The sequence below is a fragment of the Cololabis saira genome, chromosome 5, assembly GCF_033807715.1.
Source record: "Cololabis saira isolate AMF1-May2022 chromosome 5, fColSai1.1, whole genome shotgun sequence".
Lineage (NCBI taxonomy): Eukaryota > Metazoa > Chordata > Actinopteri > Beloniformes > Belonidae > Cololabis > Cololabis saira.
This window is the reverse complement of record NC_084591.1, coordinates 22,055,490-22,177,385: the sequence shown is the minus strand read 5'-3', so window position 1 is coordinate 22,177,385 and position 121,896 is coordinate 22,055,490. Positions and strand designations below refer to the sequence as shown.

At 41.2% G+C, this 121,896-nt stretch overlaps 4 protein-coding genes across 6 annotated transcripts; 1 reads left to right on the top strand and 3 right to left on the bottom strand.

Moving 5' to 3' along the window:
- Positions 1–360: 360 nt before the first annotated feature.
- Positions 361–30,724, top strand: chka (choline kinase alpha). Of its 2 annotated transcripts, XM_061721209.1 has the most exons (12): positions 361–894; positions 3,330–3,438; positions 5,068–5,118; positions 17,756–17,869; positions 19,814–19,947; positions 21,624–21,728; positions 22,697–22,755; positions 22,860–22,947; positions 25,252–25,360; positions 25,440–25,546; positions 25,642–25,723; positions 27,634–30,724. In XM_061721209.1, the coding sequence occupies exons 1-12, from the start codon at positions 659–661 to the stop codon at positions 27,691–27,693; spliced, it is 1,254 nt and encodes a 417-aa protein (XP_061577193.1). In that variant the 5' UTR covers positions 361–658; the 3' UTR covers positions 27,694–30,724. The 2 variants fall into 2 exon arrangements, with proteins under 2 accessions (XP_061577193.1, XP_061577194.1); XM_061721210.1 differs by lacking the exon at positions 5,068–5,118.
- Positions 30,725–41,325: 10,601 nt separating this feature from the next.
- On the bottom strand, positions 41,326–56,632 carry cetp (cholesteryl ester transfer protein, plasma). 2 transcript variants are annotated; one of them, XM_061721208.1, is made up of 17 exons: positions 56,277–56,632; positions 54,777–54,891; positions 54,561–54,692; positions 51,768–51,838; positions 51,416–51,503; positions 51,246–51,315; positions 51,097–51,157; positions 50,032–50,123; positions 48,592–48,691; positions 44,623–44,702; positions 44,483–44,533; positions 44,243–44,389; positions 43,581–43,648; positions 42,514–42,556; positions 42,088–42,160; positions 41,879–41,964; positions 41,326–41,784 (listed from the first exon to the last, which is right to left on the bottom strand). In XM_061721208.1, exons 1-17 carry the CDS (start codon positions 56,416–56,418, stop codon positions 41,707–41,709), a joined length of 1,497 nt encoding a protein of 498 aa, XP_061577192.1. In that variant the 5' UTR covers positions 56,419–56,632; the 3' UTR covers positions 41,326–41,706. The 2 variants fall into 2 exon arrangements, with proteins under 2 accessions (XP_061577192.1, XP_061577191.1); XM_061721207.1 differs by having other exon boundaries at positions 56,281–56,632.
- A 4,195-nt stretch (positions 56,633–60,827) lies between these two features.
- Positions 60,828–70,249, bottom strand: herpud1 (homocysteine-inducible, endoplasmic reticulum stress-inducible, ubiquitin-like domain member 1). The gene is made up of 8 exons (XM_061721206.1): positions 69,916–70,249; positions 67,857–67,937; positions 66,827–66,892; positions 65,632–65,810; positions 65,097–65,207; positions 64,628–64,999; positions 62,521–62,641; positions 60,828–62,329 (listed from the first exon to the last, which is right to left on the bottom strand). Exons 1-8 carry the CDS (start codon positions 70,066–70,068, stop codon positions 62,153–62,155), a joined length of 1,260 nt encoding a protein of 419 aa, XP_061577190.1. The 5' UTR covers positions 70,069–70,249; the 3' UTR covers positions 60,828–62,152.
- Positions 70,250–73,896: 3,647 nt separating this feature from the next.
- Positions 73,897–95,658, bottom strand: slc12a3 (solute carrier family 12 member 3). The gene is made up of 26 exons (XM_061722518.1): positions 95,374–95,658; positions 94,727–94,864; positions 94,222–94,297; positions 92,969–93,064; positions 92,734–92,873; positions 92,534–92,644; positions 92,181–92,292; positions 91,602–91,732; positions 91,286–91,370; positions 89,427–89,581; positions 88,880–88,987; positions 88,665–88,788; positions 86,386–86,487; positions 82,731–82,886; positions 82,545–82,644; positions 81,312–81,423; positions 81,087–81,224; positions 80,596–80,702; positions 80,428–80,510; positions 80,140–80,217; positions 79,952–80,050; positions 79,756–79,867; positions 78,276–78,362; positions 74,702–74,840; positions 74,541–74,608; positions 73,897–74,382 (listed from the first exon to the last, which is right to left on the bottom strand). The coding sequence occupies exons 1-26, from the start codon at positions 95,656–95,658 to the stop codon at positions 74,241–74,243; spliced, it is 3,084 nt and encodes a 1,027-aa protein (XP_061578502.1). The 3' UTR covers positions 73,897–74,240.
- Positions 95,659–121,896: the final 26,238 nt, after the last annotated feature.

Here is a 121,896-nt window from a genome sequence, read left to right as displayed (position 1 = left end):
CATGTTGTTCTGATTTGCATTTGTAGTTATCCTATATGTATTAAGTAATAGAATAAGCAATACAAATAGACACAGAGTAATTCCATAAATGTATTTAAAAAACAAACATTTACATTTTTCCTTGAAGCCAAGGTGTGGCGGCTGCCGTACCTTGCCATACCCAATTGACGCCCCTGCCTCGGTATGTAAACGAAGCCGCATTTGCCTTATTTCTTTGTATGAAGGTAATCTTGCCGTGCAAGGTGCCTGCGCGATACCGTTTGTCCGTGAAGGCATCGCCGCTATTGTTGTGGTCCTGCGGGGGACCGACCAATCAGAGAGCAGCACGGCCCCGGCAGGCCCCGCCCCCCGCCCCGCCCCCTGCGCATCTACTCCGCGCATCCTTCGGCTTGATTCATTCTCTCCCAGTTAACGGGCTTTTTACGTCGTCGATTTTTCGTACTTCTTTCCTACGCCACGAAGCTACAACGACACGCCAACCAAAAAATAATAAAGAAAAAAACAGGGACACTGCATCACCCCGTTTTTCAATCATTCAAAGAAAACAACCCAAATAAATCCTACTGCGACAGAGCCCGAACTAAACGGGCGGACTGCGTTTTTTTTCCCTTTCTTCTTTGTTTTTTTGGAAACAGTATCTGCAAAAAAGAAAAAAAAAATGAAAACCAAATTCATCAACGGGGTTTCTTCTTCTCCCTCCATGTTGCTGGGTCTCCTGGTAACCGAGAACGCCCTTCAGGTCCAGCCCGACGCCCCGGAGGACTGCAAGGACCCGGTCCGGCCGGACGAGCCGGACCTGGACACCCGCCGCAGGGCGTTCCTGTGGTGCAGGGAGTTCCTGCACGGAGCCTGGAGGAGCCTGGCCGAGGACGACTTCCAGATCACCATCATCAGGTACTGACACCCCCTACGCCGTACCCTACGCCGTACCCTACGGCGTAGGGTACGCGGCGACGCGCACGTAGGGTCTGCGTTGTTGTAACGCAGAACCATAAATCAGCCTTTAGCCAATATGAACTAAGGGGAACATATATGTTCAGGAAAACAAAGGCAAGAACCAAAATGTCAAACAAACGATGCATCTCAGTGACAGGAGTTAATCTGTGGAGCAGCTTAGATACAGACATGAAAATGTGTATATATATATATATATATATGTGTGTATATATATATATATATATATATATATATATATATATATATATATATATATATGTGTATATATATATATGTGTATATATATGTGTATATATATATTTATATATATATATATATGTGTATATATATATTTATATATATATATATATATGTGTATGTATATATATATATATATATATATACATATATATATATATATATGTATATATATATATATATATATATATATATATATATATATATATATATATATATATATATATATATGATTTACACTTGTACTTTGGGTTATTTGTGTTGTGGAAATTGTAAGGACCGATAAACTAAACTAAACTTATATCTATTCAGCCTTTTGATTCGGACGCGGCGTGTCAAAGATGAAGTCACACTAAAAATTAGTCAGAATAACCATGTGACAAGAGGAAGTCAGAATCCTCAAATAAATCAGTCCAAATTAAATTGTGTCCATGCATTGAACTAGAAGCTGATCCTAAATCAGCCACAAAATATAATGTGTTTCTACTATAAATGTGCAATTAATACAAATGTCAGACTGGGCCCACGGCCAGTGATGTGATGCTGTCTGTTTACAGAAATATCATTATAAATCATTTTGGTTCTAAAATCACTATTTAAACCTTTCCTATTGAACGAAAATATCAATTTTGCCTATTTGGAGAACAGATAGTCAAAATTGATTGGGGGTGCAAAGTTGTCCTCGTTTGTAATATCAGCATTGCATTTGAGAGAATGATTATTATTTTGTCTACAGCTTTTCAGGGTCATTGACAGGCTGAGACAGTATCACCAAGCAGATGGAAATACTGTCTCTGCATACAGATGCTTTCACCACTGTTTCTGTATTACACAGGGGAAAGGGGTGGGGGGTTCTATTCTGGATCACATGGAATAAAAGATCACGGGAAATTGATCTGGTATACCCAATAAAGTCGTACATTAAAGTGGCCAGTGAGTGTATATATCTGTTCCTTACCGTACTTAAAAATTGTTAATTAATCTGCAATCTCAGATAATCAACAGCGCCTGATATATCACACCAAACTTTATTAAAAACTAAGCCCAATTGCATAACTGATATGTGGAAAACTACCTGGTGAGTCATTAGCTTGTACAGCCAGTTTCAGCAGCATTAAGTTGAAATGATTGTATTCTGTATGATTTTATCAGTATATGACATTATAGGGGAGTGCTTTTGGCACAGTCTTCCATCAGACATTGCTATAGTGCATTGATGATGCTGAGCATTCACAGTTCTGAATTACAACCACAGCATTTCAGTCGGGTAGACATCTGAATGTTGACCGGGCCATTGCGGCACCTTGATTCTTATTTTCCCCCAGGTGTTCAGTTTAGACTGGCAGGTATGTTTGGTCTATTATCCTGTTGCAAGAGCCTGTTTAGGATGGATCGTAGCAGCTTGGTATCCAGAGGAATGTCATGCTTAGCATCAAGATTCCCAGCCCAAATCACTGACCCTCCACTATCATGCTCCACTGGGCAGATGTTTGTGCTGATATTTTGCGTTTGGGTTTGGGATGACATTTCTTTTTTGGTCTTGTCTGTCTGTACTACATGACTTTACAAACCTAAGCTGTGCTCCCGTGTTGTCTTTACAGCAAAGTGACTTTCTCCTGGCAGCGTTTCCATACCTCCAACGCACTCCCAACAAGCCATACTTGTTCAGACTTTATTTTTCTATTCATACCTTGATGGGCTTTAATATTTTATCTAATAGGTTGAATGAGCTTCTATGTTAAATATTAACCTACTAGCTAGGCTTGCAGAGTCTTGGGGTTTTTTCTAAAATCATTCTTTCATCCCAGCATTGCACGGTCTGATCTTTGGGGTGAACTTGCTGGTATGTTCATATTTGGAGGTATTGGCAGCTGTCGGAAATGTTTCTCTCTTTAAAAATGTTTCTTACTGTAGAAAAATGAATTGAAAACAATTTGGAAATGTCCTTATAAGCCTTTTCTAGATTGATGGAAAGTAACATTTTCTTCTCTAATGACATATTTTTCCTGGTTACATTACAACCCCGGACCCCACTCCTATGCCTTATCAAAACCATGAAAAAAGAACATAGTTCATATCAAAAATGTAAAATCTAGCATCAGTTGTGGTTTCATGCGTGTATTTCTGTCTCCCAGGGGTGGTCTGAGCAACAAGCTCTTCCTTTGCAGCCTCCCTGACAGCGTGGACTCTGTCGGGGACGAGCCAAAGTGCATCCTTCTGCGCCTCTATGGGGCCATCCTGCAGGTGGGACTCTTTCTTTTCTTTCTTTTATTTTACTCTACTCACAAAAGTTAATGATAGGCCAGACTCTTCACGAGGATTTCTATCTCAGAAATGTGTTTCTTCTCAGTAGCGTTCCAAAGTTAGAGTAATTACTAATGAGTAATTACTGATTTTAAATGCTACTTTACAGCAAACACAATTAACAACAGAAATGCACAAATGAGAAACTGATGATCTAAATCAACCCTTTCAGCCTTTTTGGCTCATCTGCTGTTATCATAGAGATGACGTATGTAACAGGGGTCAGTGTGACGTGGCAGTGCCAGCATCAGAGGTTGTTGTGTGTGCGCTTTTAGCCCAAATGCCTATGTTAGACTATGCATGCATGTGTAGATATGCCTTCATGCGTGTATGTGTGTGTTGTGTGAGCGAGTGTGCGTGTTAGCCATTGTTGTACATGGTGATGTACCCCCATGGCTGTACATGCATGTGTTCTTTGCCGTAGGCTTCCCAAAGGAGCGTGCCTTGGGCACTCTTGTTACCAGGTGAACCCACCAAAAAACACGGTACAGTATGAGATCTATGAAATCTCAGCCTAATACAAAGATATAACACACACTCATTCAGCACAGCGTCTGGAAGACACAGTGTGGAGGGAACAGAAAGCGCTTCATCGCCTCTCCGGACTGTCTCTTTCCTTCTCTAAGCCCCTGCCTTGTGAGTCATAGCAATGAGCAACAGTCAGCTACATTTTCTTTCAACGATCCTGTTCGAGGATTCGCACGTTTACATAGTCGCTGAGTTGAGGAAGAAAAAAAAGAAAAGAAACAGCAGCAAGATTACCAATCAGCTTGTGTGCAATTTAGCTTGCGGTTCCTTTACACCTTTTTGTAATTATTCTTATCTCCCCGATGACATGGCTGTTGAGTCTAGAGTTCACAATTTTCTGACTCATCCTGCAGTATTTCTGTACTTCTGTGTCAGAAGTCAAAAGATAAAGTTTAGTCAGCGCCACGGTGGACGGCTTTACAGCTGTAGGTCACGCGGCGGGCCGAAGCAAAGATACAACCCTCATTTTTAGCCATAAAACGGTTCCACATCGCGTGCACGTTACCCACAGGCTAATGAGACCCACATTAAGCATTAACTCAAGTCTGAGTAATTACTAATGGGTGTGTAAACAGCTTTTATTGCCCGGGAAGAAGCTCGGTGTCCTTCACCAAGGTAACTGCAGCCATCCCTGCCATGACACAGCTGCCTCTGAGGAGGAATTAGTGATGTCTAATCAAAAAGCTTAAATGATTAAGGAACCCAGTAGCCTTAATGATTAAACCGACTTTAAAAGCGGCAGACACAGTGTTTCTCAGCAGTGAAGATATGTGGTGCTGGATTATGAGACGGTAAATTTAATTGTAACCCGCAATAAAACATCTTAACGGCAGGCTTTTTTTTATGTCTGCACTCCTGCAGCGTTAAGCAGGTAGTGATGGGACTGCTGCAGTGAATGAGAGCAATCCTCTGCACGTTCATGTCCAAAAGACTTGTACTGTACTGTCTGCACTGCGGGCGTGGTCAGGTTTTGGTGTTAACGCTCATGGATGGCTTCGCATGTATTCATGGATAGTTCTTTCCTTTTTCTCTTGTTGATAGATGTCCTGTAATAAAGGGGATTCTCCACAGTCAGACAAAGATCACTTCCAAGTAAGTAACTGATGATGGTGCTGCCGTACAGTGTGTTTCTCTGTCCAGAGAGTCCATTTGCAACACTTGCCTGGTGCCATGACATGCGGGACCCTCACTGGTGTGTGGAAACCTTCTCTTCTAACACCTGTTGAACTCTGTTCAGCGGAGGATGCGCCTGATCCTCTGAGCCCACGAGGCAGCGGGAGTTTGGGGGAATTCAACGAGAATGCTGCACCTCAGTAACCCCGTGGGTTTTTGAACTCAAGTTCAGAACCAGATTTAACCCCGGCTTTCCCTCTCTAACCTGACACTGCATGACTTAGAAGAAGGAAAAAGAACTGGGAAATCCCTTTGATCTGCCCTTTTGTTTTCCCCCTTCTGCTTTAACCACTAAACATCAGTGCTGTGCATGGTTCCAAAGCATAAAGTGTCATGAGTTAAACAATTATAATATTCAAAAAAGAAAAAAGCAAACGGGTATTTAGTTTGATAAAAGATTGTGCACATAAGCAGGACAGTATTTCTGTGCCATCTGTGTTTGTAGAGATACAAAAACTTGATAAATTGCAATTAAAGCTGTTTTGGTAGGAAAAAAAAAAAACCAAAAGCTATCTTTATGTCCTGATTGGTTCACACAGCTCATTCGTAATGTCTTAAATCTGGAAAGAAATAAGGCAGTCATATTGCTGCTTTCTCTCTGGAATTTTTCAAATATTCAAGCATTCATAGTTTGTGTCAGTTTTTGTATTTACCATTTAAAAGAAAAATTAACATGATAAAGGACACAAGTTTTTGCATTTTGTTGACTCCTTGATGGCCTCAGAAGCCAGCGACGGGACTCGATCTGATTGTTAGCCTCAAATATAGAATTGTGTGGAACCGTTTCAAGGACTCTGCTGCTTAAAGTGTGAAAGTCCTCTTTCTCTGTTATTCATTTCGGCTTCTGGGCAACAGTGACCACTCACCAAACCAAGTGAAAACCTGTCAGCCTTGAGTGTTGAAAAGAGAATACAAATCTGCTAAATTATGGTAACAGATACAATATCTTGTTTTCAGGAAAACCGTGCATAGTAGTATAACATCCAATAGATTTTATACCGAGGAGAACCGGTGAAATGTTACATACATCTTTAAAAGACGAATTAGCGTGCTGGTGAAGTGAATCAGTGCATCGCTTCAGGCTGTAAATATTTAACTTTGGAAAACGACAATGAATCAGATTCAGGTTTTTAAAAAATCTCATTGTGTAAAAACAAGAAGTTGATTAAAACCTACACTTGGAATGAGGTTGTTCTATGCTCAGACTAAGACCATTGACTTGATTTGAGTATTTAATAACTCACAACTGAGTATATGTTATAATATATTAATGACCATCCTGTAATGGGATCATTCAACATGATGACTTTCCGACACTTGTGTGTTCAGTAATCATTACTAAGACGGGAAACTGTTATGCTGATAGAGACACATTTAGTCTTAACTAGTTTTCATTCAGGGAAAGTGGTTTATACATTAAATAAGCCTCAAGACCAAAGCCAAGTGTGAGAAAACACAACATTACAACAGGATGTTCAGAGTGTCACTGCAGACAACCTTCAACCCCCAAACCCACTGACCTAGAAATTCCTTTAGTCTATAGCCCATCATGTGATTAGGACCCTTGACCTCCGCTGAGCTAAACAACCACTCCCTGCCACATGATCTAAATGAGCTAATCTGCCAGTTAGCTATCGTGTCTTGCCTCATCTTTCCCTCCAGATTACTGCCCTTCCTAGGCAGCTCCCCCCCTCTAATCACGCTCTCAGTCAGCAGCGAGCTTTATGCACAACTCGGCCCGTGTCAGTGTCTTTGGATAACCTCGTCTACTCTCAGCCTCCCAAACAATGCTGTCTGGTCAAGGGGGATCCAATTTAGTTTTAATAGAGACGTGGGATGAATCCCTTAGTTGTTATAGCAGCCGAGTAGCCCACGTCAGACATATTGAAGATTTGAATGACAACGACAATGAAGGCATTAAAAAAAGTGATATTTATAATTAGCAACACATGGTCACCTTCAAGGAATGAATGAATTAGATGTGTCTAAAGGCTTGTTTGCATTAGCAGGTGTCCGGATTAGTTTTACGATCGCTGACGTGTCTCCATTTGCCAGGAACGCCCCCCCAATGGATATTTTCAACCATCTTTATAGGGCCAAAAACAACTCTACAGGGCCTGATGTGGGTTACCGAGTGCTGGTCCTCTTCAACCAAAATGCAGCTTCTTCAGTGTAGATGTTGTCAGTCCTGATTCATTTTCATCTTTTTTTCAAATTTTATTTGCTGTTTTCTTCATTTATTTATTAGTGGAAAGCAGTGAAAGTGGTGCAGCACCACCACCAGGTGATATGGAGCGGTAGTTTGCTAAGTGAGTGGATCCTATCGGGCCTGTCACTGTAACGGGAGACATGGATGCTGAAAGGACAAAGAAGGGGGTCGGCTCTGTTACGTATGCAGCCTCCTGGGTTTCACCCCAGACTCCTGCTAGTGCAGACGGATAAAGGGCTGAAGAAAGTCGCCTTTGAGCTGCTGAACAACTCCTGATGCCAAGCGTCTTTCATTATTGATATCCTAACAATGATCGGACTAACAGCAGTGTGGAAAACATTTCTGCTGTTGAAGAGACACTTAACTGTCTACTCTTAACTTCTTGACAAAAAAAGTATTTTATTATTTTAAAATCGACCATTATCATATCCATTGAGTTGATTTTTTTTTTATTCTCCCATTTATTGTTGCAGTGATATTAATATAATGCATTAAAGGCTGGAAATATGCCTTTAACTTAACTAAAATCTTGATATAGAAACATTTTGTCCATAATGTGATTAGTGGTGATTTATTTACCCTTTAATATTAGGTTTTTACAATACTTGCTTTACTTTGAAGCTTACCAATATAATTCATCCTATATTTAAATAACTAGCAAATACTATATAAATAATTGACTTGCATAAGCTGATTGCTGATAAGCTGATAGTAACAATAGGACAAATGTCAAACAATACAACTCTGACGACACAGTCGCTCCACTGAGGGTGACCGCTGTTATGTAACAAAATCTGAATTTATTCCTGTCCTTATCAGTGTCCGGTTTACCCTTGTTGGCAGACGCTTGTTACAAATGTGTCACAGTTGGTGAGCTCAGTTCAGATGGATTATACCAGTTTGAGTTGTAGCGCGCCCCCTACACTGGCTTATTGACACACATAGCTGCGTAGATAAGGACTGGGGTCAAAGCGGCAGCTGTCAGCGGCTCACCGTGCACCTGCTGCATCCCTCCCAGCTCCGGTACTAAGTGTTTCAAGTGCTGCAGGCTCAGAATGGGACTCAACGCGGAGCGGGAACGGGAATGTGTTTTAGACTGAACGTGATGTGGAGGTTTCCGCAGAAAGAGTGGCAAGAAAGGATACTGGTTTTACAACAGGAAGTGTCTGTTTCCAGCCTGACCTCTGACAACAGTGGAAGTGAAAAGCGTTTTTCAGGAACATTGGATTTCCTCTGTTTTCTGAACAGCTGGCTCTCACTGTGAAATGATTTTGCAGCAGACGTTGAGCCTTGTCCGAGCGACTAAGGCGAGTCGAACAAGCTGCAAAATGGAACACATGGCTTTTAAAAATAGGTTAGTGGAAATGAAAGGGAGGCAGATGGAGGACTTTGGTTCTGTGACACCATTAGTATGGGAGTGACAGGATCCAGCACATGGGGCTGACGTAGCAGCCTCAGCACAGCGTGGATGGGGGAGTAGTAGTGCATTCACAAAGTTCACAATTGGATCGGACTCAGTGCAAAAGAGGTTCAAAAGAGGTTTTTACATCTTGGACCTTTTATAACAGAATTGTCACCCATAAATACTCAGACTGAAGGATGTTTGTAATAATGGTCAACGCATCACATGATGTTATATTTTGGTCTGGTGTCTGTCCGGCCAGTATAAAGAAAATGTAGGTGTTAGTATTGAAAACAATATAGTTGTTGAAATCAAACATCGGCGTTATACCGCACATGAATTAACCCCATCAAGCAGAACTTGATAACTGTTTGGAGGAGGCAAACCTGTCTTGAAGATTTGAAAGAACACGTGCCTGTACCTCCCTGTCCCTCTCTGCTGTGCTTCAGACGCACCAGAGGCAACAGTGGCTCTAAAATCCGAGTCCTCCAAGCTGAGGGTTTCTTCCACAAAGGCACAGTAGATTCTTGGAAACTGCATAAGCAACAGTCCATTTTCCGTATCATGTATTGCTGTCTAAGTTCCGCCTCCAAAGACAAGTCCACCCTCAAATTTTTACTTTGATTCTGCTCTGTTTCGGAAAGTTTCGGAAATTCCAGCCAATTTGAGAAACTTGCAATTTTAGCAGAAATGTCCATGTCTGTTTTGTTGACCGAAACTAGTACTTTTCTGTTTTTAGAGAAGTAAAACTCTGCCACTGCTCAGAGGCAGCTTGCATCAATGATATTAGGCTCCAGCTCATGACAGTCTGATTGTAAACAATTACAGCACCCTTAACTGTACCGCAGGGTTTTAAGCAAATTACCGGGTAGGATATTTTTATTTTTGAAGCGTTACCTGAAATTCTCATTAGACGCTGATAGCAAAACAATTACTTGAAAGCTCTGACATCAAAACAAAGAGTATCAGTTGCATGTGGAAGCGACACAGTGGTTGCGAGTGACCCACATTACTGACCGTTGGGTTGTCTGTCAAACTCTTCTGCTTTAGTGATTAGGCATGGGGCTTTTGTGTGCTTTGGAGGCTTCAACAGAAGATTTAGAGGAAGAGTGCGTTACCTTTTAACTCTATTTTTTTCAAAATCTCTCTCTAGCCAGCCTTGAATTACTGAGCTGTTGAGTTTTACTTTTAGAGAGCAATAGTAAGCTATGTTTTTTTTTCTTTATACATACATTCAATTGTTTGAGGGTTAAATTAGGTAACATTGATTAAAAAGCAAATTTATAGGTATTGTCTTTTTTTTTTTTAATTCAGGGGCACCTGCAGTAGTTAGTGATGAGTCATTGATCGGACATGTGGCCAGCAGGTTTCCATCTTGGTCACCTTTTCCAATTATTTTTTGGAACTTGAAATAAAACAAACATATTTCATATCTGATATCTGATATCTGATAGCTGACATTGTGTGGTCCCATTCCCTTTAATAAAGACATTCAGCCTCGGACGCCATTTATAGGTGTTTATGGGAATATCACCAAGAACTTCCAGCCTCTGCCACTCTGGTTCCAGGTGTGACTGAGCAGGACAGGTTGGTCTTCCTTACAGCGTTACAGTGCTAGTATTCAGAGATGAGTTTAAAACTAACATTACAGCTCTGCCAAGGAGGATGTTCCTCTTGTTTGTACACGGTCACACTGTCTCTGCACGCTTCCCTCACATTTGACTTTTTAGTTTCGGAGAGCAACAACAGAAGAAGTTAGGCACAATAAAGTTTGTGGATACCCTAGGATAAACAGATTTTTTCTTAAATTTAGATTTTCCTTTGAACACTGTAAGATGAGTATCATCCAGTCCTTGACAGAACAATTTAAATGTTTAAATAAAACTACAGTCAGAGGAAAGATATGTATATTTATTTTTGGGGGGTGAACTTTGACTTTAATCCGTAGGCCATTGTTGTGGAATTACCACCTGTAAAAACACTGGGCTTTTGGCATTCAACAGCGCTGTGAGGACGAACTGAGCAACCTTGAGCTCCAGGGAAAGGAAACACACAGGAATTTTTGAAAGACAATACATTTCTTTTTACACATCACTAGGACAAGTAAGCTAGGAAAGCTGCCATAAATCTACACAAAATTAGAAAATTAGCAGCTTTATGACACTGATGTTTTGGACCTATCTTAAAAATACGAGGAAGTTAAGCACAGGAGAAATGCTAACATTTTAGTAAGAGCAGTGTCAGATGCAAGTCATAGATTCATGGTCAGTTTTTTGTCATAAAAGGTAAAAAAGTGGATATAGAATATGGACACTTGCTTCACAAGAGAAACAGGATGACTTTCTTGCAAGATTTTCAGTTTGGGACTTTATATTCTGAAAGGTAGTTTTTATATGGAACATCAAATCACCAGAGAAGATGTACATGCTGAATCCCTGAATTATTGCAGCAAAGCATCCTCAGGAAAACCGTTGTGTTTTAGACACAGGCTGCTTGCCAGCTGGTTGGTCGTCTGGTCGTCTATATGTGTCAAGATGATTATGGTAATGTGGCTAATTCTCACTGGAGATTCGAAGGTGCATGAGGTCAACATCCTGGAGATAAGACGTTACATAACCGCACAGAGTTTTGTCTGAGCAAATCTGAGCAAAAAAAGACAAAAACAAACAGCTGCATGATGTTCAGGAGATACATTATCATTTGTTCAAAATGTTCAGTCATTTCATGAGTCTTCATTATGTCGGTTTGTGTCTAAGGAAATGCTGGTTGTAACTTTATGCAGGTAGGAAGAAAGGGACGGCCGTTACACTGCTCTCTTTTATTTCTACCGAGTCAAATGTTCAATTTTGTTGCCGTGCCAACGCAAGCTTGTTCCCATAATGTCAGGTTGTGACATTTTTAATACTATGTTTTTTCTTGTTTTTATTATGCGTCTGTGTAAAAAAAAAAAAAAAAAAATCTGATCATAGCTGCTTTTAGGCTGAAAACTCATCCCCTTGACCAATTGATCATCTGATCTGTGTGAGTAATAAAACCGTGCAAAATAGTGCCATGCAACAGGACAATGATCAACAGGACAAGCGCACCAGCAAATCTACATGAAAATGGCTGAAAATATAAACAAATCATGGTCTTGGAATGACCTTGAATGACAAGTCCACACCTGAACTTAGTGGAAATTCTGTGTGACCTTGAAAGCGCTGTGCACAACACCAGAGTTGGATCCCACATGATCTATTTTTGTTAGATAACTAAGGGCACAGTGGAAAATATTACCGGTATATGTTGTTGTCTGTTTGTCCCGATTGAAGTTTTGTTTTGACCCCAAAACAACATGGGATTAAAACTTGCTAGCTTCAACACATGCCTGTACATTTTTATCAGTCCTTTACTCGTTGAGCTCTGTTGGCTACCCATAAACGTACAAATTCAAGTCATTAATGCTTTTGTGTAGCATAGCGGCAGTTCTGTATCCATCTACTGAAACTCAGCCATACAGGCCGGTACTGTTTTTCAGCCACTGCATTCTTCTAAGGAATGTCATCTGGCACTGCCATCCCTGCACACCCACAAACAGATGTAGACCTATGTTGTTGTGGCATCTAACCATTGAATGACATTAGCATTGAACTAGTTCACCGTGCTATTTGATATCCGACGAGCTAATTTCACTACCTTTATCACACAAATCCCTTTTCAATGTATGTCAAACTTTGCAGAACAACTTGGGCTATGTTTTTAAATTTCTTTGTAAATATGCAGTAAAAAATTAGGTAGATTAGGTTCATGAAAGCCCAAATCTAACTGCCACACAGCTTGCATTAATGCGACACACGGATACCAGAGTTATGTTTGACGATATATAGTACAAGACTGTCTCAGAAAATTAGAATATTGTGATTATTATTATATTATTATTATTATTGTGAAGTTTTTTATTTTCTGTAATGCAATTAAAAAAACAAAAATGTCATACATTCTGGATTCATTACAAATCAACTGAAATATTGCAAGCCTTTTATTATTTTAATATTGCTGATTATGGCTTACAGTTTAAGATTAAGATTCCCAGAATATTCTAATTTTTTGAGATAGGATATTTGAGTTTTCTTAAGCTGTAAGCCATGATCAGCAATATTAAAATAATAAAAGGCTTGCAATATTTCAGTTGATTTGTAATGAATCCAGAATGTGTGACATTTTTGTTTTTGTTATTGCATTACAGAAAATCACAATATTCAAATTTTCTGAGACAGTCCTGTATATGCAACTGCTGATGACGTTCATACATACAAGTATAAATTACCTTTTTTCTGTAGATTATAATTGCAGGCAACCTACTTTATTCCTTTGAAGTAATGAAACATTTTGATTTAGTTTGAGTTTGAGATTCCACATATAAGGCTGTCAGATTCAGCTGCCCAGGTTTCAGATGTGTTATTCTGAGTGATTAATCAGTGCCCTCAAAGAACTTGCAATGCTGTCTTAAAGCATATTTTATGCCCTTTTATGTATAGTAGCTTTATCGAGGCAGAGAAAACAGTGTCCTCTAACGTGACGATTAAGTCAAGTTTCCTTGCAGGTGCATCAGCACATTCACTGATGAGAGTTCAAAGAGTGCATCATGGGTAAAAAGAATATATCACCTCAAAGAAGCTGCAAAGTTGTTTTAGTTAATTTCCTGCTGGATGGTCAGTATGATACACATCCCCCTGGATATGAGCCATGAACTTTCTCCGTCTCTGCAGTAATTTATCTGATAGTAATTCACATAAGAGGGTTGAGATGGCAATATATATATTATACTGCTTTTAACTCCAACCTCTCAGGCTTTTATTTAAATCCCACCCCTTGCCCGTACCACTTAGCCCAATTGCTCCATTTTGTGTTTTTATGCCAAGAACTAACGCATCATGATTCACTGTTGAATGGAGGAATAGGGCTCTCTTCAACACTTAAACTAACAGTTTAGTGAGGTTATATCACAAATAGAAATGATAGTACGTTAGTTTAACTAACACATGTTAATAACTATATATAAACAGAAACTGTTACTGTTATTAATGCTGTGGTTATGTGGCTGACTACAACTGTAAAATGATCCAGAGCTCACACAGCTGTAAGATACAGTGTCATCAAGTAATCATGTCTTCCTGTTGTAGCAATAGTAGTTAGTGGTTAAAAATCAGCTTTTGTGACTACAAGTGTAAACATGCTACAGTTGGTAATGGAAAATGATTTAATTAGGTGGTGTTTTGGGGCGCTAAACTTGGAATAAAATCAATATAACAGAGATTCCGGCCATGTCTGTTGATGGGAAAAGAGTCTGTGGAAAGTGGGGACATATTGTCTTCCTGATGGGGTGTCCCCATTCCCTCTGGGAATATTTCAGCCGCTACCCACAATAACTCATTTGAGGTAAGGTGACTGAAATTATGGGGAGAAGGTAGCACTAAGGGAGGAAATAGAACCTACTTTGGATAAGGATGCCTTGAGAAAGGTCGATGACTGAAACGTTGGCCCAATAAATACTGTAGTTTGGTGAGAAGAACGTGTGCAGGAGTTTTCTTTTTTTAAATTGGCTGCGGCTTTCCTCCTCCGACGCACCTTTCTGCAGAACCGGTGTGCAAAACGTTTCTATACTTAGGAAATAGAACCTAAAAGACAACTCTAACTCATCATCTGCCTGGTAATAATACACCAAAGAATGACATTTTAAGATTGAGAAGCATAGTGCATGAATAGCACCAGATTTGAAGAAGGTTTTAGTAAATCAACCTACACGGTGTAGGTATTTGAGATAAAACTGGGGCTTGCTTTGCTCACCCAGCCTTGCCCTCACGATCCACATTTCAGTTTCCCACAGGATAAATCAAGGGTAGAACGGGCCCTGAACCCGTTCTCTCTGTTAGCGTTGATGTTCATTAGTAAGTGATCCCTCCTCTCTGCCAGAGACCTCCTGCCTATTTGGTGAGAAGCCAACTCTTCTTTCTTCCCCAGCACAACAGAGTGGAGGTGATTCGACTAGGCCAGGAGCCAAACGCTCAGCTTTAGTCCGTCACATGTTTTTGTAGGTACGAGAGAATGTTTCCTCATTAGGTTTGAGCCCCTGTTGGGCTCAAAGTTGAATGTGTCACTGGGGCTTTTGTGCATTTGTAAGACTAAGTGAGAAAGACAAGAATGTCGTCTATGCTCCGGTTGCTCCAACAGTCCCTGCTGCCCTTAGATGGCCAAGTCTCCATGGCAGTCGAACATGTGCTTTGTGTTCTCCTCACTGCTCTGATGCACTAACCTCACTAACCCTCACTGCAACGTTTATCCTGAGACTCATCCATCTTTCTCCTCCACCCCCTAACTACAGCGTCTTTCAGACTACCCTGCAAATATTCTGGCATTTTCACATTTTAGGCATCAAGTCCTTTTTTTTAAACAGTTTAATAGACCTGATTATCATTTCTCATCCAAAAGACTACTAAATCAATTTTATTTTGACAATGATGAAAATATGTAACTGATTAGCGTCCGATGCATCTGTCCTGTACGGAAGAGTATTAGGGCCATGCAGGAGAAAAAATATTTGAGAGGGGAAGATTTTTTTTTATTGTGCACTTCGAGAAAAAAGTTGAAATGTTGAGATTAATGTTGATATACAATTTCAAGAATAAAGTTGAAATTTCGCCTTTTTTCTCAACATTTCAACTTTATTCACAAAATTTTGACTTTTTTCTCGACATTTTGACTTTTTTCTCAAAATTGTACTTCAACATTATTATTGACATTTCCACTTTTTTCTCGACATTTCCACTTTTTTCTCGAACTGCATAATGAAAAAAAAATCTTCCTCCTCTAAAATATTATTTTTATTTTTCTCCTGCCTGGCCCTAATACTCTTCCGTAGTGCTGGCACATAAGACTATTGATAATGAGTTTAGAAACTTATTGAAGTCCACCTTACGAAATTGATTGGAGGTAATTGGAGTCAATGCCGTCTCCTGATGCTTTAGAGACGTTTGTCACCAGGAGCAGGACCTTCGGTTTCTGGTTCTGTGAAGGTTCTATGCAGTATTTTAGGTGTTTGTAGGACATTACTCATCGTGACAGAGCTCTCCGGTCTTGTTCCTTAAATCTGCTGCAGGACTTCTTTTAGTATGGCTATAACTCAGGTAACTCAGCACTCAGGGTTGTCCTCGTGTTTCACATCTTTTGTTTCGAGCTGATCCTTTGGATTTTTTTTATCCATTTTCCTCTGGAGTTGGTTGACTATCCTAATATCATTTTTATTAGCCATCAACAGTTGAAAGGTCAGGATTGGGAAACCCAAAATGATCTGAGCTCTGTCATTCTCCACCAACCTTGAAGGTATCTCATGTTTTGACTTTAGGACTTCCAGCCCATATTTGGCACAGATATACACTATTCCAGCTTCTTGTGCTAAACCAGTGGCAGGGAACCCTGGTCCTAGAGAGCCGCAGTCCTGCATGTTTTAGATGTCTCCTTGCATCACCACACCTGATTCTAATTAATGGTCATCATCAGCTTCTCATCCAGGTCTGCACAAGTCTGTTAATGACTCAGTCCTTTGTATCAGGGTGTGATGAAGCAGAAAAACATCTAAAACATGCAGGATTGTAGCTCTCTAGGACCAGTCCAGGAGTTCCCTGTGTTTAACCATGTATGTTGTCCCTAGCCTGGTTATCCATAACCATTCACTTCTGGAAGATTCTCTGCAGTGAAACGGGTCAGGTAACCCTGCCATTAACAGCTGTCTCTACTACAGAACGTACCAATCGCAACAAAAGAGGCTTTATGTCATGACTAGGGTTGCCAACTCCCTGAAAAATAAATAAGGGACACCTCATCGATTGCCTTCACCCTTCCTGGCGTGGTGAATTTTTTTAGCCCCTTTCTTTGTGAGTGAAACGATTTTTTTATTATTTGACTCGAACCCGAATTGAATTAGGTGCATATTTTTGAACGCCATGAACACATGGAAAACACATTATTATCGAGCAATTCAGTTTAATACAAAATAGCAAAATTAACTGAATAAAATAAGTATATGTCTTAAAAACAAACCTGTCCTGCTTAACTTGAAATTGTATAAATGAATATAAAACAATAGAAAGAAAGCAGAACATCCATTCTGTAATAGTGCAAATTTTTAGTGCAATAACAAAAGTGCAAACAGAAAGTCTGTAGAAAACTTACATTTGTAGTAAAACAGAAAAAATAACTTATGAACTCAACAGCTCAATGCCATTTTCCATTGGCATTTTATGACTATTTTTTTGACTCGCACAGTAATACGGGACAAAGTGCGTCCCTTTTCAGCTCAATAGGGGACGCGTACTTTAGTTTATAAACACGGGACGATTCCGTTTTTCAAGGGACGGTTGGCAACCCTAGTCATGACTCATACAGGACGGCCCAAGAGCCAGTATTCAAAACAACCAAGATGGCTGCAATCACATGCTTTGTTTCTCTGCTCGGTTGTGTCCCTCTCCCTGTATCCATGTGACGCCCTGCTGTTTGTCTCAGGGGCATCTTTGCACAGCCTACGCCTGAGGTCCTGTCCGCTTGTGTTGACTCCACCCTCCATTCTCTTGTGTTCAGTCCTCTTCTTTTGGCATCCTAATTAGTGCTTCAGCACTGTCTTACAGACAAGCCTCTTGTGGCCTTTGGTAGCAATTCTGGATCTCAGCCATTCATTTGCTCTGTGGGTGGTGCATGGCGTGCAGGGATTTCTCTGTCAGATACAGAGGTTTTCACCTGAATTTGATGTTCTATGTAGCAAGTGGAATTATGACAATATACAGTATGGCACATATGACACAAAACACATTCCTAATTCTCTACTTATCTCACTCGACAGCACTGATGGGGAGAAGTGATGGTGTGAGCTCTCCTCATAATTTGAAGGTTCCTAACCACCTTTGTGTCTGCAGGGTGCCGAGGCCATGGTGCTGGAAAGCGTGATGTTTGCCATCTTAGCGGAGAGAGAGCTCGGACCTAAACTCTATGGCATTTTCCCTCAGGGTCGCCTGGAGCAGTACGTCCCGGTAAGTCCCCACGCTGTTGGTCGTATGTGGTTTGTTTATTTATAGAATCATTGTAATTGCTAAATAAAGAGGGGGAGGTTTGATCTAAATGATAAGAAAAGCCAAACAGACTTTATTTCTGTGGTGTTTTACAGTCACTTTTACCAGGTCGGGGTCTCAATGTCGCACCAAAATGACAGCAAGAGAGAAAACTAAAGAAAGTAATTTCTTTTCGGACAGTTTATTGTTAAAAAAAAAATTGTTCAATCCTACAAATCAGTTCTGATTCTTGTCGTTGCAATTCGTTAACTTGTTTGATTGTGGTCGGCAGTGACAATAACGTGTCATTGGGTGTACTTAAAATAATGACTGAATTTTACACAATAACTACAACTTTAAACAATAACATATTCTTGAGCCAGGGCTCTTTTAATCTTATAATATAATAAAGCACATTATTATTAGTGCTAGAATTGTTTTGTGTCACTTTTAGTCAAGTCAGCAGCCGTGCCAGTCTCACAAATTCACTTCTTCAATTCTCTCTGGTGAAATGGGCCTGGTAGCCCTTCCATCACAGTGGGGCAGGGGCACGCTCAATACGATGCCTCATGCAGGAGCGTGCAAACGTCACCATTGAAACAAGCAAGATGACTGCAGAATTTCTAATAATACCTTGGATCCAAATGTTTTTACTGCATAACATTTATGCAAATGGAATTGAGTGAAGTGATTCTACTTGGTTGCACATGATGTCCGATGTCACGTGCTTCCTTTCTGAAACCGGTTGCGTGCCGGTCCAATGGCGTCCACTGCCAGTTTCTAATGTATCCTTTGTTACTTTCCCTGCAAATCAAATTCAGAGGAACCTAAATAATGCTTTTCTCTAAGAGGGGAATGATTAGGATGGCTAACAAGTCAGAGCAACAGAGTGATGGAAATAAACACAGTTTTGCTAGAATATTGTACACTTGCTTCTTTAATCAGCAGTCTCATCATCTTTTAGTTGCTGCCAACCATAATTTACCCTGAAATGTGACCGTTTCTGACACATCTGTCATTATGTTTGGTGATACAACACTTAAATAAGAAAATTAACTCCTGATTGAATTTCAATAAAACCTCCGGTAACATTATCTAAGAAAAACGTTTGTATGGTAAAATTTTGGCCTTTTCTTTTTGGATTTAACAAAGTTAATTTTGTCCATGGCTTTACAATTTAATTTGCTGATTCTTTTCGTCTGACAAAAATATTTTGGTTTTTTGAATACCTTCCTCATCCCGACAGCGCAGGTTGAATTTTAGGTGGTTTCCTGAAACGGGAACCACCTAAAAATTCAACCTGCTTTTCTTTTTTGTTTTTAAATAAAGAGTTTTTTTTGCCACATTTTCTCTTTCATATATGATGTGAGTGTGGTTGAAGCTGTCGGTGTAGTTTGCTTTTATCTTTAGGAATGTCAATAAAAAGCACAGAGGTGAGGGAGAAATCCTGAATGAACATGTATTTGTGTGGGACTGAACAATCCATCACCTATCTGTTAATAGGTAAATAATAAACCAGCAGGCTTACGTTATCCTGTTAAGACATAGACTGCAAGATTGTAAAAAATTGCAAAAACACCTGACTGTCCCAGATAATTGGGTTAAGTGAGGGTGTAAGTTGTTGAACTTAAATACAAAGATATTATAGAAGATTTGAGAAGATCAGCAGCTCACATACAGTAACTGCAGCTGCCTAAAAACATTTAATGAAAAAAACCACCACAGAAGCGTTTTTAATGCCTCAACTTAACTCATAGATACTGGGTTTTCATTTATATATTTGCAACTGAAGAAGATCAAATATAGGATTAGTTTGAAACAGCTTTATTCTTGTTTCTTTTTCAATCTGAATACAATGCTGAATTTTAGTTGAAACAAACTACAATAAATGATGCCAACTGATAATAAGACATGACATTTTGACAGAGCCGCAAACTGGACACCTGCGAGTTAAGCGACTCCAGCATCTCCGCTGAGGTTGCAGAGAAGATGGCCCAGTTTCACGGGATGAGGATGCCCTTCAATAAGGAGCCAAAATGGCTGTTTGGAACCATGGAGAAGTGAGTCATTCACGTCATTGCACCACCTTTTAGCTAATGGAGGATTTCAAAAGTTTACTCAATCAGAAACCTCAGTTTTCCATTCCAAAGATAACCTGCTTTTACTGTAAGTCATCAGGTTGTATGAGGTAATATTGAGCTTATCGGGATCCAGGCCTATCGGGATGCATTTGCATTTAAAGAGCTTTGAAGCGCATTTATCAGCTGTTTGCAAGGTTGCACAATGTTTGTCAACGTGTGGTGATAAAGTCCGTTGTTGCACTTCCACCTACCGTGTGTGAAAACACCCAAATGTTCTGTCATTGCCTTCTGTGGCAGTTTCACCACATGATGGGGGTGATGACTGTACACTTCCACGTTACAAATCAGAGGCCACTTAGTTTCAGATGGATCCTGGAAACCCTGGAAAAGCTGTAAAAGAGTGTGGAAGATGAGGGAACTTGTCAAATGATCCAAGAGCAAACTTAAAAGGAATTGAGGTTTTGGACCAGTTGAATGAAGAATGGAAGTGAGAACTCAGGGGCTGAAATGTTACTGAAATATCATTAAATATAATTAAACTGAGTCTTGCACGGCTGAAGTGTTTTAAATATCTCCAGTCAGTTACAGTAAAACTGATTTTTATTGAAGCTGATCTAAAGGTTCTCAGCGGCAACCTTACGAAGTCTGATGCAATGAAAATTAACACAAGCATGTAACATCCATTATAACTGCGTTATAAACAGGTAAGAGCCCAAGTATGTGAGTGTAAATCAACACACTCCACATAACTTCTCCACATGGACCAAGAGGTCCTATTTGTACTAACCACTCAGTCCCTATACAAACAAAGCAAGAGTTTGCTCTGCATCGCCAGATTCATGGCAGGTTGGAGTAGGACGCCATCAGGGCTGCCCTTTGTCATCACTTCCATTCATAATTTCTATTGACAGAGTTTCTTGACCGTGCCAAGGGGCAGAGGGTGTAGGGATTTCATCTCTGCTTTATGCAGATGACGTGGGCGTGTTATAAAACCACAAGGTCTTCAGCTCTCACTTGAGCAGTTCACAGCCGAGTGAGAACCATCACCGCCAAATCTTTAGACCCTGGTTCTCAATCTGAAAAGGATGGAATGGCCTCAAGTGGAAGAGTTTAAGGAAGGATGGAGCAGGGGATCAGCAGCTGGATCGGAGTAGTATCTATCTATCTGCCGTGGTCAGCAGCTGGATCGGAGTAGTATCTATCTATCTGCCGTGGTGTGGATTCTGTAGCGGTCTGTTGTGCTCAGCCAAAAGGCAAGACTCTCCATTTACCAGTCAAGGAATGAGCTACAAGCGGCTGAAATGAGTTTTCTTTGCAAGATGGCTGGTGAGAGTTAGGATGAGAATTTCAGTCATGTGGTAGGGACTCAGAGTTGCTGGTTCTCCACGTTGTGAGCAGCCAGCTAAGGTGGTTTGGGTATCTCTTGCATGTCCTAATGGATGCCGGCCCTCGGGCAGACCTGGGACATGCTGGTTTGGGAAAGCCTCAGTATTCCAAAACGGGAGGAGGGGATCAGGGAGAGGGATGCTGGGTTGCTCTGCCCATGCTGTTTCCCCCACAACCCCAAACATGGATAGACAGAAGTAAATGGATGACTGGGAGGATGGAGGTCAACACACTGATTGGACTAACGGTTCTCATCACACTCTCTGCAGGTACCTGAGCCAAGTCATGAAGCTGAATTTCACCAGAGAGTCCCACCTGCGCCGCTTCAGCCGCCTGCTGGCAATAAACCTCCCGCAGGAGATGGAAATGCTGAAGTATGTTCCTGCCATACAGAACACACAGGCATGGCACGTGCATGTACAGTGTCCCAACATGGTGTAACCAGATGTGCAAAATGTGGAGGTTATGTGATTGCATCGTACTGGAATGTTACTTCCTGAGTTCAATTTTCTTCCAAGCGAACAACTGCACCTTCAGAACGATCTATTAAACCGCACAACAGATTCCTGAGATTCCAAATCAGGGTTAAATCTCCTCGGGGCTATAGGAAGGGAGAAAGTGAATGAAGGGAGCTGAGCTAAGAGATTTTGAGATTTGCAGTACTATTGTCTGAATTCTTTTTTTTTTTTTATTTAAAAATGTTTGCAAATTATTCATCATAAATTGGACATAACGCAGGAAAGCATCAGGCAACTTTTAATTACAGACACATTATCTCCATTAACTATTAGCTTTAAGCCACAGCTAAAGCTCATGTCCTGAAACAGTTGAGCTTGGAGCAGCAGATGTTGAAGCACTAAACGTTTATGTATTCTGTCCACTTTGTGCGATTATTACTGTGAATGTTAAAATATATTAGGCTGATATCAGGCTAATTTACAGGGTCATAGTTTTATTTCCCAGTTGTACATTGCTACATCCCCTGTTTTTACACCAGTCCCTTTAAAGCTCTGCTCTGATTGGTCGGCAGAGTGTGTGCAGAACTAATATCACTGTTTCTTGGTGCTGTTGTCAAATCCCGGGACGAAGGTTTGGACCACAAACTAAAAGTCTCTGGTTCTCCAGTGTTATCTGTAGAGTAGAGTGATTCGGAAGTAATTGAAACGCTGCAATTGTCCCAGGCTGCATGCGTTGTTGCTGTTTAAAAGCATAAGTCATGTCTGAGTCCTTTTGAACCATAACATTTGCCTGACATTACAGACCATTTACACGCACCAGAGAAATGTATAAGACGCTAAAAGAAATGGTAACAAATCAAACCTTTTGTGACTTTCCTGCTCAGGTCGCTGCTGGGGTCCACCCACTCTCCTGTCGTGTTCTGCCACAACGACTGCCAAGAAGGTAAGACACACCACCACTTTTCAGGGAATTCTTCAGTGATTTTGTATTTTTCCGAGGAATGACCTTTGTTTGTGTGTATGTGTGTGTGTGTGTGCGGTTTTCAGGAAACATCCTACTGCTGAAACGCCACCAGAGCTCAGACAAACAGAAGCTGATGCTTATTGACTTTGAGTACAGCAGTTACAACTACAGGTACTGTGTGTTAGTGTGTGTTTGTGTGTGTGTGTGTGTGTTTGTTTTTCTTTTTTTTTAACTGACAGAGAGCTACATCTAGGGCTGGGTGAATGACCTTTTATTGCAGATTAATCAGTAATGAAAATAATTGTTGAAATACTGCAGAGGAAAAATAAACACTTGAGAAATATATTTTGGTCATTTTAAAATACTACGTGGGTTTATACAGACTTGGATTACAGTATTCCATTAGGTGTGTTATTATTTTTTATTTATTTAACATGCGCAAATATAATTTTTACAACTGCATATCCTCAAAGCAGACAAAATTTTCGCGCCCCCCCAGGGGGAGCCACCCCAGGTTGGGAGACCCTGATCTAGACCAAAATCATTTGCAGTAGTTTGTTAGAAAATAATATTTCTGCTGTTAAGTTTCATATTTTCGCATCAAGGTCAAATGATTTTGTCTCTACTGGTGATTTGAACAACTGCACACATTGTCACCTCCGCCCTGGTGACAGTTTACCAACCCAGATGTCGCCCCTTGATACAAATACATATAAAAGTAGTCCAATAGGATTCAATCTTAATGACTTTACAGTTGGACACATTTCTTTATTTTCCATTGTTTGGCTGCATAAAAATACTATAATCTGTTGAAACAAACAAAGTTTGTATTTCATATGCTTGTTCACTTATTTATTTACAATGGAGCAGTTTTGATGTCAGTGCTGAAATGGCTTCTCCATACCGTATAAGCTGCTGCCTCGTCACCATCGCTCAACCTCCTTCCAGTAATCCTCCCATCTGACCTTCAGTCCTCAGAAACAACACAGGGGGCTGCTGTTCATCTGCAGCGAAGATTGAGTGACCCAGACAGACACCAATCAAAATTAAAGAGAAAAAGGAAAAAACTGGGCCAGCTCATTTCATCAATATTTGCTGACTCTGGCAGGCGTTATTCAGCCTGCTGAAATATTTGCTGCGGCTGTTATGTAACTGCAATTTGGCAGGCTTTGGAAAGACCTGCCAATGTGACTTACGGCGGTGATGCTGCGGAGGATTTCAGTAAGGGACTGCGACTAGGCCGAAGCAGGGAAGGATAGGAGTGATGTGATCGTTTATTTCCCTGTGTGTGAATTCCTGACTGTTTCATTTACAGGAAGTGGTGTACATCACAGGCAAACTCCCACTTCCCCTCAGCTCCCTTCAGCAAGGCCCCTTTGAGTCTCTCCTAATGTTAGATGTGAACATGTGACTTCGGCTTGCAGCCCCCGCCACTACACACACCCAAACACGTACTGTACTGTGGGTGTTTAGCTTTTTTTCTGTCTTTGCTGGCAGACATTGGCTAGAAGAGGAAACGAGGGGGGTCTGGATTCACCCGTTCTGTAGCCTCCCTCGAAGAATGGCGAGGTTTTGTGTTGAAAACAATTCACAGATCCTGATAAACAGCGTGGGAAATGGCATCCAAGTGCTACATTAGGACATGTGCTGATGCGACCGCAGCCCGTCTGTTCTCCCCTGAACCACACTGACTGCAGCAGAGAGTCAACTCAAACACTTTATATGCTGCACTTTACATACATTTGCAGTAAATGTTATCATTTGGTCCATTTATGTCATAACTGCTTACATTTTCATGATCCATTTTCAAAGGGACTTGTTTTAAATGATCCTTACATTTGATAATAGACCGTATTTCCAGATGGTTTCAGGCAATCTGCTCCGTGTATATAGTTCATGTTGTTGCACAACAAGGCGCGATTCACAGGCAAACTGTCGCCGTCCTAGTAAAAACCATGTGGCAGAAGCCGTTATGTTTTTGCATGTTTAACCCATAAATCGCCGAAGACAGGCTGCATACACAGATCCTGGGAATGGTGCAAAGAGGGAGTTTAAGGAGTAAATATAACAAGGTCTCATAATCAAAAGTATTCAAGACCACCACACAGATGGGGCATGACACATGACCCAGGTACTTCCCACAGTTCCCTCTAGAATCATACTTAACTACTGAAATACTGAGAGCAGCTTTGGGGAAAGGAATTATGAGAAATTGGAGTATAAAAGTATAAAATCTGGATGATAGTAATAAAGTTTCTTAATGCAATTCAGTATTTATGATTTAACGATTTTGCAAAACACAAGTCATGAGAATACCTCTGTGGACAGGACCAATGCGCTGAACAGTGTTGTACAACTCTTTTTAAGTGATGCAGAGTTGTGCAACCCAACCCAGGAGAAGTCCAACAGAGAGTATTGATTTAAAAGACCTTATCAGTGCATGACGGCTTTCTTCTTCATCTGTTTACTTTGCAGGGGATTCGATATCGGCAACCATTTCTGTGAATGGATCTACGACTACAACTGTGACGAGTCTCCCTTCTTCAAAGTCGACGCTCAGAACTACCCTTCAAAAGCCCAGCAGGTCAGTGTAACGGTCATGTCTCATACTTTAGTTTCATCCGACGGTGAGCTAACCCCTGTCAAATCATGTCTGTGTGCAGCTCCATTTCTTTGAAAGCTACCTGCGTGAGTTCGACGGAGGCTTCGACAACCTGAGCACAGAAGAGAAGGTGAAGCTTAAGGAGGAGCTGTACGTGGAGGTCAACAGGTGAGGCCCGGCCTGACACCATCAGGCGCACTAGAATAGGAAAGTATTTTTAAAAAGTACACAAAGTAAATGTTCTTTTATGTTTCTGACTGCAGGTTCTCCCTGGCGTCGCACTTTTTCTGGGGCTTGTGGTCCATTATCCAGGCTCGGCTGTCCACCATCGAGTTTGGATACCTGGTGAGCTTTTCGACTCCTCCAAGTGCAACGTAAACTATGAGAGGTGAAACTTCTCATCGTTTCTACGAAGCAATACCACTTCTGACCACATGTGGGAATATTTACATCTGTTTTGTTAACTAAAGACACAGTACTACGCTAATAGACCGGCACGTCTTGTTGTACCACTTTATCTGTGTCTTACGGCCGGCGCTGGTACGTGAACTTTCTGGTGATAGGCTGCCCCCATGTGGTCACAGTTGGTGTTGCTTCATAGAGTGCCTTTATAGAACATTTTTGTTCAAGCTCAACTGTTATTAGATTTGAAATCTTTTCATATTATTTCATTACCCATATTCCATCTATATGGACACAGAAAATGTGTGCAACTTGTTATTTTAATCGTTATGGCAGCTCTGTTTGACAGCGGATGTCCTGGAAAGTGAAGTGTCAATATTGCGTGCTGAGACTAGGTCAGAGGCCGTCTGAGTGGGGTGGCGTGTTAGCTTGAGAGGGTGTCATGAACTGGCAGAGGGCGAGGGTTTAAAAGTGCGCCAACAGAAAATAATGATTCATGCAAAACGATTTTGAAAAAAAGAGCTAATTAGTTCAGTTATGAGGTTTAGTATAATATACCACCTTACTACCACTCTAAATTGGAAAGTTTAACTCAGAAACCTTTAATCATGATACTTGTGTCTTACACATAGATAAGAACATTTTCATTTTTTATTATTATTGCCTTTATTTAACCAGGTCGGTCCCGTTGAGACACAATGACCTCTTTTCCGAGGGAAGCCTGGCCAAGACAGCAGCATAAAAAAGTTGCAACAATTACAAAACACGCAGGAATCACACAGCAACACAGATTAAATAATTAAAAGCAATAGGACTAAGGCTCCAGATTCACATTAAAAAAAGAAACAAGTGCGGTATAAAGCTGCTCCAATTACTCTCACAGAATTGGACTAATCTCTGAAAAGTCAGTGTGAAGCTTGAAGGTTTTAGTCCCTGGGTGATGCTATACTGGCTGCAAATGACTCCGCTCGACCCTGGTTGATCCAAAAATGGGCAAATGGGAAGAACAAGGAAGCTTGGAAACTGTCTGGATCACGCCCACCTTAGCTCAGTCACCCTAAGTGAAACAACATCTGAAAGTCAGAGCTGAAACGAGGGCTAGCAGACTTCTGCAGGAGCAAGCAGCTCCTACTCCTCCTAGCTGCTTTGACCCCAGCCGAAGACCAGGAAACATACAGGGAACTTTGCTCCCAAACTCTAGAGCCGGTCACTGGGCGTTGTTAGTACAATTATTACCACAAAAAGCTGCAATATCTTTAAATCTAAATTGATTATGCTCTTTTAGCCTTTAACCAAAAGTAGTAAGAAGCTAAAAGGACAAGAGCCGTACACTGCTGTCACTAAATAAAGCCAGGTCCCTAATAATGCATGAATTTGCAGTTTAATATGATTTTGCCTGATGTGGTATATTTAGCTGTCATGGAATATGAAACCAAGCTATGAGGCCAAAAGTTAGTTTTTTGTGGGGGCTTTTTTCCCACCAGGCTGTAAATATGTGTATTTCTGCTGCTGCAAAGTTGCACAGTTTAACATGGAGTTCAGTGGCAATTGACTTGCTTTTGGATCTGCAACTTTTATCTGCAACGATTGTGTCAGACAAGAGAGCCGAATGTACCCCCTCGCAGCCTTACAGTAGACGCTGTCGACTCTTATTGTGAAATATTCACAGCAAGGGAAGTTTTATTGACAGAAGCTCGGAGCATTTAAAAGGGTTGCAAATTGGATGCAACTGAAAGAGAAGTGGACAGTGTAGATTTTATATTTGTGATAATTTTTTTATGTTTTACAGGGTTTTTGCATGTGTGTGTGTTTGTGTGTCTACATGGATGGATTAATGCTTCACTGTTTTGTAGGAATACGCCGAGGCCAGATTTGAAGCCTACTTCCAGCAGAAGAGGGTCTGGGCAGCCTAAAGGAGTGAGGTGTTTGGACGGTTTGACAGCACGCTGAGCCATAATGTCCGTAGAAGGACATGCAGGCTGATGAAGATTCCACGATCCACGCTTTACTTAGACACCCTGCCTTGAGGGGATCTGCTGCTTACTGTTGGTGTTGTGTTGACCAAAGCCGAAACTTAATCACGTGGCTAGGTGCTTATGCCCCACAATCTATTGCAGCTCAAACTTTACACTGCGTAACTACCTGAAGGCCAACAAGAAAAGAAAAGAAAGAAAGAAAAAATGTATTTTTTTTCTTTTACTAACCTGTATTTCCAGCCAGAAGTACTCTCTTTTCCTGCCTTGATCAAACCATATCACTATTATGATGGTTTTCAGTTGGTTGATGGTGGATTTCAGTTAATTCTAGATTTGAACTGTTAACATTGCATCAATGTGTAAGTAGAGATCATTTCCTGATGGAAATGTTCTATGGTAAAGAGGCAGAATGCAAACTTCTCCTGGTAGTAAGCAGACAGTTGGTAAATACGTATATTATATATAGATTTCCGTGTGCCAGTAGCCTGGCCTTATCTGTTACTGATGGGCCGAGTCTGCTAGTGGAGTCATGACTTGATCTGCAGGTCTGGTTTTCTGTACACCTTTGCTGTTTGTTTGATCTTCTCCATTTTTTTTTTTATGGGTGTGTTTGACATTGTCTTTAGAGTACAGAGGACACAGTTATTTTGTATTTGTAAGAATGTGAATATTTTCCCGGGCGGCTCCACCAAATCAAAAACGTCAAAACAATAATCAAAGAGAAAAAAACAAAGACATCAAATTTCAAGCATCTTTCTAACAGTTAAGCCTGATTGTTGGTGATGTCGGTAGTAATATTCAACACTTTGGAGTTTTCAAACACTGTGAGAAGCAGAACCACACCTCGGTGTGCTTTACACATTAGGCCTAAATGGATTGATTTAGCCAAAAACTCCACTGTTTTCACGAAGAAGATTGATTAGCTTTGTACTGGCAATCAGATACTGAAGAGAGCTTCACACAGTGCACATGACAATGGTTCCTTATTGTGGTTTTCTTTGGTGGCTGGTTCCCGGCGTTTTGGAGTAAGTGCCTCCTACAAGGTTGCCTCATAATAATAATCCAGAATAACGACCCCGGCGGTCCGATCATGCTGCACAGCTGACTTCTGTACCGATTACAACTACCGAGTTATAAATGTACTGCTGTGCAGTTACCCTGTTAAACAGGAGTTTGGGTGGGGGGGGGGGGGCATGACTACTGTTGCTGAAACAGAGATGGGATTCAGATTGGGGCATGCTAAAATTCTGAATTCAATTACACTTAACGAACCAATTCAGCACTACAAAGAAGAATGCGTGCACTACGCTTACCTCAAGGTTTCTACTTTTAGGTGTGTAAAATCCACATCAAATCGTTTAACAACAAACACTTTCCCAGATTAGTCCACGTATATTTTATCTATACTGTATATTCGAGTTGTACTATGGGCTTGATGTTCACATTGGCAGTGTGTGGTTAAGAAAAAAGACGCAGACTCCACAGATCTTTTGCTGAGCCACACACGAACCTTTCTTTCTGATCGATATCCATCCAATTTTAAACTGAAAATTGTACAGAGCTGCAGAAACGACATTACTGTACACAACTTACAACTTATACTTGCTACTTGATTAACCAGTGAAGGGCAATTAGTAAGTAAAGTAGTATTTTTGTAATTTTTATTTATAATTATAAAATGATGGTAAATGTATAAACACTGTATGGCTCTGTAATTACACATAGAAGTAGACAAAAGCAAGAGCAGGCTGATCTGTAACTAGTGATTATTCGTTTCCCTTTCAAGTAAGCCGATAATAAAAACTACATTTAGCTAATACCAATTTGAAAACATATTCTGACTTGTTTTTTCAGTTAAATAGTTTTAATGGTCCAAATTAAAACTATGGGCCTGTTGTTGGTCCCGGGGAATAAGACAGCAGCGAAAGCTAACTGTAGCCCTAACCACCCTAGCGTAGATGTTGCTAATTGATTTGATCATTTTTGTGAATATTTCTTTTAGAATGCCATTAAATGAAGCTTTTAAACTTCAGTTCGTTTTTTTTTACATCTTCTTTATTCTGTATTTATTGTTGCCGGCTTTTGTCAGGCAGCATCGTTTCGCAAGTACGACATACTGACAGTTGCTAGAAAGTTAGCCTCCCAAACCGGCTAACACCAAGTGAAGACATTTGTAAACTCAACATGTGCCAGTTTGTTATGTTTTTTTGTTTTTCCTTAGTCTGATATTGTGATAGTGCCAGTGAATGAGTTTATTGCCAAGCTACGAGTGGGCCACTAAGGTGATTTAGCATCAGTTAGTACTTTGTGCATTGCTGAAAAATGCATCACCATGAAACTGCTGCTGCAAATGGAAGCTGTGTGACCTCCACGAAGGTTAACATGCATAACCAAATTAATGTATCCAAACTCATGTGGAGTTTCTACAACTGGACATTTTTCCTGTTTGTCTGTGAGCCGGTGGGATTTAAGTTACTGTGTGAATATGTGACTAATGTGAAAGCTGCGCATCTACAGAGACTGAGGGAACTGAGCAGGACGACACTAAACTGGTCACTAACCCTGCAACCTGATACTGGAACCATTCAGAGTCACGTGGATGCCTCCTGTGGCACTTTTGATAGCTGAAAATAACAAAAACACACAAAAAAAATAATGGCAGTAGCCTAACTGTGACTATTAAGTTCTTTAAATGTTAGTTTTACTTTGTTTGCTAGTGGAGCCTATTTATATTTACTTTTTAATGTGTTTAATGTGTGGATTGTTTTTTTATTTCGATATACTGGACTTGAAATCCAGCAGAAGAATGTACAATGGACTATACTCGACAGATATTATAATGTAATGTGTTACTGGTACATCACTAGTCTATGTTTTGTTTTCTTCTTTTTTTTAAATTCCATCCAGTAGAGCTGTCTTCTGTTTAACTGTAATTTTTTTTTCTTATTAAAAAGATTGTATTTCTTTCTCTTTTTTTTTAACTGTGTTGCCTGACCTGATGTTTCATTATTATTGATTTGTTTTGGGGGCGAAATGGACATGTTGATGTGTGATATGCTTCATTCCATGCTTCACCTGCAGGATAACACACCTTGGACCAAGACACCTGAAACTAGGCTCTGATTGTTCCTTTGGGTAAAACTGTTGTTAAACCATATTATAGAATAGACACATCCACATATTTAACAATATTTACTAACTAAAATGTAAAACGAATATACTGATGAAGTTTTACCTGACTGTTTTTTTTTTTTTGCTCTTGTCCATTGTGGTACTGTTCTTTATTCTGATGAGCAGCCACAAACAGCAATCATCTTTGCTATCTATGCAGCTATTCTCAGTGCACATGCTCTCACTGCAACATACTTTCTAATCAAAAAGGTTTGGGGTGAACTGCAACTGCACAGAAATTCCTTTGGCTGTACATGTATTGCTTTGCACAAATAAAGTTTAAAAAACGAAAACAACTGAATGGAGCTGTTTTGTTTGTTTTGTGTGACTAAATGAACAGTGGTATATTCATAAACAAAGATCACGGCTGTACCCAACAGGATCAAAGGTTCAGCTGTAGTGGATGATCTCAGAAACGTCCTTGGTGAAGAAAAACCCCTTCCCAACATCAGCAGAAGTCAGTAATACTTCAGAGAAGGTGTGTCACTGCCAAAATCAACTATTAAGATGCATTCATGAACATGAATACAGAGGTTTCTCTGCCAAGTGCAAACACTGCTGGAATCAGATGACTTGGAAAGATAATCTGAAAAAAAATATTGTTATATTTGTCACTCAAAATACTTTTGAGACTATGAATATGAAGTTGCATAAAATGGTGGTAAAGGATAAGTGGTTATTTTGATATTTTTTATAAAACGTCTTAAATTGAATTCAAATCCATTGTAGTAGTGTACAAATCACAAAACCTCTGTGTGATTGCCCAAATACTTTGTGTTTAACAATGATGAGCTGACCTTGGACTGCTACAACACCAAAGTAAGAACAGCTAACAATGGAAAGCCTCTCTCTCCCACAAAAAAAGCATTTGAGCATTAGCTCAAATAAATGAAGACCTTCTTAAGTTAATTTTTGCAACGTTTCTTCTTTTTAAACGCAGAAGATATTCATTAGATATCTCTAGTGAGATAATGGACGCAGAGACCAATGGTGGTGATGCACAATGCACAATATGCAACAATGCATAGGTTTTATATAGCGCTTTTCAAAAAATACTCAAAAATGTATGTCAAGAGACAAGAGACAAATAACAACACACAATTAAACAACACATGGTGGAGTGGGGCTATCGAAACCTGTGGGGCTATCGTTTTGAAGAGCATTTTGAAGGTTACTAAAGAGTCAGAGTTTCTGACATGAATGGGGAGTGAGTTCCAGAGGGGGGGGAGCAGCAATGGTAAAGGCATGTGTAGGTGGTTTCTATTTACATCAAATATTTTAAATTTCTTAAAACTGTAAACCAGATTTGGATGTTGTTATTGATGAATTCTCGTCATGTGCAGAAGCAGAAGGACTGAGAACAAAAGCTGGCTGGCAAAAAAGGAAGCAAATTAAAGGGAACATGTAAAAACGAGGAGAAAAGATGGGATGTGATTGCACTTGTGTGTGTTTACGTGTCTGGAGAGGAATGCAAGCCCGCAGCAAGGGCAGACTGGGGGGAGGGACGGGGTCAACGGCCACTGCTCAGAGGACTCTCTTATTTTAGAGTCCTCTAAATAGGAGACATAGAAAAGCGTCACCAACAAAATAAACTCTCCCACCACATTGGATCGATGTATTGGACATACACGAAGGAGATTCTTCGGTGGTGGGACATGACTAATAAACACTGTGGGAATAAAGTCACAATACGAATGATTTTCTACCTATTGCTTCTGCCCTTGTGCTTCCCCTTATAAATGACAATGATAACAATGAGCCTTTGCCTCTCTGCAACATTGTTTCATTCATCATAGTCATACAGCGATTTTAGTTCCCACTGCTGACACAGAGGCCAACAGCATGGCAAGAATGCAGTGGAGAGGAATGTTAACACAAAGAGTAGTGAGAGAATAAAATGTTGGGAATGTCAGATGGGCAGTTGTGTCCAGTTCATTTGTTTGTTGTTTGTGACACACATGGTAATTATAAGTGATCATTGGTGTGTCTTTGAGAAGGAGACACTCATTGAAGGCAAATGCACCACCTGCAAACTGGCAAGACAGGTTCGTTGTTTGTCAAGAGAGGAGTGTCGACAAAAGTGGGGTCAGAAGATCCACACAGTTTGCAAAGAAAAAAAAATCCTCAATATATCTCTTATATCGTGGATTACACTTCTATTGAGATTGTAAGGTTGTGCTTATTATGGGACTGATGGAAATCCTGGTTTAACACGTCTCACAAGGACTCAGAAATAAATGTGTCCTTAATACAAAAAAAAAACAAAGAAACTATTCAACCAAAGAATTATTTTGTTTAAGATTCCATAGCAAAACAATAAGAAGTGTTTAGTTTACCCCTTACACTCTGCATCAATTATCACTTTTATATAAAGTGGTGAGATGTTATTGAAAAAAACCTACATTTACATCATTAGTGGTTATATGTGCAGGTAAATTCTCTACTGACTTCCTTAGATTTGTCTGTTTAAAAATTTCTAAAAGATTGTACATCACTTAAAAAGCAGATATTCATATTCTGGCACATTTAAAACAGCATCATTTATATCAGTGAGTAGACCAAAGGGATTCTTGTTAACCCGTTGGATACCACCATTTTACCACCTCTTTATTAAACAACTAATATCAAACTATTGCACTTGACACAATTTGAGTGAGTTGTACTTCAGGTGTTATTCCTAGCTGGAGTCTAGGAGTGCAGAGTTGAAATGTTGTTATAAAAGTCCAACAGTGTCACCTGGTGGAAACAGAACAATGTGAGCTTCGCTCCGTAAAATACACAACTGTGTAACCCACAAAAAGAAAACTGATTCTGTGAAAGACACAATAATCCCCCCTAAAACATTCCAAAGAACATTGCATATAAAACCTAATTCTAAGTGTTCTAAAGAGATTTTTATTTGTCTCTCCCATCAATGTTTTTGAACAAACAGTATTATTTTTATTTCCTCCAGTTTACATCAAATATGTTCACGGCTGATTGACTCAAGCAATCTGATGAACCCACAGTTGTCCAGACATTATAATACCCAGCTTTCAGGCTAAATTTACTATAAATAAAAGTTACACAATATGTGGTGAAGAAACAGACCTAAATTGCTCTTTTTTTTAATCATCATAATCAAAAGCGAGAGACTGTCTTATAATCCTAAACCTTTATAAACCTCCAAGGCTTTAGTTCTCATCCATGTATCCCTTTGCTGTACTGTATCTGCATAATCCAACGCAGGGTCACATGGGACTGCTGGAGTCTATCCCAGTGCAGTACGGCTGCACCAGAGGCAGAGGTCAGCCCCGGACAGGTCGCCAGCTCATTGCACACCTGGGTTTTCAATTTTGCCATTTTGAAAGAGATATGCAAGTGATACCAGGGTTATATGAACAACAATAATAATTAAAGCTGCAAGCAGCGATGAACGGGCCCTCCCACCCTTGTGCACGTTCAGGCGTGCTGCAGTGGAAGCGCTCGTATGACTTGCATGTAGATGTTTTCAGGCCTGGACATTTAGCGGATGACACCACCCACGACTCTCTATATCAAACCATTCAAAAGTTATGGAAGAAAGTAGGAACTATCAGATATCGACCAATCAGATGAAGGGGCGGGGCTAATTTGCAGCAATTATGTTCAAGGACTCAAAACCATGTCCGATGACACCACCCACGAGTCTTTATGTCAGACCATTCAAATGTTATGGCAGAAAGTAGGAACTATCAAATATGGACCAATCAGATGAAGGGGGGGGTGCGCTTTTTGGCGTCTAGCGTCGCCACGGTAACGCTTTTGAAAGAGAAAAGTAATGCGCGTTGTCGCAGGATCGAGACATACATTTTGATGTATAACACACCTGGGTGCACCCGGGCCGTATTAACGGCCGAAGAAATGGCATAAATTGCGCCAAAATTACACGATTAATTCCTGTTCGGTTTCGACCATGGCGCCAAGACACTTTTCTTTAAGTTGCGACATGATACAGGTGTGTACCGATTTTCGTGCATGTACGTCAAACCGTATTGTGGGGCTTGAGGCACAAAGTTTTCTAGGAGGCGCTGTTGAGCCATTTTGTCACGCCCATTAATGTAAACCATTAAATATCACATTTTTCGCCAGGCCTGGCTTGCGTGCAAAATTTGGTGACTTTTGGGGCATGTTTAGGGGGGCAAAAAGGCCCTCCTTTTGTCGGAAAAATAAAAAATAAATTCCTACAGATACAATAGGGCCTTCGCACTGTAAGTGTTCGGGCCCTAATAAATGCTTAAAATAACATATTTACTGTATGAGGAAATCCAGGGCAGAGCCACACTTTAGTTTGAGAAAACAAGGATCCTACAAACTGCCTATGGCTGCTTCCTCCTACTGCAACAAGCCTGCATTGACTTGTACGTACCTGAGCAGGTCTACAGTGGAGACTGGTCTCTCCAGAACCAGGACCAGCTCATGGCCCATTTCATAGCAGTCCAGCAGGGACACGGATACCAGCTTCTCCACAAATCTAGTTTCACCAGATGCCAGTTTCAACGTAACAGCGGTTTCAGCTGAAAGCAGCTTTTCTATTCTTGATCACAAAGATCGCAAACAGGAAATTATTCTTGACTGACTCTTCATGTCAGCGACTGACAACGATGTGGCAAATTAAATCCATCTACGAGTCCAACAATCTGAGACAGAGATGAGCCTCACTGGTCTGATGACCTCATTCAAGAGCAGCCAAAGAGTTGGAAGCGCTAAAGAAAACTTACAAAGTACTGACGCTCTGTGTTTCACTGAGCTTTATGTGTTGAAAACACTTGAGAAAGATCAGTTACTTTTGCTGTTATTTTTTGAAGGTAGTGTTTTTGCCCCATGTTCTGTCATGTGCAGTGCTGTGTTGCAAATGGGTTTAAATGAGCAGGGATAGGAAGTTGGCTGGAATGCTATTAGCCATTTTAGCTCGGCTGACTAGCTTATGTTGCGTTATATTACATGAATTCTTATCACATGAGTCCAAAAATCCTCATTTCAATTGTCAGTACTGAAAAACATCTGCGACTAATGTTGAATGGAGGGCAAGCTCTACTGGGATCTGCAGTAACTGGGCTGAGTGAAACTTATCGCAGCTGAGCGCCAGGAAATGACTGACTCAGGTCTCTGGACACTTCCACTGGAAGGATCGTGAAATGATCCGCCGTGGCTCCCAGCTACGTCGGCCAACTCACGCCAGAGGAACATTCGAAACAGAAGCTCCCGTTTCTGCCATTACCACCATTTGGGGCCAGCATTATGTTTGTTAACTCTGTCGTCGGGACTGTGGACTTTTTATTCAGCAAGTAGCCTACGGTAAAAGTATGTAATTTGTTAGGATTTAATGAAATTATTGAAGCTCAAAACTGTCTAAGCTCTCTCTTCAAAGTAATCTCATTCTGATTAAGAGCAAAAGGTTTAAATTAGATTAGAAGTGAAATACAATACACATATTGTTGGAGAGGAAACGGGGGAAAAAGGCGACACCTTAAGGTGACTTTCCTTGAAGCTGGCTCTTCCAATTAAATTAATTAGCAATACACATACAATTTGTTGAGAGAAGACAATGGGCAGAAACAGATGTTTAGCATTGGGGGGTCTGGTCTGCGGTCTGGTTTGACACCTCAGATGGGAGACAGTTAAAGGAAATGTAGAGCTGGAAGTGACAAAGTTCGGGGGTTTTTTCCCGTAGCTGACTCCCTCCACCAATGAAATTCACTTGCAAAGAACATCCTCCTTTTAGAGTATAAAGTCAACTGGACTCATGAAAACGTTGTGCATTTCTCTCCGACTCACGCGGTCTGAAAGAAGTGTACCCCGGCCGGAGACAACTGTACCTCCGACCGGAAAAAACCTTGTGCTTGACATGATTAAAAGTTGTATTAACCTGTAACTTTATTCCATTAGTCTTTCTTGGTTCTCCAGACAAAAGAACACGTATCTTTCAATGGTGACCCTGAAACGTGATCTGGTTGTTTCCTGACTGTGGAATTGTGGAGAGGAGCTCTGGAAGTTTTCATGCAGACAACCAAAACCTGACTACTCAAAATAAGGTAAGCAGAAACCGCTGATGAGTAGAAATTCTGCACATTTGGATTTATCAAATTAATAGTGGTTGTCTGATTAAATTCTTCTCAAGCTCATAAAGATTATAGACAGGTTTGACTTTTGGTGTGTCATGCACAATGTTAATTTATTTTTTTAAGTAATTACAAAATCCAAGTTGGGCTTGGTTAAATCCGAGTTGGGCTCGGTCAGTACTGTTTGAAATGAGAAAATGCAAGTTGGGCTTGCTTAAATCCGAGTTGGGCTCGGTCAGTACTGTTTGAAATGAGAAAATCCAAGTTGGGCTTGGTTAAATCCGAGTTGGGCTCGGGCAAGTTGGGCTTGCTTAAATCCGAGTTGGGCTCGGTCAGTACTGTTTGAAATGAGAAAATGCAAGTTGGGCTTGCTTAAATCCGAGTTGGGCTCGGTCAGTACTGTTTGAAATGAGAAAATGCAAGTTGGGCTTGCTTAAATCCGAGTTGGGCTCGGTCAGTACTGTTTGAAATGAGAAAATCCAAGTTGGGCTTGGTTAAATCCGAGTTGGGCTCGGGCAAGTTGGGCTTGCTTAAATCCGAGTTGGGCTCGGTCAGTACTGTTTGAAATGAGAAAATGCAAGTTGGGCTTGCTTAAATCCGAGTTGGGCTCGGTCAGTACTGTTTGAAATGAGAAAATCCAAGTTGGGCTTGGTTAAATCCGAGTTGGGCTCGGTCAAGTTGGGCTTGCTTAAATCCGAGTTGGGCTCGGTCAGTACTGTGTGAAATCCAAGTTGGGCTTGGTTAAATCCGAGTTGGGCTCGGTTAAATCCGAGTTGGGCTCGTTAAACTAGTTGAAGGTCAGGGACCTTCGGGGGTCTGGGACCCCCCCCTTAGTTAGAGATTTTAAATTGCCCGAGAAACATTAAATGGTGAGGGTGTGGCCGTGAAGAATACTACTGTACTAGAGTACATTCTACTTGTGTTAAAAGTATTTAAAGTAGTCAGAGATTTGAATATTTCAGATCATAAGTAAAGTTTGAACACATAAGGACACACTTAAATGAAAAGAAATGTCAAATAACAGAATTTTGTTGTCTATTATTGTTTTGCTTGTCATGTATAATGTATATCTGTTATTAATTTGCGCTCTCTCCCCCTGCGAGCCCCCCCCCCCTATTTTAAGGAGCCAGAAAGTTCCTTCAAGTCAGGGAGGAGAAGCCTCCTTACAGTGTGTCTACAGTGTATTCAGAATATTCTTGGAGATTTGTTCTCTTAATGTTTTGGTAAATGGAAAGGTGTGGTGGTATCAATTTGTATTGTAACGGCTGTGGTTGTTCTTATTTTATGCAGATCTTATATGTTTTGTTTTTTTTTTGATTTTAGTAGAAAAAAAAGAAAAAAAAAGAGGGTGGAGGATTGATGACCCAGAGAAATGTGGTGTGTGCAGTGTGCTAAGTAGAGCTGCACTGGTTTCTGTGGGACCTTGACTGGAAAGTTACCCCTGGTACAGAACCGCAGAAATCAACGTCGGATCCATCTCCTACGCTGCAAAGCTGTGTATGAACTTCATCTGAATGCGAGGTGGGCTCTCGCCCAAGACGCTGACGAAGAAAAGACTGATGGATAACGACCGGGTCTTCTTCTAAAAAGGTGCAACTGTATCTGCCGAAACTATGCTTGGACACTGGCGAAGGTCTATCTGCTTACAGCTCTGGGAACAGCCTGTGGTGCTGAAAGGCCGAGGTTTTCTGCGGATGCCTGGTGTTGCAGTATTGGGGTGATTATGGGTATACTGCACACACTCATTTCCTACTGTTTTGTTCCAATGGGTCATCGGTTTTACATACTTTTTCATAGAGCTGGTTGGATATTATTTTACGATTTTTATATTTTATTTTATGTTTTTCGGGGGATAAGTTTGAAAAGATGGTTATCTGTCCAAAGTGCCTGTTGAAAGAATAAGAAAAAAAAAAAAATGGGGGGATAGTAGACAATGATAGTAAACAATGTTAATACGTCAGAGGAATACAAACTACTTGCATGCCATTTTTCTAATAACTAACATCTGTTGTTTAAAGTTGTTACAAAGGGGCAAGGCTCAACTAAGATTATAGACAGATATTACTGTACAACCTGTCCGTTCTGTTTTCTGAGACATACAGGGATCATGGAGTGGGTATGCTTTCGTCTCCAGAAGAACAATGGATTATTTTTTGTTGCCGTAAACCTGGACACCTGGATTTCCCCATTTTTGACTGGAATATATAACGGACTTGACACATGGTTATACTGATTTATTTGGTTTATTTGTGAAATGCTCATCCATTATGAGATGTACAATTGTTTACAATATGAATATTCAGACTTCCACAGCTTTACATTTATGATTGTTGTTGAATGTATTTGTATATTAATCTGTATGTATGGTTCTTGATATTTGTGGGTTTTCTCTTCTGTTGCTCTACTTGTATCTTCACATCTGGTGGTCATGTTTAATGTTGCAGGATTGGGACTCTGTTTTGTCTATACAGCTAAGCAGGGTGTTCTATTTTATAAGAAAGGGGGTACAAAAACAACACATATATTTTTATATCCCAGTGGACATTTTTACATGGTTGATTTGAAAAACATGAATTAATCATGTTTTGAGTGGAAGTTGTTAGGATTTAATGAAATTATTGAAGCTCAAAACTGTCTAAGCTCTCTCTTCAAAGTAATCTCATTCTGATTAAGAGCAAAAGGTTTAAATTAGATTAGAAGTGAAATACAATACACATATTGTTGGAGAGGAAACGGGGGAAAAAGGCGACACCTTAAGGTGACTTTCCTTGAAGCTGGCTCTTCCAATTAAATTAATTAGCAATACACATACAATTTGTTGAGAGAAGACAATGGGCAGAAACAGATGTTTAGCATTGGGGGGTCTGGTCTGCGGTCTGGTTTGACACCTCAGATGGGAGACAGTTAAAGGAAATGTAGAGCTGGAAGTGACAAAGTTCGGGGGTTTTTTCCCGTAGCTGACTCCCTCCACCAATGAAATTCACTTGCAAAGAACATCCTCCTTTTAGAGTATAAAGTCAACTGGACTCATGAAAACGTTGTGCATTTCTCTCCGACTCACGCGGTCTGAAAGAAGTGTACCCCGGCCGGAGACAACTGTACCTCCGACCGGAAAAAACCTTGTGCTTGACATGATTAAAAGTTGTATTAACCTGTAACTTTATTCCATTAGTCTTTCTTGGTTCTCCAGACAAAAGAACACGTATCTTTCAAATTAAAAAGTAAGTCATGCAACCTTTTTGTTTTTAACTCAACGGTACCAGCAACAACTGGCAAGAAGCCCATAGAGACAGTTTTCTCCTCATTGTATGAAGCTGTTTTTATTTATTTTTGTAATTTAATTAAATTTTCTGTGAATAAAGAAAGTGAGGGGGATACGAATGGGGGGGTGCACACATCTGCTGCAAATCTGAAAGACAAGAAAGCACACAGCGGGCACACAAACATTGGGAATCTGAAAGAGAGAGAAAAACAAGCGAGAAACAGAAACAGGCAGAGACGAAAACAGCAACCATCCCAGGTTTCTAAAATTGAATCAAGACCACTGCAATTATCTGTCCCCAAAACTGTGGGGTGAGCATGTAGGTGAGTGAGGTTTGTATGTCTGTGTATGTTTGTGTGCAAGGTGAAAACAAGGCCTTAGCTGAACTGCAACTATAACGGAGGAGGGAGGGCACAACCACGCCACCTGAGAAACCAGAAGCAGACGAGGAAGAAACCCGAACCCATGCCACCAGCAGCGCCCTCGGGGGACGAGAAGAGGGCGGGCGGAAGTTCCTCACCAGCAAGCCCCACCTGCGGCCAGCAGGCAACAGCGGGGAGCCCCGGGTGGAGCCCCGGGTGGAGCCCCGGGTGGAGCCCCGGGTGGAGCCCCCATGACTACGGAAGAAGGCAGCCAGGGGACCTAAGGTGATGGACCAGGACCCCGCCGGGCACCAGACGCCCAGCAATCCTAATTACTATTAAATTATTTATAGTGTACTTAGCTTATCAGACATTACTTTTGCATCTAGCCTCAGGTTGGTGTCGCTCTTCCCGCTGAAGCTCCCTCCCAAACTCCATCAGCAACCATCCGTGGCTCCATCAGGGATTCTAATAGTGTTTTTTTCCTCCCATCCTGCTGTTTTATTCAGTGGTGAGTGGATAAAGCAGTCGGTGACTAACTGCTGACAGTGGTCTGCAGAAGGTCTTTAGATTGCAGAATGCCTTAATGCTTTGTGAAATTGCAAACTGGGAAAGGATTATGGCGGCTTGGGATCACTATATTTATACTGCAACCGCTGTGTGAAAGTGATATGAACACAAAATAAAACAGATCTCCATGTAGAGCAGGATTTTACTGATGCTTACAAAACTAAAATGCACACACTCACAGAACAAGGAAAAAATACGGTTGCTAAATGTATATTTCCCTTCTTGTGAAAAAGTCCTTCCTTACATTTCCAGACAAGGCAACAGATTAGTAATTTATGGTGCAAACAAAGTTTTTGTACAATAAGAAGACAATATGACAAAAAGGGGCATGAAACGCAACTCCCTCAATCCAACGTCATGTTATAATTCAGTTCAATTCCAATTCCTACACCTCCACAGTTATGTCTCTAATCTACTGACATGAACTCAAAACACGAACATTTTCATCTGCATTATCTGGCTCCCTTAAAACAATTCTGTCCCACGACGCGTAGGAGCTGCCGAGTTACTGCAGCGTCTTCTTGAGGAAGTCAACCAGGAGGTGATGAGGGAAGCCAAAGTCCATCTGAGTCACCAGAAAACCCTGCAGCACAGCAAGAAGGAAAAGACAGGAGCCACATGAGTGCAGGCGCCCAACACAAGCAGGGGCCGCACGGAGAATAAAAATCAGCACTTACGTCCTGAGGAAGCACTTCAGGGTCAATGATGTCAAATAAGTTTACACCTTGTTTGTCCATCAGTCTGGTGATCTCAACCTCAAGTACTGGAACACACACACATCACATTTTCTGAAAGGACAATCCACTTTGTATAGGATGTTCTATAAGAAGACCTATTGTTGTTAGTGTTATAAGGTTAGGGGTTAAACTGAGGTGTCATTTCTTACCTGACAGGACTTTAGGAATACCTATTCTCTCCACAGCTTCTCTTATGAATTGCAGTTGGGAATCATCTTGCAACTGAAACAGAGAGACATTGACTAAACAAGTCTGGTTAAATAGTTTATAGCTGCATGAGAATATACGATCAATGCTGACTAGGTTTCCTTGTTTTGTTTTATTGTTTATTGAATTAAATTTGATCTTTTTTAAGATGTTTTAGAAGAAGAGAGCTTGACTTCTTGCTTCCCAGAATGTCTGCCAATGCAGATGGTAGGTTTTAATAGACTCAGAGGGGCTAAACAAGCCACATAAATTGTAAATTCTCCAGATTCAAAAGGACTGTAACTATCGTTTAACTGAAATGTAACTATAGTTATGCAAATAAGTTGAAATTAATCATTATTAAATTAGTGGTGGTAGAAACAACTTACCATTGTATTCTGTGAGGGTTGCTCGGCCCGGAGCACTGAGATCCTACAGATGGAAGAGAATTGATACATACAAAGCATAAAGGCAACGCCGTCTGACAAGCTAATCAAACATACATTCATATATTTTATTTCATTTTATTATTATTTTGTTATTATTAGATTATTAACATTGAATCTCTCTAATAAGGAATACCACTTCAGTTCACACGATGGGAGAGTATCTCAAATAAGTGTCAGCCCCTGGTGTAAGACACAATGAAGTACAAAGTGGTATTATAAGCATAGACTGTGTCACGTGACCCATTGGTTTCTGAGCTTACTCCCAGCTCCTTCATCTGGACCTTGCAAAAATATTGCAGAGCTGCCATCAGACATTTACAGCAGGATATATCCTTTAACATGTTGACTCTATGGCTAAGTCCAATATGACCATTTCGTTTAGCCGACGTTGGGTTCGTACAAATGGATGGTTGCTTCACCAAGGACTGTAGCATGATGATTACAGAGGAAGCGATAACGGCTGTTGATTGAGCTGACTGCCAATCAATCATATTAGAAATAAATGTAATGCTCGATATAAACTCTCAGCAGAGCTGTACGCCCCCATATGGTCAGAAGTGGCATTGTTACGCAGAGCGACTTAACAATGCTTGTTGGCAAGCCTTGTTAGATTACATATAAAACCTTTAAAGTATATGAATGATTTTCTCAAATATAAAACCCCTGCTCACCAAACGTTTTTTTCTATGTATTTATTTATTTATTATTGCAGCTATGACTGGGTAAATATATTGGTTTATCCAAGGTGTTATGAGCAGTTCCCCAGCTATCATGAGTCATTACACTGGGGAAGGCTTCTGCCCCGTTGCTTTTGGTTTGGTACCGGTGGAAATGGCCATGAATGGGAGGGTAAGTATCTATTACCATTGAGTTCAAATTTAATGTTAGAGCCTGAACCTGATCAACAATGGAGAAGTTCAACAGAATTCATGAAAAAAGAAAAAAAAAAGACTAAAGCACCAACAAGATTACAAATCTTTGCAAAAAGATAACAAGAAAGGTCTTACTCTTTGGGTGTGCCATGCAGGAAGAGTTTCTTGTCAGTATAGGAAACTGTGATATCTATGGACACGTTCTAAACAAACACATAAAAATGAGATGAGCAAACTGAAACTCTTATGGGCCTTCAATTCAATTCAGTTCAATTCAGTTCAGTTCAATTCGACTTTATTAATCCCCAAAGGGAAATTGATTTTCCAGCACAGCCCATCCAAGAGAACAAAAACATGGAACTTTCTTTTTGTAAGGGAGAGGAAAATGCATATTGCAAAACAGGTACTGCCAACGCATGGCGTGGTAGATTTTGTTTGATTCACCTTGAAGACCAGCAGAATATTTTTCTTTAAAAAAAAAAGCATACATCAGTTTAACAGAAGACAATAGATTAAAAAAACACAAACAAGGCAGTATTTCCTTTACAGTAGTAATAACTTATAAACTGCATAGGTGAGCACAACAAACAGCAAAACTCCCTCACTTCTGGTATAAGCCTTTATAAAAGAATTATGTCACCATTTAATATTCACTTTGACATTTTAACTGTTGATTCATTCATTTTCCTTTCCTTGGTTTGGATATGCGTTACTTTCAGCCACGTGTCATTACTTTGACCTAACTGTTTCAACTGGAAAATGTGGAACAAAAACTAAATAAACATTTTACAAAGTACCGTTTGGAAGAAGAGTGCTGGCGTGCCCTGATTCCCACAGTGGAGTTCTCCAGAGGCCTGTGCGCTGACCCTTGACCCGGTGGTGGAGGTGTTAAGAAAGGGAGCGGATGAACTCCACACTCGGAGCTCTGCAGAGTCTATCAGACACTGAACACAAGAGCAAAATGAAGTGAATGTCCGTCAAAAATATAATACTTTGTCTCTAGGAATGAACAATAATCAGGTGTTTTTCATTTGTACCTTTTCAATATATTCAGGCATGACACTGGAGAGACTGGTCTTAAAAAGCTCCTGAAAATAACATTTGGTTCAGATGGGTTTAGACACTTGTACTGACTTGTTACATCCGCATTCACAGACCAATAAGGTGGCTCACTTACAGTCAGCTCCTCTGATGAAATGTTGAGTTGAAAGCGGCCGTCTTCATGAGCAGCAGCAATCAAGGGGTTGAAGAACTGGTCTAGGGTTAAAGGGCAACTTATTTACATGTATTTTTATATCACATGGTATGATAGTGGTTGGTCTTTTTAAAACTTGTTGATCCAAGGTGTTACTAGCAATTCTGCAGTTATCTCTGTTTTGTTGAATACTGGATCGTTGCATAAAATCTGTGTGGCAGGGTGGAGGAGGTGCAGCCACTCAGGCTGACGGGACACAGGTGTGGCCCGTCAACCTCTCCACCCTGCCAGCCTTGATAAGGCGGGGCTGGACAGCAGCAAGGGGTCGTGGGAGACTGAAGCTGCTGTTGATGTCGGACTGAGAAGCTGCTGTGAAGGAGCTGGAAGCACGTGTCTTGAGTGATTGCTGGTAAATAAAGGGTTCTGCACTAAACTCCGTGTCCTCTCTATCCTGTCGGTCAGGCCCCGTAGCACTCGCCGTGCTACAATCTGCCTCATTGTGATCCCGATGGGATGGAGAAGGGAGGGACGGAGCGGGCCCTGGACGTGCTTGCCCATGCCATGGCGGACCTGGCAGCCATGCTTCAGGGCCAGGGAGAGCAGCTCGCGATGCTGGAAGCGCTTGTTGCCGCGGAGCGACCGACACCTGTGCCACACTTGAGGTTCACCGGAGCAGCGCGGGAGGGGCTGGCGGGCCGCAGCTGAGAAGCCAGGAGGCAGAAGCTGCGGGCTGCCAAGCGACGGCTCCCGAGACGGTGGGACCCCCGGAGCGGCCCAATCCCGGCACCACGCCTGAGGTTCGCCGCGGCAGCGCTGGCGGGGCTGCAGCCGACTGGCCGGGAGGCAGTGGCTGCAGGTCGCCAGGCGGAGGCGGAGTCGGAGTCGGAGGCGGAGTCGGAGACGGAGTCGGAGGGGGCTGCGGAGGTGGAGGCGGACCGGCAGCCGGAGCAGGGCTGCGTCAAGGAGGAGGCGGCGGTCCTGGACGCAACAGTTTCGGGGCAGTGCGGCGTGACGGAGGAGGCGGTCCTGAAGGCGGACCAGAGGCCAGCGCGGGGCCGCATCACGGAGGAGGGGGTGGTCCTGGACGCACCGTCTGGCCCGGGGCCACCACCGGCGTTCTCGGCGGTCGGCCCGGTGCCGAGGACGGCCCCCCGACCGTTCCCTCTGGTCGGCTGGACGCCGAGGGCGGCCTCCCGACGGGTCCGGGCCTGGAAGGCCCGGGGCGCAGTCGGCGGTTCCGGGCTTCCTCTCCCGCTCTGAGGGGGCGGGGGGGGGAGTAGGCTCGGCCGGACGGACCCCGGTCGTTAGTTTGGCATTGGGGGTGTGTGGCAGGGTGGAGGAGGTGCAGCCACTCAGGCTGACGGGACACAGGTGTGGCCCGTCAACCTCTCCACCCTGCCAGCCTTGATAAGGCGGGGCTGGACAGCAGCAAGGGGTCATGGGAGACTGAAGCTGCTGTTGATGTCGGACTGAGAAGCTGCTGTGAAGGAGCTGGAAGCACGTGTCTTGAGTGATTGCTGGTAAATAAAGGGTTCTGCACTAAACTCCGTGTCCTCTCTATCCTGTCGGTCGGGCCCCGTAGCACTCGCCGTGCTACAATCTGCCTCATTGTGATTGGTCCGGTACGCTCTGTACTGATGGGAGTGACTGTGAATCGGAGGGTTACAGGACCCCAAGTGTACATATGTATAGATAGCCAGGTTAATAATGCTATACACTGGTTAATTATATTTTCACTGTGTGATATGAGATGAAACGATTATTCAAGACACTCGATTAAGTTGATAACAAAAAAATCTTTTTTGTAAATTATTTTCCACTGAAACTTCACTTAATGAATTTGTTTCATGTGAACATGTAGGGATGCAGGCTGTACTACAGCTGAACACTCGTCTGTGCTTTGTTTACTGTCTTCTTCTCCACATATGTCAAGCCTCACCAAACCAGCACCTGGTCCCATTCACTGCAGCAAAGACATCTGGTTTCTCTCTGATTATATGCTTATGTGTTAAGCCTGCATTACCTAGCAACAGTGCTGCTGAAGGCAATCACTGCACCTGGAGGTAGTGCTCTGCCAAAATATACGTACTTCCTTAAAGGGAACCTATTATGAAAAACACGTTTTTTCTTGCTTTAACATATATAAAGTGGTCTCCCCTCACCCTGACAACTCAGAGAAGATGGAAAGCCACCAAGTTCTGCAATGTCTGTTCACCCCGCCCGGCTGAATCTTCCAGTGTCATGTGACTTCTACGAGCCCTTCAGATTTGTGCATTTTCGTTACGTAAGCAAAATGCAAACCACGCCTCGGTCTCCTCCGCTGCTGAAACCACGGCCACAACTAACTCCGCCGGTCGGAGCGTCCGCCTTGTTCAGAAGCGGTGGCTGTTTGAACAACGAGGGACAGTACAAATTAGGTTTTGTATCAACACTTACCCTCATAAAAGGATCAGTACCAACAGCAGGGACCTGGCAACTGCACACGAGTCAGCGGTAAGTGACGTTATTTTTTTAATTTTATTTAAATTTGTTTACAAGTATGATCTTTGCATGGGCTAAGTATTTAGCTTAGCTCCGGTGTTACTCCGTGTTACGGAGCTCTATTAGTACCGTAATACATTTATTTCTGTTTATGGTTTCAGATCTTCCAAGCACCTGAAGCTGTTCAACGACACCTTCAGAAGATGCACGGTCCTTCCTTGAGCCAGCAATAGTGCATAAATGTTATTTATATACAACTTACATTTTTTTTAACAATAAAGTTGCCATTTGTGAAAATTCAGTGTTGTGATTTCTTTACAGTTAACATGATTCATTTGTCTTGTAACATAAGAAATGAAAGAATGAGGAATCGGAGTAAATAACTGTGGTGTACCTGTTTAGAATTCAATTAAATCTTCCTGTGTGAAGACGAGGTGACTAAAGGCTGATTTATGGTTCCGCGTTACACCAACGCAGAGCCTACGGCGTAGGCTACGCGTCGATTTAACGCAGAACCGTAATTCAGGCTTAAGATCCGTTTACACCGTGTCATAAATGCATGAGAGCGTCCGACTATCGCGTCGAGCTGCGTGACATCGGACGCTCTCTGTCCACACTGAAACCGTTAAACTCGCGGCCAGTTAGGACAGTCCAATAGAAAATAAAGGAATGGAATTGATTTTGTCACTGAAGTTCGATCGCATTGCATGGGACACGGTTTGTGTACGGAGCCGGCTGCTCTTCAAGTAGCCCCACATGCTGATCTTCTGCCCGGAGGGAGGCTTTGTGCCCTCCCCTGCTACACCTCATTCAGGCAGCCAATCAGCACAGAGCCTCATCATAGCCTCCCTGCCCCTCAGAATCCCTCACAGAGAAGGTTAGAAGCGGTAAAACTAGAGACATGGCCCACAGGCTGAATTTCTCATTTATGTAGAAAAAACAAGCTTTTGATTGTTTTTAAGACATTCAAGGCCCGTTTAAAATATACATTAAATGCCATAATAGGTCTCCTTTAAGGGTTTCTGCGTATAAAATTGTTGAAGAGCTAAATAAAAAAATTGCAACATGTAAATAAGAACATTTTGAGATATTTCAGAGATTGATCTTTTTTCCTTTTTTTATATGCTCTTTTAATAAGGCAAAAGTATTTATAAACCAATTAACTGAATAATAACTAGTTTATTTCTTCATAATTGAGTGATCAATAGAATACTAGATCAGTAAAATAAATGACAGTTGCATTACTAGTCTTCATAATGCTGTTCATACCATAATGTGTGTAATAATATGATAGATTGACTTTACAGAGGTAACAAGCAAGTAAGTGTGATCTGCTGGAACAGGATCCAGGTCCCTGCTACAAAACAGAATCAAGTGGATCAATGGATATGGTTTTCACACATCCTGAATTACACATTTACAGTACATTCCCATAGCTTCCAATTTTAAGACGGAATCACAATTGCTGACCTGAAAACCAAAAGTAAAGCATCTTGTTTTCGGTCAGTTGGCTTGGATGGAAAACCGAGTCGCTGATCACAGAAGTTACATTTCTGTAGTTGGTCAGACCCTGGAAGGTATACATAGAAAGGGAAAGCACATAAGAATTGATGATTTTTTTGTAAAGTGCCTCTTTATTCCAGATGTGCTTTGTGGATCTGGACAAGACATTCAACTGTGTCCCTCGTGCCATTCTGTGGGGTGTGCTCCACGAGTATGGGATCCGGGGCCCTCTACTAAGGGCTGTTCGGCCTCTGAATGATCGGAGCAGGAGTCTGGTTTGCATTGCCGGCAGGGCTGCTCTTTGTCACCAGTTCTGTTCATAATTTTTATGGACAGAATTTCTAGGTGCAGCCAGGAACCACAGGATTTCATCTCTGCTTTTTGCAGATGATGTTGTCCTGTTGGCTTCATCAGACCGGGACCTCCAGCATGTGCTGGGGCGGTTTGCGGCCGAGTGCGACGCGGCAGGGATGAGAATCAGCACCTCCAAGACCGAGGCCATGGTTCTCCATCGGAAAAGGGTGGCATGCCTTCTCCGGGTGGGTGGAGAAGTCCTGCCTCAGGTGGAGGAGTTCAAGTATCTCGGGATCTTGTTCACGAGTGAGGGAACAATGGAGCGTGAGATTGACAGACGGATCGGTGCAGCGTCCGCAGTTATGCGGTCGATGTACCGGGCCGTCGTGGTGAAGAGGGAGCTGAGTCGAAAAGCGAAGCTCTTGATTTACCAGTCAATCTACGCCCCTACCCTCACCTATGGTCATGAACTTTGGGTAGTGACCGAAAGGACAAGATCGCGGATACAAGCGGCCGAGATGAGTTTCCTCCGCAGGGTGGCTGGACGCTCCCTTAGAGATAGGGTGAGGAGTTCGGTCACCCGGGAGGAGCTCGGAGTCGAGCCGCTGCTCCTTCACATTGAGAGGAGTCAGCTGAGGTGGCTTGGACATCTGTACCGGATGCCTCCTGGACGCCTCCCTAGGGAGGTGTTCCAGGCATGTCCCACCGGGAGGAGACCCCGGGGAAGACCCAGGACACGCTGGAGAGACTATGTCTCTCGGCTGGCCTGGGAACGTCTCTGACTCTCCTCGGAAGAGCTGGAGGAAGTGTCTAGGGTGAGCGAAGTCTGGGCATCTCTGCTAAGACTGCTGTCCCCGCGACCCAGTAACGGGTGAGCGGAAGAAAATGGATGGATGGATGGATGGATGCCTCTTTGATAGTCATAAACAATGTCCCGACGTATTATGGTTGTTTCTCCTTCAAACCACACCAAAACCAAACAATAAACCCTGTCTCTGTTCATCTTAACCATGTTACATGTATTTGCTTCTTCACATTGTCACAAGGTTATCATTTTCAAATACATTTTAAAGGAGAAATATGTCTTGTTTTGTATGTATGGGTCTTATTTACCTTGTGGTATGATTCTATGTAGTTAGCAGTGATGACAGGTGGAGCAGTAACACCGATGTCCACACTGATGCCTCCATCACTGAGTAAGTGCGCTGTGAACACAAATAAACACCAACTAACCATCCACTCTTACAAAAAGGACCAAAGGTGTTTTTTGAAGTTTAATATTGTAAACATCGAGACTGAACCCCTAAACTCGTCGAAGCAAAGCTGTGTTCTTCTTAAAATGGCCTTTTGTCTTTCAGGCTGACATGGAAGAAAATTCATTAAATTTAAATTTATTCTAAAAAAATTCCTTTAAATTTTCATCTTTCATCAGGCTCAAAATCTTTCTGACTTAGTTCTCTTAGTGCAGTAAGTGAAGGACTTCAACGAAAACTGCTTACGTTTACTGTTAAGTTGTTAGAAAACTGGAAAACTGGAAAACTGAAAACCAAGACTGATGCACCGTTTTTCGATATCATCACTTGTCAAAATGTGACGTGTCGTCACAGAAATCTAACTCTTGATTGTCTGATCAGATACTTTTACCTTAATGTTTTAATCTAACGTTCAATAAAAGGTAATCATTTAATAAAACGCAATGCCTCGACATCACTTCCGTGGTCAATGTCTGTATATCACGGTAAAACCTAAAACACAGACTTCACTTACTTAAATACAGTTATCAGCCAGAAATTTCTGAATTACCGCAGGTAATTCTGGGGTTATTTTAGTCCAGTGTGAATAGGAAAGACTCAGATCCAATCAGTCACTCAAGTACAAGTTTGAAAATGGTCTGCCACCAAATGGTTCAGATTCACATTTTATTGGATGGTGTGAACACAGGTGTAACACATTGGTCCCTTGTGATTGGATTTAGTCTGATGCATTTTAATATGAGCCTTGACCGGGGCTTAGGTCACAGGTCAGAGTATCCATAACATTCATACAAAAACTGCAGAAATTGTTAACAGGAAGGGATTGGATTACTTTAAAGGCGATCAGCAAGAGTTCTTGTCTTAATGCAAGTGGAAGGGTGCAAATAACTTTGATCAAATCACATAAAATAACTTGTGCACTCACCCGCTGTGTCTTGGATAAACTCAGCCATTATGTCTGCAAGCTTGTTAATCTCCTTACAAATCTGCATTTCAGGACAGATGTGCCTTTGTTTAACTTTTATAACAAACAGGCAGACACATGACAAAACTTGGGCTTTATTTCACCCTCACCTGTCCTTTAATGACCAGCTTAACAGTGAAGGTGATAAAGTCGGTGAAGACTCTCTTCAGCCAGTTTGGCCTGACCAACAACAAGCAGACACAACTTAACAGACTCGGACACACTGATCATGTCATGCAGATGCTCTGTTCACTTGTCTCCGGGTGGTTTTCTCACTTACTCTTTGTCTCCTTGCAGGTGAAGACGAAGCTTGTGAAATGTCAGATAACAATCTGACGTGTCTGCCGCAACCTTCCCCTTGCCACAGTCTGACAAAAGGGAGAGACAGATACCAGAGGGACAGATGAAAGAACAGGAAAAAGTTGTATAAATCTACCATATCATTTTCACTATTTGGATTGTAGAAACATTGGGAAATGCAATTATGACGATGGCAAAAACAGTAGAGAGGATTAAAAGGTATATTTGAAATGCGTAAGAGTTTAAGCATAAAGTAATATAACATTTGAAAAGTAAAGTGTAAGTACCTCAAAGTTGTAATAAAGTTCATGTAAAGCATTTAAGTGACTCACAAAGCTTTGGCTTGATTCCAAGATCAATCTGAGACTCAATCTCCAAGTCAATAGCTTGTGCAACATTGACACTATAAGAGAGAAACACGGTCAATGACAATAAATGTAAACCACTTTAATACTAATGTTGACTTTAGTTGTAAAGTAGTAAACAATTTTTGTGAGTGTCATTTGCAGTATGACAAGACAAAAACAAACAACAACAACAACAACAACAAATTTTGAACAAAAAACATTAACTCTCAGAAAATAATATAGAACACCTGAGTTTCCGGGAAACATCCCGTTATATCTGGATGGATGTAATGTATTTAAACTTTACTGGACTTTGATCCATGTATCTGTGCCTTGAACCAACAGTAGCCAGCAACACTGGTGACCGATGAAGGAACAACACGCTGAACACCCCAGACTGTTGCTAGAGTAGCCGGCTAGCCTCAGTTATATAACTATCTGACTTTTCATTATTTTATCATTAAACTGATTTTTATGTAATTAGAACTCCTGTGTTGAAGTTAAACATTAATCTTTGGTGATATTTATTATTATTATTATTATTATTATTATTATTATTATTATTATTATAATTATTAATAATAATAATAATAATAATAATAATAATAACAACCAGGATCATTCCTTTTTCGAGCATAACACATTTGCTATTATATTAATTAATTTTCGTCCACTTTGTTTACAATGTTACATTTATTATTTAGTGATTATTATTGTTCTTTTTTTATGTTATTGATTTATTGGTTTTTTTTTTAAAGATTTTTGTACTTATGTTCGAAATAAAAGATATCAATAAATCAAACTATATAAGAAAGATACAACAACAATAAAAGGACAGTCTATCATAGTATAACAGAAAAACAATCAAATGGAGACAGTGAACTTTTAAGAATAAGCAATTTTAAAAGGATTTGTCTTCAATTAGGGTTTGAAAATCTGAAGGCATATTGGTATTGCATACATGATGTGGGAGAGAAGTCCAGAGATTAGGGTTCTGTCAAGGGTGAAACCCAGGCTCTTGGCCTGTGGGGTCATGTTGTTGGTTGTGATGGTAAAGCTGTCAAATGTTGTAAGAGTAGATTCAGACCTTAATGTTTTTCACTGTTAAGATTTTTGTTAAGGTTTTTTTTAATGCAGAAAAAACAGGATTTAACTTGGTTGGTGGAAGGGATAAGAAGGGTTTTGGTGGACACACAGAGCGTCATCAGTATAACGGTTGATGTTGAAAATTACATAAGATATGGCCAAGAGGTCGCATATAAATGATGAAAAGAAGTGGAGGTATGATTTGAGACAGTTGAGGGATGTGTCATTTATTTTGATAGATGATAGTCTGTCAAGGAGAATGCTGTGTGAGGTGATGTTGAAGGCTGCTCTCAGATGCAGTAGTATGACTAAGGAAAGAAGTCCAGAGTCAGAAGCCATAAGATCTTTGGTCATTTTACCCTGAGTTTTTGTGAGTATACATTATCTGTGAGGAAAATTTTAGCAAATTCTTCTTCATCAAAACATATTTATTGGCTAATCATGTATGCGTGAATCAACTTAACTAAGTACTACAGTGTATCAGCAGTAGAAACTAGTCCAACAGTAGAGCAAAGTAAGACAATATTAAAAGCTCACTGAAGAAAAAGGAGGAAGTAAAGGAAGCACTCTCAACTGTTGCTCTTAACAATTCAGTTTAATTCAGTCAATTCAATTCATTTCAATTAAATAATAATTTATTTAACCTTAAAGAGAAAAATAGATGTAGTAACTTTTATTATCTAAAGTTCTTCAGACTCATTGTAGATGGTTATGTCTTTGAGCATCCTGTTGGTGAGCCCCTTCTCCCCTTCAACCCTCCCATGTGGTTTGTGTGAGTTATTGATAAATTATTGCTATAAAATTACATTTTCAGTCCCGGTCTTGGGATTTTGAGTTTGGGGGCATATATATACCAGTCACTGTTGGCTATTTTAGCTGGTTTGGCTTAGCTTATGCTAACCTATAACGTTGATTAATATTACTTTACATTCTTGCTGATAAAATCTGTCCAAAAAATCTTCATTTTAAGTGCAAAACAACTACCAAAATGAGTGCTGACAGAGCTGAAGCAAGCACTAGCAGAGCTAGTTTTTGTAATTGTATTGCTTCCTGTTTTACTTTGAAACTTCTTCACCTGTCAGGTGATTTCCATCATTGGTTCAGTCTGAGTCTCTTAGTTGCCTCTGACATGTCGATTGTTGCTCTGTGAACTAGTTTAGTCATTACTGATGTAGGATAAGGCACCATAAAGCAAAATGCAGTAGACACAAAAAATTACTGGGAGCCCAAAGTTACTCGGGCTAGTTTTTGCTAAAAGTAGAAACGGGAGATCAGAGATTGATGACACTAAAGATAATCAAATATCCTTTTATATGAAACTGACATTTTAACTAAAAAAACCCCAACAAACTCCTTTATGGTGCTTTCAAATAAAGAACACTGTGCTGTACCTATGCTCCCTGACCTCTTGGATTTGAGTCCTCTTTAAACCTCTCTTCATGACAGGTTTCTGTTATACCATTTTGATGATGCAACCGGTTCAGAAGGATCATGGGTATATGACAATATACAGCTGGAGAGTAGTTCCTTGTGCACAGAAAAGTGAAAGTGAAGGGGTACCAGTGTATTGACAACTCACCCAAAGGACTCAGTATGTTGTGTGTTGTAATTAAGAATATGTGGCTCTTTTCTTGTCTTAGCAAATCAGTGAATAAGGTGATCTGCATTGGTGCTAGTTGCACACTGACTCACAGCCAACTGCCGTATCCATACTTTAAGGTCCCTCTGAACACTGCAGACACATTGCTTATTTCCAGGGCAATGCCTTTCCCTGGAAGCAGCTCAAACGCGCTCCGACCAATCGACAGGTTGTGAATCTCTAAACTAGATGAGGTGAAAGAGAATCAGCACATGATACCAAAGCATCTTCTGTGTTCATGTCTTTGCACAATGTGTATGTCCACTCACTTGTCCAGGCCATATGAGATTTTGCCTACGAAGAGCAGAGATTTCTCTCCCTGCATACTTGGGTATCGGGCATGTTGAAATGCTGCTTCAATCACTTTTGTGGTTTTCTCATTCACTGTCAACGACAGATAAACACAAAATGTAATTGAAGATAGTCGAACGACAGAGATATATGGACTGGAGGAGCAAAGGATTTCATTTTCAAAATTATTGAAATAATGTCCATGAAAGGATATAAAAGGACTAATCCTTTTCTTCTTTTACCTTTTCATAACCCCACTCCATAGCTGGAGATTGTTTATAAGAGATTTTATGTGGGAATGGCTTGGTGAAGTGCTCAAGTGAAGTGCTCAAGAGATATACAAAGTACACCACATCACTGTGTTTTGTTTATAGGACAATGTGAGTGTTTACTTAATGCAATGTTGCTCTAGTGTTGGTATGTGTGTAACAACTTACCGGCCGACATTAGGATGTCCACAATCTTGAGGTTTTTTAAATCCGCACTGAAAACCTATCTTTTTTTACTGACTTTTAAGTCTTTTTCTCATGCTTGTTGTATATGTTTTATTGTTTTTATGTAATTTTATCTGTACAGCACTTCGGTCAACCCCTGTTGTTTTTAAATGTGTTTTATGAAAAAATGTGACATTGACACTGACAATTTCTTTTACAACAATCTATGTGCATCTTCTTGATCGACATCTGCTAAGGAACATAGAGGCATGCACACATTCTCTGGGGCCACAAATCCTCCATAAAAAACCTAAAGTATTGTCTTATTATTTTCTTTTGAGATTTTCTGTCTTTAATAAGAGGATACTGGTGGAGGAAATTTGACAAAAAGTTGGGAATATTCGGTACATATTTGAGTTATCACATGCAGCCTCGCAGGGACATTTTCTTCAAGGTTTTAGACTAGCAGTGCATAAAGTCAAATAAAGAACCTTAGCCTCTGAACAGAATCTATTTTCAAGATGACCCGATGAGTAATTCTCACAAAGTCCACTAATAGACCAATTAACATCTAGCATAAAAAAAAGATGATCGTGAGTGAGGGTTTACAACAAGCATGTGTGAAAACCACTTAAAAGAAGATGAAGTAGGCTTCCAACTCAAGGAAAAGGAATTGGGATGGCTGGCCTGGCTACCTGCCTTATCAAGCTCCTGAAGACTGATTCTCATCCTGTTTGTATGTATTTTAGATTAATCCACATGAAATGATGTTGCCAACACTGTTTTTCACCCCTCAAGGCCAGTACTATCATCTGACTTGAAGGTGCTGGTAAAATCTCCTACAAGATTTCTGGCAAAAGTGACCATAAAATGAAAGACCTTAGAGAGAAGACATATGATACACTTTTCATATAAATACGTTATTTTTATTCTATTTATCAGTAATATAAATACTGGATTTTGACACCCAGTGTCTTTGAAGTGTAATGCCTGCTTTAAATGAGTCAATGAAATCAATCAATGAAAAATCCAGACAGAACTCACACACAGCAGCAGCAGGGTAGGTGAGTCTGCAGACAGTTCCAGTGAATCTGTAGGCTGAAACAGGGTCCTGCAGGCAACTGTGGGCCATCCCAAACATAGTAAAGATCAGGAGTAGCAGCCGTGGCGAAACATCGCAGGGCATCGTGCATGGATGTTTCCCACTTCTTTGAGAATCAGCTGAGATTTTTTTTTTCCCTTCCCTTTCCTTCTCTTGAGTCGTTGCAGCTCTTTGATTCCCCCTACTTTGAAAAAATATTGCAGCTTTCAAATCCTGGAGGGGCTCAAAATACTTCCAATATCTAGTGAGAAACAATGTCTTCCATCCAGTTGGAGTCAGACAGCTTCTGTGATTCACACTGGGAATGGAGCAAAAGAAAACACAGACTCAGATTTGCTGAAAAAGAAAAAAAACTGGTCGAAGTACAATTTCCGCTGTGACGCAACAGGGGCAGAACCTCTGATAGAAACACAGACTGAAGTTTTTAAGTATACACACAAACAACCCATCCATTGTTTTCAGCATAGGCAGTTCAACGTGTGATAAAAATCACACAGGCTAACATTAACGCATGTATGTACCCCACATAGATTTCTCTTAAAGTGACCAGAAAAACTTCTTGTCACTCTGTTTTCCTCAACTGACAAACATCATGCTAGTTGGGTCCAACTTTTCCCCAACAAAGGTGGTCACAACATGAGCAGCATCGCAATGAAACCTGAGCTGAGTTTAAGGTATTTCAGGTATTTGTTCTCCAACTCTCCCAGGTGAATAACAAAACAAAAGAGAAGAAAGGGGGAGGTATGGCAGGGAGGGCCGGGGATAAGAGGGCTACTGAACTAGGTAAAAGCTCTGAGAGAAGCATTTCTTTCATTAGAAGCAGTGGCAATCACAACAGGAGCATTTACTATTTATCAGTTCCCCTTCTGAGGCGGGGAGAAAAAAATCTGCGGCGGCTACAGTGAAAGAAAAGTTTACTTCTGGAAAAAAACAGCTGTTGTGTGTTAACATGGACGGTGGTATTCTCAGGTTTCAGCATTGTAATTCATTGACCCTGTGCAGGTTGTCCCCATTCTGAACATTTCTTCCAGCAGCAGCAGCCTGGACTGTAAACACAACAAAATCTAACCTTGCACAGAACAAACCCATGTAGACGTAACCATATTTTAATGTCTCCCTTTTGATAGGTACAACAACATAACCTGACCTATTCAACATATCATCATACAGATTATGAAAACATGACAGATTTTCAATGTGCTTTCAGACATTGGAGCACAGTTGTGTCTGCTATCATTAATAACATCTGCTGTGAGTAGAAACCTCTTTGCGGTGAGGCCACTTCAGCTACTGTGTTTGCCGAGGGTCAAAACTCTTGTGCCCTGTTGTTACTTTACCTTCAGTAAACCCCTGCATGATCTAAACGTGGGGTCAGCGAACTCTAATGGCACTGTTAGTCCATAAATGAGCAGAAACAGTCCTTTGCAGAAAAACACGATAAATCATTTGAGAACATTTATTACATAAGAATATTGTAAGTAAGTAAGTAAAGTTTATTTATAGAGCACCATTCACAGACAAGGGAATGTCACAAGGTGCTTCACAAAGAATAAAAAAATATAATAAAAGTATGAATAAAATAAAAACAAGAAGAACAAGACTCCTAGAATAAAAGTACATAAAATCAACATGGTGGTCATAAAACAACCCTCTCACTACTGATGCTTAAATGCTTGTAGAAACAGGTGGGTTTTAAGTTTGCTCTGAAAAGCGTTGATGGAGTCCAGCGAACGTAGAGACGGTGGGAGATCCTTCCAGAGCCTCGGTGCGACGGCCTGGAACGAGCCATCTCCTCACCAACATATGCACAGTTATACAGCATGGACACCTCTTACAAGCCCGGAATTGATCCCCTCTGGGATCCATTTTAATTACGCAGCGTAACTATCACAAATTATTGTAATTCATAAGGAAATCAGAGTACAACCGGTAATTTAACACCTTAAATGGAGTACCAAGATATTCTGGACTACTTTAGATAAACTAGCTTTCATCTATTTAATGAAAGGTTAGTTAACAGCCAAAGTGGTATTACAACACATGCCACCCTATCCTTATTAATTAGCACAGTATTGTCAATGGTTGTTCTGTTTAATTCCTTCCTGACTGCCATTGGCACTAAACAAAGTAGATACGTCTTCTTGCACTCCATGCAGGTCGGGTTTTTATGTCGGCTACCGTTGCGGTATAAATACCATGTGGTAGCCGGCGTCCAGTCTCTTAGATCTTCTCGAGCTCTGGCCTTGCGTTTTTCCCAGGTCGCTTTCGCTACATTAATCGGTGCTTTAGATCAATTTTGCAGATAAGTAAGAGGAGGTACGGGTTTGGCACTGTCATCCTGGCTGTGATCGGTTGGCCTGACCACAACGGTCCAGTACACGGACCACATAACTGCGGACGCTGCACCGATCCGTCTGTCAATCTCACACTCCATCTTTCCCTCACTCGTGAACAAGAGATAGTTAAACTCCTCCACCTGAGGCAGGACTTCTTCACCCACCCGGAGAAGGCACGCGACCCTTTCCCGGTGGAGAACCGTGGCCTCGTCTTGGAGGTGCTGATTCTCATCCCTGCCGCATTGAACTCGGCCACAAACCGCCCCAGCACATGCTGACGGTCCGGGCCGATGAAGCCAACAGGACAACATCATCCGCAAAAAGCAGAGATGAAATCCTGTGGTTCCCAAACCGGATCCCCTCCGGCCCCTGGCTGTGCCTAGAAATCCTGCCGGAGTCAAACATGCACCGGGAAAAAGTCTGACTTACTGCCGGCAATGCGAACCAAACTCCTGCTCCGATCATACAGAGACCAAACCGCTCTTAGCAGAGGGCCCCGGACCCCATACTCGTGGAGCACCCCCCACAGAATACCACAAGGGACATGGTTGAATGTCTTCGCCAGATCCGCAAAGCACATATGGACTGGTTGGGCAAATTCCCATGAACCCTCGAGCCCCCTGCGGAGGGTGTAGAGCTGGTCCAGTGTTCCACGACCGGGACGAAAACCGCATTGTTCCTCCTGAATCCGAGGTTCAACTATCGGCCGTATTCTCCTCTCCAGTACCCTGGCGTAGACTTTCCCGCGGAGGCTGAGAAGTGTGATCCCCCTATAGTTGGAGCACACTCTCCGGTTCCCCTTTTTTAAAAAGAGGGACCACCACCCCGGTTTGCCACTCCAGCGGCACTGTACCCTTCCTCCATGCAATGTCGCCGAGGCGTGTCAACCAAGACAGCCCTACGACATCCAGAGACTTGAGGTACTCAGGGCGGATCTCATCCAGCCCCGGTGCCACTGAGGAGTTTACGAACTACCTCAGTGACTTCGGCTTGGGTGATGGACGAGCACATCCCAGAGTCCAAAGTCTCTGCTTCCTCAATGGAAGACATGTTCCCCCACATGTTCAGGTTCCACGTGTTGCTGACACCAGTGCAAACCGTCCTGATGGTTAAGGGCTGTCATGACACATTGAGACCACAGATTGTCTGGGTAGAGAGCAATCGGCTGTATCATCAAGCAAACTTTGACTACACATATGTAAAAGACAGCCTATGGAAACAGTCTTCTTGGCAACAACTGGGTGTACCACAAGCTCAAAACAAGAGTCAACACGTTTTTTGGCATGTACAGAGAAGATTTGGCAAACATTCCATGGGCACAGTTGTGGAAAAACCTGTTAAAAATTCTATATGTTCTTTCCCACTAGGTGAATATCTGGACTGAAACTGAGTGCATCTAAGTTACCAAGAATAAGACTTGAGAGATGAGCCAGATTGCAGTAGATTTAATTCATAATTTGCATACAAATGGGTCATAAATATACATCAGGCAACTCAATTCAGAATGACATGGAACAAAGGGAAGCATAATGATTTTAAAGCATAAATGATGATTCATCCTTACAATTCTGATAAACAGAGCTATTTTAGCTATTTTTAGCTAGAGCTTTTTTAAGGGACAAATAATCAATCTGCACACTCTGTACAGACCAAGGAAAAAAATGCTGCTCATAGTAGTTTTGATTTAATCCAAGTAGCCAAGGCTAAATTTTCCATCACCCAAACAACCCACATACTCAGTTAAAAGGGACATAAACAGGCTTTCCAACAGTAAAGGATTTATTGCCAAGAAGCATTGTTACAACAAAGAAATCTACCAAACACAAAATGTATATATGACATATATGTGTGTATGTATGTATACATACATACATATACATATATATATATATATATATATATATATATATATATATTATACACATACATACACACACACACACACACACACACACACACACACACACACACACACACACACATACATACTTATACACACACATTCATCACTCTTACTTATGCATCTGACCACTTTTCATGAAATATGAAATACTAAAAAGGCAGGCAGAAGATGGACAATTTATTGATTTTTCATATCCTCTAGTTTATCAACTGGAATGTTAAGTTAAAGAAGTTAAGACCTGTGAAAACAACAAGCCAGGTGAGACATAAAGTCACTTTAATTCGTTTCAAAATGTACAATCCACAGGTGGACATTTTCAATTATTTTCTCCTTAACTTTTATTTTAGATTTGACAAAAACAGAAGACAATTTGTTATATCGTTAACAATAAATCACAGCCCCTCTTTATGCTAAGAAGCTTGCATAAGATACATGTTGTAAAGTGCATGTGTACATCTATTTACAGGTTCATACAGAACAATTTGGCAGAAATGGATTGGGTCACAAATCGCTCTACAATAAAAACAAGATTTCACTGTAATTTTAACCCAAGGAGATTAATAAAAGTATTGATAAGAACTGAACTGAACAGATCTGGGCAATGAAAGTAAGTGAAAGTACAGTATTGTGTTCAGTTTATCTTTGCTCACTGCTTTTCATGAATTTAAAACTGCTCATTTTGCTTCATTATAGTGAGTACAAATTCAAATGAGGGCTGAACATAGATTTTCCTACTTTTTATCTACCCATTTGACCTTTATTTTTAACTTCTAAGATATTTTAGCCAATGTCTTTCATTCTAAGCTTATTCTGAGATCGCACCCCTCAAAAGACACAAACAACATACAAAAAAATTAAAATTAGGAACAGAACTTTGAATCAAGTTCGGTGGCAAAAATTGACTGGACATGATGGGTTGTAAAACTCAATGTTTTAGTAGTTGCTTCTACTTTCAGAAGCTGTCAGTTGTAATTTTTATTTATTTTTAGAGCTTTAAAAATATTTTTAGAGCTTTAAAAAAAAAAAAACCCACACATATGCAACACAAATCCCTTCAGACAATCTGGAATGAGATTCAGATACCAAATCATACATTAAACATGGCATTAAGAATAAGTTATGTTTTACCACTCAACAGTCAGCAGAGGTTATTTTTTATTTCTCTGGTGCCACCTACTGTTGCGTTGAGGAAACATCCATGGAGCTACACATTCTTGCAAAGCCTTGAGATGAAGCATAAAAATCATAAACACAGAGTAAAAAGCCTAAAACCAGCACTCGGTACCTGTTGGTGATTTTTCTTGTTTTATTTCTTTTAAACTTATTGTCCACTTTTTTGGCTGCTTGATTTTGCTGGTGTTTCCTGATTCCCACTCACAAGAAGGGTCACCGTCACACTGCAGTCTTTGACTCGGTCAGGAGGTTGTAGTCACTGCTCAGATCGATGCACTGTCCTTTTTTAAAAAAATATTCTCCAGCTGATATCTTTCACCCGTGTTTCAAGCAATATCTGAAGATCACTGAAAAATGGAAAAACCCTTGTCTGTGGCAGTCTCTTTCACTCGTCTGTCCCAGGCACTCAGTTGACCGCACCCTGAGGTGCCTCAGGTATGAGGGAAGAGAAGAAAGTTTTGAAGAAGACCCACGCCGTCCACATGAAGGACACCCTGTGTGGAGGCACTAGAACTGCCGTCATTGACCCGCGTTCCTCTGAGCCTTCAGGTTCCTCCATCTCTCTGTCAGCTGGCTCATCAACCTGACGGAAAAGTGCAGACAAAAGTGCACAACTTAGGCAACAGATCCACCCATCATTCATTTTAATCTGCTTAGACGAAGTTAGAGCTATTCTGTTATATTTAACTGGGAAACCCAAGACTATGTGCCTCTAACCCAGTAGACCTGAATACAGCCATAGAAGCATTATTATACTGTATGTGAGTGTCTTACTGGATTTAGGTTTGGGTTCCTGTTGTCGTTCTGCTGGTTGCGTTGGACCTCAGGGGGCTGGATCTGGTTGGGTGCTTGGACCTGCACTGGCCTTCTGAAAGGAAACCAGCCAACGGTGTGTCTGTTGGGGACGAAGAGAAGAGACGTCCATCAACATGGAAAAGTGCAGTTTTCAGCAAATGGAAATTAGCCTTTAGGCTAAAATTTACATTTTTAAAATGTTCATTAATGTACTGTACATTGTGCCTCTATAACAAATCAAGGATCTGCTTAAGAGTTCACATCCCCATATCAGCAAAATAAAGGAGCATAAACATATATGAACATGTCATAAAGTATGGAAACTAAGCAGCCACAGATTCACTCAATCTTTGTGTCAATCACATGACAAAAAAGATGGAAAAAGCTTCATTTGCTCTCTTTAAAATGATCCACAGTAATTACAGTACCTAGTGAACACAGGCATGGAAAAATAAATAAATAAATAAATAAATCTATATATTAGAATGGTTAGCATCACAGAGTTCGTAACTATAAGGATTTTCTGACAAACTACACAACCAAAGCCTCATTATTGAAAATATAGATTTTGTGGTTTTCTATATTGTATATTGTACATGTAATAATTAGTTTTAATTTGTGAAAAAATGCCACACATGTGGCTGTGACCTTCAGACATTGCTCTTGATTTCCCCGCCATAGGAACATTTCAAGGATGCATGTGCTGAAGGTTGAACTATCTAAAGACAGTCATTGGAAATGTCTGCACAGGATACAGTCTACTGTCCTTCCTATTAATTCAGCGATTAAGCCAAAGACACACCAGAGGCCGAGCAAAGCACCTGACTCTAACAAAATTGTCTGTTTTTCATTATTTATTTGAAAACATTTACATTCATCAGTAAAGTTGTCTCATAAGGCAACAAATTAAGCTGCTGTTGTTTGGCAACCTTGGATCAGGATATTGACCACAGGAAGTATAACTATATTTTAATAGTCCTACTTATACAGCAAAGGGGCAAGGCAAGTACCAGTTCACATCAGCATGTGGCGTAGTTCTACCAGTTAGAAGAACTTAAAATCTTTGTTAAAGAGTGAAGAATTAATTGCCACACAATATCTCAACTCGTACTAGGGTAGACATTTCTTAATCCTTCCTAATTTATCTTGTAAATTCTTTTTAATAAAAAACAGTGTTACTACGAAAGCTAAAAAGAACTGCAGAAGCACAAAAGAAGCTGAACTGCTGCAGGGCATACAGGATGGAGGATGTAAAACCTGCAAAAGGTAAAAATCAAAAAAGCAATGTTGACTAGTAGACTAGTGGGAACTAAAAAATAGAAATGACTGTTTTGACATATGCCGTACACTGCTGGTGTATTTCAAGCAGTGACAGGTAGACAGTGAGATGTGTCGGGGCACACACATTACTAGAAGAGATCTAATGTGATTTGGTTCTGATTAGCGTGTAATTCCAACAAGCACAAGCCTCACTCCCCATTCAAACAACAGACAGACAAAAGACTAAAACGACCCAGTTCTTCATGCTACTTTTTTTTGTTTCTTCCCTTGTCTCCATATATTAATGGTTAATACCAAGTTTGGTAAATATATATGCATTTTTATCTTTTATCTTCTTCTTTTTTGTGTGTGTGCATGGGTATGCATGAGTGTGTCTCCTTCAACAGCCCTCTTGGCAGTTTACTATGTTTTATTAGTCCCTCAAGAAAAGGAATGAGAAAGGAGAGGGAAAAAAGAGAGAGGGAAGAAATTCTGCTGAAAAGGACTAAGATCACCAAAAGTGGAGGGTGAAAAGTAGGAAAGAGGAGACAAGACAGTGACGGGTGCAGTTTGGAGAGTGTGTGATGTGCTGTAGTGTGTGTGAATAAAAGTATAATGTGTTGTGCTTGAAAGAAAAAGAGACATAAGACATCCAGGTATTTATAATCAGGAGAGGATAGGGAAAAAAAAAAAGAAGAGGGGGGGTGTGTATTGTGTTGAGGATGCATGTAGCCCTGTGAGAATAATTAAATGGGGCAGAATTAAAAAGCCACTTTTGATTTGAACACTTAAGTGAGGTGAGTGTTTGGCCTCGGTCAGAACTTACAGGTACATGAGGAGGAGCGTGCTCATCACCAGCAGAAAGCGACTCAGGTTGGAGTTGAAGTACACGATCATGAGCAGCACACCGAATCTTGCTGCAGAGTACAGACAGTCCAGCCAGTCCCGGTCCACGTCCTCCTCGTCCTCCACTACAGGCCCGCCCTGCGCGTTCATCCTCATGTTCTGGTTGGCCTCTGCGGGGTTGATGAAAGCCCCGTCCTGTGCCGGGTTCTGATTGGCTGGCAGGTTGTCAATGGGGTTCTGATTGGCTAAGGGAGCCGGGACGGGCACTTGGTGAGCGGGGACCGCTGGATACTGGCCAACAGTTGCTGTCGGCGTTGAGGGAACTGAGCCTGCTGCTGCCAAAGCTGCGTGACTGTTGATGGAGACAGAGTTAGAGACTCGTGAGACCAGTTCCAGGAGAAACCATGAGGGAGGGTTTGTTTTGTTCCAGCATACGAATGAAAACTCACTATTGCATGTAATACTGCCTAGCATAGACGTGCTGGAGCCACAGCAGCTGTTGAGGGCTGTACAGGGAGTAGGTAGGAAAGGCTGGCTGGGTCATCTGTGATGCACCAACCCTGCAAAGACAGATCACAGAAGCTCTTGACTATTGCAACTTTTGTCCAAGTGTCAAGTGTTGTTTAAGTGACAAGTGTATGAAAAAACTCCTTTCAGAAACTGCCAATTCCACTTTAGGAACTCCTTTGAGTCTTCATTTAAGTCTTGAAGGGCTTTGTTAGAAAACAGAAATGCAAATGAATGTCAAAAAACTCCCTCAGGCTTTTAAAGGTTACATTCACTCAGCACAACTGGGTTTTCTGGTTTGATCATCACTTCGGTCTATGACAGGGATCCCCTTGGTGGAAAGTACAAGGGGTAAGTAAAAGTCAGCCACTTTTTTAATGCACAAAAACTGACAGAAATATGCAATGTGATTTGATTATTTGGAGGAATCTTCTCTTTAACTTTAACTCATACTCAGGGTTTTCCTCTCTAGCTTACCCTGCAGCAGCGGCGGGCCATGCAGGAGTTCCTGTTGGATGTGTTGGCATTTGTGTGTGGCCTGATGTAGCAGCAGATGACGAAGGGCTCTGCCTCCTCTGCCTCAGCTCCGGTGTGGTGGGAGCCTGAACTGGTGTGGAGCTTGGACTGGACGGATGTGGCTGCTCTGTCTCTTTGGTCTGTAGAGGCAGAAAGAAGCAAGCGGATTTTTAAAGCAAGAAAACCCTCAGAGAGTCAAAGTTGCAGATATATACGTTGTATCAGATTTGAACGTGTGGCCTTTGAGGTTTTGGAGTATCAGGTTTAAAGCAGAGCAGGTTGTGAGACAAACAGAATTTATCTTTAGCTGCATGTACACGAAAGTGTTAGTGAGCTGTGAAGGTTGACAGCTGGTGTGGAACGGTCCCACTTCAGCGGGCTGGGAGGATGTGAAGCGTCGCACCTGCTGCCTAACTCTTCTAGAGAATCTGTTTCAAGACCCAAACTCTAAAAACACTTCATTATACTATAACGCAAAACACTCACAGACACACATTACAGCTAAAACTGTTCATAACATAATTGAAATTAAATTAAGAATTAGAAGAGCTTTGTACACAGTGACTATTCAGCGACTACATGAGGAAGCTGAATATGTAAAACAGACAAGGAGCAACGGAAATGTCTCCTTCAGAAGAATAAGTGAAACCATCTGCTTTGCTTACTGTGCAAATGTGTGAGGATGTAAAAACCGTCATGAATTAAGAGATAAAAAAGCTTGTTTGTAAAGGATAAAATGTGGAATTAAATCTCACTCTCATCACAGATGAACAATCTGCTGCAGAGAAACCTCTCTGGAGATGACTCGTGTAGACAGTTGCATGTGGGCTTAACTTTCACCACAAACTTTAAGCAAAAGGCTCAACTTTAACCCATCTGTGGTCCGCCACGGTATTAACATATTTGTGCATGTGATCCATCAAGACACAGCAGATCATGTTGCTGCCCTCAGTTCATTTCAGTTATTGATGTGAATACTCAAGGAAAGGCTGTCCTGCTTTGGCAGCACATGTCACCACGTATCTGCCTTTGTTTACTTCCCTAACCCAAAAGAATTTAGAAACAACTCATTCACATACTCGACCATGCGGCTGTGAAGAAACGGTTTGAAGGAAAATCGCTGCTCAGGTTTCCAGGAAAAGTCACCATTTCTCACCTTAGGTCTTGCTCCCAGTGGAGTCCTCATAGCACACACCAGGTGCAGGGTAGGAGTGGAGTTAGTCTGTAAAAGTTTAAACACACTGCAGGTCAGCCCGGCCATGCAAAGCAATAACGATGTTTACTATGCAAATTAAGGTTTATTTCACATCTCATCACTTCATGTAGTTTAATATGACTTCAAGTCAGCACTGCACACTTTCTGATAAAATTTCCTCTTAAAGAGAAGATGATCATTAAAGCTGTTCAATGTGCTAAAATGACCCAAAAAAAGAATCATGTTTTTATTTTCTACTGTTGGCCCTTTGCTTAATTTGCAGCATTTGTGTGCCGCTTCAGGCTGGTTTCATTTGTTTACTTGAACGTTCAGTGGAGGGTTGTTGCTGTTTCTCTAACATAAATATTATATTTATTCTGTTGGAGCTTGGAGACGCTGTGACGCATCTCTAAGGGAGTGTGGAAAAAACAGAGATGTTGATTTTTGATAACATAGCCACTGATTAGTTCTTTGACTTTTAAGCTGTTTGTCGTTTAAATGAAACTTTGTAACATTAACTAAATTAACTTTAGTCTGACTGTTTTCTATCAAAAAATTATGAACATGAGTAAACCTGGGTTGTTTTTGGAAGTTTTACTGGATTTGTTTGGTTAACCGTCTACCCCATGTTGATGCTTTCCATGCAAGTTTTTAAAAAACCACAACAGATTTATTCATTTAACCCTTTTTTTGTAAACTCTGGTAAGAGCAGGAGTGATTTATGTAGCTGACAAGCACAGACAAAAACTGTGAAGCAAAGACATGAAATATAATCCTGTCCTAGTTTTATGAAGACTAAAAACCTTTTAAAAAGCCAAGGAAATCCTTTGGAGGCTATTGCTATCAGACAAATACCAACGAGTGAAGACCTTGTCTACACAAGGTTTTCACTCGTTGGTATTTGGTTGGTAGACTCAGCCTCTTTAGTCAGTTTGTCGGCAGCGCAGCATATGATCAGTTTGTGAAGTTTTGCTTATAAGCATGTACTCACAACCTGTCTGAAGAGATCTTTAATGTGAAGATGATCCGGGAGCAGTTTTCCAGCGAAGATCAGCCTCTGGTCACTCTCAGCCTGAAGAAAACAAAAACAAGTTGGTTTCAGTTAATTAAAGCAGTTATAGTGAACATCCTTAGTGGCTTGAGTTGGCTGGTATTAAATGATGCAAAAGTTTTGTTATCTTCCATGTAACTAGCTTTCAGTGTCTGGCTGGTACGACAAACCTGATCATTTCAGTTTATACCTGACTATGTCTCTTTATCTTCAGTTTTAACAGTAAATATGCTGCTGATAAGCCACATACTCCGTAATCCCACTGACTGAGTCTAGTCCCTGCCAAAACACATGGACAATTTCCCACAGATTGGACAAACTTGACCAGCAATCGTTTATTAACTTTACTGCAAAATGTGACTTTTCCCACTGAAGCATAGATGCTCTGTCTTTCAACACCTGATTTAAAACTTCTCTGGGATACGAACGGGTGCAGATGTTTTTAATTTTTCAGTTATCCAACAACTACAGTGGCTTTAAAACAAATGATTGTGTTGAGGATGTCATAAAAGGGTCCGTCTGAACTCACACCATAACCCGTTATCAACAGAGACCCACGAGAGGAGGGCAACATGTGAAAGACCAACAAATATTTTAATCGTGTCTCCTTTGCATGTGTTCCAACATGCATGCAGGGTGTCAGCACACACGGAAAGGGCTGACAATAACAGGGAAATGCAGGGTTACGACACCTTTTTCAAGGACAAATTCAAGCACTTTTCAAGCACTTTCAAGGGTCATTTTCAAAATCTTCAAGCACCTTATCGCTGGGGTAAAATATCTACAGGAATATATATACTCAATTATTTTTGTCCGCTTTTTATCACAATTATGTACATTGCATCATGCTGTAAACATCTAGTTATGTTTCATCTTACTGAATTTCAGGGTTCCTACGGGGGCTTGAAATCATTGAAAGTGCTTGAATTTAAATTTTGTGTTTTGAAGGCCTGAAAAGTGCTTGAATTTTAGTTTAAGTGCTTGAAATTATAACTCTGTGTCTTTCACAAAATTGGGATCAGACTGTATAGTTTAGTTATTACAAGGAGAAATAAAATACAGGGTTCCTACAACTTTTTCAAGGACAAATTCAAGCACTTTCAAGGGTAATTTTCAAAATTTTCAAGCACCTATCCTTATCGCTGGGGTAAAATATCTACAGGAATATATATATATATATATATATATATATATATATATATATATATATATACACACGTACTCATGATTATTTTTTCCACTTTTTATCACAATTATGTACATTGCATCATGCTGTAAACATCTGGTTATGTTTCATCTTACTGATTTTCAGGGTTCCTACGGGTGCTTGAAATCCTTGAAAGTGCTTGAATTTCAATTTTGTGTTTTGAAGGCCTGAAAAGTGCTTGAATTTTAGTTTAAGTGCTTGAAAGTGCTTGAAATTATAACTCTGTGTCTTTCACAAAATTGGGATCAGACTGTATAGTTTAGTTATTACAAGGAGAAATAAAATCCAGGGTTCCTACACCTTTTTCAAGGACAAATTCAAGCACTTTTCAAGCCCTTTCAAGGGTCATTTTCAAAATCTTCAAGCACCTTATCGCTGGGGTAAAATATCTACAGGAATATAAATACTTATAATTATTTTTTCCGCTTTTTATCACAATTATGTACATTGTATCATGCTGTAAACATCTAGTTATGTTCCATCTTACTGATTTTATTTTTCCTTGTAATAACTAAATTATACAGTCTGATCCCAATTTTGTGAAAGACAGAGTTATAATTTCAAGCACTTAAACTAAAATTCAAGCACTTTTCAGGCCTTGAAAAACACAACATTGAAATTCAAGCACTTTCCAGGATTTCCAGCCCCTGTAGGAACCCTGTGCATGCAGGATGTCAGCAGACAATAACAGGGAAATGGCTGACAGCTGTGATCCAGCTGCTGGATCACAACATTCCTCCACACAGCTCCCGCTAACACATCAGCTAACTTCTCCATTTGATCACAACTCACCGGTTTGGTCGCGTAGACCTTCGACAGATGTGTTTTCAGGTCCCGCACGGTCCAGTCAGGACACACGCCCTCGATGGTCTGGTCCTCCTGGCCCTGGCTGGGGGTTTTAATGACAAGACTCATCGTCTTTTGTTGAGATTCCCCCACGTCCATGTTCACTGCTCTAAACTAAGCCTGACGACGGTTACACTCGCGATACAACAACACGCTGCACAAATAAAGCAGCTCTTGTGGCAGAATTGACCACAAGACACGGTGAAAGCGGTTGAACCAGCTCTGTGTCCGGGAGAAGTTGTTGTCTGTGTGAGTGTGTTTCTGCGGTCCGTCCGTCATCCGGGACTTCACAGGAATGTTGTTTCCAAACACGCTGGCCGCTGCTGATTGGTCGCTGCGCGCCAGCGCTCAGACGTGGAGGCTCGCAGCATAGACACATCGAGCCCTGCTCATGGATGTATTATAGAAACGGGGCCCTGCTGCGATACGTCAACGTCGCCGCCATATTGGATGTGGCAAGACTGCGCCGTAAACTAATGCTGCGTTCCATTTGTCCTCGGAAGTGGGGATTTCCCAGTTCCCAGTGGATTTTCAACTGGAATGCCCCTCGAAGTGGGATTTCCCACTGGGAAAGTGGGAGAGTCTTCACCACCCCCGAGTTACCATTCCAAGATGGCTGCCCCGGTTGTAAACAGTAGAAGAGAGCTCTGTAAAAATTCGTAGCACTTCATTCTAGTTTTGGTCACACTAAATCAGTCGTATACAAGTATTGTTCGGCATATATATGCTGCTATAGTGTAATTTACATATATGCGAACTACAAACTTGTTTACCTACTTTGTAACTGGAACGCTGATAACTCGGCTGTGACGTCATTCCCAGTTCCGAGTCCCGACTTCCGAGGTAAATGGAACGCAGCATTATTTTCATAAAACGCCGTTCTATAAAGAAATTTACGTTTTACGTCTCATTTATTCATTCACACACGCACTAATATACTTGGGAAACAGGCACCAAAATAATATATTGTGGCAGGATGAGGCTTGACTCCAGAGGTTGGTATAACAGGTCTTTATTCCGTGACAGCGGAATCCAACTGACAAAAGACTGACAGTTGACAACTAACTGAAAACAAACACGCGTTGCTAAGCAACCAATAAACACTTGTGACCACGCCCCCTTCCCTGCAGTCCTGATGGGTGCGAGGTCCATAATTGTGTCCGCCACACAGCCCCCCCCAGAACACCCAGAAGGTTGTCCTGGAAGGGCCCATCAGTCCCTCACTGGTGGCTTAATCAGCCGACCATAACGGCTGCGCCGTCCTTCCTGTACCACCACAGGAGCATCACTGTGAGCAGGACACTGAGGGGAAAAAACAACAGTCTTCGGTGGTAAATTCGAACGTCCATCCTTTGCAGCATCGACAGGAGGTCTCAGTGGAGGGCGTCCACGACGGGGGACCTGGGCCGGGACCACAGCTTCATCCGCTACAGTGTGTGTGGGTTTAAGCCTATCTAGTGCAATGTGCTCTTTGCGGCCACCTAGGTCTAGCAAAAACACCTTAGGGCCTCTCTCGAGGACTCTAAAGGGACCATCGTATGGAGGCTGTAGAGGAGAACGATGAGAATCATGCCGCACGAAAACAAACCGAGCCGACTTGAGCTCCGATGGGATGAATGTTCGCGAAAAACAGTGGTGAATGGGCCCCGGGGTCAAAAAACTATTTGATGCGAAGGGACCGCTTGCTGGGTGAATTTGCGGAGCCGAACTTTCAGGCAAAAATTCTCCTGGCACACGAAGTGACCAAACACAAGGTCTGCGGGCGACGCATTCAAATCTTCTTTCGGGGCCGTGCGCAAACCGAGCATGACCCACGATAAGCGATCCACCCAGTTACCATCCGAGAGCGCAGCACGCAGCGCTGCTTTGAGGGACCTGTGAAAACATTCACAAAGGCCATTAGCTTGTGGGTGGTATGCAGTAGTACGGTGTACCTGCACTCCCAAAGCTTATGCCAACGACGACCAAAGTTCTGAAATAAACTGGGGTTTTTCAGCACTACCTTGTTATATCAGCTATAGAGAACAAGGTAGTGCCGAAAAACAATATATATCCCCCCTCACAATAAGAAAAATAATAAGAAAGAATAAGAATAAGAAAAATAGAAAAACGTATTTTCTCATCAACAAAACAAATTTTAAACTTTTAAAATAACAAAATAACACATTTGAGCCATTTTTCAGACAATAAAATAACATTCTTATTTTTGTGAGGGGGGATATATATTGTTTTTCGCACTACCTTGTTCTCTATAGCTGATATGAATTACTCCTATGTGGGATCAATAAAGTTCTTATTTTTGCCATCTGAGAAAATGTAATATATTATATTTGGTGCCTAACTGTTTCCCAACTATATTAGTGCGTGTGTGAATGAATAAATGAGACGTAAAACTTACATTTCTTTGTAGAAAGGCGCTTTTTTAAAAATAAGTCAATTTACTTGTATTAGTTTACAGCGCAGTCTTGCCACATCCAATATGGCGGCGTCGTTGACGTATTGCAGCAGCTCGATGGGGCGGATACATATGGCTATAATACATCCATGGGATACATAATACATCCATGGGATACATATGGCTCGCAGGAATCTTCACCTCCGACGCATGCGCAGTAGCGCGCCACACCTTTGAAACTCGCAGCACTTAGATATGTTGATAGAAATACTGCACACTCTGTTGATAGTTCTGTGAACGTTCACACGACACGTGAAAATTAAAGTCAAGAATCGACATTCACGTAAGTAAGTAAACATAAACCAGAAGACTACCGTAATTTAAAGTTATTTGAAAATCAGCTATGTCATAGTTTTGTTGAAAAACTATGGCTGGCCTGGTAACTTTTCTGTAACAGAGTTGCTGGGCTTGAAAATGGAAACAGAGTGAGAGCTCTTTTTCTCTCTTATCAGAGTAGTGCTGGGAACCTTTTACATAAAGCAGAGCTTTGTTTTTATGGTTTGTCCAAACGTATTACACCAGTAATGTTACATCAGCTGCTGCCTGCAGACATTTCCAGTAGCTACTGAACACACCTGCTGCTCTTTCTCTTCTCTCCTACAAAGCCTGTACATTTGGACTTGGTCAAATTTGAGAGACAAACTCAAAGGCTTATGAAGATTATGAAGGAAGTTGGTACAGTTAGTAAATTATGTACATAACCTGAACAACCTAATGATGATTATTACATTCAGCTGTCAAAGTCAAAATGTCACAGCTGCCTTGTGAGATAATCTGGATTACATTCATGCACTTTCCAACAATAACTTCTGCGTGTGAAACTATTGAAATGTATGCATTAAAAAAAACAAACTATCTTTAAGAGGTAGCAAAAGGAGATCATTTCAAATCTTACTGACTACTCAATTTACACCGCTTTAATTTACTTAGAGGCTGTGTGTGTAAGTAAAGTAGATGCTGGAATGAAAGTTTGTATTTTACTAAGACGGTGCACACAAAAATGTTTCACTATTTAGGTTTGAAATGACTAACTAACTGTACTGATTTATTATATATATTTAACAGTAGAGGGACATTAAGTGAAAACTGTATAATACCCAATTTCATAACTACAGAAATGCAAAGAAAAATCAGCAGAATCAGCAACACGTTTATTCTATATTTTCTGAAAATGCACATTTGTTTTTCAACAATTCTAACAGTTACATACATAAAATGACAGCTTTATAGACAAGTCATGTGTACTCATAAACAATCACTTTTTCATTATTTCTTCTTTTTATCCAAAATGTAATAAGAATTTAATTAATTTTGGGCATGAATGAAAGAGAAATACAAATAATTATCTGTGCACATAATAAAAGGATTCATGGATTTTTGTGGTGATTCTTGAATAATTTCTAAATTACTATTTTTAACATTATTTTAAATATAACATTTTTTTTCCTCAATTCATTTCTCTTTGTGGATTATTAAGGTACTTTGAATTTTGAATTGAAATGGCTTCTAATATAAAGTGTTGCATTTTTCAGCCACTCTAGCGATACAGTTTCCACCACATGAAGGCAGTATATCACTAGGAAGCTCATGCACCTGCACCTGGTGTAAGATCAAATAAAGTGCACCCTGAGTGGAACAAACTGCTATTAGATGACGCGTTCGACGATCCCAACTCATTCGGACAGTATGGTCAGTGGCTTTTCATCAAGTTAACTGGTATAATATCCTATTGTGACAAAACTGGTGATTTACAGCCCTGGTAAATTATTAATAATTTGAAAGCTAATAGAATGTCATCATTGACCTGTGGCAAATGTTACTGGCAGTAAAAAGTAAGCACGTTTTCCTGGTTTCCTCTGACCAGAAGCACCGGAGGTCTGAGATCCTTGGACAAGATGTCGAGCCACGCCAGGTAAAGAGTACTGGGACAGACTCCTCTCCTTCCCACCGGCATGGGGCTGTCAGGAGAGACAGCAAATCAACCATACTTTCAGCTTCTAATAATAAATCTGCTCACATCCACAGGGAATTTCCTGGAGACTCCCTTTAACAAGGCAGTATGTATTTTCTATGAAGAAAGTAGTAAAATAAAATAGAAATTAAAAGATGCTCTCACATTATAATAAGAGCTGCCTCTCTTGAGTAATCCAGCAGAACTTCATTCAGACGGATCTGACGGAGAGACTGGAGTCCACACAATATGCATAGTTTGAGTAGAAAGGAACACCAGGGAAAATGGGGACTGTTTTTCATGTGTGTGATCATATTGAGTAGTACCTTGGCCATGTTTCTCTCTAAATCCTGGTCAGTGATCATCCAGGGCGCCTCCTGCTGGCTTGGAGGTTCAGAGTCTGAGTCCTGTTTGGGGTTTGAATCGAGTCTGAAGGGACTGATCGTGTTCTGAAACTGATGGACACTGGGGCACAAAAACAAATGGTAAATGGCTTACACTTATATAGCGCTTTCCAGCTGTACTCCTACAGCCCCAAAGCGCTTTACACTGCAAACATTCACCCACACACGCACACATTCACACATTCACACACCAGTTGTCGGCAGAGCTGCCATACACAACGGCGCTGGCCTGACAACCGGGGGATTCAGTGTCTTGCCCAAGGACACAGGCAGAACTAGGGTTTCGAACCACTGACAGGTTCAGGTTCATGGGCGAACGCTCTACCAACTGAGCCACCTACCCCGACAAGAGAAGAGCTTATGATTCTGATTATGTTACTCAAGTCTGAATTAATTTACGCTTTTAGAGTTTCTGATGAATCATTTTCTGCTTTAAACGGTGTGTGTTATGAAAAACAAATTTACACAAAACTATTAACAATTATTTCTGAGATGCTGCTGTGAAAGGTAATGTCACATTCACAAAACAAAAAAGTTTTTAAAGTTTTATTACATACACTCAATCTACTTCAGAACAACTTTATTTAATTTGTATTAGTGAAGTGTCTGGTCAATTTTTCAGTTTAATGATCAATGTTGGATAAACTAGAATTGTATCGAGTTTAAACTGACCAATTTGTCTTATCTGTAAAGTCACTTAATATATCAATACCACTTCCGACCACATGAGGGGATATACATGTAGATCTAACAAGATGAAAAAAGAGCTACAGACATTGCCGTGCAACAGGGCCGGATTTAGCGAGGCCCACTAAGGTGGGCAGACTGAAATGTAGGGTGGGCGAAATTTTGGGGGGTCAAACCCCTGAAATGCATTGAAAACTATGCTATCATCATATCAGTTCATCTATCTTCTCCACAGTATGCTAACCCAATTGCTCTTCCTGACACTACCCTCTGCATTTACTCGGGCTTGGGACCGGTATTCTGCCAATCCTTGCTACCTGCTGAGAAATGCTACTTTGTGGTTCTGCGCATGCGCACAGTCGATTTTCAAAGTTTGATTGCCCCGCCAATCATTTCTTGCACGATGTAACATGGATAATATGGGATGTTGAGTATTTGATCCTTCAAAATACACTACCCATGACATGAATTGCATTACACTTTGTTAATACGATAAAGAGAAAAAAAAACCCAATTCTATTGCTTTATTTGCTATTCATTCAGTCATTGGCCTTTATTTAACCAGGCATGTCATTAAGTACATTCTTATTTACAATGACGACCTGGCAAAAGACAAGGACCACTTGGGGGAAAAGAACGTGGTTTAGGGAGTAAAACAAAGTAAAATTGTAGCTCTACAAAGGTAGAAAACCATTAGGTAGCATTTTTTTGGCAAAGCAGCAAAAAATGGCAGAACACCGGTGTTGTGCCAAAAAGTGATTGCCTGCCAGAATCTGATTTCTTCTGATTTCTGGCCGCGGGAGCGCGCGCAGCAGCCCGTTGAGCGATAGCGCTAAAACTTCAGATTTTCAGATTATGAAGCTCAAGAATGAGATCAAGTCATATTTAGGCAGAAACAACTTTTCATTAACTGTATTTTGCCTTCAATCAATTTTTGTCAGGTGAAAATGCCTATTTTGTGTTGTAATGGTCCTTTAAAAGAGTTAAAAGCAATCATGTGAGCTATAGTGTTTATATTATGAAGCTCAAGAATGAGATCAAATCATATTTAGGCAGAAACAACCTTTCATTAACTGTATTTGGCCTTCAATCCATTTTTGGCAGGTAAAAAAGACCCATTTTCAGGGGAGAAATCAGATTCTGGCAGGAAATCACTTTTTGGTACGACACCTGTTGTGCGAGGCACAAACAGGACATTGGCTTGTGCCTGTTGAGGCTGCATTTATTTTATGTATTTTAGGCTCTGCGTCGATTTAAAAGGTCCCGCGGCAGGCTGGCAGCTCCACAGCCTGCACGGCACCGCAGCACCGCCACCCGCACCGGCGCTCTCCGCCCTCGCCGGGATGGAGAGAGGCGTCTCGGGGTACGCGGCGACGCGCACCACTCTGCGTTGGTGTAACGCGGAACCGTAAATCAGCCTTACGGCGTAGGTTACACGGTGACGCGCAACGAACGGTGCGCGTCGCCGCGTACCCTACGCCGGGGGCTCTGCGTTGGTGTAACGCGGACCATAAATCAGCCTTCAGTGTGCCTGCTGTTCTGAACACGTCTCACGTCTCCGACACACAACTTTTGCGGTATGCGTTCATTGTTGTGTCTAAAAATGATGCGCAGTGCCCACCCAATCAGAAACGGTACAGGTATTCTGTGATATTTTATATATATATATATATATATAAAAAAAATAAAATTATAAAAAAATAAATTATCCCCATAACTTTGATTGGGTGGGCAGGACGCACGTTTGGGTGGGCACAGCCCACCCCTGCCCCCCTAGAACCGGCCTCGCCGTGCAAGTGAGAGTGAATGGTCCAGCACATGTTGCAAGGCCACTTTGTCCCACTGGAGTTGTGTTTTGTACTGTATCTGTCATCGGGGTTGACACATAAATCAGTGTTGTCCAAATCTGATCCTTCTACATCTAAGATTTATTCGAATATAATATAAACACCCACAACAATAATACGACTCAGAATGAACTCTTCTGGCAATAGTGTTGAAAGCAATTACTTTCTAATGAATTGCTTTTGAATAGGTTATTTGCTTTTGTATTTTAGCCGTGTAAGAAATTAAATGTAATAATGGCGAAAAGAAAATGTCAGAGGAACTTTTCAAAAAGGCTCTATCTTGATAACCACAAATGTGAAGTAAGAAGAAGTGCGTCTTCACATGAAAACATCTTAAAACTGAATTCTGTTGTAGTTGAGGTTGTAACTTTCTCAAAATGCTTTTTATGCTGCCCCATGTGGTTAAAAGTGGTATTATTCCACAAAGTGGCTGTAAAGTCAGATTTTATCTTTGGCACAGCGGCCTAGATTTTTAGTGTGGTATCGGTATTGTTTGTTTAGCTGTAAAAATAGGTAATAAACATCTTTTGTGAACGATGCACTAGCCCAGGTTTTCGAATGTTCTCTTGTTAAGCTCTTGGCAGCAACCCCCCCCCCCCCCCCCCCCCCCCTCCAAATTAGCAAATTAACAGCTGAGCAGAGCATTTTGGTCAGGGGGATTTTTGTGTTCTACTCAAAAAAAGGGACTTTACGAAACACTGTTTCGGTAGCTGTTAAATTCAGGTCCAGGTGTATTTACACAACACATATTTTCTTTCTATTCCTTCAATTACATGCTTAATTTATGAGAGATGATGCAACATTCATAAGATTTTGGAAACATGACTCTTCTTTTCCTCTTGGTCCCACATTAGTGAATATTTTATGCTCCGGTGGTTGATATTCCAAACAATCCCTCGTTGATTTTAGGAGTGTTAAAGAGCAGTGGGACTGCAGCTCTACTTTTGCGCCGGTTGTCTTACTTGACAGGCTGAGGATTCTGGTAGATGTCAGAAAGCACTTCGACATCATGAAAACCAAGACGAAACTTCTTGATCAGTGTGAGAACCCTGGGAATAGAAGTATTAAAGAAAACAACTTTTTAGAGATCATATAGATGCTCTCATATTTTGAAACGGGAATAATACGAATCTGTAAGCACAACTGTCCCCGTTCATTGTTGCAAGGGCATTTAAAGCTTAATGAGTATATATATATATATATATATATATATTCATTAAGCTTTAAATGCTTTAAATGTACATACATATATAAAATCAGTATAGAGTTAAAAAAAACACTTTTATACACGGTTACACACGGTTATAAATACAAGTCCTTCAAACAAACACCAATTATAATGTTTTCATTCAACTTGAGCTTTTGTAGGGCCGTTTAGCTTATTACTTTAGTTTTCAGATTGCCATTTGCACTGCAGCATTTCACCCACTCAGATGTAGTCTCTACAAAATAAGCTCCAAAAACCCACAAAGACAAAAATGGTTAAGTTGTAAATTCTTGTTATGACTTTGCAGAGCTGGCCAAGCCTGCTTATCAGTGTAATTCAGTCTCTTTGAGTCAGTCAAATAGGAAAACAGCACTACAAAGCTGGGAAATGAGTGATCTCAGACATCGTCCATCATTTATCTGTATTTGGTGTATCAATGCTTTACATTCCAATCGGTCAGGCATAACAATGTTGTGGAAGTTTTCACATTTTGGCAAAGAGTAATAAAAGCCAACATGTTAGTTTTGGTTCAAATGTGGATACAGTTCCATGACGTACACCAGCCTTCAGTAAGGACATATGCCATCTTTCAGGCTAGGCTACATTCAAGCCCTCTGGGCCTACAATCTACATTGACTACATGCCTGTCATCATACATTTAGGCGTTTAGCATATGCAGAACCTAATATTTATTTTATACCTTCAAATGAGGGGATGAAAGGTCTGATTGCTGTGTATTTGCTGGAACGTTTGCCTTACCGAGTTCGAGTACGAGTTCAGAATATTAGGTGCTTTCAAGTTTTATATTCAGCTTGATGAGGTCCTGATTTTGTAATTGCAGTTTCATCTGACAAAATCCCCATCTAAATACATTACACAACACCTTGAAAGTGATTTCAGCTATTTCATCATGTGCCATGAACGCTGGAAGTTTTCTCACGCAGCCTGCAGCTTTCTTATTTAGCAGAAGGACAACAATGGGACTGAGATTCTGGGAAAAAGGTCAATTGCAAACTCTGATTGTAGCCTCACTTAAATCAGAACTGAAAACTCGGATGTTTCAGCTGAACCTTTTGTTTTCCTGCTGAGATGTTTCACTGAAGAAAAAATTAAAATGTCCAATTGTCTACATTTTATTTTCATTCTGTGACTTTTTGTTTGAAAAAAAAACAGTCATCCAACGTGTGTATTATTTGAAAGGACTGGCAAGTCTATCAATCTCTCCCAGCTCTTACTCGTTCTTCTGTTCTTCCTTTTTGTCTGTCTGTCCTCCCACAAATATGCGGACCTTACACATGGCCCAGCGCTTCCTGCGGGTCAGCAGGTACGGCAGCAGGAGTGTCAGACCTGGACAAAACACACAGAAATGATGACACGGTAAACCTGATGTGATATTCCAGAAGTAAGAGATGAAGGAAGATATAATCGCACCCCCGTCATCGGACAGCCAATACACATCGATAGTCTTCTTTCCTTGTTTTTTCTGAAACACCGTAGAGGGCTGAGGCTCGGGTTCAACAACGCTGGAAGCTGCAAGGAATTTAATTGCAAACAAATCATTATTATTTACATGTCTGTGAAGTTCAGAGAAGACTACATACATGCATATGTTGACATACACGAGGGCCTTGTTTGAATCCGTGATGGGGTAGAAATGGGGTTTGCACTGTCTGCATCTCCCTCAAAGCCACGATTAACTGAAACGGATAAGAAAAAACTGGAAACAAAAGCAGGAACATGTGTCTGGATTCACCTGCAGTCAATCACTTAAAGGATGATGGATTGACCGGTTTACATCCACCCACCATGTTTTCCCCAATCTGACAAAAAGCATCCAAAAATGTTATTAATTAATGATAAAGTAATTTATCAGTGCAACATGTGTTGAGAAGAATAAAGACTCTTACCTTGGGATTGAGAGGGACAAAAGATGTCCAGCCCCTCTCTCATCCTCAGCACACACACACCATACTGAAGGTCGAATGCATCACTGAAACGTATAACAGAACTGAATGTAGTCACGTCTTCATTGCTTTATTTTTTGACTCTGTGTTTACAATTCAAAATGTGCTTACTGCAGTATTCCTATGTAGTTGTGTGCAGCCTGAGGCGAGTCACTGTGCCAGTCACTTTTGAAGCCCATCATCAGAACATTTGGCTTCATGCGACCCAAACCCGCCCCCTGGTGGACAGACAGCAGCACAGGAAGAAGAACGTGAAGGCTCAGCTTTGTCCTACTGGTCCAATACTCATGCTAGTAACCTCCCAAGTGTAACTTTATCAATCACATTATGAACAAAGCACAGAGTGGAGAATTCTACACACTCATCTAACATAACTGCTTCAAAAAGGTCCACAGCAGCAGTTTTAGAGATGTTTTAAGGTAACAGAAACAAAAATATGCATGGCCCTGTTCACCTTTGACTCCTTTGGGAGCCTTTTATCCTGAGTAAACGCTGCCAATTTCTACCGAGTTATTTTTCTGAGACTGAAGATCAAGGGATCCAGGGTTGGTTTTTCATTTTTAATCAGCCAAGTAGAACCTATCGTGTGAGTTGTAACTGACCTGCAGCAACATGTTCACCCCAGACTGCAGCTCTGTGGCCAGCACTCCTCCGTAGAAGGACTTGATCTTCCTTTGATTCAACCAGGAGACATGACTGTCGCTCTTTGCGTTTTCTAAAACTGATGGAGAGGACCTGGTCTGAGAGACAAATAGACACAATAAATGTATTGCACAGGTGTAAGGCCATCAAATGTTTAGTTTATGCTGCATTTGAGTTGTACTCACTGTGACTACATTCCCGCACATCATAAGACTGAGACCCTTTGTGAAACAGTTGGCAAGATCTACCAGGGCTGGACGACTGCTGGGCGGACCTGTCAGCACCAAACACTGGGGTCTGGAAGATTCAGATATGGAACATGTCAGCCTCTTTCAGACAGGCATGAAAAAGAAGTTTGTCAAAGGGAAGTTATGGTATTTTCAAGCTTGTGTCCAGTTTTTCTTATGCGTTATGGGTGTAAATGATTATTGTTCTAATATTAAACAAGAATGCCATACCATAATCACTCAGCTACAATTTAAAGCAACCCTGTGTAGCACTACAACATCTGTCCACATCGGGGTAGCATATTAGAAGAAAGGTCATGTGTCAGGCCCTGGTGTAAGACACTGAAGTGAACCATCAGAGGGACAGAGTTGTATCACAAGATATGCAGGACAATCCTAACTGTGTAATGCAGTATTGTCAGTGGGTCTTTTGTAGGCACAGCAGCCCATTAAGCCCCCATGTGGCCAGAAGTGGTATCACTATCAATAGTGGCTTTAACAGTAAACTGCCTTTGCCAAAGTATTTCTTTCTATGGCTACCCTACAATGCCTTTTTATGCATTATTCATCCCTCTGCACTCCCTTTTTGTCCACCTGGGATTAGTTCAGAATAAAAACTAAGAAGGAAAAAACATCTTGTCCACAGCTTGTCTGTCTTTTCTGCGAGTTTAGTTTAGCGAACGAGAGGGTTTTCATTGAATCATAACCTAAATTGTCTCAACTTCAATGTAACAATTCTTCTCCTTTAACACTCATTTCCAGAATGTTGTTAGAAATGTGTTGTAATCATTTGAACGTCTGTGGCATAAACAGGTGTGCATTGGATTAAGTGCAGCTGCTTTGCAGTATCACATTCAGAAAGTACAGTATATATCAGCTACTGATAAACAAATGTTGCTGCTTAGTTTGCACTCTTGCTCTTTATGGACTGAAATTCCTTCAGATTCCTTGAATTAGCTCATGAAATTATGAACTGAAAAAGCAGGAGAAGATATTTTGAGGAACATTGTTGTGAAGCATTTCAATGATTTTCTCTGGCATTCGCTGCACAGCGATCCTTCTCACTTGTACCAACCTCCTTTGTTAATGCACTGCAATACAATCTGCAAGTGAAGTTTAACTCAGGATTGAACTGACAGAAAGAGGAGTTCAGTGTCATGTCAAGAATGCAAACTATAGCTCCTCGTTGACCTGTAATTCTTGACGTGGTCTTCCACAGAGTTGAGGCCTAAGCAGTGTTTCAAAGCCATGTTGTAGTTGCCCGCCTGCACTGATGAGCCCCAGTTCACAGCTAAGACACAGTGAAAACACTGAATGAAGCAGCTGTCCAGTGCTATACTTCTTGTGGCATATTTGGCCGGCCGTGTGTAGGTTTACCTGGCTTTTTGTAGAGTGTATATCCCAAAAAGAACATAACGATACCAATCGCAATGAGGGCCGCCCACCATTTTAGCAGGAACATGATCACGACACAAACCACAGCGCACAGCAGCGACAGCCACTTATTGTAGAACCTGAAAGTCGGACGCCAACCTGCACACACACATACACACACAACCTGGTGACATTGGCGGGACAAATATAATGTTGTATTTTTATAAGCCTACAAATACCACTGATGAGAAAAGCACAACTGGATCACGCTTTGACAACAGACAAATCCATGAAAAGTTACTGAAAACCATCCTTCTTGTTTTTCATCTGATTCTTCAAGCATTTGTTATCCATCTACCTGTTGACTCATACTTGACATGCACTTTGTTCTGTGCTGATGAACTTAACCACAAGAGATCATTTCACACAACAAAAATGAAAAGAAATGAATTAATGATTGATAATATCCCTGTGGAGCACACACGGTTTTATTACTCAACAAGATTCCACAGCTTGTGGCCAAAGTTTCAGTAATCATTTCCGTTTTAATACTAGTATAAAAAGTAATGTGGTTTCCCTGCCATGGGTGGAAACAGCTCGTGGGGGACTCGGGGCGGCTTGGGGCGTTGGCAGGGATGATGATAATAACTAGCCTTCTTATTGTGGTTGTTATGATTATTATTAATATTATTATTATATCCTTAAGAGTGTATGTGTACCTTTCCCTCGTGTGTGTGTGTGTGTGTGTGTGTGTGTGTGTGTGTGTGTGTGTGTGTGTGTGTGTGTGTGTGTGTGTGTGTGTGTGTGTGTGTGTAGGTATGTATGAGCATGTACATTCAAAAGTACTTACAGACCTTATAGACCTGTATCCCTCTATCTCTTTCTCTCTCTCTCACACACGTTTTATATTCTTCCTTTTCTTTTTATGTCTGTCTGTCTGTCTTTTTTTTTTTTTTTTTTTTACTGCAACACACTTCACCACTAAGGGTGCTTTCACACCTGTACCGTTTCAAGCAGTTGTACCAGAACAGGGAACGTTTCCCCCTCAAGATCGGAACGTTTGGTATATGTGAACACAGCAATCGCGCTCTCTCGGGGTCTCGGCCCGATTCCAATCGAGACCTGAAACGGTTCATTTTTTTTATTTGTAGTGAGAACATAATCCACACAGCAACCGATACAACTCCATTCATTGTGTGTGTGCTGCCGCGGCGCAAGGAGAGGAGTTGGTGCAGCCTCCACCCCCTTCTCTCCTATTGGACGTGCGAGATGTTGTCCCAGCACAGCACAAATTAAACATTGTATGAAATTAAACAGTGTTCAATTCGGGCAGGGTTTGCGCAGCGCAAATCCTGCCCGAATTGAACAGCAGCGCAAACCCGGCTGCGGCAGGCGGTTTCCCGTCCGCTGCCGGGCTCCGCTCTGCGCCGAGCGCATAAGCCTGATTTATGGTTCCGCGTTAAATTGACGCAGAGCCTACACCGTACTTTACGCCGTAGGCTCTACATTGGTGTAACGCAGAACCATAAATCAGCCAAAGCCAACGGCTGCGGTCTGCGCTGCGCTGAAAGGGGCGTGTTGTTTACATGGATCTATAATATTAACTTTAATTATTATACCATTAATACCATTAATATTAATATTAATGGTTGTTTATCCCGGGGTGCGTAAGAGGAAACTCCTTCCATGTTCATTTCTGACCAATCAGAGAGCAGATGGTTCGCGCATGGAATTTGTTATCAGCTTTGAAACGGTACAGACGTTTGCCTTGTGAACACAAATTCCACAAACGAGAAACGGAACAACTGTATCGATTCAGCCCCTGAATCGGAACAAAACAAACGGGCCACAGGTGTGAAAGCACCCTAAGACACATCACACAGACGTTACAACAGTCACCACACTATACACACTGCACCCATCACTGTCATATCTTTCTAGGAGTCTTGTCCCTTCGTGTTTCACTTGATTTTGGTCCTCTCTGCCAGCATATGGAATCCAAATATTAATAAAACATGTTATACTAGACTGTTGAAGAGGACAGACTTCAAGAAAACTCACATCTGCTGCAATGTTAAAATGATAATATTTTATGTGTAATTACATATGGAATTTCAGAATGACCACCAACACAATGATGGGTATTATAATGACTTAAAATGTATTTTTAACATTTGATGAGAATATTCAATCTTTTATCAATAAATCATTTGGATTTAGTACCTAGTGACCAGTTGAAGCTCTGCACTTTAAGGTCGTTTACTTTTCACACCCAATAGCCGAGTAGACTGGGGACTCGGCTCAGTTGGAATTGCAACATTCAGGTGGTCCGAGTTTGCTTTCACAATGCCCTTCGTGAAATGAACCCCTTCCTCGCCTGTGGTGGCACTGCACCAATAATTACTGAAGAAGAGGACAAGACAAACAAGAAGAAGAAAACACGCTCATCTATTAATTAATGCATCGCTGCTTCTGTGGTAGTTAGTTTGCAAAGTTCATTGCTCTTGTGAGTGTCGAACAGCAACCTGACCATACTTCTATCCAAGCTTTTACCTTGTCCTCATTCACCCATTTCACCTGGAAACTACGCTAAACACACATTTTTTTTTAGATGTGTTTACCCACAATGCCTCACTTTGAAGTTCCCTTGCTACAATTATTCAGTTTGAAACAGATGTTTTTAGGTGGACCAAGGTCCACTTCTTTGATTCAAATCAAATTTCAATCGCACAATCACGCCTCCCCAAATAAACAGGACTTTCCAAGCAAGAAAACTCCGGTCCCTTTAAAGTGGACCAAATAAGGCTGATGTAAATGCAGATTAATTTACAGGGAGTAACTGCATCCATTGTTCAAATACAGTCTGGGGATGGAACATGAGCAGGTGGCAGCAGTCATGTTATGAATACAAAGTGCAATACCACTAACGGTTGTAAACAGCTGGCGTCTTAATATATCTTTTGAAAGGGCATCAAAATCACTCAAGAAATACGAGCTCAGTCAATAAGAGTCATTATGGTGTCATGATCTACAATCTCTTTTGATCTGTGTTAGTGCTCTCATCATATGACATCCTTTCAGGTTTTTCGTATCAGGAACTGTATGTTTGATCAGCTTTTGATCAGCTTGACTGACATCAGGTTCAAGTCACATGCTAATTGTTTGGTGTCTGTTGTTACTTAATGACTGCTTTTTCGGTTTAGTTTTACTTTTTAGGGTTGTTCTCCAATCGGTGGGAATTCTCCAGCCTCCCCAAGTGTTGAAGGGTCCTTGGTCATAACATTGAACTCCACAATACCCTCAGATATGCCCACAGGGATATGGTTGTAGAAACAAAGTGCTGCTTTATATAGAGTGCACATCTAATAAGATGTGCGCTGAGTACATTTGTGTTAACAGGTGTACAAGAAAAATACATTGTAAAATGCTTTGTAGCACCTAGAAAAGGTTAAGAATGAACTATTTAAACACACACCTTTCATCATTTCTATTTTTGCTCATTTCAGCAATGTTTTAACTTAATTGAGGCGATGAATCATCCCACTATTTATGTAGTCTTTTATTTTTGCAATACATTTTTTTCATGTATTCTAACTTCCACCCATTCATGCATTAATACAAAAGTATCTGTAATTAGTATCATATATGAATAATTTACCTGGTGAGTTTGTGATCGAAGCATGGAAGCAGCTGAAGTTGATCAAACAGTATGAGCAGAGGTAGAAGTTGGAGATGATGGGAGCGATGACGTTTAACTCAGCTGGCAAAAGGGGAGAAAGTGAAAATGATTATGTTGGATACAGACATCTCCGACAAGCAGTCATGGGCAACACTTTTCTCGTCTAAAGTCCTTTATGTTTCTTGTAATGTCTTCACAAAAAGAAAAGAGAGATCCTTTTTAGGGTGAAGCAGCAGCAGGTAATGTACTATAACATAAATAACACTTCTTTAAAACTTGGCAATGTAAAATAATACAATAACAATAATAAAACAATGAATAAGTATTGTTATGGATATGACACAGAAAAGATACACTATTAATTTAAGTCCTGAGACTGACAGACTCCACTAGCTATCATACAGTATGTGGCATACAGAGCCATCGGTTATATACCCACATTATTATTTATATGTTTAATATTACTTGCATTAAGTATAGCTCATGAGTGTCTTGAACATTGTCTGTGTGTTGTCTGATAAGAAAAGGTTTGTTTATTGTTTGAAAAATTTGGTGATGCAGTGTCTAACTGTCACCAGCAGAGGGCGCGTTCGTGATACTATGTTAGGGGACAATGGAAGTCTCGCGGGAATACATTAGGAGAACGAGAACACACACTTGAGTGTGAAGATGTGTGTGGCGTAACGATGATACATGTAAGTAATACTAATTTCTTGCTCTTTGCGGAAAAAAACAAAATACTTTTTCATATTAAATGTGTATTGGAGACAACTTCACACTTATACTGTATATATTTTGCTATATATTAATACCATAAACATTTTAATGCTTATTACTGTATGTCACATATTTGTTTTAGGATGATGTATTTTTTTGCATGGTTCGTGCTTATAATAACCCAGATATTAAAAGTATGTTAAATTTAAGAAGTATAAATACAAAAATATGTCTAGTTAATGTACAGTATGTGTATATTGCAAATATACCTAAATGAAATGAAACATCATGAATTGCAGTAGTGGCAGCTGCTTCCCACTGATAAGGCTAATTAGCTTTAAACACTACAACTATGATGAACATATTTTGCTTTTGGCATTTCTTCTCTGTGATTAAGTTCAGCTCCTGCCTTATTTCTGCAACAGACACATTGATAACCAGGGCTGCACATAATTATTTTGGTCTGGTGCTCAGAGGAGCCCCTGGATATGTGACTTGGGCCTCCAAAAACGCGGTGACCCGTCTCGCCGGATCGATAAAAGAGGGATGCAGGAATAAGTTATAGGCAAAACGATATTTATTCACTTATAAAGATGAATGGCTCAATATGGTCCTTTACAAAGTTAATTTATTTCAATAATTCAACTAGAATATGGTGTAAAAGTTAATCTATTTCAATAATTCAACTAGAATATGGTGTAAAAGTTAATTTATTTCAATAATTCAACTAGAATATGGTGTAAAAGTTAATCTATTTCAATAATTCAACTTAAAAGGTGAAACTAATATATTACCTAGTCTTATTACATGCAAAGCAAGATATGTTAAACCTTTATTTGTTATAATTTTGATGATGGGATTGTTTATTGATTTCATAAAATATTCTCTAATTTATTTTTTATTTGGGGTTTTCATAAACTGTGAGCAAGTAACTGCTGCACGCAGTGACGGACTCCGGCTGATTTATGGTTCCGCGTTGCACCAACGCAGAGCTTACGTGGTAGGATACGCGGGAGCGCGAACGTACGGTGCGCGTCGCCGCGTAACATCATGCAGCCACTTCTCTTTGTAGTTGGTGGTGGTGGAACGCCAAAATAATTACTTAATGGCGCTTGCTTCTTGGACATTTTGACGAGACGTGTCAGGGTTTGTTCAGTAAAGCTGCTCCTTACCTCTCTCCCTGCGCAACCCACCGCAGCAACGGACGCGCTGTGATTGGCCAGCCCAGTACCAACTTTGAGTGGCATTTTTTAATATTAGTATTCTGGTCTGGCCACAACCAATAATATGAGCCCCAGCTGTTGGTACGCAAAAGCGCTTTGCAGCACAAGATTGACAGCGCACTGGGGATTTTGACGGCGCATGCGCTCTGGCGGCCCACTTATGTGCAGCCCTGTTGATAACAATACTCAAAATTGATTTACCATGCGACAGGAGAAAACTGCTTATTTAGCAATAAAAAAATCTGCCTCACCAGCTCGCTGTGACTAGAAATCATCACCATTGGGGCTGATTTATTAAATCTCTACAAAGATTCTTACCGACGATGATAAAACAGATAGCTATGATGTATGTCAGGATGTAGCTTCTGAGAGGTTCATCGTTTTTGCCGTAACCTTTGCCAAAGAAGCCGATCAGAGGGTAGATATGGTCCTTACAGAGACACTATCAAGAACAAAAGAGACGTACGTAAGAAAATCTTGCGTTCAATGCCCAAATACCCTGTTTCCACAGCAGTTTAAATTAGAGTGTGTACCTGGAAGACTTTGGGAGCAGACACCAGGCATGCCAATGCAGACGACAGAGTTGCACCAAATATTCCAACAGTGATGAGCGGGCCAAAGGCCGACACCATGCTCATTGACTGGGTGCACAGGAGGACCACATTATTTCTAAACCTTTCTTTCAGTTCCTGAAAGAAAAGTCTGCCGCATTTTTGTGCTTTGATTGTATGATGTGATGTAACAGATCCTTTCAGACACAATTCCTCGTTATTGATAATGTTGTTAAAATCACATAAAAAAACAACAAGTGTATACTGTAGATGTGCACAGCTTATTTGCCAAGAATGTTTTAGACAATTCTCATACATAGCAAACAATCTATTCTTCCTATGTACATTAAAACAAATGACATCTGCAGTAAATCCGTGCTCTACTGAACATAAATATTAACAGCAATGTTTCCAGTAAATTTAGACGAAACACGTATATAGTAAAACTTTCAACATTACTCAGAAGAACAAAGGTGTAGAGAAAAAGAAGAGCTGACTTATGTGTATTATGTGTTTTAGAGCTTGAGACCTGATAGTAGTTTCTGATGCCAAAAGGGCAGGACTTATTTGCGATACACTCGGAGAAGTCCCATCCATATTTACATGCTAAACCAACGCAGTCCTCACTGGACGGTGGGCAAGTATCGTTTACCAGGCCAGACGCATCCCGCACAACACAGGATCCTGGTGGTGAAAGAAACACAACTTTGTATATGTATTTGAATATGGAAAATTTTAACATACCTCCTCTGTTTTGTAAGATAGTTTACAAACTGAATAAATAGTGAAACAAGATTTATTTTAACTGAAAATGAAGGTCAAAAAAGAAACATCTACTGTAGTACAATTTTGCAAATGTCTAACATTGTTCCTGTTGCTGAATGTGTAAGAAATATATATAAGAGCAAGTGTGTCATCAATTATAGGTTATTATTCACTCAAACCAAGCTTCCGCATGTCCATTTCCTGCTCAAGATGTGAATAATTACTACAAGTAATGAAAGCACACATACTTAGGGCCCGATTTACTAAGATCCTAAATAAAGAGTACTAAATTGCGTGTGCACTGAAAAAGTTTGCACGTGCTGTTGTTGTGTGTTTTGCGGGTGATCAACTAAGATTGCGTGCACAATTGATAACAGGTGCAAACCGCAGTATTTAAATTAGGTGTTGCGTGTCTTACGGTTTGCGAGCGCAAAATGAAATTTGACGAGTTGGAGTTAGAGATATTAGTGGAAGAGGCAAATTGTTGTGCCGTATTCAGCACCCCTGCCGTGAAAAGCACCCCCTCGTATATTCAATGATAAGTAGACCAAGAAAAAAAACAACACACTGACACTTCAATATATTTATATATACACACTCACACAAACACATACTTAGGAGTTTATATTATATATATTTACAAATATTATGGAAGACAACACAGTAAGCAGGCTATTAATTAATGACATCAATAACCATTTACCCGATTTTTGTTATCTGTGACTGTGATTGTGGGAAAGTATGACTATTGTGGAATCCATGAGCGCATTTAAACATGAATCATTAACACAAAACTGGACGCTAAACAGAACGTGACACGGAATGAGAATATCATTTTTGTCATTGTGTGTACGTTGTCATTTGTAGTAAATTAAACATGAGCATTTAGTCCTTTTTGACATTTACTTGTGAATAAGAGATCTGTGGGTAATATATGTCGACGAGGGGGTGCTTTTCACGGCAGGGGTGCTGAATACGGCACAACACCTGCCGGGGTATGACACGCTAGAGCCAACTGCAGAACAGGCGCACAATAAGAAACTCTTTTTTCTCCATGAAAACACGTGATTTATTTATTATCACAAATACAAAAATGAATGTGCCTCCTGTGGCAACCTTTTGCTGAATAATACTCGATTTAACATTCAAATAAAATATTTCTCCTTTTGCATGTGGAGAATCCTCACCACAAGTTGAGCCATCCCCACCCCAGTCCTCAAATCAGGCACCAACAAGCATCCCTGCGTAATGCTGGGCAGATTAGCACCTTCCTTTCGAACGTATTAAATACAGACGCAATCACAATACCCGCAAAAACTTTCAGGCTTGGTAAATCTCATTGCGCGTGGTAAATGGACATATTTGCATTTTCCCCTCCCAGTATTTAGCGATTTCTGGCGGGTACGCCCCATATTGATTATTCATCAGGGCAAAAGTACTAAATGAATAGCGTGTGCTATTTTGCTCATTTGAGAGGCGCAGTCCTCTTTGCACGCTGTTAGTAGATCAGCTTGCACATTGGTTTGCGGGTGATGTCAAGTTTGCACACGTTTTTACGCACGCAAACCTTTAGTAAATCAGGCCCTTAGAGTACTAAAAAAGAGCAAAATGATCAAACACTACCAATAGTTGCAGTGAGGATGAGATAGGACAGTGCAGTCCAGAATATTGCGTTAAGTGTCCCTCGAGGGATAGCCACTGCTGGATTCTAGGTGAAGACACAAACATAAAGCTTAACAGTGATTTCTCAAGTGTCACGTGCAGGTAGAGATACTGTATGTCCATGTATGTGCAAGATGCACCAGACTTAATAGCTATGCATCACCGGTGTTTTACATGACTGAGACTTTGGAAAACAAAATTAGATAAATATATATAGAGAGAGATGGAAAGAAAGAAAGGAAAAAAAAGAAAAAGAAAGAACTGGAAGTTTCGTTACCTTCAGATCTCCAGAGATGTTTACTCCTGCCAGTATGCCAGTAGCGGCAGGGAAAAAAATGGAGAACATCCCAAAGAAAGTGCTATCTGGCCCCTGCCAGCTCGGCAAGAAATTGGTAGCAAAGATATCCGCTGTCAAAGGTGAAATGTTCATTATTCAGGGCTTGAAACTGGGTCCTCCAGACCCAAACCCATCTCTGCAGCCACTATACTACCAACCCCCCATTTATTGCAAATGTTCAGAGACTCACAGAGAAAGAGACAGAGACTAAAACAAACACAGTATTGATTAAACACACAAAAATTTAAAATGATTAGTAAAAACCCCAATAAAATCCCTAATTGCTAAAAATGACCTAAGCTTTTTAAACCTTTAAACATGTTGTGTTGTTCAAATTGTACAAAACCTACATAATTTGATTTTAATTCCCAGTTGTGAAATGGCAAAAAAGTTAAATTCCAAGAGTATGCATCACTTGTCAATGTTATTTGTCCTGATTGATATGAACCGATGATCAACAAAGATTCCATGGGTATCCAATAATCAATGGAACCTATGATAAGATGACTAAACGGGTACCTTTGTAGCTGAAGAAGCCTTTGGCTTGTTTCTGTAGTGTAGGAGGCATGACCGTTCCAGCAATATAGCTGGCAAATGACAGCATGATGAGCAGGAAGAACAGAACCTGAGCCTGTGGAAGGCAGAATATACAAGCATATTGTCCATGCAGTGACAGTTTTTTGTGTTTTAATATGGAAAGGGAAACACCAAATAAACCCTACAAACAGTAAATGTTGGTATACTTATGTGAGGATCATATTAGATTTTACTGAAAATCAATGCAGAAAACCAGTTCATGCCAAAGGGTTCACCTTCTTTTCCACCACTGTACAAATAAATGGAGAAGTTCACCATGTGCTCATCAGTCTAACCTTTGACTCCCATGCCATGCCAGCCATTGAAAGGCCCAGTAGAAATGTGACAGTGATGACACCAACAATGCGGATGTCATTGGTCTGATCCACCATGGTAGCTCCATTTTCCTGAGGAAGAATATGACCGTTTCATAAATCTACTATTTAGCTCATAGTTTTACAAAAGAAGGGGCTTGAACACAATCCATGCATCTCACTCTCAAGAGGTCTGCGACCGTCTCAGCAAAGCCCACAGTGTGCAGAGCCACACCTACAGCATTGGCAAAGGCAAGGATCAGACCAATGGACCCACCGAGTTCTGGGCCGAGGCTGCGACTGATCAAAAAGTAAGTCCCACCTAAGGATACAAGCGGAGGACTGGAAAGTGGTTATGACATGATGACTCACTGGCAGTGAGAAAGATAGTATATTGACTTGTATCAACAAGCAAACCTCCTTTGACTTTGCCATTGGTAGCTATGGCCGAGGTGGAGACACCAGTGACCCCAGTTATACACGAGGACAGCAGAATGATCATCCAGGTCAGACCTGATGGAGGGTCAAAAACAGCCTGACTCAAGCTTCGTCACTATTTCAAATTTCCTTCATCATCTGCAGCGGCTCAAATACATGAAAATGTAACCCCTCGTTCACACTGAAAGAGTCACGGGCGTCCCGACGCCAGCATCTCGCCGCTTGGTGCGTTCACACTGAAAGCGTCAGTGCCTGCAGCGGGGCGGCGGTGGGCGTGGTTTCAAGCTGCGCTGCAGAACTGAAGGGAACAGTGGGAACAGCCTGCACATATAACTACACATCTTAATTTTCATATTTCACCATAGATCTCACTTTGGGACGCCTTCTTTATATTTTAGTGTTATTTCCGCGTAGATAAGAGTGAGTTTGATGCTCCTTTAACAAGTTTGGTCCGCGGATCAACATCAACCCAGCGAGCACTTGCGCCCGGTGGCTGATTTATGGTTCCGCGTCACACCAACGCAGAACCTACGGCGTAGGATACGCGGCGACGCACACCGCACCGCGACCCTACGCCGTCAGCTACGCCGTCGATTTAACGCAGAACCATAATTCAGGCGAAGCTGCAGTCTGTCTGCGCTGATCAGTACACACCGGGTCGGAGCGGATTTAGTCATGATGTTTAACCTGAGTTTTGTGATTAATAAGCACGGGTTTTAATTATTTTTTGTTGGATCAATGTAGCAAATAAAATCGTTGGGACCATCCAGCTCCTCACCCATCAGATATGTGTTTCACGTGATCAGTTCAGGTAAAACGGCAGTCAAACCAGCAAAATGTCATTTTGCTGGATGAAATATATTAATTCCTGATAGAATAAGTTTATTAGTGCACAGCTCTGCTCCTGTACGCATGTGAATGAGTGTACGTTTGTGTCTACATGAAAGTACAATCTGCATTGAGAGTTCTCGCTTCGGGAATCCCGGTGTGTGATTGGACGACGCCTCGGCGTCGCCGCTGCTCATTTGCATAAAGTTCAGATTTTTCAACTTTCAAATTGACGCGCCGCGCCCGCCGCCCGACGCTCCTGCCGCTCCCGCCGGTCCCGCCGCCCCCGCCGCCTCTCGACGCCCGTTTTTCATAGACAATGAATGGCAGCCAGACGCCTATGACTCCCGTGACGCTTTCAGTGTGAACGCAGGGTAAGTAAAAGTAAGTTTAGTTGGACATACCTATACCAGCTTGAGCTGTTATCCAAGGCATCCTTAGGAACAAGATCACTCCCCAGATATTTAACATGCAGCGGATCTACAAAAAGCCAAGCAACATCTTACAAATATTATTAAGAGGCCACATGGATTATTAAAAAATAAAAGTGTAATCTTGTACTGGTGACTGCTTCACATTGCAGTCTGTATTTTACTAATTATATCAATATCAATGAAAGGGTCTATTTTCATACATACGCATGATAAAACATAAAGTGAAACAAAACAGTCTGGTGAGTCAAACTTTATTCAACTCCTTCACAATAACTCAGATTATCGTTCAGTTGTGACAAATACAGATAAATACACTCACATTTTAAATCATTCGTCTTCCACAAATCCACAAATAAAAAGTGGAGGATGTAAGCGTTTTGTTGTGTGCTGTTTTATAGAACTAGATCTTAAAATTCAAAGATGCACCAGTCAAAGATGTCCTAGCAAACCGAAGCACACCCTCTGTTGTACATACCATGACCCCCTGGATCCAGCCAAAGCGAGGTGGTTCAGGTGGCAGTTCAGTTTGTCCATCTCCTTCTTCCTCTGAGCCATCTCCTTCCTCCATCTGCCCAGCTGTTGTGTCCTCATACATTGGTGGTCCGGAGTCATCCTAGTCAAACCAAGTCCTGTTAGCTCCAAATAATACGACTGGCAGCTGATAAGACAATGGAGTGTGATGGAGCCATAACAGCAATTACACTTAGTTTGTTTTAATTACGTATATATTTATATTATTCAGGAGAGGCACTATAAAAGAGATTTCATCACAGAATTTCTTAAGAAAAAGAAAAAAATAATTCATGATGTCCTTCCAATAAATGATGACCTGAAACCCTACTAATTTATTACAAGCAAGCAAGTAAGTAAGTAAAAGTTTATTTCTAGAGCACTCTTCACAGACAAGGGAATGCCACACGGTGCTTCAAAAAGAATAGACACAATACAATACATTTAAAATTACAATAAAAAGAAAACGATACAGATAAAAAGTTCCTCTAGTAAAAGTATACAAGATGAAAAAAATGGCAGGAAAAAGTATTTTTGTGTGTGTCACAAAAGTGTTCGACTATTTCTTCCTTAAGCTTTGGTATGAAGAGATAAATAACAGCAGTTCCTCACCTGTGGGCGAGCATGCAGCTGATACAGAGATGGTCGGAAGCGCCTCCGTCGGCCCCACACCTCAGTGTTGGCGTAGAAGTCATAGTGTGGTGGAGCATCTAGAGTCTCGTAGCCAGTTAGAGCTCCAGATGCACGGGGTGTTATGCTGCTACCATCACCGTAACAATCATAGCAACCAGACATATCAGAGCCTCCGTAGCCTGTCTTCTCATCAGATTCAGACACTGGAGTCTTGGGTCTGTATGCGGCCATGGGAGCGGCATCACTGACTATTGCTAACTCCATTCAGAATTCCAGAAGAGCTTATAAGAATTTAAACCAGATGTATAGTCAAAATAGTAAAATGAAACAAAACAAGAAAACAACTTTTCCTTCACCTCCAGCAGTCAGAGTCGGAGAAGGTGATAGAGCCTTGCTGCGGTTTAAGGTGAATGAGGGAGGATTTATTGTGAGGGCTGGATTTAAAATTGACCTTAGTAATGCAGTAAGAGCCTGAGGCCATATAATATGTTCTCTACTTCAGTGAACAGTCAAACAAGACTCATTACAGGAATTATTAGGATTGACATGGACAAGCTCACATTGCAGGGTCAGCGGAGAGTAGATTTGCACTGAACTGGGAAAAGGCATTACATTTCTATGAAGTGTCATGTTTAACATATTCTTCCAGGTGCAACATCCCCTCCAAATTGTATAATTATATTATGCTCAGCTTGATCTCAGGCTTATGTTCTTAAATGACATTTACTCCCTGTACCAGGGGCTTCCGGGTATAACGGTTTATAAAAAAAATTGCAGTCATTTCTTATTTCCATTTTCTTTTTATAGGATCACTCTAATCAATAATTAATCTTTTGAGCATATTTTTGGTCAAAGTGTTAATCGTAAATAGCATCATTACACGAACTGACCAGCCTGTACAATAACCTTGACACAAGGCATCCGGAAAAACATGATGGAGGTACAAATAACAGTGTCTCTCTTTAAATTTATTTTGGCTTGATCATGTTAAAAGCGCCTGTTTTGACCTGGAGAGATGGAGTACTATTGATCCATCTTCAACAGGCTGAATTGCATCATAATGAACATTCTTAATAATCTTATATTATAAATATATATATGGGCTCTAAATGATCTAAATTATTACATTTCTTTTGAGTTGGCAAAGATATTTGATATGTCTGGTTCAAATTATGTCTGCTACCTTCAGAATTCATAGGCTTTTTGATCATTCCAAATTGGATATTTTCCTTCAAATTCCAATAAATGTTAAAGGTCCTAATTTATAATATTTACAATTTGGTCATGCCATTTTGGGATACATCATTAGATGTCATTGAGAAAATAGGAGGAAAAGCTTCTTCTGAACTCTTAAATTTGATACAACGCAAGGTTCTTCATCGCAGACACTAAAACAAGGTTATGTTGGCCAAAATTTGCTCTGATTTATATAAGACACGTGGTTGCAGCATAACTGAGGCGGCTGGGGCAACGTCGGCTCAGTGACCTGCCCAGGAGCATTTTGAGGTGTGACAAGGATTGGTGTACCCACTATGCCACGGCAACCCCCATGCACTTATATGTAATATCCAACATGTCAGTGCTATCACACGAGTATACATTCATGATCATTGATGATCAGTTAATGTAAACATGCATTTGCTAATGCCTTATACTGAAAACTTCCCCCCTTATACAGTAGTTGTGCTTTTTTGAAAAATGTGTAACATTAACATCAGTTTCTTTGTGCATGTGTTTAACATCCTATAAGCTTTTTTAGAAAAAAAAAAGTTATATTAAACTTCGGTCATATGAACGGTTGTTTTATCATGTCTATTGTTCACAAGCTTTTGTTTTTTATCTGCCATCATGTTTGATCAGATAAGCTGTGATATGACTGAAGTGGTAGCTGGGCTGGTCCCCATGTCACAAAAGTTAGTCACATGATAGATTACTAGTTTAGTTTTACAGTTGCTAAAATCAATTCCAGTATGCTTTAAAGTACATATTGTAGCAGATCTGTTGGACATAATTCACCATATATAAGTTACATTGTTCATGTAGTTGATCGAGCACTGTGCCTTTAAGACAGCAGTGAATGTTGGGGATATTCATTTTAGATTTGGACTAAATGTTTGACTATTTCTCAAGTGTACTTAATACAGTTGCAATAAAAGGGGAAAAAAAACAAACTTGTATAGGTACTGCTTAAATATTTGAAGGACAATTGACTTATTTCCAGGGAAGCCAGTCTCCCTGGAACAAAGGATCGGAAAAAATGAATCCATTAACAGCACCACCTGTCAATGGTCAGTCTTGTTTTGAGCAGCGGCTGCAGAAGCTCTAACATCTGTGCCATATAATTACAGTTTTCAAACTTCTTGGGATGAGTAAAATTACATTATGTGGAATAACTGAGGTTTATTTGATCTTTGATCAGCTACTGGGTGAACAGCAGGGTTCTTGTGTCTTTCATTGCATGAAGAATTTCCAGCAAAAAGGTAGCGACTCACTGTTTGAACAACTTCTGTAGTGTTCTGATGGGAGTTAAATGATTAAACCAGGTTCCCTGCAGCTGAGTGAGCCCTTGAGTTTTGAAATGCTAAACATGAAAACCTGTTCCAATCACAAAGAAAGCCAAACAGTGTTCATGTCCAAAAGGTGTTTTAAGCCCTGCACCATCCTTTTATGTGAAGTTAAAATATAACCATTACACACTTTACTTGAAAGTCACTACAAGCTACTTAATTGTCCAAGACCTTAGTTTAGTCATTTACAGCAATGCCTCACTAACATGACAGGTTGTACATTATGCACAAGGAGAAGCCAGGGTCACTTTTCTCTGCCTGCAAGTGACCCAATCGGGAAAGGGGCATTTATGTTTTCAAAACAAATTTCCAAACAAACTTTCCTGTCAGCGACTCTGCACAGCCTTTAAATCATCTTAGCTTATAATTATGAAGATTCAGTTATGTGGAAAGTTTTTAGACTATAAACAAAAACAGCTTCAGATGACCAAAAGCACAACATTTTCACCATCTTTTTTTCCCCCACACTAGCGGCAGTATGGTAAGGGGAACAGTTCTTGGCAATTACGTGCAACCTTGACAATATGGTACTTAAGCTTTGTCCACCTACGTAAGGTTTTAAATACCGAAGCATTTGCTTTAACAAAAAAAAATAAATAAATAAATAAATAATTAAAAAAAAAAAAACAAAAAAAAAAAACACACCCACCCTCAATGGTTGACAGTTCATTAAAAGAGTCATTGACTACATCTTAGGAAATTTTTATTGCGGCAAATGGACAGTAGATCTTGTTACACAGTTTATGTTGCAGAACCTGAAAAAGGAAATTCACATTTGTTAGGATCATATCTTATTAAACGATTCAGTAAAATGGCATGTCTGCAGTGTTATGACTCACCTATACTTTGTCCTGCTCCACTTTTCCAAGGACAACCATAAACTGCTGGAATGCAGCTAAAGATTCTCAAGCTTTAAAAAAAAAAATCTTATATGTACATACTTCATTTATCTTGCAGTATTGAATGAAAGCTTAACTGGTGCTCCAATACACTTCAGACCTTGATCATGCAGGTTCTCCTAGTCAGAGACTGGTTTGGGACTTTTCTGGGCTACTAACGATATATGAAGACAGTTTTGAGAACAAAAAAGGAATCTAGTGAGTTGGAGGATTGTCACCCTTAAAAAGTTTCATTTTGAGTCCAGTATGACTAACAGCTGATGTTGAGAGAAAAAGAGTACAAGCAGCATGACAAGGCTAAAGTCCGAGAGAGGAGCAGCCTTAAAAGCTTTAAGTTGCCTCATGAGGATTTTTTGTGCCATTAACTAGATAACTTTACAAGTCGCTGAAGCTGTATCATTTGTAATATGCGAGCTGTTGGGGTTTCCGAGGGTACTGTTGGACACCATATGCATTTCTAATGCGATGAGGGCTCGATTCAGACACAGCCCGTTGAAAAGGCCTTCTTGGAATAGATACAGCAGTTGCTTCAGTAAATGGAGAATAGTCAAGCTGTTCTGGAATGTTATAGGTCTGCCAGCGACCCTCAGGCTCAGGTGAGCAGTCACCTACCCCATATATACAAGGAAGTTGAACATGGGATAGTGGTTTATCTCCATAGTGAGGATCATGTGGTCGTTTCAGTGAATTTTGGTTTACTGAAACCTGACGATTGACATATGGCTTGGACGTCTTAGTGGATGCTTCTGCCATGTTTTTCCCAGTCCAGTTTACAGGGTATTTGTTAGCATTCTGAGTTGTAAAATAAGTCTGGCCATCAATACCACCATCTCCACTTCCTACATTTATAAAAGGTTTGTCAAATTTACCTTTTTCATCGTGGCTATTGGCATCCTGTGCAGGGAACTTCTTTTGGGTTTGATATCCAGGTGAGAAAATGACAGATTCTGGCTCAGGGTCAGATGCATCTTGATGATTATATGCCCTCTCACTGTTGTACTGATAAGGATGAGCAGATAGCTGTCTTTGCCCCTTCTGAAGCTTTCCAAGTTCATAAAGTGTGTCATCAACCCAGTCAGGAGAATCATATCGAGGGTCATATCTAAATGACGATTGAGGAGGACTCCAATGATACATTGTCTCCATGGTCTGTGTGCGACCAACGGATGGCTTCAGCTGATTGTACTCATGAGCTTCTGTAGCAAAAGTAGGTGGCATACCATCTGAATGTCCAGTAAGATGGTGGGAATTGCCTTCGCTATTGGGTTTTACCCAGCTGTGATAAAAATCAACCCCTTCAACTTCAAATTTCCTTGGTCTTGTGGAACTGCCATAACCCTCATGTTTTGTCAATGTGGGAAGAGGCAATACAGGAGCTGGTGGTTTTGTTATACTTAGCCCTTGAAATGCCCAGTTCTGTCTAGGTTTATCCTGGCTGTTCTGAGAACTTGCATGTTGGCTTAAGTGCCAGGGTAAGTCAGTCAGTCTGCCATCAGTTGATTTTGACAGAACATGCTCATAAACCTGCTGTTGAGGATATTGGCGTCCAGCATCCTGGCTGTTTTGAGAAATTGCATGTTGGCTTAAGTGCCAGGGTAAGTCAGTCAGTCTGCCATCAGTTGATTTTGATGGAACATGCTCATAAACTTGCTGTTGAGGATATTGGCGTCCAGCATCCTGGCTATTTTGAGAAATTGCATGTTGGCTTAAGTGCCAGGGTAAGTCCGTCAGTCTGCCATCAGTTGATTTTGATGGAACATGCTCATAAACCTGCTGCTTAGGATATTGGCGTCCAGCATCCTGGCTGTTTTGAGAAATTGCATGTTGGCTTAAGTGCCAGGGTAAGTCCGTCAGTCTGCCATCAGTCGATTTTGATGGAACATGCTCATAAACCTGCTGTTGAGGATATTGGCGTCCAGCATCATGATGTAGAACTGGCAATCCCAAGTCAGTTTCCTGATGCATTGAATCAATATTGGCATCAGGCCAGTTTGATCCAATTTGGACTGAACTCAATCGTCTCAAAGGCTTCACGTAACCACTGCCATCAGAACTAGTTCCAAATTTAATATTTGAATGCCTGCCACCGGTTTTGGCAATGTTTGGAGATTTGGCTGGTATAGAGACAGAAAAGCTGAGTTCGAAGTTCCTCGGGCTTTCATGGCCAGATTTTTCTCCTTTTGGGTCTTTCATAGGGCTTTTGTTGAGTGAACCATGAATTTTCAAACTGCTTTGGCTCTCACTACTGGTTGGTCTGTCATCTAAATCAATGTCACTTTCCCCATCAATATGAGAGTGGGAGCCTTTACTTGGAACACTGTTAAAATCCTGTGGCGGCAAAGACAAAAGCATTTTTGTTGGGTTATCTTGAACATTTGGACCATCATCATAGTGGTGTCTTGGGAAGCTTGTGTGAGCATTGTACAAGTCAATATGGTCAGGATATTTTTGAAGAATCAGGGAGGGGGGGTCATTTATAGCTGGCCTTTGAAATGCCCAATTCTGTTGGTTGGCTTTGTCCTGGTTGAGTTGCTGGGAGCGTGTAGGCTGGCTGTAGTGCCCAGGTGAAATGGTCAGTTTTCCATTGGTAGTCTGTGTACTAATAAACTCACGAGGCTGAGTTTGTTGGTTTTTAGTAACAATGTTATTCATGATTGGCAGTTTTGGCAATGCTGTTGGCAATTGGCCTTGTTCATGTCTGCCTAGGTAATTCAAGAATGGCCAGTTTAATCCAGTCTGTGTTGAACCCAATTGTTTTTCTGATTTTGTTAACTTGTTCTGAGAATGTAGATTTTCTGGTTCAAGATCAAAATGACCACCTCCATTTTGGGAAGACTTTTTTGATGGTGCTTGCGAGGGAACAGAAAAACCAAGTTGAAAGCTTGGCTTCACATCTCCATGGGCATTTTCCCCTGTATATGGGTCCTTTGTAGATCTTCTGCTCCCAAGAATATTAATCATTGGAATGGGAAAACCTGGGCTGTGTTTAGAGTCAGCGCCATGATTTTGAGCAGACATTCCAGTGGTTGAACCAGTCCCTTTGTTTTGGTTAAACAGATCAAAGACACCAGGAACATCCAGATTGAGCGCAAAGCCTCTGGGCTTGGCGGTAGTGTAGTTTCTCTGTGGTGGAGACTTCTGTGGCTGGGAAGGACTTGGAATCTGCTTCTGTACCTGGGCATACCTCAGATCCTTTACTTGGGGGCTTTTGCTTTGCCCTCTCAGAGCCCGGATGTAGTGAAGAGGGCGACGAGTACCAAAACTAGGAAGTCCTATTTTCTGTCCATCCTGTAATGCTTTAGGATCCCCCAAGTTGGCTGTGAGAATAGTCAAGACAGTATTCAATTTAGAAATTGAGCTGATACAAAGTTTGAGTTCATTTTTCCAATAACCTCTTTTGCCCTATTTACTAAATTCCTTCACTTAGTGGACAACAAAGCTAATGTAAAAGTACATCTTTGAGCTGCCTCAGAGTTCAGTTTAGCACCACATGTGTTCTGCAATCTTGGTTCTGCTATTTTAAGTAGTGGAGCATTTATTTTGGGCCATTTCACTACCAATTTCTGATACACTAAACATGCAACTACATACAGACTTACCAGGTGGAAGCACTGATGAGTAGGTCACTCCACTCATAAAGCAAGCCAGCACAATTCTGTGAAAAGGTTTGATATACATATATAAAAAGAGAATTATCCACTTGAGTAAATACATATAAACAAATATCTGAACTTAATAAAAGATGACTAGGTTCATATTAAAAAAAAAAAAAAAAAGGTTACCTTGTTATCAGGAGCCCAGTAGCCATGACTGCTGCAGCTGCACTCAGGGCCACTTCAAACTTTCCAAATATGAGTGCAGAGCTGCCCTGTCACATGTAGAGCCAAAAACAAAACAACAAAAACTAACCTCTACAAGAACACCCATCAAGTTACACAAGTCAAGTTTGACTTTATGTGTACATGTAGAAGCCCTCAAGTGCTGTCTTTGGATCTTAATGAGACCTCAGGGAAAAAAGCAGTCAATCATCCAAAAGGAAACATACAAAGCTTCTCCCACAGGTGTGACCACTTGATGTGATTGCTCTGGGAGTCCTGTCTCCTGGAGACAAGTAATCAACTACAGCTTCTTGATTTTCAAATGTCACAATGTTTTGACTTAGTGCTAGCTAAAACACATAATTTGCATTTAACCTGCAGCTAAGCTTGAAGCTGGATGTGAGTGCAATGTTGGAACATGGGCATGTTTAGATGATCTGCTGTTAAACCAACTGGAACCCAGCATTGTTTTACAATATAAACATTAAACAGAATTAGTACAGCCTTCATTAATATAGCTGTTTACAAATAAAACGCACCTCATGTTCATACAAATATATAATTATATTATAAATAAAAGACATCTACGGTAATCCTGTTTTGATAGTATTTGAAAGGGGGCGGACAAAATCATCTCATCTCAGCTAGCTAATCAAGCACTTAATCAGAATTTTGCTTGATTATACTTGAGAGGGAGAGTTTAGAATTAGATACGTGTCTTCTTGTTGAAGAGATAACTCAGACTCATGTTAAAAATGACCTGTATCAGGTTAAATTTTAAAAAAAAACAGGAAAAGAGAACTTTACTGGCTGATGTGGCATTTATTAGAGGACAATTTAATTTTGATATATGGCTAGGCATGATTTATAGATCTATGAAGTAACTACGTACATGTAGAGGATTTAAATCATGGCTGAAATCTATGCTTGTCCATAGCTGCACAAGATCCTTTCTGCAGCATTGTAGATCGCATTGCTGAGTTTTGTTTACTCCATTATCTGTCCCAAACGTAACAGAAAAAATAATGTAACATTTCTGGAAAGATGCAAGTCGTGGTTGTTAATTTCCCTTCTGAGATTAATAAAGTATTTTGAATTTTGAGTTTGAATAATATATACTTAAACCATAGCCTGTTAAACCACAGCCACAAAAAACAGTGCACTGGAGTTTAAGATAGGACACAGCTGTCCTGTGTCACTAAGGAGTTTAACTTTAAATCTCAGTTAAACTAATGACAATGCAACTGGCCATACAACTTTGTGGTTTTTCCTCAGTTTTAAATTTCTTTTGATTTTGTAATCATATTTTTAGAAACATATACCCTACTGATGCGATTGGCAATTTAACAAATCTTTTAAATGAAACAGACCACAGGTTTTTCCATGTGATAAAGTAAGCCATTGGGTAAACATTGGATTTCAGTTGAGAGGGAAAAAAAAGTTCAAAGTTTATTTTTTACTGTATGAAATGTGATTTATAGTTTGCACCCATTTAGCTGCTTCTGTAATCTGGAATATTCAATACCAAAATCAAACATATAACACATTTGTCTTGGGAAAAAAAAACTCAAACCATCTTCCATGAAACAGTTTACTTGATAGTTACAGCATTGTCCGCTTGGAAGCAGGTGAACAAGGAAATTACATCTGATTAATGCATAACAAATACCTTATTGAGAACTTTGCTGATTTATCGGCACAAATAAGGCCTAAATATGGCAGAGTTTTAGTAATTGGGGATTTTAATATCCATGTTTGTTGTCCTGAAAAGCCATTGTCCAAAGACTTTTTAAATCTCTTAATTTTCTACAGCTTGTATCTGGCCCTACGCAGGAACTTGCTCACACTCTTGAGCTAGTTTTAACTCATGGTTTCACTGATGGCAACCTTGTGATGCATTGTTTTTAGACCATGTGCCTGTTGTATTTGATGTGCCCCTCTCGTGTCGTATGGTTATATCACGTGCTCCTGCGCAGCTCAGTCGTGTTGTGAGCTCCTCCACAGATGTTTAGTTCTCTGCAGCTTTTATCTCTGCTATTTTGCGCTTCTGCTGTACATTCGTTCACACTCCGTCAGGTTGGCAGATCATTTGCTGTTAGTCCTCTAAGACGAAGAGGAAGCGTAGTGTGCTTGTGCAGGCACGGGCTCAAAATTATGGAACGAGTTACCATTACACATCCGGCAGAAGGACTTGTTTTTAAATCCTCCCTTAAAACACACTTTTTCACTTTGGCTTTTTAACTCAGAACCAAGATCTTAAACAGTTTTATTTTATGCTTTTGTTTAATTTGTTTTACCTTTTTGTAACATTTTCTTCTTAATCCATGTGTTTAGCACTTTTGCCATTGTCATTTTTTTTAAGTATTACAGTATAGGAATAAAGTTGAGTTAAACAGACACCATTATAAAACTACATTGTTCAAGCTTGTCATTGTTTTATCGTACACTAAATCAGTCCTAAGTGGAAAACCTTGCAAATGAAGGCATACAACACAGACTTCTGTTCCTATGGAGGGTAGCACCCACCTGACAAAAGTACATATACCATATTCTGCGGACCATTAGGTGCATCGTATTATAAGGCGCAATATCAATGTATCTGTATTATCATAAGGCGCACCAGGTTATAAGGTGTATGATAAAATGGTGTGGTGAGTTAGACTAAACTCTTTCACAATAACTCAATATTGTTCAGTTCTAACAAATGCAGAAAAATATAAATTTTAAATCATTTGCCTTCCACAAATAAAAAGTGGCGGAGGTAGTTGTACTGCACCCTATTCTCTGGTTCATCGGTGCCAGCATAGCCAACGTATTCCAACATTTGATATAGATTAAAAAATTGGGTTTAGGCTAAAAACCTAATTTTGGCTTGAAGTTTAATCACAGTAATGTAACGTTGACTAGATGTTGCTTGCCAGTAGGCTACTCCATAATTATTATTATTTTTTTTAAATACTTTATTTATTCATTTTCAAACAATCCAGGTACATAATAACCTGAACAATAACCCCTTTCATCCCACCCCCCTCCCCCAAAACAGGCTAGGGAAGAAAAAAAAAACAAAAAAAAACAGAGAAAGCTGTACTCCACAGTGTAACAACGGTTTCTGTGGCAATCTGCAACTATTTAAAATTTCACTTTGAGAAATTACAGACAGATGAATATTCAGACAAGGTCATGAAATCGAGGTGTCATGAGGGTCCTCTCCGCTGTATAATATGATCGAGGAATGGTTGCCATATCTGATGGAACCTCTCTGATTTTCCTGACAACTCAAATCGAACTTTTTCTATATATAAAGTATTTGAGAGCTCTGTGAGCCAGGCTTCAAAGCTCGGTGATGTTTCTTTGTTCCAAACTTTGAGAATAATTTTCTTTGCAATAACCATCCCATACTGTATTGACAGAGCCTCCCAGTGGTTAAGAGTATCAAGCTGGTGGGACCAGCCAAGGATGCCGGTCTCTGGGTCTGGCAGAAGATCATGTTCATAAACCTCGGAGTAAAAGTAAAAAACTTCATGCCAAAATCTACCAAGTTTGTTGCAAAACCAGAGCATATGTGCCAGCGTACCATCAGACTGTTTACATTTTACACATAACGGTGAAGTAGATGGAAAGAAAGAATGCAGTTTAACACGTGAATAATGGAGTCTATGTATAACCTTATATTGTATTAGCTGGTGCCTTGAATTGATTGAGCATGTGTGTATGCTATGAAGACATTTACGCCATGCATCCTCCGAGATGGTTGTGCCTATTTCCCTCTCCCAGCACTCTCTCAGATGTTGAGTACTTGGAGCAGTTTGAGCTGCAAACAAATTTACAAACATGGACACCAGCTTTTTGGTCTCAGGTACCTTTGCTAAATGGGAGTAGACTTCGTCTGGTGAATTATAAGTTTCAAAATTTACAATGTTTGCTCTAGCATAGTTCCTGACCTGCAGGTACCTGAAAAAATGAGACGGTTGTAAAACTAAGTCTCTCAAAATGGTCAGGCCTTTTTCTTTCCAGATAGAAAAATGAGAATCTGACTGGGAGGGGAGAAATGCATGATTATGACAAATGGGGGCAAAAATAGAAGTGTTTGTTAGACAAAATGTTTTTTTAATCTGGTACCACACCTTTAAAGAATGTTCTACTATACGTCCAGTCCCTTTAAATGGCCCAGGATTTCTCTTTGTTGTATTGAGTAGTGCTGAGAGGGAGGTACCAGTGGTCTCCTGTTCCATAGCCAGCCATGGTGGGGTAGTATCATTAGGTTCTACTGGGTAAGCTTGCTGCCAATACACCAGTGCTCGTGCATTAGCTGCCCAATAATAATGTTGGAATAAAGGGAGCGTTAGCCCACCCAAATCTTTTGACTTGCAAAGGTGCTTCTTATTTATACGATTCGGTTTGTATCCCCAAACGAAAGGCATAATGATTGAGTCCAATGTTCTGAAAAACCTTTTAGATAGAAAAATGGGAACATTCTGAAATATGTATAAAAACCTAGGTAAAGTTACCATTTTTATAGCATTAATTCTGCCAATCATTGATATGGGGAGTGTTCGTCAAAATTCAATATCGATTTTAAGTTTATCAATCAAAGCCTTATAGTTTAATGTATAAAGCTGATCAAATTGTTTGGGAATTGTAGTTCCAAGATACTTCACTTGGGCGGTAACTTTTACTGGCAGATTTTTGAGAAAGTTGGGGTCTAAGTCTCCACGCAGAGGCATAAATTCACATTTCTGCCAATTTATACTATAGCCTGATAGCTTACCAAAAATTGTAATTTGATCCAGTAATGCCGGGAAGGATTTTTCGGGCTGGGATAAGAACAGGACTACGTCATCAGCATACAACGCCATATAATGATCCAGTTTACCCAAATGTATCGGAATAATTTTCGGGTTGCATCTAATGCTTACTGCAAGGGGTTCGATGCACAGAGCAAACAGCAAAGGGCTGAGGGGGCAGCCCTGTCTAACACCACGATGCAGATTGAAAGGGTGAGATCTATCCGAGTTGGTGAGGACTGACGCAGTTGGATGCGCATAAAGCATCTCTACCCATGAGCAAAAACTTTCACCTAGACCAAATTCTCTAATTGTTGACAGCATAAATTTCCAATCCACCTGATCAAATGCCTTGTGCGCATCCAGTGTGAGTATTGCAGATTTTGACTTATTTTGTTTGCTATATAATAATAATAATAATAATGACTTGGATTTATATAGCGCCCTTCAAGGCACCCAGAGCGCTTTACAGAGATCATTATTCATTCATACACATTCTCTCTGGTGGTGGTAAACTACGTCTGTAGCCACAGCTGCCCTGGGGCAGACTGACAGAAGCGTGGCTGCCATATCGCGCCTAACGGCCCCTCCGACCACCACCAACATTCATACACATTCATACACATTCACACGGGGCAAGGTGGGTAAGGTGTCTTGCCCAAGGACACTACGACAGCAAACTGGGATAGAGCGGGATTCGAACCGCCGACCTTCCGATCATTGGACGACCCGCTCTACCACCTGAGCTACTGCCGCCCCATATACAATATTTAATAATCTACGAACATTAAAAAAGGAAATTCTCTTGGGAATAAACCCTACCTGGTCCAGGTGTATAATGGTTGCAATATGTTTATTTAATCTATTTGCTAAAATTTGGGTGAACACTTTAAGGTCATTCCCAAGAAGAGCAATAGGCCGGTAAGATGATGGATCAGTTTGATCTTTATCTTTTTTCAATATTAAGAGATGTTTGACCCATATAGTGAGTCTGGTAATTTCTTATTCCTTATTGATTCATTAAACATTCTCAGTAATAGAGGGGCCACATCGTCCACAAATGCTTTATAAAAGTCAATTCCAAAGCCATCCGGGCCTGGAGACTTTCCGCTCGGGAACTCCTTTACAGCTGTGACAACCTCCTGTAATGTAATTTCAGCATTGAGTTCATTTTGCGCATCACAGCCTATTTTAGGAAGCGGGAGAGAGCAATTGGAGAATATCCTCTTCTGCTGCGGGGCTTTGAGATTTATATAGATTTTCGTAAAAGTCCCTGAAGCATTTATTTATTTCAACAGGGTCGGTAACCATAGAGCCTGCCTGGCTTTTAATTTCGTGAATAGCCCTGCTAGCCTGTGCCCCTCGTAGCTGGCGTGAGAGAAGAGGGCCCGGTTTATCCCCCAGCTCAAATTGTTTGTGCCTCACTTTCAACAGTAAGGTGTTAATTTGTTGAGAGAGGATACTGTTATATTCATGTTTTAACTTAACAATCTCCTTCAGTAAAGGTGGAGATGGAGCATCCCTGTATTGTTTTTCAAGAAGGGTAAGCTGTGGGTTTATAACTGATAACCTCTGTCTCCTCAGTTTGTTTTGTGCAGCTTCATAAGACAATACAAAACCTCTTATCACCACCTTAAAGGCCTCCCACAATGTCGAATCTGAAACCTCACCCGTATCATTGAAAGCTAAATAGTCTTTTATGGAAAGGGAGCATTTTTCCAAAAATATCTTGTCATTAAGAAGACTTGGATTGAATCGCCAATTATAGTGTGGTGTTTTCCACCCAAAGTCCATGCCTACAGAGACTGGGCTATGGTCCGAGATTAAGATGTTGTGATGTTTAGATGACTTAATGATTGCTGTCAGTTTAGAGTCAATTAAAAAGTAATCAATCCTCGTGTATGTTTTGTGAACTTGTGAGAAAAAAGAATATTCTTTCTCCGTAGGATTGTGAATCCTCCAGATATCGACCAGATTAAACGACTTTATCAGATTATTTAACACAATTGTGGAGTCTGAAGGAGAAATTGGGCGGGTTGAGGACCTGTCCAAAAAGGTATCTAAAACACAGTTGAAATCACCACCTGCAATCAAATTGGTTGTTGCTAGGTCAGGTATCAGCTGGAAAACACCTCGAAAAAAACCTGGGTTGTCAAAGTTTGGTGCATATAAATTAAGAAGGGTAACGTGAGCAGTCAAAATTGTGCCAGTCACAATTATGAAACGACCATTTGGATCTGTTTTAGTCGAAATGTGTTGGAAAGGAATATTCTTTTTGATTAAAATTGCCACACCACGTGCCTTGGCTGAGAAAGTTGACTGAAAAATTTGCCCAGCCCAGCTACACCTAAGTTTGGAGGCTTCTGTTGGGCGTCGCCCACGTGAACTCTGGACTTATAAATGTGTATGAACATTTTGTGAATGTGTATATTTGAAACTTTGAAACTGCTCAGCTGAAAATCGGCTGCAATGTGCCCCCTGGTGATCTCGGCCGAGATAGTCTGTTTACGACCCCCACGGCCTAGCTCGAGATAGTAAGTTTACGACACCTAGGAGGGGGGCCAGGCGCAGTATAGCCCCCACAAACCCAGCAGGGTTCCCGCCAGACCTGGAGGAACAAAGGAAAAGACAACGCAAAGGGACCAGGAACAGACTCCCTGGGGTGACGACACCAGGGGGGGTTCAGACTAAATGGAGCCCAGGAAGCGAGCCCTGAAGGGGGGGACTGTCCCTCTCAGTAAAACCGCCCCAAGCCCAAAAGCGGGAAGCACCCAATCACTTGCCAGGGGCTGGTGACATCACGCAGCCCGCGGAACTCAAAAGCTCCCTTCCTGCCCAGTGCTCGCTCTCTCCCTCAGCCAGCGGACCGGACAAGACGTGCCTGCCGACCGAGGCAGCCACGGCCGCATCTACCCATTTATTCCTGAGCGCTGCGACGAGACGGGGGGGGGGGGGAGCCGCTTCGAGCCTGGAGTGTCCGGCGGAGCGTAAGACCCGTTACCACGGAGCGCACTGCGCTCCCAAGTTTCTCTCTTTTCTAATTTCTCTCTCCGCTCTAAGTTCTCTCCCGAGGAGGGCCTGATCCTCCGGTCAGCCTGCCAGCTCAGCCCGAGGAGCACCCAGCCACCTGTGTCCGTGAGGCCCACGCGCTCAGGAGCCCGGACGGGAGCCCGCAAGTCCGACGAGTGGACCGGATCCCCGCGCGCACCGAGACGCCGTGATAGGCTCCGTTGACCAGGGCGGGATCGCCTGGCTGCTGCACCCCTGTCTTTTTATTTCTTCAGAGTCGAAGGAGAAGAGAGAGAGACGAGAGACTGCTTGGACTGAAAGCCGAGAGGAACGAGGCCGCATCGGACTGGAACCCCCGACAGAACCCGCAGCCCAGATGCAGAATCCAGAGGAGACGTGAGGCTGTGTTTGGGCGATCAGTCAGTTAGAACGGTGTAAAGCTGAACTTATGTTTAATGAGATTACTGTATGCGTATTACTGTACGTTATCATTATTGTGTTCTTTATCATCTTTATTATTATTACATTTGATTCTTTTCTTTTCATTCCATGCATTTAACGTTTATGTTTCATTTTATTGATTGTTGTTTTTCTAGTTAGGTAATGGTTTTGTAACAAGGTAGTTTTGCTATCGGGATTTATTGGGTATTTATTTACCATCTTTTGATACCCGTATGTGAATAAATCCTGATTGATTTTTTTAACGAGTGGTTGTTGTTATTTCATGCAAGATTTGGTCACAAATTGATTTGTTTAAGCAGAGCCTAGTGTTCGGACATCACGCCTTCACTGTTATTCTGTAAGAGTTGCTGTTCTGCAGGATAATTCAAAAATCATATGAGACTGATTTTCTGCTGTTTTAGTTATCGAATTCCACCGGAGTAAGGCCCCGGCGGTGGTGCCCCTACGAGAATTATCATTTTTGATAATACAATTTGATAAATAGTCAACTTTATTAATTATTAATAATTCTTTAATAGAATTATCATTAGCCTTGATAACTGGACAGCCAAGCTACCTATGAGTTGCACAACTTCTGTATGTTTAATATGCGTCTCTTGCAAAAATGAAATATCTGCATGCAGATCACGTAAATGAGAGAATATCTTAGCTCTCTTTGATGGGTTATTTAAACCTCTGACATTCCAAGTAGTTAGGTTAATAATGTTGTTCATGGTATGATTTGGTGGGCCACTCATGACACCCCTTCAACATAAAAATGCAGGATACCGTTATATAAATAAGATATAGTGCGTACAGCATGAACCAAAAAGACAAAAAATCCCTCTGAACCCCCTGTTTTGCCCTCCCTACAGAAAAGGGGTAATATAAAACCCCCATGGCTGAAAAAAAAACCTATACATGCAGTAAAGAAGTAGCTAACAAAGCAAACTAACACTTTATCCTACACCCCAGCCCCTTACCACCCTCCTGAAATAGAAACATTAACACTCTTTATGAAGCAGGCAATTAGCACTAACCTATTTTCAAAAAAAAAAACAAGGAAAATGAGGAGTATTTGACATGAGGTTTTTTCTTTTTTTTTTTTTTTCCTCCGAATAATGCCCTAACTTGTGAGCCTGCCACAGTGTCGGCGTCATGGGGGGGCACCAGGGGGCAGTGCCCGCTTACTTCAGTCACTGTGCCCCCTCACTTTTCTTCTTTGGCGGTAAACAAATTTCCCGAAAGCGCTCCTCCATTACACTATCCTCCTCTCCATCCAACACAGACTCAGCCATCCCAGTGGCAGTCTGTCCAGTCAGCCCCTTCAACAGAGCCTGACTTCCAGACTCTGCCATCTCACACCGGTCGCTTCGCTCTGCGCAAAAACTTGCGCCCCACTTTGCGCCTCGCCTGGCGCAGCTCTGCTCCCTGCCGTTCCCCCGCTCTGTCGGGGCATGAACGGATCAAATTGATATATTAAAAACATGTATGTGACCTCGTTGTGTGTTACGAGTAAAGCCTTTTTCACATAGAACACGGCAACAGCGCTGGGGTGGCGCAGAGTCGTCGCAGAGCAGGGCGCGCCTGCGCGCATGGGTCTCCAACTCAGGTCCTGGAGAGCACCTATCCAGCATGTTTTAGATCTTTCCCTGCTTCAGCACACCATGATACAAGGAGCTGTGTCCACAACAGAGTTGTCCAGACCTTGATGACAAGTTAATGACGACCATTGATTAGAATCAGGTGTGTTCATGCAGGGAGACACCTAAAACATGCTGGATAGGTATGGAGCCAAATCAAGGCCAAAAGTTTTGCTAATTTGAAAATAAAATTTGAACCTGAAAATTCTTTTTTACAGTTTCAATTTAATTTTTTTCAGTATCAGATCTTTTTTTCAGTTTCACATCTTTTTATTTCAGTTTCAAATCTTTTTTTCAGTTTCAAATCTTTTTTTTTCAGTTTCACGTCTTTTTTTTTCAGTTTCACTTCTTTTTTTTTAGGTTCAAATTTTTTTTTCAGTTTCAGACTTTTGGCCTGGATCTGGCGTGGGGGGCGTGGCATCAACTGAGAGGGGCGTGGCATGAAAAAAGTTTCATAACCATATATTGATAAATGATTCAATTGATCCTGATATGAGGCATGGAAATGCTATATTTTATTTTAAATGAACATTTTATTGTTAAAAGAGCAAAAGAATATCACATTTCTACCACTTTTAAACACACAGGTATGTCCACATTCTAGGATATTTCTCTCCACTTTTGTCCCTTTTTATTGATGTCCCGATAGGCCTGCAGTCTCGCATCCCACAGCTCCTCACAGCTCCTCACAGAGACGCCCATCCCGGCATGCGCGGCGCAAAACTCGTTCCAGGTGAAAGCCGCTTTTTGCGCCTTGCTGCTGCGGCAACTTAGCGGTGTGCGCCGGGATGCACGCCGCCGACCTCGGCTGCAGACCCTGCGCCCTTGCGCAGAGCCGCAGCACATACACAATGGGCAGCATATACACAAAGCCGGCTGCCGCTGTGCGCACTCTATGTGAAAAAGGCTTAAAACGGTATCAGTCAAAGTAAAATGTGCGCCTCCTTGCATTATTTCCACCTAAGTGATTTGATTTCTCCACATGTTTTAGACAGATTATTAATAGGAAAGTAGTGAGAATGCACTTTTTTCCTTAAAATGCTGTCCTACACGACTGATTTGGTGCCCGCCCTAATAAGCCTCGTGCCCCCTCTGAATATTTGCTCTGGCGCCGGCCCTGGCCTGCCATAATGACTGACATCCATAATAATAAAAACCTTGTACAGACGTTATAGCTTTAAGACAGCATAACTGAACAAACACTCTGAGTCTGAGTTCTGTGATTATTGCAAGAACATGTTGGCTTTTGCCTCACCAATCCATTGGTCTATCCAGCGGGAACGCCCACGTTCGTAGTCCAATCAGAGCGACTCTGTCAGATCCCGTCCCGTTGACAGCACCTGGTCACCCGGTGCCTTCAGCTGCTGAAGGCTGTATGTGTCTGTCCATATAGGACGCCGCCTCTTTTGCTGATTCAAATATCTTGGTTTGACCAGCGTGTGTGAAACAGAAACCCATGTCGGACACCGGCCTCCTTCAGTTTCAGCCGAACTGCGTCAAATTCCTTGCGGTCCTTCATCACCTCCGCTGTGAGGTCCGGAAAGATGCTGATGCGCTGCCCCTCGTAGTGTAGCGGACCGCCGCTGCGAGCCGCTCTTATTTTCTCCTTCACGGCATCATGTTGTATCCTGGCGATCATAATTCGTGGCCGGTTGCTTGGTGCGCCGATGCGGTGAGCGCGGTCCACTTTAATCCCCCGGGGGAAGTGCTCGGTTCCGAGAAGCTTAGGTAGCAGGTCAGACACAAACGTAGTCGGAGAACCTTTTTCAATTGTCTCCGGCAGACCCATGATTTTTATATTCTGCCTCCTAGAGCAGCCTTCCAGGTCGATCACTTTGGCTTTCAGAAGTTTGTTTTGTGTATGCAAGTCATCATGGCTTTTTTCCAGCTCAGCCAGGCGCTCGTCAAATTCACCCTGCCGATCTTCCAGGTTTGTGATCCGGGAGGTGTTGGAGGCGATGGAGTTTTTAACCTCCACAAGAGTTGTCTCCAAGTTGTCAAACCTCGTGTTCATTGAGTTTTCCATCCGTCTAATAGCCCGCAGGATAGGTGAGGAGGAGAGCTCCTCCTCTGGCACGTCTCCCTGATGCTCGGGACTGGCCGAGCCAGGTGAGCTAGCGTTAGCATTAGCTGATTCGGTCGGCGGATCGTCTTCAGTCTCTGAAGGAGACATAGGGTTTTCTGGGTCAGCCTCTTAGTCCTGACCATTCTTTGAGGTGTTATGAGCGTATTCCACCGTCAAAAAGTGCAAAAAGGGAGTGTTGAATACTTATATTAAGTTGGAGTGGAGGAGCTGGTGAAAAACACAACCTACCACATTGCTGGCTCTCTAGTGCCCCCCCTCCATAATTATTTGTGACAGCAACCTGTATCCAACCAAGGAACGACTTCAATACAACGTCCCTGTATAAACTGATGGTCCGACAACCAATCAAGTGGAGCAGCTTGAACTACCAAAGTTGCACTAAAACATTGAAAGATTGTTGAATGCAGTGAGCCACAAAATTGGTTAGGTCAGAAAGCACAAAATTCATACACAAGGCCCACTGCCAGTCTTTGAGAAAAAAAAAAAAAAAAGTTCACCTTATATAGTGCTGAAAATATAGTACCTATATGTGGGACGGTAAAGTTGAAATATGCCACTTTCCTGCATTTGTTAAATTCAAAATTCCAGTCTGGACAGCTTTTCCAAAAAGGCCTGCAAGAAATCATGCAGAAATGGACACATTTCTTGATGACTTTTGGATTAAAACCCAGTAAAGACATTAAACCACCCCCCCCAACATAAAACAGAATTAAAGCCATCCCTTTAAACCTGTGCATTAGTATCCATGTTTTGACAACATATGAAACAAAGTGTTCATTCCATGTCAGAAATCCTCTCAGGAGCCAGATGACAACTTAGAAAATATTTATTGATACAAATCAAATATGGTTGATATACATCAAATATTGGAAGGATAATTTATCCTCCGTCTGATCTAGGATCCACCAATAGCTTAAGAAATTGGAGGACCAATAACTGCATTCAGCAGGAGCTCAGGATATAGTTTTGAAGTGTCAAGGAGCTTCTTGGCCATCTTAAACCTTCAGTAGGCAGTCTACCTTGGCTTCCTCGCTGATTACTTCAGCCCCATATGGGTTGAGCATATCTTTGATGTTGCACATACATCAGCTGCGGTTGATAGCTGTAAGCGGGGTGGCCCCGGTGGCCGTGAGCAGGTTGGCTTGTTTGAAACATTTGGATACGTGACTGAGTTGGTTGTGGCACACGATAGAGTCTTTGACCATAAGGGTGACGGTACACAGGACTTTGATGCAAGACAGACCTATGTGGCCCGGTCTGTGTTGGAATTTGTTGTGCTGGCTCAGTCCTACCAGTACTGGGTTCAGGAACGAGGTAATGCTCTGGCCTGGAAATTTCCACAGAGGACTGAGGTGGTCTTCCAGCCTGATCCTGAACCCGATCTCTGCTTGGCTTTTGAGAAGAAGCCTTAGGCGAATTTAAGCTTTTCAAAATTGAACTAATTCCTTCTTTGACCAGAGTATTGGGAAATGGGTATTTTGGTTTCAAAGGAGATAGTGTTCCCACATTTGGCCATTTGATGGTAATTTCGACAAGTGGCTTTTGGGTCTTTGGTTTTTCAGTGGGTTGAGGGGACACCCGTTTCCGGTTGAGGTTCTTCACAAAACTCCCCACTAGCTTTGACAATGGGTTGAGCAGAGCATCTTGGGACTGTTTCGGCTTTGGAGACTCTGGGTACACCTGGGCATCTGGCTGATCTTGAGGGTGCCCCAGATTTCCAGCTGGAAGAAAAAGGATTACACAGAAGGTTGGGACTAGTTACTATAGGATTATTATTGAAAGACTTGCTTAATACACACACACACACACACTAAAACAAAGTATAAGTATCGTCTGTGTTGCCAGAAGTTGGTAGATACAGAGAAACAGAGTTCAGTTAAAGATTACCTTCTGATGAAGCTGAGGGAAAGTAAAATCCACTCAAAAAGAAAGCCAGCAGTAGTCTGAAACAAGTAATTCCAATAATTAGTCAAAATAAAAAAAACACATTACATATATATATATCTCCATTTGCCATTAAAATGTATTACCGTGAAATTGGAGGCCCAGCAGCCATGACTGCTGCAGCTGTACCTTTCAGAAATCTTCCAACTGTGTGCTATTCTGTAGATGAGGAGACTTCCTATAGATAAACCCTCCAGTTAGTTCATGTACTGTAGAACACATGTGGTTCAAGCTCAGTGCAGTTCCTACCTGCAGATGCTTCCCAGGCTACCAATCCTCCACTTTGACAGTGCAGCAATGCTGAGCAGAAGCAGTCAGGAGGCTATGAACCCATACAAAGTCTGCCCCACACAGGTGCGATCACTTGGTGTGATTGCCCTGGCAACCAGAGACAAATAATCAATTAGTATGAATGTTGACTCTCCCTTCAGAAATTGATTACCACATTAAAGTGTTAAACAATACAGTATTATTCTGTTGAGTTTGCGGGCTCTTTTATTCATATATTGCTGTTTAGTTTGTGATTAATTATTCTGCACTTTAATGTACGATTACAACATTTCCTTGACTTTGGTTGTATATCTGCAGCATCACACTTTTTTTTAAATCATCAGGATGTCACAAGAAGAAGTCTGATTTATTCTACTTGGATCATTACTATACTTTTCTGACACTTTTCTGACACGGTTTATGTTTATGTTTATGTTTATGTTCATGTTCTGGATCTCTGGAAAGCGTCTAGAGACAACATCTGTTGTATTAGACGCTATATAAATAAAATTGAAATTGAAATTGAAATAAATACAATATGTCATCATTCAGAAGACTAAAATGTGGGATATACGATCAGTTGTCTGATGAAATTGAACTTGTTTCAGCTTCATGAAGGGGAGGAGATGGAAAGTAATTTGGGGTAAACCTGCTCTTGATCAGTTTTGCCTCAGAGTCAGTTACCACGGAAACAGACTCTGGTACCTCCTTTTTTGATATACCAGCTCAATTGAACCTTATTACTTGGGGTTAAGTAACCTCGCTTTGTGAAATAAAAAACAGTTCAGTTTCAACAAAACGTGCTTTGTGAAACGGACTCCTGGGAGCCATCCAATGAGTAACACTTGTTTAGATGAGGGCAGAGTTGCTCAGTTCCAGTCCTCAACGGCCGCTGTCCTGCACGTTTTAGGAGTGTCCCTACTGCAACACACGAGTCAAATAAATGTGTATTTAACAGACTCATGCAGACCTCAGTGACCAGCTGGTGATGATGCTTTCATCTAATAGATAAGAGAACAGTGTTGCCAGATGTACAATTGCTTTCGTATTTGTGCTCTATTTCAACCTCTATGATGTACAATCAATAGTTGCAATATATGGTCACAGAGTACCAGATATGCATGGAACTGATGTAGATTAGCAAGAAATGGCACGTTTTCATAGCCTTCTACATAAAACCAGCTATAACTCTCCATCAGTTCTGTTGTACAGGGCAGTGGCCTTATTTGAAACCCTTCAATTTCCCCTGTTGCCCTCCTAATTTTAATGTTCTTAAACAAATGACTACTCTGCTCAAACCCCCCCCCCCCATCTATCGAAATAAGGCATTCTGCCTTGTGGATGAGAGGATGCAGTGTGGAGAGCGAGCTGGCAAACTTATGTTGGTTAAATAACTTCCACAACCCACAGGTGATATTTTTTTTTTTACTTTTAAGTTCAAGTCAAGGTAAATTTATTTAGTCAAGATAAATTTCAACTCACTGCCAAAGGCAACTGTTCAGTACATCTGTTATCGCTAGTCAAAAAACGGGCCGTTATGTTTGAATTGTTGGTGTATCGCAGCTGGCTCTCAAGTCTCACGAATGTCAACGTAATCCAGTGTAGGATAGATACTCAAAAATTGTGTGCTATCCTGTGGTAGAGAGTGCTGGCTGTGTTTGGTAATTTTAATATGTCACCATTTTTTCTTTCAGACATATCAAGATGCAATAGTAGTAAAGAGTGTATCAGGACCACTGAAGAAAAAAAAAAAAAAAAGTCAGAAGTCCAACTTCTCAGAATTGTACATGTTCTTCAGTAGCCCTCACACTTCTCCATAGGGGTGCACCAGTGCAGCCTAATTTAGAAATGTTCCCTAAAACCAGTAAAACATTAGAATCTCCTTGTGTATTATCCCACACCACCCTGTCAAGACCTGCTGCCAGCCCTGCCCCCCCCATGTAAGTCTAAAGATCCACTGACATTAGTACCAAAGATACAAAAATAGATATTTTCAGTAAGCCAGATCACTTAGAAGTTATGTTTATTAGTACACATTTCTGTTACTTCCACAATAGCTGCAAAAAAAAGAACAAAATCTTTCCCAGCTAGAAAGCAAGTTGAGCTTTTGTTAGGTCAAGTTTAGCCTTCGCCCTACTCACTTGAGAAAATGCAGCCATATTAAATCACCAGCATATGCTTCATCACGGCCAGTGCATCCTACAGCATTTATACAGCCCCATGGAAGGAAGATCAGTTGTGCGTCAGTAAGTCTTTGATCTGGCACACTCAATTGTTGCTGTGTTTCGTGGTGACCAGGGCCATAGAGGTACTGGGTATAGAGTCCATGGGGTTGCTGCACTTGACCGGGCTGTTCCTGGCCAGGGCCGTGCTGCATTTGGCCGGATTGTATGTGCTGCCCCTCCTGGACGGAGCCCTGCTGCCCCGGGGCGTGCTGCCCCTGCTGGATGTACTGGACGGGGCCCTGCTGCTGCCCTGGGTCCTGCTGGACGTACCCCTGCTGCCCTTGCGTGATGAGGCTCTGCTGCCCGTACCAGATGGGGCCCTGCTGCCCTTGCGTGAGGTCCTGCTGGACGTACCGGACGGGGTCCTGCTGGACAGGGCCCTGCTGCCCGTACCAGACGGGGCCCTGCTGCCCTTGCGTGATGAGGTCCTGCTGCCCATACCAGACGGGGCCCTGCTGGACGTACCAGACGGGGCCCTGCTGCCCTTGCGTGACAAGGCCCTGCTGCCCGTACCAGACAGGGCCCTGCTGCCCGTACCAGACGGGGCCCTGCTGCCCTTGCGTGACGAGGCCCTGCTGCCCATACTGGACGGGTCCCTGCTGCCCGTACTGGACGGGTTGCCCGTACTGGATGGGGCTTTGCTGCCTGTACTGGACGAGGCCCTGCTGGAGGGGTCCCTGCTGCCACTGGCCAGGTTGCCCGTACTGGACAGGGCCTTGCTGCCCAGGGCTGGGCTGGACAGAGGGGCCATCGCTAGGTTTGGGATCCGAGAAAGGGCAGTTTGAGCCAGTATCAGCTAAACTTTGGTCATCCTGCTGTTTACCAGAGAGATGGCCAAGTATACGATGCAATAAAGCGCACTTTGAAATGGAAGGTTTTGGCTCGACTGCAGGATCCTCTGTGGATGGCTTTACTTCATATGGCCATCTGCTGGAAACATCCAAGGGTTGCTGTTGACGGTTCTGAGTTTGTCCGTCAGAGCTGGGTTGACGTTGTGGATTCGTCAAGGTGGGTTGACGTTGTGGACTCATCAGGAACTGTGCAAGTTTTGACCAGGGGTTGGCATTAGCAACTTGTGGCTGCTCCTCTTTGCGGATGTGGCTTGGATCAGCATGGGCTCCTGACCAAGCTTCAGCTGCAAGAGAAAAGGAGAATCACATTACTACATCTGCATATCCCTTATTGCTTGTAATGGATATTGAAGGAATAGTTGATATACTTCACCCAACAAGCAGACCAGCAGTAATCTGTAAAGCAGTTTTACATACAGTTCCATTAAAATCCAATTACAAAAACCCCCCAGAAAAAGTGGAGGGAATAAACATTGTTTTACTTTTATGTTTCATACCTTGCAATTAGGAACCCAGCAGCCATAACTGCTGCAGCTGTACCACTCAAACCTTACAGCTACTATGTATTGAGCTAGCTTTATAATGACCGCACTCCAGCATCAACTTGTCAAACAAAAAACATGTACAAGGCAGATCAAGTGTTTGAGAGTTTGTCCTGCTCATGTATATATGCAACCTGCTCATAGTTCTCAGCTGTTGTCAATCTCTCACTTTAACGAGATGCTGAGCAAAGGAAGTCAAGGGAAAGGGGAGTGAGCAAAGCTCAAGCTCCCTCCCACAGGTGTAACTATTTTACACTGTGATGTGATCAATATGAGTCATCAATGAGGATAAATGTGATTCTATGTCGGGGTATTGATCATTCTAGTAAAGTTCTGCATTATACGAGTGAATTTTAATAGTCACTTTCTCCATTTGTTGATGTATGTAAGCTATTTGGTTTGGGGTGGTACTATTCAACTTATGTTATAAAAGGACACTCTATAGTTTCACTATGCACCTGACAAACATGTTTTTGTATAAAAAAAAAAACATTTACATTTGTTTACTATTATCCTGTTTGTGGATATTTAATGATCATGCTGGACTATGACAGAAATGATTTATGCATGGCCTCAGAGTCAGTTACCACGGAAAGAGACTCTGGTACCTCCTTTTTTGATATACCAGCTCAATTGAACCTTATTACTCGGGGTTAAGTAACCTCGCTTTGTGAAATAAAAAACAGTTCAGTTTCAACAAAACGTGCTTTGTGAAACGGACTCCTGGGAGCCATCCAATGAGTAACACTTGTTTAGATGAGGGCAGAGTTGCTCAGTTCCAGTCCTCAACGGCCGCTGTCCTGCACGTTTTAGGAGTGTCCCTACTGCAACACACTTGAGTCAAATAAATGTGTATTTAACAGACTCATGCAGACCTCAGTGACCAGCTGGTGACGATGCTTTCATCTAATAGATAAGAGAACAGTGTTGCCAGATGTACAATTGCTTTCGTATTTGTGCTCTATTTCAACCTCTATGATGTACAATCAATAGTTGCAATATATGGTCACAGAGTACCAGATATGCATGGAACTGATGTAGATTAGCAAGAAATGGCACATTTTCATAGCCTTCTACATAAAACCAGCTATAACTCTCCATCAGTTCTGTTGTACAGGGCAGTGGCCTTATTTGAAACCCTTCAATTTCCCCTGTTGCCCTCCTAATTTTAATGTTCTTAAACAAATGACTACTCTGCTCAAACCCCCCCCCATCTATCGAAATAAGGCATTCTGCCTTGTGGATGAGAGGATGCAGTGTGGAGAGCGAGCTGGCAAACTTATGTTGGTTAAATAACTTCCACAACCCACAGGTGATATTTTTTTTTTTTTACTTTTAAGTTCAAGTCAAGGTAAATTTATTTAGTCAAGATAAATTTCAACTCACTGCCAAAGGCAACTGTTCAGAACATCTGTTATCGCTA

What these genes read in the sequence shown, in the direction of transcription:
- chka (XM_061721209.1), top strand. Translation starts at nt 659, where the DNA reads ATGAAAACCAAATTCATCAACGGGGTTTCTTCTTCTCCCTCCATGTTG. An exon ending in GCCTGGAGCAGTACGTCCCG is followed by an intron (nt 17,870 to 19,813) that starts GTAAGTCCCCAC and finishes ACATTTTGACAG; the next exon opens with AGCCGCAAACTGGACACCTG. An exon ending in ACCCTTCAAAAGCCCAGCAG is followed by an intron (nt 25,361 to 25,439) that starts GTCAGTGTAACG and finishes GTCTGTGTGCAG; the next exon opens with CTCCATTTCTTTGAAAGCTA.
- cetp (XM_061721207.1), bottom strand. Translation starts at nt 56,425, where the DNA reads ATGCACGATGCCCTGCGATGTTTCGCCACGGCTGCTACTCCTGATCTT. An exon ending in ATCTCATATGGCCTGGACAA is followed by an intron (nt 54,693 to 54,776) that starts GTGAGTGGACAT and finishes CACCTCATCTAG; the next exon opens with TTTAGAGATTCACAACCTGT. An exon ending in TATTCCTAAAGTCCTGTCAG is followed by an intron (nt 41,965 to 42,087) that starts GTAAGAAATGAC and finishes TGTGTGTTCCAG; the next exon opens with TACTTGAGGTTGAGATCACC.
- herpud1 (XM_061721206.1), bottom strand. Translation starts at nt 70,068, where the DNA reads ATGGACGTGGGGGAATCTCAACAAAAGACGATGAGTCTTGTCATTAAA. An exon ending in AAGATCTCTTCAGACAGGTT is followed by an intron (nt 66,893 to 67,856) that starts GTGAGTACATGC and finishes AAACTTTTACAG; the next exon opens with ACTAACTCCACTCCTACCCT. An exon ending in CACTGGGAGCAAGACCTAAG is followed by an intron (nt 65,811 to 66,826) that starts GTGAGAAATGGT and finishes CTGCCTCTACAG; the next exon opens with ACCAAAGAGACAGAGCAGCC.
- slc12a3 (XM_061722518.1), bottom strand. Translation starts at nt 95,658, where the DNA reads ATGGAGTTAGCAATAGTCAGTGATGCCGCTCCCATGGCCGCATACAGA. An exon ending in GCTGGATCCAGGGGGTCATG is followed by an intron (nt 94,298 to 94,726) that starts GTATGTACAACA and finishes GGCTTTTTGTAG; the next exon opens with ATCCGCTGCATGTTAAATAT. An exon ending in GATTCAAACAAGGCCCTCGT is followed by an intron (nt 80,051 to 80,139) that starts GTATGTCAACAT and finishes AATTCCTTGCAG; the next exon opens with CTTCCAGCGTTGTTGAACCC.